The following is a 144,179-nucleotide window of genomic DNA, read 5'->3' as shown; positions in this document are numbered from 1 at the left end:
AGATCTAGAAGAGAGAAGTAGAGAAGAAGAGCGAAGGGCATCTCATGATCTTCAATTAGATGGCATTCTCGCTGGATCAGTACAGAACCAAACAGAAGATAGATACATATTAAAGGATGGACAGGGTGACGGGCGGAGCCGCCACCCTCGGAGACATAATAGAAAGAAAAGCCTCAATGATCTAATGTCTGCGCAGGTATTTATAGACCTCAGTGGGACCGTTGTGTGCCTGACCATTGTCCATCCTCTGTTGAGAAATAGCAGCAGTCGACCGTTATCAGTGGAATCTTCACATCCTTCTCTTCAAGCGTTATCTCCTTAACACCCTCCCTAAAGGATATGGTTGGCACAACCATCGGGCTTGCTAAAGAATTCATATAGGTTAAGGCAGAGAGGTGAAAAAAAAAAATCTGTGCTGACCATGGGAATTGACTGGCAAGCACCAAAGCGACTGCAAACACCAGAATCATCGGCTGCGCTCCTGGGCAGAACATCGTTGCACCAGTCTCTGACTGAGAGGGGTTCTTTCTTTTGAGGCCCCCAGCATTAGCCTCTTCCAACAAGGGTTTCGGAAAAACACAACTCCATAGCGAGAACAGCTGAAATCACCTAATTCTGTCGTTAGAGCAATTGAACCATAAGGCAATAAGGACACTCCACGGCTGCCTTCGTTTACTATCGATACAGAGGAAGGAAATAAATATCAAACAACTTAGGCCTTTGCCCCGTCCTGTTGTAGAATGCCCCAAAAGACTTCTCCTAAAGAGGATGAAAATCATTGTTCTCCTTGGGCATTGGTTTTAAAATCTGTGTCTCTGGGCGAGAATAAGATGATTTTCTCTTCATTATGTTTCTCATCCTTGCAATTCTCAACAAACAGCTCCTCCTTCAAAGTCTTAGAGTCCTGTTGGTCCAAAGTAATGGGGATTCTTTGCGTCGCCATTGCCATAGCCAACCGCCTTCTATTCGAAGACCTTTGGCGACATTAAACCCTTCCCAGATTGCAATATTCTCAAGCCGCCTTGGAACACTTGTGAGATTTTCGTGGGGACAAAATCCCAGGGTCGAGCTCCTTGTTCCCATGGCCGGCATCAATCTCGGGCGCCCAGAGGGCGGCGAGTTAAGAAAGAATCCACCTGTGAGAAAAGAGCAGGAACTGCTTCTCGCCAGTGCTGTCTCAATGAATTTGATAGTGACCTATCTCCTGCCCAATTTAGCCTTCACGATTGCCTCTTTGCTGCATCTGATCCGCACCCTCACGAGAAGGCATAACAAGTGCTTGTGGCGAGATTGTCTAGTACGTAGTACGGGGACGACGTCATCATCTCGTTGGTCATCTTGACCACTCTTTTTGGATTGGACAGGATCTTCAGCCGTAAAGCGCGCCCTCGGGCGATGCCGTAACAAACCAAACTGCTTCTTCGTGAAAGAAAACCGGATGAAGAAAGAACTCAAGCCAGGCGAGATAGAGAAATCATTGAGATATCTTGGCTGTGTCTAGGCAACATAACCAAAGGATCGTGAGCTTTGTCGCAAGGCATATGGCTCTGATACCATGTTAAGAAAGGTGAGATGCCAATATGAGATCTAGAAGAGAGAAGTAGAGAAGATGAGAGAAGGGCATCTCAGGCTGGATCAATACGGAACCGAACATAAGATAGATAGAGATTAGAGGATGGACAAGGTGGCCGGCAGAGCCGCTACTCTGGGAGACATAATAGAAAGAAAAGCCTTAATGATCTAATGTTTACACAGGCATTTATAGGCCTCAATGTGACCGTTGTGTGCCTGACTGTTGTCCATCCTCTGTTGAGAAATAGTAGCAGTCGACCGTTATAGTGCTATTTTGAAATAGTAGCAATCGACCAATATCAGCGGAATCTTCACATCCTTCTCTTTAAGCATCATCTCCTTAAAACGGTGCTCTCCATTTCTCCATTCTATCCCTCGCCGCCATCATCCTCATCGCCCTCACCATCCCCAAAATTTGTAGTGGAGAAGACGACCTCTCTTGTCGTAGATTTCTTCGTAACAGACTTCCCTTCTACTTCGGAGGTCCGGTGGCAGGAATTTTGAAAACCTGCGATTATCGGAAAATACGTTGTTTTTCTTTCTGAATAAGTATATTTTTTCTCAGTTGTTATCGTTCGTCCCATCGCGAGATATATTTGCAGAGAAAAATAGTTAAAGAATACGTATATTAATGATCGATCCAAGATTGATCTTGGGTGGGCCGCAATTGATCAAGAATCTGGCGGGGAAGATTTGGCGGCAAATCTTCACAGCGGGGAGGAAAAGAGGAAGAACACGGGCTATTCTTTGGATCTTGATAATACTGGAGATCCTCTGCCATTTAAAAGGATGATTTGTTGCCGCCTCGCTAATCTTTTTAGGTTATGTTATTGTCTGTGGTTCGTCGGTTACTCCATGATCTTGATTGTCGCCGCCATCGTGGCCCTTTCGTACTTGGCTGTCATCCTCGTTGCTTGGGGGCCCCTCTTCTCGCGGTGATCTTTGTCTTTGCTGGTGATCTTTTTAGTCCTCGTCTTTCAATTGTTGGTGAGTAATTCTCTTCCGAAATCTGCCTAGCTATCATTCCAGATCTTATTGATCTAGATTGTTCTTTCATTTCTGCTCCGTTGGGGAAAACTGGAGTTTCAATCAGAAATCATCCGATATGCATGCTGTAATGAGGGCATTAATGTGTAAAATAGGCCGAGATCACTGCCTTATTGGTCATAAGTTTGTTTCTTTCGATTAACGGGAATTTTCGGCTCGCAACTTATACTTTTGACATTGAGTTACGTAATGGTAGTTGTAAAAGACCCGGGGTCAGTTCCAGAAAATTGGAGACCTGTTCTTGATAAAAAAGGGGGCAGGCGAGTGTAATTGATACTACATGAGATGTGAATGCAGAAAGAACATCAGGAACCCGTTATAGCAATCGCTGTCTAAATTACAAACCTCCTAGTTGCCACCATTGTTATGTCTGTGAGTATGCATTTTATATTTTTGAAAGATTTAGAATCGATGATTCTGCTACTTACTCTAATTCATCCATGATGTCAGACGGCGTCTAGGACGTCGTCCGGTCGACACCAAATATGATGGTCCGATGCCGATAAATGATGAAGTATCAGATAACGGCAGTGTCATCGTCCGACGGTACACTCACAGGTGTTGATGCAACACGTACGGCCGGGATCAACGGCACGCGTTGCAACACAGGGCCGGAAATGAATAACGAGTATGATTCGATGTTTTACGTGATGATGCAATGTTTATGGGAAAACAACGAGAAGTACAACGGAGCAGCTGAGATAAGACAAGCGCCCTGGAAGAGTTCCCGTACGTCTCACGTACGATCCGACTACCAATGACCCATTAGATCAATCGATGGACGCCGAAGATGCGGGTATCCCCGATCCAACTAAGTACTCCCGGTAACGTGGGTGAACAGAATAATCAAGGAAGTGTTCTACCCAAACCCCAAGGTACAAGTGATCTGTGGGTCTAGCCTCGGCGATGGGGCACGCGAGGATATATTGCAAGAAATAATAATACTCGATAGGGGAAGGGTGTAGCGTCGTGACCTGTAGACGTGGTCCGGTAGTCGCACTGAATCGCAGTTGAGTCCTTATTGGCGTAGCGGTCCAATGCGGCGAACGGTGTGGGCGGCGGCAATCGGCGCGTCGACGGCGCTGACGAGAGACGTGATCGCGAGGTGAACGGTGAGGGTTGCGCGGGGCGAGCGGCGCGTCAGCGGCGCTGGCGGCAGTGAGGCTGCGGCGGTCGTGGCAGTGGTGGCCAGGGACGGATGGCGACAGCGGTGACGCAGGTGGAGGCAGCTAGAGACAGTAGACCACGACGGCAGCCGAGAACGGGCTGCGGCGGTGGCGTGCAGGGGTGGCGACAGCTGAAGAAGGCGGCGACCGGTGGAAGCTTTGTGACCGGAGATTTGGCGGTCTGAGGCGTCGTCGGCGGCCGGGGTGGCGACCAGGGGGTGACGGTGACGGCGTGGTCGGCGATGGTCGGAGATGGTGATGGCCGGACGCGGCGTCAGCGACTAGAGGAGTAGTGGCCAGACGCAGGGTCAGCGGCGACGGGTCGTCGGCGAGCCCTAGCTCGGTCAGGTCACAAAGTCCGGATTACCCCTGGCCACGGCCAATAATTTCAGGGACTGCCCTTACTGAAAACCGGGTTGACTCGGTGCCACCCGAGTCGGAACTGCCTTACTTAAAACCGAGTTGACCCGGTGTCGCCTGAGTCCGAACGGGCGAGTCGTAACTCGGTCGTGCGCGTCGGTTCAAGCCAGACCGAGTCGTCGCACCAAGTCGTATCGTCGCGCGCGTCTGTGCCTTCTGCCCTTGCGACGGCCGCCGGCAGCGACGATCTTGTCGTCCTTGCGGTTTGCCGGCGGCGGGCGCCATTCGAGCGACCACAAGGCATGGGACGCTGGCGGTTCGGGGCGGTCACCTGGAGGACAAGGGTAGACACCAGAATGGCGACCAAGCAGCGGCTGCAACGAGCGCTCAGCCAAGGGGCGCAGACGGTGGTGGACGAAGGCGTAGTCCTGTGCTGGCGAATCGTCCGGTCGTTCCAAGAGGCTGGCGGGACAACAAGGCGGCTGTGCTTCCCCGTCACCCTCCCGTTAGCGATCGAAACCTTCCCTTGGGGAAGGATCTCCCTGTCGATCTGCTAACAAAACTCAAGGCATCCTTTCTCAAGAACAACGTTAAACAACAAAATTCATATTTTCTTCAACAAAACAACGATGTCTTCCTCTAGGGCACCCCTTCTCCCTTTATAGGAGGAGAGTGGAGAACCCTAGGGGTTGGCTCGTAATTAGGGGAGAAAACCCCTAATCGAACCGTAAAACAAACACAGTTTGAAATGTAACGGAAGGACCAAAACACGGAGGCCCTCCCAAAAAAAACATGATAATGAAAATCCAAAAAGACAAAAGGAAATGATCTGGGGAACTCCCTCTAGACGTATATTTGAACTCCGCATCCTTCGCGTTGGCTCGAACTTCTGGATGTGGCTGCTCGCGGGTCACAACCGGTCGATCTTGATCTTCGGCTGGTGGATGGTCCCCCATTAGGTGTGCAACGATGTGAAGATGAATGCCCTACATTTTGTACGTTCAAGGTCCGACTCAAGGGAGGCGCCGAGCTCCAAGATTGGATGGGAGTCACCGGGTGACGGCGACGGGGGCTTCTCAAGCCTCGTCGGAGTGATGAAGGAGACTACAGCCGAACCGACTCAATCCGTTGGGCTCGCACATAACGGACGTACTCGTCTGTACTAGTAAGACACTCAAAATCGTAGTTTCTCTCGTTTAACCTCACTCACCTACCTAGCCTGAGTCGGAACGAATATACACGACAAGAAATAAGCGAGAGACGGGGAGTACGACATACCTAGACGGCGTGGCTCGTAGTACAGTGAGTTGTCAACGGTTGGCGGATGGAGCGGGTTCGATGAAGGGTGCCAGAGAGATCACGGCAGCTCGACGTGCAGCGATTGATGTCGGAGCACCTCGTAAAGGTTGGACATAGAGGAGGGCGATGGCGGCAACGTCTGCAAGTCACGCTAGTGGACGAGCTCGCCAGCGCAACCCGGGCAAGACGGGACCCACAAAAGGGTCAACCAGGTCAGTCAGATCGATCGACCGGGTCATTTGGACCGGGCTGTTCAGTCGTCCCGGTCAAACGATTCGGTCGGTTCGGTCGACGGAGTCTGTCCGACCAATGGATTCGATCGGACGGCTCAAAGCCACGGATCTGGTCGATCAATTTGGAGGATCGATCGGGTCGGTCGGACGGTTCGGGTCGGGTCGACTGTGTGTCGACCAGGTCGACTGGTCGTCTATGTCCGAGCGGTCGAACGGGCGCTCGGATCGATCGGATCAACCGTTTGCAGGTCGGGCGACGAGTTAATCGCAGCATTGCGAGCCGCCGCGGGGTTGTGGGCTGCGACGGGATCGCGAATAGCAGCGGTGTCATGGTGGATCTGCGACCTTTGGCCGCGGCTGAGGCAGCCTCAGTGCGGCGCAGTTGGCAGGCCCTTCGGGCAGCAGAAGCAGTGCATGGCTTGGCGACCCACAAGCGAGCACGGGGTCTGCGTGCGAGGATGGGGGAGGGAGGAGTACGACAGTTGTGGCAGGCAATTGGCGGCGTCCTCCTTCTCTTCCCCTACCTTCTCTTCTCTTCCTTATCTTCTCCTCCCTTGTGTTATTCTCTGGTCGAGGAAGGCAGACACAGAAGCTGTTCGATAAAATGCCTCAACTAAACTTCTAGTTTAAGGAATTAGCACGCCCACCCTTTCCCTTATAAGGGGGGAGAAGGATGGGCCCCTAATGGGCTAAAAGGGTCCTTTGGGGAGCCCTTAGAAGTGGACTCCCCCCATTACAAAAGAAAAAAACACATAAATAAAGGGGAAATTAAGGGGGAGAAAAGAGAGGGAAAGAAGGACGGGCACGGGGAAGAGGGGTAGATAAAGACCCCTCCCCCTTGACGGTAAAACACAAATGGACGAGCGTCGCGAGCGTGATGAAACACGAAGAAACGGGACAAACGAGAATGGGATAAAAGCAAAAACAGGAGAGAAAGATAGACGAAAAAGGGGAAAGGATAACCGAAGCAAGATCACCCAGTCTTCAACGTCGCGGGCGCGTGGCACAAATGACGTCGATGACGATCCTCAATGGCGTGCACCATTAATCCTCCTTGGGTCAGAAGAACTCAGCTCCGTCGAGTTGGGGTAGTTGGCGGCGGCATTCGCCGAGGGCCGGGTCGTCGCTGGCGTGTGTCGCGCTCCGTGGCGATCGAGGCTTCCGCATCTGCACCTGAAGTCCTCCGCGGTACCCGACTCCCTGCATCATTAATTACCCCAATCAGTATACGATCGTCGGACTCGTGCCAATCGGGCGTGTTCACCGAGAAAGTGGTCGGGGCAAACTCGCTCACAACAATGGGGTTTAGAAAGGTCATGGTAGGGGGAGAGAGGGTGATAACTTGCAAATTAACATGATTAATTAATGAGTTTTACATTATATTTATGTCTTTTAATGACTATATTTGCATGCTATCATATTAAAATAAAGATAAATAAGTTACACTCTCATTTTACTATTATTTCTGATTTTTTATCATTTTTTACATCGAATTTAATCTCATTTTAGTGAAGAAATATTTTTTGCAAGGATTTAAATAGTTGGCTTAAGGTTGGTAAGTGTTCTCATGATTTTTATGGAATTTTTTCATATTCTTTTATAAATTTTTGACCGTTATATAGCCAAGAAATGGTTTTTTACATATTTAAATAACATATATTTAATTTATTTAGCATTTTATAATATATTTATCTATATATTAAGGGGCATCCATGTCAGTTGCCCGAAATTTGGGTGAATGAGTGGATAATTATTATATAAATATAAAAGAGAGAAGAGAGAGAGAAGAATAGTCAAAATAAGCGGCTTACGATTTAAAATATATAAAAGAGAGAAGAGAGAGAGAAGAATAGTCAAAATAAGCGGCTTATGATTTAAAATATATAAAAGAGAGAGAGAGAGAGAGAGAGAGAGACTTTGTGTTTTTATTATTACTTCAGGGTGACGTGGACAATGATTGTTCTCCAATCATTGAGGGTGGGCGACGTAGACAACGAAGGCCGACACGTGATCCCATAAGGCGGAAAACGAGAAATAAGCTTAACCAATCAGGAAAAATCATTTTTTAGAAAATAAAATGATCTAATGGTTCAGATTTATCCTCACTAAAATCTTGATATCTTGAGATCTAGATGTCGGATTGGGCTGAAATTTTGAGGGTAGGTTCGTCTTTTCCCCCTCTACAATCCAGACAGTTGGATCTTTAAATGGAGGTCTGGAAAAGGGAAAAAATCACTTTTGGATGCTCTCCCCCAAGCAATTGGCCAGGAAGGACACAGGAGGGATTCTTGAAGTCGACAGATCTTGCTTCTGAACTCAAATTGGTAAGTCTCTGATTTGTATTTCAATCATCTTCTTGAACGATTTTAAAACGCTAACGCATGGGCGAAATGTACATGCCCTAGAAGTTTGTTTTCAATGAAATTAGCACTTTGTTTTGATTCCGATTAAAGATCTGATTTTTTATCCTTAATTCTAAATCAATTTAAAACATTTCTACTTCATTAGATTTTTAATTTAGGGTCAAATTTCATCTTTTCCTTAATTTCTCTGCTTTCTCTCTCTAGGTTAATTTGTTTAGTTTCTCTCTCTAGATTTCGATTTTTATTGTTTAGGAATTTAATTTAATATATAAAAAAACTAAAAATAAAATTTAAATTGAAAATTCATCTATCTTGGAGTCCAAATTAAAAATCCCTTTCTTGATCATTTAATTCCCAATTTTAATTCATAAAAAAAATTTTAAAATTTTTTAATAACTGGGAAATTAATAATCTGAATTAATCTGAGATTAAAATTAAAATATTCATATCTTGAATTTTCTGACCGAAATATCAAAAATCAAAATTAAGTTTTATTTAATTTTGATTAATTAAAGAATATTATTAAGGATAATTAAGATTTATTAATTGCAAAATTAAATCATCTTTGAATTAATTCATTGAAATTGGATAAAAATTCTCGTTTGTTTCTTCCCTGTGGTTTGATCCCTTACTTGCTCTATATTCATATTTAGTGATTAAGGGAAATTATAAATTTTATTGCATAAGTCTAAAAGCCCAAACGACGGCATATTTTAAGTACATTTTCAGGCTTATCAGAGGGGACTTGGTGCGGGATCGGGCCCGCCAAATTAGCGGAGCAGGTCCTCCATGAAGGAGGGACTTCGGCAACATAGGCATATCCGCCCACTTGTCGGAGGGTCGAGAACAGGCCGGCGCTATGAACATGTAGCGTTGGGGCCGGCCTGGGAGAATAGCTCTCCAGGCAAAATCTCACCAACACTCAGTTTCCCACATCAGTCACTCGGAGTCGGCTCTGCCAATCGGCAGCCTGCTTGTAGTGTGCATGCCAAAATAATGACCTATCATGACAATTATGATGCAAGGACAAAACATGCTGCGTGAATGTAGAACGAGAGACTACTACGGGTGCTAGGGGTTGGAGTCCTAACAGGACTTGGCCGTGTGCGATCTCAGGTGGGCTCAACCCGGCGGCATGGGCCTTTGGGAAACAGGCACATGCTCCGCGCGTGGGGTAGGGTGATGGCAGTGGGCCGTTCCCTTGCGGAATGTGTTGCGGGTGCTACGCATCCGCAGCTCGTCATCCAAGCGGTGGAAGAGTGCGCGGTCCGCACCGGATCGAGGAACCTCCTGGATGAGTCTGGTGGTGACGCTACGCGACAGCTCTGGGCGAGTGGCACGGGCGGCTGGTCTGGCGGCACGGCGGGTCGGATGACTGGCGCGGGTGGCTCTTGTGGCTGGCTGAATGGCTCCAATGGCGCACTGCGTGGCGCAGGTCTCCGGACAAGCGACAAGGGCTGTTTGGCGGGCGACGTGATCGATCGGGCTCCAGAACACGTCTTCAACTTCGCATCCCGGCTCTCAAGGAGGCGCGGAGTAGCGGATTGTTGTTAGCCTGACCACCTTGGTCAGGGCACACTTCACTGTTGCCTTCATGGTGTAAGGGTACCACGTGACCCATCTTCCCTTGTGCAGAAATGAACATGTGTTCGCTCTGCCGTCTAGGGCGACGTCATTATCATAGATCTAGGGTCGACCTTGGATAATGCTTCCTACTTTCATAGGAAGGCCATCACACAAGATGGTCTCATCGTACGTCCCCATTTTTAACGGGACGTGGCATTGTCGCTTCACCGATAGAAATGAATCATGGATCCACAACACGCCAAAGGGTGTAGGATGAGGCATGATCGCCAACCCTAGTCAGTTGACCAACGCGTCGGAGATGGCGTTAACGCAACTACCACTATCCACCGTCAACTTGCACACTTTGTCGTTGATCCGGACAAACGTGCAAAAGACCGAGGTTCATAGCGTCGAATCAGCCATCCGGGCTATCCTCTGCGGTACAGGTGTGGGGTTAACCTCCGATACATGGTTAGGTGGGACGGGCATCTCACTGGTGCTCGGGCCGTCGGCGGCGATGCGAGCGTTTCCCCGAGCTCTGGGCGTGGAGCCGTCAGCGGGGTTGTGCCCGCGTCGACTATCTCGATGCACCCAACTTGAGGGTCGCGTGAGTCGTATCGGTTCGCGAGCTCTTCACCTGCACGGTAATCGTTGTCGGGTAACGGATCCAGGTCTAAAGTCAGGTCCTGTCCGACCTCTTCTGTATCAATCAAGAGAGCCGAAGATGGACACTGGCTGGCTTGGTGCCGTCTTCCTTGGCACTTGAAGCACGTAAGTGGTGCTTCGCTGATGGTAGCGCTTCGGGCTGGAGTATCGCTCATGACGGCCCGAGCAAGTGGGGATGAATCCACGGATGTGGTGAGGGCGGTTCCTTGCCCTCAGGTCATAACAGGAGGAGGCAGAACGGGACGGGCGACCAAAGTCAGCCCCGTTCCTGTTCCGCCCTTCTCTCTCTCACCCTCTTTTCTTTTTTCTCTTCCCTTTTTTATTCCTTTTTTCAAAAAATTCAAAGAGACTTCTCCACTTCTTAACCGAGGGGTCCTGTGTATAGGCCCCATGAGAAATAAGGGAAACCCTAACTAAAACATGAAATTTTAACTAAACTTAGGAAAAAAAAAACCTAGATAACTTGAGGGCATCGCCATCAATCCAGGTCAACGATGTGTTCTTAAAATGGGTCATCACTGTATGTGGGTCGTAAATTGCGTTGGAGCCCGCAACCCCAAGTCCTGTCTTTTTCTAATGCAGTACTTTGAAAAATACTAACCACGATTTTACTTTCTTGTCATTTACGTTAAACTCTAGGAAAATTAAGATATCATGATGCTTATTTAATGCTGCCCAGATGTACGCCTTCATTTAGACTTGTCTAGACATGGTCGTGCTGGTGCCTTATTTCATCAAATTCTTCCAAGAGGCTCAATCCCACTCCACTTCTCAAGCCACCTGCGTTGCCTTTCTGGCTTCCGGTAATATTCCAATATCTCTCTTTTTATCATTCTTCTTATTGTCTAAGAGTTGGAGATCGATTCAATTTCTATCCCATCTATCTAAAACTTTTTATCTAGTTTTATTTGATATAGTTCTATACAATCTAATTTGCTGTCACATTATATCGTAATTGGTCCCCTGTGCTGTATTCAGCCATATCCCCTCACACTGATGTCGGACGTCATCGATGACATTGTCCAATGGGTAATTCCCTTAGGAGATGAACTACGTGATGTGGTGTACCTAGGCGGACATACGTGCAGGTCCACACTCATCGAGTTTTGGCAAGCTCTCAACTCTCGGTGAGGACGACCGATAACGGTCAAGGTGACAATGACCTTTTGAGCCTTGTCGGGGTGATGACGACGACTATGGTGTTGAATGGAATAATTGCATTGACGCTTGCAAGTAAAGGATGGGCTCGACCCATATGTGGGAATTCACTCAACTTGTAGTTTTTGATGTTCAAACTATCACCTAATTCTAACTAGAGCGCGGTGGAGCATAGTCGCCAATATACTGAACACAATAATATAACTAATGAGCAGAGGGGAATGACATACCTCAGCGATGTTGTCGATCATCATCGAGGTCTTCAAAGTGCGGTGGCCGGTGCGGTTGGGTGGGAAGGCATGCCGGAGACTATAAAGCGTCACTCGACAGGCGACAGGATAGCAGAATTGGAGTGTGATGTAGAGGTAGACAAGGGGAACGTTGCACGGTGGCTTGAGTGAACAACACGATGACCTGAACTGCTGAGCGGTGGTGTACACAAGCGATGGAGTTGGCAACACGGGGTGTGGGTAGCACTACCATTGCGAGCGTAGTGGTAGTGGGGGTTTTGGGCGGCGGCACTGACAACTCGAGGTGCAGCGAGAGCCTGGGGTTCAATAAGGCGGAGACAGCTTTAGGCAGCGGCACCTGTGGTTGTGCATTGAGCCAAGAATTACTAGGATCATGCCATGTGATTCACACGGCGCACGCGTAGCTGATGACAGTTCTGGACGTCACTGGGCACTGACAGCGAATGCAGCTGGCGAACCAAATTGCGGCACTATGGCTTGATGGTCCCCTTAGAGAGTGGGGGTATAAAAGGCTTCATGGACACATGCAGCGCAAGTACAGTGCACATTGAGAGAGTCATGTGGGGAACTCCGATGGACATTGACAGGGCCGCAGTGGTCAGCATCGGTAGGGCAACCGTTGACCCAAGGTGGAGCCCCAGAGGACGGCTGTCGAAGGGGTTAAAGGACCTGCATCATGCGGGAGGTCTGTAAAGGCACCGTGGGGTGCCCTGTCAGTCAACGCATCGTGAAGGTGCTAGCTCGCATCCCGTTGGTGCATAGGAGAGTCATGCGATTGAATGTATGGCGCGTCACATGCCTGAGTGTGGGCCTCACGGGGCGTGAGGGAGTCACCCGGTCAAACGTTCGAAGGGCGACTAGACCTGACGGCTGATGACTCTCAATATGTCATCAAATAATTAATCTTCTTAGTTTTCATTCATCAAAATTAGAATGTTAATTCATGCTAATATCATGCATATCCATCATTTTATGAAATCACTAACCCCACTTGATTCTTTGAATCAAGTGGAAGATATTTAACATTTTATGGTTAGTGAACATTCAGAGACAGGTTAAGAAGATCAAGGAAAGAAACGAGGATCACGAGGAGCGGGCGAAAATTCAAAGAAGCAAAAATTACGAAAATGCCCCTGGGCATGACTTAAGAGAAACCTATAAATACTCTCTTGACAGTTGAGTTTAGGCTGTTCAGAATTTTCTCTAAGGAAACTAGGGCTTGGAGAAGAGGATTTCTGCACCCTCCAGGAGCTGATGAGCTTGTGGAGTTAGAGAAGGAAGATCAGACTGAAGATAGCTTGGATTGAAGACCTACGCCTCGCCGCAAGGACGTGACACCCAGCATAGGGAAATCTCAAGCTTCAGCCTTGTAATCCCTCTCCATTTTAGACAGTTTTGGTTGGGTTGGAAGAATCTTCAGATCTTCCAACAATTCCAATCAACATTGTTTCTGTTTAGTTTGGATTTGAAGGTTTATCAATTGTTTTCAAGTTTTGTTCTTGTTTTCCTTTGCCACTTCGTTCCTATTGTTCATCCTCTCCGTCCAATCGAATTCTTCCCCCGAAAGAGCCAAGCTACCCAGCCTCAGCAAGTTGAGGAGCCCTGCAGCTACGTGGCCGTTGCTCTGCGTGCCTTAGCAGCGCAGCAACGCCGCGGCGCAGCCCTCTGCCGGCGCCGACCGCGCGCCGGCCGAGGCCACGCATTGCAAGGTCGAGTGCGAGCGCAGCTGCATCGCAACATGCGTGCGCAGTAGCGCCGCGGCCGCGACGTGTAGCTGCAGCCACGCGCAGCGGGGCTACGCGCGCGCACGCTACCTGCAGGTGTGCACGTGCAGGCACATCCCCCTCGGCAGCTTAAGCTGCGGGTGAGGCGGCCTGCACAAATGCTCACCACCTGTTTGGCAAATTGCCAAACAGGCTGGCGAGAGCGTGAAGACTGGTAAGCTGAGTCGCTTATCAGTCGTCTGGTCATTCCTTAAGTAGAGGTTACCACCTCAAAGTTAAGGTCGCCTGCGCATCTTCCCTGAAAGAATTTATTGAGTTCTATTGAATAGTATCCTATAAAATGCAAGTGCATACCTACAACCTGAAAGTTATATTGCATTAAAACGAATTCCCTACTGGTTTCCTTGCTCCTTGTGGATCGACCCTCACTTGCCCTAGGCCGTGAGGTTTATAAAGATTGTTGTATAAGCTCTCAATCTCACACGATTATCTTGCTAAACAACCAGCAAATTCACCTAAAATTTGAGCCTATCAACTGGCGCCGTTGCCGGGGAACACGGTATTACAGTAGGAATTTATTTTTTAATTGTTTAGTAATCTTTTCTTGATTCTCCTTAAGCTGCAGGACTTAAAAATCCTCAGCTCATTGTTCTGCTAACATTTGTGCTGAAGATCTATGGTAGTTACACGCTCAGGAGCTGGTGAGAAGTCTGCAGAAAAATTAGTAGAGACGCCACTCCGGATTCTATAGTCACAGAACCAGAAATTCAGCAGAGAAATATGGCTGAAGAGATACATCAGCAGAATGAAAGGAGAAGAACTATGTTGGATAGGTCTACACTGTCCGGAAGCTTACGACAAACCAATGTAAATCTGAACATCGGTGAAGGTATCTTGTTTCGATACGATAATGCATTGATAAATTCTCTACCTGAATTTAACGGATTACCTGCACAGAATCCTTTAGAGTTCCTTGATGATTTTCATATTAGATGCTCTTCTCAAAATGTTCCTGGAATATCTACAGAGATGTTAAAAATGAAATATTTTCCTCTAACTCTTAAAGATAAAGCGTTTGCATGGTATCGTAATCTTGGAATCACTTATAATTCTTGGGAAGAGATGCAAGGAAAATTTCTGCAGAAATTTTACCCTCTCTCCAAAACAAATTTTTAGAGAAGAGAAATTCACAATTTCCATCCTCATGACAGAGAAGCCTTTAGTGAGTCATGGGAGAGATTCAATGATTTGTTGAGGAAATGTCCTCACCATGGCATTGAGCAATGTCAACTAGCCCAAATATTTTATGAATCTCTCTCTGATTTTATGAAAAACAAAGTAAATCTCGCTACAGGTGGAACATTTTATCCCGCATATGAGGATGAAGTTTTCGATATTTTGGAGAGAGTTGCAGAAACTGACTTGCAGGAGATTGGAGCCAATCAGAATGGGAGAAACCTGCAGCCAAAAAGAGTAAGAGTTCTGCAGGTTAACGCCAAGGAGGGAGAGCTACAAGCGGGCCTAAGGGAGACTAACCAGAAATTGGAGGAGCTCACCTCCACCTTGAAGAATGTCTTCTTAGGTAACTCTCCTATCATTAAAGCTAAGATCTGCTCTCTCTACTTCAGCAGGGAACATGAAGATGGAGCCTGCCAAGCCATGGAAGAAGAGGTGAAGGCCTTCAACCAGCCGCAACAACTGTGGGCAGGTCAAAAGAGGCCAAATTTCCAAAACGGAGAGACCTTCCACCAAGGGAACAAGCCGGCAGCTCATCCTCCGTTCCAGCAGAGACAACCATTCCAGCACAGGCCTCCACAGTAGTATCAGGTTCCATCTCAGAACCAACCTGATTTTTCTTCACTTACCCCCGTCATTTCAGATATGATAGAGAAGCAAAACCAAAAGTTGCGGGCGGAGATGGAGATGAAGATGCAAATGATGATGGAATTTCAAACAAAGCAAGTGCTGGAATCTCAAGAGCAGATGAGGAAGCTATTAGAGAGCTTCAGACCTGCACCACCTGAACACCAAGGTATAACTCCAGAGTTCCGGTGCGCATCGTATAAACTTCCCACGAAACCATTAGTAAATCCATGCAACTTGCATCATGTGCAGCACTCCATTCACGATGAGACGAATGGAGACAATCCTGAAGTTCTACCAATCTCAAAATTGAGAAATGGAAAAGAACTTCAGGATCCCTATCAGAATTCTGTAGAGAACTCTAAGAAGGGGAATGAACCACGAGAGGAAGAAGGAGAGGATTCTCCCTACGTGGAGGAGCCTCTACCTTCTACGAGTGGGCAGCATGTTCCCTACCCTTCCGCTTTAAATAGAAAAAAACCTATCCTTGATTATGAAAACCGATTGCTAGAGAATTTTAAAAAGGCCACCATGACTGTTACTGTAGAAGACATGCTTAGGTGTGCACCCTCCCTAAAGAAGTACCTTAAGGACTCTTGCACCATTAGGAAGCCTAGGGAAGTAGTTAAATTATCTGAAAATGCCTCTAGCATCCTTAATGCCATCCCTATCAAAATGAGAGACCCCGGAGCCCCTTTTATCACATGTGAAATTGGAGGAAACACATTCTCTAAAGTTTTATTAGATACGGGAGCAAGCATAAGCATCATCCCAATGGCATTATATGAGGAGTGTGGGTTTGGAGAATTGGAGGAAATACATATGGATTTACTCCTAGCTGATGGAACTGTTAGGCAACCCGAGGGAAGGTTAACCGATGTCATGATCACTGTAGAGAATTGTGAAATACCGGTAGATTTTATAGTGACTGATGTAAAGATATCAGGAAACATTAGCTTAGCTCCTATTATCTTAGGAAGACCATTTTTAGTTACGGCAAAAACGATTATGGATTGGGAGAAGGGGACGGTGGAGTTCAAAATTGGAAAGGAGAGAGTCCAACTTGATATATCAAAAATGATGAAGTGTCCCTTAGGAAGCAATGAGGAGTTAAAATTGTGTACAGAGGATGAGGGAGAGGACGCGATTAAAGAGTACTTATCACATGTCGAGGTAGAGAGCTAGATGATGAGATCATGGACTCCCTTTAGTCGAGATGGGCCTAGAACTCAAACCTCTACCTTCATCCCTCAAATATGCATATTTAGGCAGAAGAAAACCTTACCTGTAATCATCTCCTCATCACTCACTCCCGAACAAGAAAATGAATTGCTCAAAGTACTTAGGGAGCATAAGAATGCCATAGGTTGGACATTTGATGATATTAGAGGAATTCCATCTGCAATCTGTGAGCATAGGATATTTTTAGAAGAGAAATCCAGACCTTGTAGAGAGCATCAAAGGAGACTCAACCCTTACATGAGAGAAGTTCTTGAGAAAGAAATAATTAAGTGGTTGAATGCAGGAATAATTTATGCCATATCCGATAGTAGATGGGTGAGCCCCGTACACATGGTGCCAAAAAAGTCTGGAATTACAGTAGAAGTGAATGAAAAAGGGGAAGAGGTGCAGAAGAGATTGACCACTGGATGGAGAGTATGTATAGATTATAATAAGCTAAACAAGGCGACCAAGAAGGACCATTACCCTCTACCCTTTATGGATCAAATACTAGAAAAACTGTCAGGGCAGCAACATTTTTGTTCTCTTGATGGCTATTCAGGATACAACCAAGTGAACATCCATCCTGATGATCAAGAGAAAACAACATTTACGAGTCCCGTAGGGACATATGCCTTTAGGCGTATGCCCTTCAAGCTATGCAATGCCCCCGCCACATTTCAGCGATGTATGAATGCCCTTTTTTCTGATTTAGTAGGAGAATGTCTAGAAATCTTTATGGATGATTTTTCAGTATTTGGATCTACCTTTGAAAACTGCCTCCTAAGCCTCACCAAAGTATTGAAGAGGTGCATTGACTCCAACCTTGTCCTAAGTTGGGAAAAATCTCATTTCATGGTGCAGGAGGGAGTAGTGCTGGGACACACGGTTAGCAACCGTGGATTGGAAGTGGACAAGGCCAAAATCGAAATCATCCAGGGCCTTCCACCTCCAACCAACCTAAAAACCCTTAGGGGTTTCCTCGGCCACGCGGGTTTCTATAGACGTTTTATCCTAGATTTTGCTAAAATTTCTAAACCTCTTACAAATCTTCTATCGTCTAAAAATAATGATTTTGAACTAACACTAGAGGCTAAGAACGCATTTGATAAATTGAAAGAAGCTTTAGTTAATGCACCTATCTTGCAAGGGCCCGATTGGACCCTTCCTTTTGAACTAATGTGTGATGCTTCTGATTTTGCAGTAGGTGCAGTGTTAGGTCAGTGAATTGACAAGAAACCCGTGGTCATTTACTACGCCAGCAGAACTCTAGTGGATGCGCAGCTGAATTACACTACTACCGAAAAAGAGCTGCTGGCAATTATCTTCGCTTTAGAAAAATTTAGATCTTATTTACTAGGTAGTAAAATAACTATTTTTTCTGATCATGCAGCTATTAGATACTTGTTAACGAAGAAAGAGGCTAAACCTAGGTTAATTAGAAAATTTTGAGGAGAATAGTACGTCCGGATGGGAAAGATTGGTCTAGGAAACTAGATGAGGCATTATGGGCCTATAGAACTGCTTAAAAAACTCCTCTTGGCATGTCTCCATTTCGCTTGATTTTCGGGAAAGCTTGTCACCTACCACTTGAGTTAGAACACAAAGCCCTTTGGGCTATTAGGAAACTCAACCTAGATTTGGATAGAGCCGGCAAGCATAGACTTCTTCAATTGAATGAGTTGGAAGAGTTAAGAAATGAGGCTTATGAGAATTCGAAGATTTATAAAGCCAAGATGAAGATGTTTCATGATAAGAGCTTGAGGAGAATAACTTTTGTAGAGAATCAAAAAGTATGGCTATACAACTCTAGATTAAAACTCTTTCCAAGAAAATTGAAAACGCGATGGGATGGCCCTTTCCTTGTTCAGCAGGATTTTGAGAATGGAGCGGTTACCATTTTATATCCTACATCTCAAAGACACTTCACTGTGAATGGGCAACGGCTCAAACCCTACTTAGAAGACGAAGATCTTAATAGCCCCATGAATATTACTTTAGAAAAGCCACCGTACGATAGCTCATGATCTGATTAGTTTTTTTATTCCATTTCCTATTTCCTCGGTTTTCTTATTTTGCTTTGTTTGTTTTTGTTTCTTCGTTTTTGTTTCTGTCTTCGTGCGCAGCTACTCCTATCCAAGCTAGGTACACCGTCACTGGACAACACGAATGATGCTCGCCGCCTTTCCTTCCATGGTTTGATTTCTCTTTCTCCTTTCTCTTAATTATGATTTGTCATGTAGGAACATGCCTTCTTATTTGGGGGGGAGGGGAGTACAGTTGCATGCGTCATCGATGAAATTTTTTTTCGTTTTGCATTCACAAACCATGGATATTTGATGACCCTAGGAGATGCTTGTCCAATGATATGCATGATAATTCGATTCTTTTCAAAAGGGTAGAAGTGCAAGAGTGGCCAGCTAGGAAGTCCTAGGTGAAGTAAGCCTAGATAGGTGCACTATGAACCATACTATTACAACCATATCTCTGCCCATTATACGTATCTCACCTCACCATCCACCTCGGGTTGAGTTAGCACTTACATGCACGAAAATTTTTAGCTTTAGTGGAAAGTAGGGTTAGTGTTAGCTCATTGGCAATATTATGATGACGTGAGTGAAGCTCCCTGAACCAAGAAGGATACACAACTTCGTCGGGGGAATAAGCTGCCAGTCTACTAAGGATGGCACATGGGTAGTGGATAAGCACCACCAAACTATAAAGTGAAAGCTGCACTGCGCATAAACAAGCAAAAGCTTGCATCATAGTACTAAAGTTGATTGTCATAAAAAAAAATTAAAAAAATGACCAACAAGCAGCAAATGCCAAAGAAAATAAAGGTGGAAAAGCTGTCTCCCATGTGTTTGAGCCGATGATACTATAGCCATAGTAGTGAGCTAGCATTAGCACCGCTCTCCACGCCTTGTTCAGTAGTGCGCTTGGGGTGTTAACTCAATCTTACTCCATATATTATGTACTTACTATGTGTACGCCGTAGATCAAGTGTTGAGGTAGAAGGCTGAGATAGATCCTAAACTTCTCCTATGCTGGTCAAGTTTAATTGCTGAAAATACTCCTTGAAAAGAGCACGAATCAAAGCTATCGGAAGTCAAAAGTCAAGTTTAGATCATCTTTTATTCTCACCTGCATTTCATTACTAAGGGACTAGTAATGATCTAAGTTGGGGGGTGTTTGATGACTCTCAAATATGTCATCAAATATTTAATCTTCTTAGTTTTCATTCATCAAAATTAGAATGTTAATTCATGCTAATATCATGCATATCCATCATTTTATGAAATCACTAACCCCACTTGATTCTTTGAATCAAGTGGAAGATATTTAACATTTTATGGTTAGTGAACATTCAGAGACAGGTTAAGAAGATCAAGGAAAGAAACGAGGATCACGAGGAGCGGGCGAAAATTCAAAGAAGCAAAAATTACGAAAATGCCCCTGGGCATGACTTAAGAGAAACCTATAAATACTCTCTTGACAGTTGAGTTTAGGCTGTTCAGAATTTTCTCTAAGGAAACTAGGGCTTGGAGAAGAGGATTTCTGCACCCTCCAGGAGCTGATGAGCTTGTGGAGTTAGAGAAGGAAGATCAGACTGAAGATAGCTTGGATTGAAGACCTACGCCTCGCCGCAAGGACGTGACACCCAGCATAGGGAAATCTCAAGCTTCAGCCTTGTAATCCCTCTCCATTTTAGACAGTTTTGGTTGGGTTGGAAGAATCTTCAGATCTTCCAACAATTCCAATCAACATTGTTTCTGTTTAGTTTGGATTTGAAGGTTTATCAATTGTTTTCAAGTTTTGTTCTTGTTTTCCTTTGCCACTTCGTTCCTATTGTTCATCCTCTCCGTCCAATCGAATTCTTCCCCCGAAAGAGCCAAGCTACCCAGCCTCAGCAAGTTGAGGAGCCCTGCAGCTACGTGGCCGTTGCTCTGCGTGCCTTAGCAGCGCAGCAACGCTCGTGCGCAGCCCTGCTGCGAGCGCTCGACCGCGGCGCCCGGCCGAGGCCACGCATTGCAAGGTCGAGTGCGAGCGCAGCTGCATCGCAACATGCGTGCGCAGTAGCGCCGCGGCCGCGACGTGTAGCTGCAGCCACGCGCAGCGGGGCTACGCGCGCGCACGCTACCTGCAGGTGTGCACGTGCAGGCACATCCCCCTCGGCAGCTTAAGCTGCGGGTGAGGCGGCTTGCACAAATGCTCACCACCTGTTTGGCAAATTGCCAAACAGGCTGGTGAGAGCGTGAAGACTGGTAAACTGAGTCGCTTATCAGTCGTCTGCTCATTCCTTAAGTAGAGGTTACCACCTCAAAGTTAAGGTCGCCTGCGCATCTTCCCTGAAAGAATTTATTGAGTTTTATTGAATAGTATCCTATAAAATGCAAGTGCAGACCTACAACCTGAAAGTTATATTGCATTAAAACGAATTCCCTGCTGATTTCCTTGCTCCTCGTGGATCGACCCTCACTTGCCCTAGGCCGTGAGGTTTATAAATATTGTTGTATAAGCTCTCAACCTCACATGATTATCTTGCTAAACAACCAGCAAATTCACCTAAAATTTGAGCCTATCAACGGCTGATGACCATAACTATGTTATAAAATAATCAGGTACTTTCCATTAATCAAATCATTATTTTTAAGCATTAGTTCCATATTTACCATTTAAAGCATGATTTTTACTAACCCCACTTGATTCAGAGAATCAAGTGGATTGGATCTTATCTTTCATTTAAATGAGTACAGATTTAGATGAAATCCAACAAGGAAGGCACCTGATTAAGCAGACTGACTTATCCTCTACAAGATGAAGGCCAAATTTCTCGAAGGACTGAAAATCACATACTTGGGCCAATCCTAAAAGCCCAAGAAGCCCAAGAAGCCCAAGAGTTGTGCCCAAGAGAGCAAACCTATAAATTCTCTTTAAAATAGTTACTTGAGGTTGTCTGGAATTTCAGCTAAAACATGTTTAGGGCGTGGAAGAGAAGAGTTCTGCATACCCTCCAATAGATGATGAGCATTGGATTGGGAAGAAGAAGCAAGCTGAGGAATAGCATGAGCAAAAAGATCAGCTCCTCACCGAAAGGATTGTGACACAAGGTATGTGTGATTGCTCAAATTCAGTGTTGTGTAATTCTCCCTCTAAGACAATCTAGGTTGGGTTGGAAAGCAACAATCAATGTCTTTCCAACATTTTCAACTAAAATTGTTCATTTGTTCTAGGTTAATTTGAAGTTTATTGTTCAAAAGTGTTCTCGTGTTCGCTCCATTCCATCACCATCTTCACCGGATCTTCAGCTCAGCAACCCAGCTCACGCTGCGCAAGCAGCATCCCCGCACAAAAGGCCAAGCGTGCAACCAAGGCCGTGCACAGCCTCGCGCACAGCAGGCCACGCGCAGCCAAGGCCGCGTGCATAAGGCCAAGCACGCAACCAAGGCCGTGCACAGCCTCGAGCGTAGAAGGCTGCATGCTTGGCTTGCTCTCACCCAAGTTACAAGCGAGAGCCTGTAACTGAGTAATTTTACAGCCAAGAGCCTGTAACTGCTCAGTTCCATTTGAAGATATTTTCTGAATTAAATCTAACTTTTTGAAGATATTTTCTAAATTGAATCTATTGAAGATAATTTTAAACTAACTCTATTGAAGATACTTTCTATAATCTGTCTAGCGAAAATCTATCTTTAACTTACTTATTAAACATCGTTTCATTAATTATGTACTGAAGATTATCCTACTCCTTTCCTTTTTATTATTATTATATAAGTTGCTCAGTGAACTAAAGTTGAGACTCTATAGACACCTTTGCTGTAGAATTATAATACTGAAGATCATAGAATTTTTTGTTAGAATAAATTATAAGAAGTTGATAGGATAAGTTAAACTGAAAGAAATTTACTATCTCATTACCTGCTGCTTCCGGTTCGACACCTTACTCGCCCTACGGCTGTGAGGTTAATTTTATTTGTTGACTGTCTCAATACTCACACGACTAACTAGTAAAAACCAGTAAAAAAGCCCATAATTTGAGATTATCAGCGGCGACAGGCCCTGGTGACGATAAGAGATGTGTGCACCCGCTAGCTTCCCTTCTTCTTCTTTCTTCTCCTTTCTTACTTGAGACCCAGGGCACATGTAGCTTTGCAAAAACAGTAACTCCACGTCTATCGACCTAGGGCGCCTATCTCTCCCAGATATGTGGGGGTTGAGATGGGCTCCTTAGGTAAGTCCAATATGGGGTCCATTAAGGGGCTGATATACATGGGGGCCGCTTTAAAACCAATACAAAGAAGCAAAAAAGTAAAGGCAAAACCACATGACACATGATGAACACAAAATGACACGAGGAACACGGGTAAAGACACGACGAAAACAATCACACGGACGTAATAATCACCGAAATGATGAGCACGGACCGGCAAAAATCAAGACATTCGAACTCATGGATGTGCTTTCACCCTGAGTATTTGAACCCAAATGTCTTCACCTTCGCCTTGGCATGCCGGTCAAGCTCGACGCAAAATGGCGAGGGCGTTGATGACGATGATGATGGCTTTGAAGAGTTCTTCAACAGAGTTGGTTGGCGTCCTCTATCAATCCTCCAAAGGAGGGAAGAACTCGGCTCCGACGAGTGTGGGGTAGCGAAAGATAGTGGCTGAAGAAGCTCTGGTCTAAAACGTCGTAAATCATCCTCCGTGATCCATGAGTATAGAGTCTTGACTCGTGCCGATTGGGTGAAAGTATGGGGGGAGTGATCGCGACAAACTCACTCATACTGAAGGAGTCTAGAAAGGCTGGGTCGGAGGAGGGAGAAGGGGCTCGGTACGAAGCGATGACGTAGGCGTTACCGCCCACTCTTTGGAGGATTGAGAACAGGCTGGCGCTACGAGCATGTAGCTTGGCAGCCATCCCGGGAGAATATCTCTCCGGTCTAAGTCTCGCCATAGTGCGGTCACCCACGTTGAACACTCTGGGTTGACGATGCAAGTCGGCATCTTGCTTGTAGAATGTATTTTGACTTGTGATTCTATCGTGAATATGTGGATGCAGCAATGAAACATGTCGGGCGAATGCAAGACCGTCATCGGATACTCTAACATGAGGGTCTACATGTGGTAAATGGAGGGGTCTACGAGGAGCTTGGCCATAGGCAATCTCAAAAGAATCAAGTCATTAATTTTGTTCACCGAGGAGTTATAAGCGAACTCAGTACAAGGAGTTATCAAATCCCAAGTCGTAAGGCGCTCGCCGACTAGGGACCGTTGTAGGTTACCTAAGCTTAGATTTACCACTTCCCTCTGACCATCGGTCTGAAGGTGGTAAGCCGTTAAAAACTTAAGTTTCATCCTGATGAGACTCCACAAGGTCTTCCAGAAGTAGCTCGTGAAGCGGACATCTCGGTTGGAGACGATCCAAGTGGGCAAGCCATGCAACTGCACAATCTCTCAAAAAATAATTGTGCAACCTGAGTGGCGTCGGACGTCTTCGCACAAGGCAGGAAGTGAGCCCTCTTCAAAAACCTATCAACGACAACCATGGTAGAGTCGTGCCGTCGGGCGATCTTGGGTACCCTAGGATGAAGTCCATGTTGACATCGTCCAATGGATGCTTGGGCACCAGTAGCAATGTTTATAACCTTGCACTCTTCTTGACCTAACTAGCCAAGGCACATACGCGAACTGGGTGACAATATTATTGACATTGTGGTTCAAGATAGGCCAATAGAACTGGTATTCCGCGGTGGCTATGATCTTGTCCCAGCCAAAGCGGCCACTAAGACCTCTAGTGTGACATTCCCATGTAAGGAATTCACGAAGTGATGTGCCACTAATGGTCACACTTCCACGGAGAGGAGGACGATGCCTCCATCTCTGAGGGCTCAAACATGGACACCTCCCATCCTTCAGAACATCATTTGGATGCCCCTCATTCACATCGCATGTATAACACCCGATCGAGGCTGCATTGCGCGAGCCGATAGCTTTTTGATCCCAAGTAATGTTTGGAATTGTAGAGGGATCGGCAACCCTCTAATCCAGTCACATCTCCTTTCTCTAATTAATTGAGATAGTTGGGCTTATTGAGCTGATGACTACATCGGATCACTCTCATTCCATTACGAGAAAACTCGAAATGGACCATGTTTATTGTCATCCTTCGAATAGACTCTGGCATTTTTAGAAGCATGATTATTCATTGGAATTAGTTATCGAAGGGACATAGTATGTTACTTTTGCCATATCATACTCCCCGAAGCCTTACACGCTCATAGTAGTCTATGCCTCTGACGTAGGACGACTATGGGATGGACGATTTAGGGCGGATGACGAGGCTATGGGTAGGAATGGGTAAGGGATAAAACAATCCACAGAAATCACGGTCGATTCTCGGACTTAAAACCAATGAAATCTGGTGGTGCAGCTCCGACCCTTATCGAGGGCGGGAGTACTGTCATCGAGCCAGCAGCAGAGGAGCAGCAGGACTTCCCCGACCCAGCACCCGAGGAGCCGGCACTACCCAGCTCGCCACCGAGACGAGTCCAGCCACCACGACGAGCCGCCGCAGCAACACGGGATCCCGCATTCCGTTACTCGGCATGACGCGGACGCCGACCACCGGAGCACACCGTTACAGTCAGTTACTTTATCTTATAGTTTTCCCTTTATTCGTATTGTCGTGTAGCGGGGGAAGGGCCCATGGGAGGAACCCTTTCCACCCTTTTTTTTATGTTGGGCCTGACAAGCCCGTTTCCTATTTTCTTGCTTATTTTCTCTCCCTTTTATTTTGTGTTATTGGACTTAAGGAAGGGCCATCTTCACCCATATATAAGGGGAAGAGGTGGGCTCTTCCCTTACCTTGACCTAAATTTTTGAAGAATGGCATTTTGAGAAAGAAGGGTCAGGTCGTGGAGAAGAATAGACGAAAGAAGAAGAAGAGGAGAAAGAAGAAGAAAAAGAGAGGAAGAGGAGAAAGGGAGAGGAAGGAGGAAGGGGAGCCGCCGCCACCGCCGCCGCCGCGCTGACCGCGCACCCGCCGCAGCGCGCCAGCGCCGCCGCCCGCCGCTGACACGCACGCCGCCCGCGCCGCCGTCGCGCGCCGCCCCGCGCGCCGCGCCGCGCGCCGCCGCCGCGCCGCGCGCTGCGCCGCGCGCCGCGCGCGCCCTCGCGTGCGCCGCCGCGCCACCCGCCGCGCGCCGCCCCCGCGCCCGCCTCGCTGCGCCGCGCGCGCCATCGCCAGCGCCGCGCCGCGCCGCCAGCCGCCGCCGTACCGCCGCCGCCACGCGCCGCGCGCCGCCGCACCAACCGCCGCCGCGCGCGCCCGCACCGCCGCCCGTGCCGCCCGCGCTGCCGCGCCGTGCCGCCGCCGCGCCGCGCTGCCGCCGCTCGCTCACGCCACTCGCTGTCGCTCCGGTCGCGCTAGCCGTGACCGCCATCGTTCGACAGCGGCAACATCGCCCGTGCTCGCGGCGTCGCCGCTGCACTGCTCGCCGTCGACCACGCCTCCCTACACCGCTCCGCGACGCGCGCCAACCGCAACCGCCCTCCGCCAGTCAACCTCCGGCGCCCCGACAACTCCCTCCTCCGGAACCAGTTGATACGAAGATCCGTCCAGCGCGGCGAAGGTACTCTTCCCCTCGCCTCTTTCGTCATTTATTTCCTTCAGTATTCTTTCGTATTGCCTCCACCGCTCGGGTTAGATAGGTGAGTGGGACAGATTGAGAGAACGACAAACAAAGAGCGCGTCTTACATGTCGATGCAGTGGGGCGCCCGGCAGCGTGTGAGCATTCCAGTGGGAGTTACCCCATTCGACGGCGTGCGCGCCCTCGACCCACCTCGGATGACTTGGAGGGCTGGTTCGACCCAGCTTGGCGACCCCGTCCCCGCTCCAGGTTGGCTCTCATAGCTTGTCGGCGCATTGCACGTACCATCGTAGAACCATCCTCCTCGTTATCGTCATACATGTATTTCTGTTCCCCGCATATCCATCGGCTGACGTTGTGGACGTAACCCGATTAGTTAGTGATACGACACTGAGTTCCTACCCTCGGTGACGGTCGGACGCCGTTGAGACGACGTCCGGCATCAGGCTTAGTGAAAAGCTTGAGGATACCATACGATGTCATTTTACATCTTCATAAATCAGCTATCCAATGGCTGAGAGAAGGTGATAGAAACACATGTTGCTTTCATGCCTTGATTGGGCATAGAGCTCGTCCTAATTATACGATCCAATTAAGGATGCATAATCAGGACTGTGCTAAGCTAGCGACAGTCGGTGTCGCATACTAAAGTACAGTCCTTGCTTCATGACTGACTACTATGAGTGAGGATTTACTCGATTACATCCCTCACTTGGTGACCGACCAGGAAAATACCCTACTTATGCCCCTTTGTACGAGAGCAGATATCAAGGAGGTGGTCTTTTCCTTTTATCAGAACAAGGCCTCGGGACCAGATGGGTTTTCTGTGGAGTTCTACTTAGCATGTTGGGATATAGTAGGCACAGACTTGGTGCTTGCTATCAAGGAGATCTTTATACGTAAAGTCGTACCTAGAAGTTTGAAATCCACTTTCTTACTGCTTATTCCAAAAATGGACACTCCATCTTCTTTTAGTCTTTGTAATGTATGCTTAAAGGTGTATCCAAGATAATTACAAAGTGACTATCGACCTTCCTTAATAGAATTATCTCGTCTGAAAGTGTGGTTTCATCAAGGGTCGATAGATCCATGACAATAACATCCTAGTTCAAGAATAAGCCTAGTCAATAGACACTCTTATTCGGGGCTCGAACATCATCATCAAACTGGACATGGAGAAGGCATTTGATCAAGTTTCATGGAATTTCCTTAGGAAATTGCTATGTTGCTTTGGGTTTACCGATGCATCCATCGCTCTAGTGGATGTGATGTAACACGGTGCCGGAGTGACCGGTTTGTGCTATACCATAAAGATGTGTGGGCGAGGTATGTCCAATTAGCAGGATATCATGCGTGCGAATAGATAAAATAAATGAGAAGTGCAGAACCACTGACTGATCTGAGGCGTGAGACTAGATGGCGATGCGGGAGATGTCGTGGCCTGATCAAGCTCCCAATGATCTATATCTTTGGTTCAGATGCTGATGGAGTGAGGGACGAATTACCCTCCGATGGCATCCGTCCTGTTGTCATGAACGACCCAGTCTGACAGCGTCAATAACGTGTCCTAACACACAATAGTGGCTAATCTACACTATTGCTGTGAGGTCTCTCAAGCCAGAGGAGCAACCGTGGATCAGCACTTAAGAAAGTAATACCACTACGACAAATTATAGGTGCGGAAGGAAAGAAGTAACCTGATTGGGGAAGATGAGATGCTTTGGCTTCGTTGGAGACTCAGAGTCGCCGGGTCGTTAGAGAAGAACACGCGTCCCGAAGAACCACCGAGAACCAATGAGAAGAGTCAATCAGGGCGATCGATGACCACTCTTTTGTTTGCTCAGGTGGACCGTTGATAAGCCGAAAATAGGGGTAAATATTATGAATTTTTAGCCCTTGTCGTTGTGAATTCTAGCTTATGCAATAAATTTTATAAAACTCTACTTAACATGTATAGTGATAAGTGTGAGTGTCGTCCAAGGGAAGCAAGTAGGAAGTTCAATGTGATTATCTTTTTGGTATTTTAATCCTAATTAGAGTGAATTTGATCTTCAATGAGGATCAAGTCACCCTAATTAGATGAGAATTGAGAAAGGGGGGTAGAAGAGGTGAGAAGAATGGATGAAATGTGGGTTCTAGATTGAATTAATTGATTCAATTGGATGGATCAAAGAATTCAATTAGAGAGGTTGGTAGGAATTTTTAATTTGGGTTTGGTTGATTTTTGCAAGTTGATAATTCAGAACTAAAATGGGGTGATTGAGTATCCTAAGAATTAAAACTAAATTTTTTAGAGTTTTCTTTTAAAATGCAATTGAATGCCCAAGTGAATCCCTCAATTTCTCCTCTCAATCCTAATCAAGGCTTGTACATGCCGCTCAAGCCAAGCGATTTAGAAGTTCAGATCAGAATAGAGATAAAGAAACAAACAACTCAACCTATTTCATTCAAAATGCATAAAAGCTTAAATACAATGAAAGGAAAAAGTACCAAAACTGTTGATCCAGGCTGGGGCTCCTCTCTGTCTTGCAGCTGTGATAGAGAACCATCCAGAATGAGCTCCCCCTCTCGAAATTTAGCTTTTATACTTAGGTTATATGGTAAAAATTACCATTTTACCCCCGTTTAGTACTTAATATTTATCTATCAATGTAGGCTGGATCTGAATGATTCAACCATACAGATAGAAAGAGGGGATCAAGACGAACAAATCCATAATTAAATCATCTCAATCGAATTTCAGGATCAAAAGTTATTAATAAATCAATTTTAAACCAATTTAATCCATTGGATTTAGAATTGATTTATTTATTAATTTCATTTTTAAACACGCAATGACGTGTCGCTCTCTCATTGGCTGGCGCATTATGAATCCTCCTTTTTGCAGAAAAGTCCTTAAAAAGCCTGGAATTGCTTTTGGACGCCGCCCAAAAGTAATTGCGTATATGCCCCTCGCGCACTCTCTCTCCTCCGATTTCTCCTAAAAATATTTAAAATATATATTAAAAATTGCAATAAAACCCTGTAAAATTTTAAATTGGATCTTTACGCCTGCAGTGGCGACCGAGAGCTGCTTTTAGGGTCTTTTTGCAACGAAAGTTCACAAAAAGGCCCTTGAAAGTTTGAAAATAATAAAAATACTTTTTTTATTATTATAAATATACTTTTTTTCCTTGAAATAAATACATTTCCTCTTTAAATAAATCTTAGAAAAATTTAAAAATTCGAAAAAAATTCTATAAAATTCACTGATTCATTCCCATGCTGATAAATGTCAAAATAAAATATTAAATATGCCATTTTCATTCAAAAATAATTATTTCGAGCTTCAATAAATCCTTTAAAATTCATAGAATTAACAGAAAATTAGGGAAAAATCAGAAATCACTTGAAAACACTATTTTCATGTAAATATATGATAACAACCCCATTTTAAGCTCTTTAAATGCATAAATTTTTGCTAATAACATGAAATAAAGACAGAAATTAGGGTGTTATCAACCGTTCAGCCAGCATTTCAGAGTTCCGCAAGACTCCCTTGGGGTGTCCTGCTCAATACTAGAAGAAGGAGACTGCTACTGTGTTGCGTTCACACTACCCAATCAACAGTTGAGGATGATTGCCGTAGTGACCCTATTAGAGCTGTCACGGTCGGTTCACTTGTGATGTTAGAGCCGCGGGTGGGCCTTGAGGCACTCGGCAGAACTGGTATTGCCGCGGTCAAATGCGGGTTGACTGAGCTAGGTCGCGGCACCGGTACTATCTGCCCACCCCATGAGCTCGGTGACACAATTTCGTGGGCAGCAAAAGTTGTAGAGGTGGCACTCGGAAGACCGCACGCGATGCAGGCGCGCATCAGCCGTAGGGCTAATTAGCCCGACCTCAATCACAACTCCAACGAAGGCTTGGCAAAGAACCCCACAGGCAGAAAGACAATTATCATCCGGTGCAGACGTTTGCCGTAGTCTGCAAAATTTGCTTGTGGTCGACCGGAGGGGTGACAGTGACCAGTGGAGATTTGGATACCCTCGAGTCGACCACAAGCGCTCTATGGTTGAGTCTATTGGCGGTTCTCTTATGGGAGATGGATATGAAGATATCGTCACGTCCTAAGGTGCAATGAGGTCTGTAGAGATTCTAGGGGAATGAAGAAAATAGTTGTCAACCTCGGCAACAAGTCCTCTCCACGAGATGGGGAAGGACGCTGGAAGAGGATCAACACCAGATGCAAGAAAATCCTAAATGAATGGAAGGTCGATAACCTACTAGCAATGATATAACAACATATTCATTCGTTTATTTCGCGATGAAAAAGCAAGTCTGACAAAAAAAGATGCCCTCTCCCTTCCCTTTATAGTGATATAGAGAAAGGGGGGGTGTCAAAAGTGCCCTAAGGGGCTCCATTAGGAGCGAGGGCTTAGTGGGCTCCCCCCCCCTAAAGCGACCTTCAAGGGGGAAGAAGTCTTGCTTGGCTTCTCCCTCCCTCAAAGGCGTAACAAAACAAGATTAAAGGAAAGACACAAGCTCCATGGGGGAAGGGCTGTACACACAGGTGTCGCCTCCCCCATAGTGTAGGATCACAAACTAAAAATCAACGACGTGAGATGGACCCCGTAAAATTAGGAGGGGTGTATGTAATACAATAAAATAACACGAAAACGAGAGAAAACTCCACGACACAGACGTGGGTTCAAACCTGGTAGTGAAACCGTGGGTGTTTCACATTAGCTTGGGCTTCGCAACGAGGTTGACAATGAGTCGAGGCATGTTCGACGGCAAGGTCCTTCATCATTCTCTAAGGTGGGAAGAACTTGGCTCCGATGATTGAAGGCTGATGATGTCGTCGAGGAGTAGGATGAGCTCTGGCCCTAGTCAAAGAAGATCGGCGTCTGAAATCCACGCGTTGTCAGACGATGGGAGACCCTACCAAAGTACATGAAACTTCCGGTCCATTCGCTCCCTTGGAGCGTTAATTATCTCCTCCAGTAACGACTCGATAAGCACATTCCTCTTTGGGGACAAGACGGGAGGGGGCAGGTGGGAACGATTGCTCACATTACTTCGAAGGCTCGAGGGGTGTGAGTTTCAACGATGGGTGGTAGAGGATGGTATCACACTTAGATCGCTAACATTGAAGGTAGGACAGATCTCCCATTTAGGCGGGATACCCATGACGTAGGCATTCTCATCGACCACACGGACTATCGAGAAAGGCCCAGCACTACGAGCGTGAAGCTTCGTAACGACCTAGGAGAATATCTCACAGGCCTCAACCTGACAATGAGTAGATCACCCTCAGTGTAGCTAACTACCCTATGACCCATATCAGTGGCAACTTTGTATTTCTCATTTTGCATGACGATGTGATTATGAATGTCATGATGGAGGTCCCTAATATGCCGTGCAAATGCAATGCCATCTTCGAATGCTCTAGAATGCGTTTCTTGTTGAGTGATATCTAGGGATTTATGAGGTACCTGGCCATATACGATCTCGAATGGAGTGCAACTGGTAGTACAGTTCAAGGAGGAGTTGAAGGTGAACTCCGCGTGGGGGAGGATACAATCCTAGATGGTGAGGTTTTCACCCATAATGGAGCGGAGCAGATTTCCCAAACTCCGATTCACGACCTCGATCTCTCTGTCCGTCTGCGAATGGTAGGCCGTTGAGAATTTGAGTTTCGTTCCAATAAGGACCCATAAGGTCTTCCAAAAATTACTAGTGAAGCGTACGTCATGGTGTGAGACAAATGGCTGGGGTACTCCATCCAGGAGGACAATCTCGTCAAAGAACATGCGCGCTACGCACGAGGCATCAGACGTGTTCAAACAAGGCATAGAATGAGCCATCTTGGAGAATATGTCGACAACTACCATGATTGAGTCATGTTGTTGGGCGGTCCTCGTTAATCCTAGTACGAAATCAATGCTAACATCATCCCATGGGCGTGCTGGCACATGTAAGGGGGTATAAAGCCCTGCATTCTGCTTGGTCATCTTAGCCTTGGAGTAGCTTAAGCAGCACAAAATGATCTTCTCCACGTCCCTCTTCAAGGACGGACAGTAAAATTGGTGTTCCAAAGATAAGATGGTCTTGTTGACACCGAAGTGTCCACTTAGACCACCCGCGTGCATCTTCCATATAAGAAAATCCCGCAACAAGGTGTGGGGTACACATAGCCTCTTCCCATAGAAGAGGTAACCATTGGAGAAATAGTAATCTCGCCATCTCGAATGGCGCTGGAAATCTTCCCAAAGTTGGGACAGTCTGCATAGTCCTGTGGGAGTTTTTCAAACCCCAAGACATGAGTCCTCATCCTGGTGAGTACAACTGGTCGTTGGCTAAGGGCATCAGCAATATCGTTGTCTTTTCCCTTCTTGTGTGAAATGACGAATGTGTAATCTTGGAGATATGCAAAGGTCAGAAAGCATGCTGATCGGTGACCTTCCGCTAATCGTGCAACTGTCATAGCGCACTATGATGAAAGAAGAGGACGAATTCCTTGGGTAGGAGATAGTGGCGCCAATAGCGTAGTGACTGCACTAGGGCATAGAAATTTTGGTCGTAGTTGTAATAACGACGTCTCGTATCAACAAGTTTCTCCCTAAAATATTCTACTGGATGTCCATCTTGGCTGATGACGCCACTGATTCCTACGCCTAAGGCATTGCAGGCAACTTGAAAGACTTTATTGAAGTCAAGTAGTCGTAACACGAGAGCTTCGGTCATGCGTCGCTAGACTTTTGTAAAGGCCTTGTCGGCTGCCTTTGTCCACTCCAATTTGTTGAGTTCGATGAGATCAGTGATGGGCGTAGAGACGCCGCTGAATCCGGGGACAAATCTTTTGGAAAAGGTTGGTAAACCCATGAAACTTCGTACTTCGTGAACGTCCTTGGGTTGTGGCCATGATGTAATGGCTTTGATCTTGGTCGGGGCAGCTGAGACTCTCTGTGCGGATATGATAAAGACGAGAAAGGAGACCTCAGTCATGAAGGAACTGCACTTCTTCATGTGGGCGTAGAGTTTCTCCAGTTGTAATGGCATGCACACCTCTCGGAGGTGTTGTAGGTGGTCAAAGTAAATGATGATGTCGTCAAAGTAAATGATGATGAATCTGCTGAGGAACGAACGTAAGACTTCGTTCATCAATCGCTCGAATGTGCTCGGGGCATTGGATAGTCCGAACGGTATGATGTACCACTCGAACAAACCATCCTTGATCTTGAAAGCCGTTTTCCACTTATCTCCTAGTTGGATCCAAACCTGATGGTATCTACTACGCAAATCAATCTTTCAAAATATAGTCACTCCGGCCATTTGATCGAATAAGTCCTGCACTCGTGCTATGGGAAAATGGTATTTCACCGTAATCTTGTTGATGGCACATGAGTTGCAACACATGCACCAGGTGCTGTCTTTCCTCGGCGTGAGTAATGCCGATATGGTGTACGGGCTGAGACTTTCTCGGACAAGGCCCTTGGCCAAGAGCTCATTGACCTGCTGATACAACTTCTCGTATTTTACCAAGTCCATCCGTTAGTGTGCCAAATTTGGGAGTGAGGCTCGAGGTACTAGATCAATGGCATGCTGAATACCGCCATAGGCGGGAGTTCAACAAGGAGCTCAACAGGGAAGACGTCCTTGTAATCAGACATGAGTCCTGTCAACTCAGGCACATCAGGCATCTCGGGTGCCTGTAGTGCGTCAGACACTTCCAGTGTAAGAACACTCCAGGTGAGAGCAAAATATACGGGTTGGTCATCATGCTTCTGGTCAACTCTCCTCGGAATATACACCGGTTAGTGATCAACGGGGTTTTTGACTGGGAAGCTGGGGTCAGGGTGATCGGATACCAGATCATCGGCGCCCTCCATACAAAAACGAGCATGTGTTGTATCTTCCGAAAAGTGGGACATTGTAGTTGTATAACCATGGTCATCCCAATTTGTTACTACCAATTTTGATGAGTAGGACGCCGCACAGCACGTGCTCATCATAGGTGCTCATCTTCAAGGGCACGTGGCACTGGAAGCATACAGGTAGGGTCAAGGCATCAATCCATGAGACTTTATATGGAGACGGATGTGGCATGAGAGCAAGGCCGAGTTTGGCCACTATGTCTTTGGAGACTACATTGATGCAGCTCCCACTATCTATGATAAGTTTGTACGTACGTCCCCGATCTTCACATAGACACAAAAGATCGAGGTGCGTAGTACAAGATCGTGCAGGGTAGGTGGCTACGGTGCCCTCGGGGGAGGCAGAATTACCACCGGGGTGGGTGGCCATGAAGAAGAGGCCCCTAGTACTATCAGGGGTTGGTGAGCGAGTGAGGCCAGAGATGGAGTTGTAGGGGTGGTCAAGGTCCTGATGGGCACCGTGGTCGGGGTGGTCCACTGGACTCTCGGGGTGGGACCCTGGTGGATGCCGAAGTTCACTATAGGCGAAACAGGGGTCAGAACATCTGGAGTAATCTGTATGTATCCTAAAGGCTCTTCATACATCTCGTCTTTTAGGGACTCCCCCAGGTAATTGTCCACCTCGACGTCACCCTATGGTGGCGGGTCAATTGGGTTTCCACTGTAGTCCATGTAGAGGAATGATGGGCAGTCGGACCGCTTATGCCCATACTCTTTGCACTTGAAACACTGCAGTTGCTCGTGAGTCATATTCGAGACGCGAGCCATCTAGACGATGCAAGAGGCGGCGGGTATCGTAGTGGTCGTCGTCGGTAGAGGGGTGGGATTCCTAGGTGTAGTGGATACCACTTTCGTCCCACTCAGGGTCGGGGATGGTCTTGTAGTGGTGTTTGCGGTGATGGACATGGTATGGGTCATTGGACCCGTCGCCGCTCTCGTATCCTCAAAGGAGTATTCGTTACTCTCTACTATGATGTATGCATGATCTACTATAGAGGGGTTCTATTATAATACCCTAGCACCTAATTCGGGATGGAGACCGTGCACAAATAGGGAGATCTGGATCTCTGGGCTATCTACGAAGTGGCAGCATATGCGGTATTCCTCAAAATCGTCAATGTAATCGCCTACCTTGCCCCTGCCCTACTAGAGATCCATCCGCTTTAGGAGGAGTCCTGTCATGTAGAGCTTAGGGATATACTAATCCTTAAGCTTTCTAGACATCTCTTCCTAAGTGATCGGCGGATCCCCTCGTCACCTTGCAGCACCCTTCTCGTTCTTCCAAAATATCTTAGCCTGACCTCCTAGTCGGGCCTCGACGTATGAGACGCATAACTCGTCGTCCATCGCGTACGATTGGAAGTAACTCTCCAAGTGGGACTCCTTGTCTGTGTCGTCCTTTGGCTTCCACATGCCCTCGTATACGGGAACCTCCATTCGGTTGCTCTTCTGAATCACGGCTCGATGCGCTTCTTGTCGACGATCCCTATCATTGTCGTCATAATGACAATGATGTGGCTGATGTCGTCGAACGTCATGGGGTTCATAGGGATCTCGAACGTCTGATGTCGGTGCTGGAGTGGGGGACCAAGGGGCTGGGTCGTAATCTGATGGGGTCAGTGGTTCGGGCGTGACGTCTATGCCTCTAGGCGTGGGCAAGCTCACTGATGATATGGCTCATATTGGGTCGGGGGCGCATAGGACGCCCGACCGTGGCCGTGGCCAGTTGGGCGATAGCAGATGCCGAGGCAGTGTATAGGTCACATGGCGCATAAGTCGGTGCCCTCGCGTAGATTGGCAGTGTAGTATAAGTCACCCCAAGTGCGTATATTGGTGCCGGCACGTAAGTCGCCTGAGGTGGTGTCGGTGGGGCATGAGGCACCCCGTAGTAGTCGCGTTGACCGTAAGGTGGTGTATGAGTCGGCGCTGACCCATGTAGTGCCGGAGTCTCTCGAGGAGCTAGTGGGTAGTATGGCTCCTCGTATGGCACTAGTTGGCCCAGTGCGTACGGTGGGATGTAGGTATCACGACTCAGATAGGTAGATGGGGCTGGCTGGTAAGGCCGGTCGTAATAGTCGTGACTAGGTTCTCCTGACTGATATGTTACTGGGACAGAAGTCTCTTCGCGTGGCAGGAACCTCGACTCCGGGTAGTGATGCGGTCAATCCTCTAAGTAATACCAGTCTTTGTTACATCAAGGTGGGCGGTACAGGTTGATTGGCGGTGGCTGTCGTGGTGCTTGTTCCCATGGCGTCTGAGGTGGCTGATAGGTGTGCGTTGGCGGCTCGAGCAGTAAAGGTGGTACATCGAGTAGTGGCGGGGCCTCCGAGCAATCTCGTGCTGGCGCCTTCCTAGGGCGTTGAACAAAATTATTTTAGGCTTTAATTAAAGGGAATCGATAGATTTTTTTATTTTCATTCAGCAGAATGGATCTGGGACGGAAGGATTCGAACCTCTGAATAGTGGGACCAAAACCCGTTGCCTTACCACTTGGCAACGCCCCATTTAGATTTAAATTTGATACTAATCAAAATTATTAGTGTATTGTGGGACCCTTGGCAGGTGCTGGGATGGGGTGGGGAGCAAAGTGCGAGTGTAGGTGCCAGTAGCACTACATCCTGCCCCCGGGCATCTGTCCCGGGTGGGGGCGCGCTCATAGGCACCCCGCTAGGGGGAGTAGGGGCCCTCAGAGAGGGCTTTCTGCTAGCTTCAGTTGATGCTTTGGACTCGCCTTAGTCGGGCGAGGGTTCATAAGGGAGGGTAGCATGAGATCTTTGCGTGGAAGATCTGGAATGTCGAGGTCATACTCGGGACCCTCCTTGTAAGGTAAACCATCCATGACGGACCATAATTGGCCCCATGTCTGAACCATTCTACAGCCAGGTAAGTAAATGGGTTATGGTCCTCTACCTACGATGATGTGCTAACAAGATGCATGGATGTAAGTGCGATGAATTTCAAACTAATAATTGCATAAAAAAGTACGATAAAAAAATAAAAGAAAATAAATTTGTATATTTTCCTAGACCAATAGTGCTAAGCACAGAGGTTAGCAGAACCTAGGTCTGATACCAATATGATGTAACACGGTGCTGGAGTGACCGGTTTGTGCTATACCATAAAGATTTGTGGGCGAGGTATGTCCAATTAGCAGGATATGATGTGTGCGAATAGATAAAATAAACGAGAAGTGCAGAAACACTGACGGATCTGAGGCGTGAGACTAGATGGCGACGCGTGAGATGTCGTGGCCGGATCAAGCTCCCAATGATCTATATCTTTGGTTCAGATGCCGATGGAGTGAGGGACGAATTACCCTCTGGTGGCATCAGTCCCGCTGTCATGAACGACCCAGTATGACAGCGTTAATAACGTGTCCTAACACACAATAGTGTCTAATCTACACTATTGCCGTGAGGTCTCTCAAGCCAGAGGAGCAGCCGTAGATCAGCACTAAAGAAAGTAATACCACTGTGACAAATTATAGGTGCGGGAGGAAAGAAGTAACATGACTGGGGAAGATGAGATGCTTTGGCTTCGTTGGAGACTCAGAGTCGCCGGGTCATATAGAAGAACACGCGTCCCGAAGAACCACCGAGAACTAGTGAGAAGAGTCAGTCAGGGCGATCGATGACCACCCTTTTTTTTGCTCACGTGGACCGTTTAGCCAGCATTCCAGAGTTCTGCAAGACTCCCTTGGGGTGTCCTGCTCAGTACTAGAAGAAGGAGACTGCTACTGTGTTGCGTTCACACTACGCAGTCAACAACTGAGGATGATTGCCGTAGTGACCTTGTTAGAGCTGTCACGCTCGGTTTGCTTGTGATGTTGGAGCCGCGGGTGGGCCTTGAGGCACTCGGCAGAACTGGTATTGCCGCGGTCAAACGCGGGTTGACTGAGCTAGGTCGCGGCACCGGTACTATTTGCGCACCTCATGAGCTGGGTGACAGAATTTTGTGGCGAGCAAAAGTTGTCGAGGTGGCACTCGAAAGACCGCATGCGATGCAGGCGCGCATCAGCCGTAGGGCTAATTAGCCCGACCTCAATCACAACTCCAACGAAGGCTTGGCAAAGAACCCCACAGGCAGAAAGACAATTATCATCCGGCGCAGACGTTTGCCGTAGTCTGCAAAATTTGCTTGTGGTCGACCGGAGGGGTGACACTGACCAGTGGAGATTCGGATACCCTCGAGTCGACCACAAGCGCTCTATGGTCGAGTCTATTGGCGGTTCTCTTCTGGGAGATGGATATGAAGATATCGTCACGTCCTAAGGTGCAATGAGGTCTGTAGAGATTCTAGGGGAATGAAGAAAATAGTTGTCCACCTCGGCAACAAGTCCTCTCCACGAGATGGGTGAAGGACGCTGGAAGAGGATCAACAACAGATGCAAGAAAATCCTAAATGAATGGAAGGTCGATAACCTACTAGCAACGATATAACAACATATTCATTCGTTTATTTCGCGATGAAAAAGCAAGTCTGACAAAAAAAGATGCCCTCTCCCTTCCCTTTATAGTGATATAGAGAAAAGGGGGGTGTCAAAAGTGCCCTAATGGGCTCCACTAGGGGAGAGGGCTTAGTGGGTCCCCCCCTCCCTAAAGCGACCTTCAAGGGGGAAGAAGGCTTGCTTGGCTTCTCCCTCCCTCAAAGGCGTAACAAAACAAGATTAAAGGAAAGACACAAGCTCCATGGGGGAAGGGCTGTACACACAGGTGTTGCCTCCCCCATAGCGTAGGATGATGGACTAAAAATCAATGACGTGAGATGCTCCCCATAAAATCCTGAGGGGTCTCCATAAGACAGTAAAACAACACGAACACGAGAAAACTCCACGACACGGACGTGGGTTTAAACCTGGTATTGAAACCGTGGATGTTTCACATTGGCTCGTCCCTCGTGACGAGGTTGACGACGAGTTGAGGCGCATTCCACGACAAGGTCATCCATCAGGATGCTTGTATGAGAGGGAATCATTTCTCTCTCTTGGTGGACAGAAACTGCTCTGGCATCTTCACGGCCACGAGAGGTCTACAACATTGTGATCCCATCTCACCCACCCTTTTTATATTGACGGAGCAGGTCTTTAGCCGATCCCTTGCACGAGGGATTGTTCGCGACCTCGTCCAACCATATTTCATGAAAAGGGGATACCCAATCCTCTCGTACTCTCTATTTGTAGATGATAACATCATTTTCCTCGATGGATCTTAAAAGTCTGTTATACAAATTATGAGTGTCCTTATTGCGCAGAAGTGGGCTTCTAGCCAGCTCGTCAATGCCTCGAAGAGGAGCTTGATGGTCGGTTCGTCCACCTCCACAAAGTGTTCTCAAATTATCCAACAAATTACTGGATACTCACGAGGATGCCTCCCTTTCGATTATTTGGTATGCCCTATCTTTCTTGTACCTGCTAGACATCATTATTTTTTAAGCCTTGGTGGCCAAGTTGAGAAAGAATCTAGACGGATGGAAACTTCATTTTTCATCTCCTAGCGGCCACATCCAGCTCATTCGACATGTCCTTATGAGCATCACGATACACACCTAAGAGGTCCACTCATTATCACTCACAGTCCTCCGCTCTATGAAGCGACTGTTTGCATGTTTCTTATGGCATGGTCACCTTGCAGGAGAGCATTGACATCACTAGGTTTCTTGGAATAACGGTTGTCGGCCACCGGATGAGGGGGGTCTAGGGATCAAACGCCTTCAGGATGTCCAAGACATGCTTCAAAAGAAGCCCGTGTGGCATATGCGCACTAAGAATTCCCCGTTTGGGAGTTTCAGCTCGCCCAAGAATGCCAAGTAGGCTCGTATCGAGTTGGATGTTCGAGGCCCTTGTAGATGGCGGGCTTGGCAGTGCCACTGGCTATAGATAGCCAATGTCACTGTTGGCATGTCTATTAGGGTGCGATTAGCTCCTGGTATGATACATGGGTTGTCGACAAGCCTTTACCCCACCAGCCCTAGTTTGTACCCCATCGTCTGCGATTGACCGTGGCATAGCTGCCCACGGGCAACACACGCCTCCTTTGGGAACAACATAGGCTCCCCTTAGACATCTTATCCCAGGCCTAGAGTACTCTCATAGGGACCACTCACGATGTCCTATTTGGGTGCTTACCCTCGACGGGTCCTTCTCCTACGATCCTCTTGGGAGAATTTCTGCAAGAAATCCCCCATCCAACACTTGAGTCACCGCATCTGGCATCCGCCAATCATCAGTCTAGTCTCTTTCTTCCTTTCAAGACTTCTGCATCGTGGGCTCCCAACTGATGTTTAGGTGACTCGTGTCGGTCACTTCCTTAGTTCGCGTTGCTTGTGTTGTCCCGCATCTTCTTAGGCTGAGACTATGGAGCACCTTTTCTTTCATAGTGAAACAGCTCTAGACTGTTGGCACTAAAATACACATCATTTGTGCCCAGTGATGTGCACCCCTCCTATTCTAACCCCGTTTGAGTGTTTTGGCAAGATTTTTCTCTCGCCACCACGCTCTAAGTGGAGCCCATTCCTTCACGTCACCATAGCTTACTAACTATGGGAGATCCAGAAAGGGCAAAATTCTTCTCTTTTTGAAGGGATCCCATGCGAGCACTAGATATCATGCGACAAGTCCAATAGTAGATACGATGTACTCACAATCTTATACCGCCCCTCGCCTGCAGCTCAACGGTCACATGCAAACTTCTTCGCACTTGGGGCATATCAGAGAGCCTCACCCCCATCACCATTGGTCTACAACTTGTCCATTAGCACCCACCGTCAATTGGCATCCTCAAGTTGAATGTGGATGGCGCGCTAAAAGGAACTTGGCACTAGTATGAGAGGGCGGTATCCTTCGCGACAACACACGGAGTACTCTCTTCAAAATTTTGTTTTTTATGGTATCCAAACTAACATAATAGTCGAGGCTATGGCAATTCGTGATGATTTGCTCCTCTACGAGACAGAAACCTTCATAATGTATTCATAGACTCGGACTCGCAAGTGTTAGTGAACATGCTCTGTGTAGGTACATGCTCCTACTGACGGATGCAGCAAGTATGGCTGGACATCAAACGGTGCCTTCCCAACTTGATAATTCAGATTTTATAGGTAATTAGTGATGAGCTAACTTCACTAATTAGTGTCGTTGGTTTATCCGAATTAAAACAACAGAAATTTATCATAACCTTACTACCGTATGGAGAGTAAGGGTTGATCCACATGGAGCAAGGGTTTTTCCTTAAGAATTTGTGCTTTAGTTATATATCTTTTAATAATTTTGTAGGTTTACTACATATGAAGATAAATAACTAATTAAATAAAAATATAAAACAAAGAAAGTTAAACTATAATTATAATATTATAATAATATTAGTAGGCAGAAAATAATTTTATGGGAATTTTTAGGATTATATAAAAGCCAAAACAAAATAGGAAATGAAACAGGCTGGCGCTCTGGACTTAGTCAAAATTTGGCTAAGTCCGGATGCCAAATGTGGAAAGTGGCTTGGTGGAGGAGAGAGAAAAAAATGGGCTGCACAAAATTCACTCTAGAATGAGTTCTAGAAAGAATTTTAGAGCGTGGTTGGATGCATTGAAACCATCTGGATATTGGTTAGCTGACCCAAAGACTAACTAAAAGACAGAAGACGAACAGAAAAGAGTGAAAAAGGAGAAATAAGAAGGTAACCTCTTTGTCACATCCTCCAAGGCTCAATGGACTTCTTCTTCTCCTTTCCACCAGCTTCTTCAGCCCTAGATGTTTCCTGCTCAGGCTGGCATTCACTGAGGTGAATGGATCTATGACTCAATTGAACTTAGGCCACCAAACATTACTTTGGATTGAGTCACAAGATAAATATTACAATAGAGTGAAGGGGTTTATATTGGGAGAGAGAGCAAATGAGAGCCATTGGATTTTCAATACAATGGATGGCCAGATCTTCTTTTCTGGGTCATGATCCACATCCATCATGGTCCTCCAATCAGCATTGAGACCTTTTAAATACCCTAGGGACGTTCAAGACTTCTTTCCTTAATTAGCATTAAAGGTGCTATCTTTAAGTCTCCACCCTTGGATGTTTTATGGATTGAATGGCTGGATCTTCTTGTCTGGCTTGGATCCACGTCCAAGGGTGTCCTCCAATCAGCATCCACGCACCTAAAATGGTCCTAACTAATGATGACTGGACCTTCCCCCTGCCCTCCTTTTGTTTGGCCCAAGATGCCTCTCATAGTGGGCTTAGTGGAGCTTCCTTAGTGGGCCTTTAGAATAGAGCCATCTGACTTGATTTGGGCCTCCTTTCTTGGCCTAGGGTTGTGGCTGAGCCTACTCCTTTAGTCCAAATAGCTTCTTCTTCATTTAATTATCCCTCTTCTTCTTCTTCTTCTTCTTATTCATGAAACTTTCACCTAATTCCTGCATATTCCACTTAGTCCCACAAATGACAATAATTCACTCCAAACTATAAAAAGGTGATTTTATTTCATGATTTTTCATAACTTAACATAAATGTTGATAATATATCCAAATAAAGATAAAGAAATAGATAAATTAGCTAGAATTGCACATAGATATTACTATCATTTTTTATTCATCAATTAGCATCCCACACTAGTTACATGAGGGCAACCAAACTACTGATGCCCTTGCCAACCATGTGGTATGCACTCAAGCCTCTTATACTCTTTACTCCTCCTAGCAGGAACTCCCTCGGGCAGCTCGTGGTTCCACCGCGCTGAGCTCCTCAGCTTGTCAGCTATTTGTACTCGTGGTTCCACTCATTCCTGTCTCTTCCAACAAATCAAGGATGTAACTTTGCTAGGAAATAAAGATACCACCTTTTGAGTATGCTACTTCAATACCCATAAAATGCCTTAGTTGTCCGAGTGATTTTACTTCAAATACTCTAGCCAATCTATTACCTAGGGATTCCATTTCTTCCACATCATTATGGTTAATGATTCTATCATCTATGTACACAAGAAGAACTGCAATACGACCAGATAAAGACGATTTCACAAATAAAGTGTGATCACCATTACCTTGTGTGTACCCCATATTCTTTAGAGCCTGAGAAAACTATCCCAACCATGCTCTAGGTGATTGTTTGAGCCCATATTAAGACTTCCTCAGCCTGCAAACTTTATGCCTAGGCAGTTGAGAATAGTAACCTGGAGGAGGCTGCATATAAATCTCTTCATCCAAATCACCATGGAGAAATGCATTTTTTACATCATATAGGTACAACTTCAAGCCAAAATATGCTGAGATTGCAATTAATACAGGTACTATATTCAATTTTTCCAATGGGGCAAATGTCTCATCATAATCAATTATGTAACATTGAATGTAACCTTTAGCTACAAGCTAGGCTTTATACCTTTCCACTGAATTATCAGTTGTATACTTTATTGTAGACACCCATCGACACCTAACTCGACGCTTTCCTATTAGAAGGTCAACTATCTCCCAAGTTTCACTTTTAATAAGTGCTTCCATCTCAATGTCCATTGCCTTATTCCACTCCTCTTCAGCTGACTTCTCGTACATTTTTAGGAATAATACTGGACTGTAGCTCTGTTTAGAATGCTCAAAACTCTGGAGATAGGTAATTGTATGTCACAAAATTGGAGAGCAGATACTTTATGCCCTGAGTGCATGCCCGCTTTCCCTTCCTCAATGCAATAGGCCAACCGCAATCATCTGAGTGTACCACTTGATGGACGACCATCGTGCCGACGACGACCTGATGACGACGACGACATCAGCCAGACGACCGACGACGACTCGCCAGCAGCCACGTCGGACAGCTCGTGCCGACGTCCGCAACCCGGGGTTTAAGTACTCCGGGTAGGTTCGAACAATTTATGTTTTTTCTATGTGTATTTTCTTTGCATTTCGAATTATGGATTGGGCCAGTATCGTAGGGCCCATCCTCGTCTTTATTTTCATTTTAAGATTGTATTTTGATTTTGTAAGGAGAGGTCGAACCACGTCTCATGACGGTTCAACCTCTCCCCACGTCTCCTTGGCACCCCTCCTCCCTATATAAGGGGAGGGCATGCCCAAGGGACTACTTGGAAGTTTTTGAATTGAAATTGTTTCAAGAATCTTCCCCCTATCGTAGTCGTAGCGTAGGGGGTTTGGCTAGCCCCACCTCTTAATGAGACCACTCCGACGAGTAGAGCCCACGTCCTGTCCGTCGAGATCACTCCAGGCGTGACGTGTTCAACCGTACCGTCGAGATCACTCCGGTACGTTGAAGATTTTCAAGAAGCTATTGAAATCAAGAATCGAGAGAGCACCCATCGAGATCACTCTGGGCGTCCACGAAGGTTCGCGGCGACTCTGGCGCCCGCGCTGCATTCGGGAAATCATCTCCAACGAGGAGAACCACCCGCGACCCACCAAGAACTCACCACGCCAGGTTCTTGGCTCTACCCATCCCCCCCCTTCTCCTTCATCCAGCCCATCTCGCCCACATTTCCTTGGACGCCACCCCTTCACCCTCGCTTCTTGATCATCTAACCCCATTTCTTGATCTTTCCCGCCGATTCTTGAACGCCACCCATTCTCATCCCCCATTTTCTTGAAATTCTTGATCGCCCAACCGCTTCCCCTACCCTTTCTTGATCGCCCTTTCCCCTTCCCCTGCCCTTCTTGATCGCCCAATCACCTTTTCTTGCCTTTCTTGATTGCCCTCCCCCTACCCTGCCTTTCTTGATCGCTCACCCTCCTTTCCCCTTCGTTTCTTGATTCCCAACCGCCTCCTCTTGCCTCTCTTGATCGCCCACCCTCTTTTCCCCATCGTTTCTTGATTCCCAACCGCCTCCTCTTGCCTTTCTTGATCGCCCACCCTCCTTTCCCCATCGTTTCTTGAATCTTCCTCTTCACCCTCGTCGTTCTTGACCATTCCCCACCATCTTCCATCGTTCTTGACCATAACCACCCCATTCTTGCATCACCCTTTGGCTTCCCCCTTTTCTTGATTCGACCGCCACTTCTCCCATTGCCGCCCGCCCGAACCCCGATTCCGACCACCCGCATCATCGCCCGCGTCGAGACCCGCTCTGCCGCGACCCACGCCGTGCCGTGGACCCATTCGCGCCGCGACTCCCGCGCCGCGCGCCGCCGGTGCCGCGGACTCGCGCCCAGCCGTGATCCGACCGTGCGCCGCGAGTTCGCGCCCCGCCGCGGGTCCGCCAATCGCCACGGTTCTGCCGCACTCTGTGGCTCCACGCCGCGCCGAGGCTTCGCCCCACGTCATCAACCCCCCTTGCGCCGCCGTTCTGCCCTGTACCGTGGCTCTGCGCCACCACCACTGCCAGTTGCGACCGGTGCCGCCCCGTCACTTGCGCCAAGCCACGTTGATCCCTCCCGGCATTCCGGCCTACGACAAGACAAATCCGTCCCCGGAACGCTATCTTTACGCCCGTCTTCGATACGCCGTGGACTACATATTTTAAGGTCAGCTCGTCTCCTCTCCCTCCTTAACAAGTATTATTACCTGTTCCAGTACCGTCCTCCGCTATCGCATCCTCTGCCGCCACTCATCACTTGACGACGGATTAGGAACAAGCCACTGTTGTGGGAGCAGGACTTTCTTGAGGTAAACGGTCTGTCACTTGATCTTTAAATTCCGAACTTATCAGGGCCGTTAGACGCCCCTCTCGTCTAGACGTCTAGTGGTCTTGAGGGTCATTGGGAGTGTGACTTTCGGATCAATCTATTTGGTGATCGTCACCGTCCATCGCGTTATCTCCTTGTGTCTTAACTGCTCGATCATAAAATCTCATTGTGTTTGCATCATATCATCATTATTCCTGTGACGCGAAACGCGCCGCTCGATCCCGGCCGTCGGCGTTCGCATCACCACTTCCACACGATCATTGTCACCTTCACAAATAGTTTCCTTAACAATTCGATTCACTTCAACTTTTGTTGGCAATTCATTTTCACACACATCTTTTAATTCTATACCAATTACTATGTCATTATTAGCTTCGCCTTCATCTTGTTCTCCGGGTACTAAATGATGTGTAATCTCTTGGACAGGTTCCTAATGAAAAGTTATAGGTCAACTGTATGTAATCTCTATTCTAAATACATTCATCTTATTTTGCGACTCATCTTGGAGGAACCTATCTGTTTCATCAAATGTTACATCTGCAGATACCAAGAATCTTATAGACTTAGGATCATAACATTTGTACCCCTTATTTCCTTGCGAATATCCCACAAATGCACATTTCATTGCTCCAGCGCTGAGTTTGTCACCGATATCTGTTCATGAAGGAATGCAGTACAGCCAAAAATCAAAGGCTTCAACTGATTTCTCAAGTTAACTAGTGGAAACAATCGTGACATGATGAACACAGGGCTCTCATAGTTCAAGGCCTTTGATGGGAGATAATTGATTCGATGTAGTGCACTTAGCACAGCCTCACTCCAGAAATACGTAGGCACATTCTGATGATGGAGAAGAGTCCTAAAAATATTAATCACATGCCCAATTTTCCTTTCAGCTACTCCGTTATGCTATGGGGGTTCACACAAAATGACTAATGCATTATCCCATGTGTCAAGAAATAGGCAATCAAGATCTCATTAAAGAAATCCTTTGCATTATCAGATCAAATTTTTTTAATAGAAATATCAAATAGGTGCTTCACTCTGACACAAAAGTCTTGTATCATTCTTCTCACTTTTTACTTATGCTTGAGTAGATGTACCCCAATCAGTCTTGAGCAGTCATTTAACCGGACAAGAAACTACCTCGCACCTATAAGAGAGGACACGGGTGCTAGTCCCCACACATCACAATGAACAAGATAGAATGGAGTACTCCTTTGCTTTGCCCTTCTATTATATGAGGCCCTATTATGTGTTGCACGATGACATGATGTTCAAATAAACTTTGACATGTTAATATCTTTTGCAAAGCCAGGAAACATTTGTTTCATCAATTCAAAAGATGGATGTCCCAAACGAGAATGTAAAATTTTCAGATCTTTAAGTCCTTTGTTGTTGCTGTCTTCCATCATTTGAGAATTCACCATCATCCCTGCCTTCATTTCATCTTTAACATAGATCAAGCCATTCCTCTCCTTAGAGGGTGAATCTTTAGGTTCCTTGCCTTGTCATACACAAAACAACTAGTAGAAGCAATAGTTAGTGCACAATGCATATTCTTAACCAAACGTTGAAGAGACAAAAATTGGGCCTTCAGGTTAGGGACATGTAAAACATTTTTGAGTACTCCCAATGCTTCTATCTTCACGTCACCTATACCCTTCATAGATAAGATTTCACCTCATGTAGTGAAGACTCCCCCAACCCCTTTATAAGCAATATAAGATCAAAATTTAGATCGATATGGAGTCATATAATCCGTGGCGCCCAAATGCAAGATCCAATCAATGTAAAGATGGTCAGGAAAAATATGCTTACCAGATCCAGGACAAGATTTGGCCATGGTCATAGAACTAACGAATGACTTAAAACTTCGCTATTTTCTCCCCCAGGGAGCTGACTTCATCATCCCCTCGCTTGCACTCATTCTGAGTATTATCTGAGATTAATGTTAATTCTTCCACTTAGCGCCTTTCTTGACAAGATACAGAATGAGTCTGGGTCTTCAGAGGTCAGCCGTGCAAGTCCCCACAATTCCCCTTTGTATGGCATCTTCGTTTATAATAATTACCCACTGAATTATTTCGATAAAATTTTCCTCTTTACCCTTGGCGATTTGGATCAACACTTGAACACTGCCAGCTTGGGTCGCCCTCTGTTCATTTAAAGTTTTATGTCCCTTTTACTCAACCATTAGACCTGCAGAAGTTTCTTCCTTTGTTGTCCGTGAGTTCATTGGTAGACGGCGACTTTCCTTGTCCAGTGCGATATTGATTGCTTCTTCAAGGTCAGGGAATCTCTCTCAATTGAGAATTTGACTCCTCAAGACCTCATATTCAGCAATCAGACCCATAAGAAACTTAAACATACTGTCTCTTAGGATGTACTCCCATTCATTTGGATTCAATATTGGTCGATAGTAATCTAATTTAAGCAAGACTATGTAACTCACTCACATAGTCCATCATAGTTCTGCCTCCTTGTTTTAAACTCCACGCCTTAACAACCAGGTCATACAATCCTTTTGAGAGCTGTCTTATGGACGTAATCCTAAATATGCTTTGCTATTTTCAGAAAGGACATCTTCGGAAACATATATTTTGTCATACTAGCCTAGAGGAAGAAGTTGACGTTTGCATCGTCACGTTTCCACAATTTGTATGATGGAGCCATTAGATCAACCTCAGTTATCAAGTGATCACTTAACTCTCTACCGAGAAGAGTAAGCTGGACCATTTGACCCCACTGACCAACATTTCTACCGCTCTATCATAGAGGCTTTGCAATAGGTAGAATTACAGTCAGTACTACATAGGATGTGGTACTTAAATCATCGACAGACTCCTACGTTGAGCCAACTACCCTGGATCCAGCAATTTTACAAAATGTCTTGATGGGGGACCATCTCGCCAATGACATCAAAGGAAGCCACCAACCACCTTGAGTAGCCTGAGCCGACATCCGCGACCCAACATTCAAGTATACAGCTGGGTCATGATTATTTTATTTCTTATTGTACTTTCATGTTTGTATTTTCATTATGAATCATGGATAGACCTTTCGTGTTTCGACCTCGTCCAATGTGTATGTTTTCATTAACATTATTTAAGGGAAGGCCTCTCGTCATGAGACGGTTCCTTCCGATTTGGCCTAATTGGGCATGTCCCCTACAACTATATAAAGGGAGGCATGCCCAGGGAAAGCCTTTGAGTTGATTGAGTTTGAAAGGTTTTCTTCAGTTGGCTCCCTCTGGGAGTTTTATCACTTTCTAGAGTAAATTTTGATGAAAATATATGTGGTCGGCAAGCCAATCACACATTCTACATCTCGTTCCATGTTCAAATACCACATATTCATTATAGTGCATGTGTGATGCTTATAATGAAGTCCATGAATATATGATTGGACTTAGAGAATTATGATAAGATCGTAATACGAAGATCATTAGTCTTTAAGCATGTGTTCTAAACATTCCTATTTGAAGGATACATGAGAAGAACATCAAAGTATTTGGATAGGCTAGCATATGATGAGTATAGCCGGTCCTGTAGGCATTAGTGTGAAGACACTAAGGATGGATAGTGGGTGCTCTTTAGTGGAAAGAGTTCACTGAATTGATCCGTATGAATTCATGAATGTTATTATACCAAACTGTCAATCAGGTTGATTCACGTCACGGTTGTGTAAGTGGTCCTTAGACCTGAGACGCCAAAGCCGTCTTGTGGATGGTCAGTTGTACTTTGGCTATGGCCAACGAGTCTCTAATCATTGGATTCTAAACGGTCTTAGTTTAAGTACATCAAGAAGTTCACGAAGCCGATTGAGTTGTCAAGATGGGATCGTCTACCCTTGGTATAAGAGGTGACAGATGCGGTGAAGTCCTTGGCGAAGATAGGGGGATCTTCTATGCCTATGTCTATGTCTATGTCTATGTCTATGTCTATGTCCATGTCTATGTCTATGTCTATGTCTATGTCTATGTCTATGTCTGTGTCTATGTCTATGTCTATGTCTATGTCTATGTCTATGTCTATGTCTATGTCTATCTCTACGTCTATGTCTATGTCTTTGTCTATGTCTCTGTCCTTGGCCAAGAAGTTCATGAAAACTATTGAGTGGTCAAGATGAGATCTTCTTTGTCTATGTCAAGATCGGGGGGTGCACGTGCAAGCTCATCATAGACAGCCAGAGTTGCATAAATAAAGTATCTGAAGACACCATGGCCAAACTTGACCTTAGTTTAATGCCCCATCCGGCACCATACAACATATCATGGATCGAGGCTTCTACTCTGTTGGTACAATTACAGTGCCACATACCGCTGAAGATGAGTATCTACGAGGAACATGTGATGTGTGACATCTTACCCATGAAGATCGGCAGCATCATACTGGAACGACCATGGCTGTACGACTATGACGTCCAACTTTCAGGATGGTCGAACACGTGCTCATTCATGTATGGAGGGCACCGATGATTTGGTATCCACCTGTACGAGGTGCCGACTCAGCCAGTGCCGGCCATCCCGACCCCGGCCCCCTAGCCGAAAGTCCCGTTTGTCACCAACGCCTGTATATTCTGATGACAGGTTGACCAGGAGAGTGATGATCTACCCATATGCTTTGCTCTCACTAGAGATGTTCCCTCAGAGGAACCGTCGTGGGCACCCGATGTGCTCAACGCACTCGAGTTGGATGAAATTGTGACCATTTCTGGGAATATCTATTGCGATAAGCTTCCCGACGAACTCCCCCCCATGCGTGGTATTCAGCATGCCACTGACCTCGTACCTAGAGCTTCGCTCCCAAACTTGGTGCATTACCAAATGGACCTAGTAAAATACGAGGAGCTGTATCGGCAGTTGAAGGAACTCTTGGCTAAAGACCTTATACAAGTCTCACCCCATGGGCCCTTCCTGCACTAATTGCACTGAACAAAGACTGAACATGGCGCATGTGTTGCGACTCATGTGCCATCACCAAGATTACGGTGAAGTACCATTTTTCCATACCTCATGTGCAGGATTTTTTTGATCAGATGGCCGGCATGATCATATTCTCAAAGATTGACTTGCGTAGCAGATACCATCAAGACGAGTGGAAGATGGCCTTCAAGATCAAGGATGGCCTGTTAGTGTGGAACGTCATGCCATTTGGGCTCTTCAACACCTTGAGTACATTCCAGCGATTGATGAATGAGGTCCTACACCCGTTCATTGGTAGATTTAAAATCGTCTACTTTGACAATATCCTCATCTTTAGTGGTTCCCGCATAGACCATCTACGACACCTACGAGAGGTGTGTGTGGCATTACAACGGGAGAAGCTCTACGCTCATGAAGAATTGCCGTGTCTTCATGGTCGAGGTCTCTTTCCTTGGCTTCATCATATCTGCTCACAGAGTCTCGGCCGACACGGCCAAGATCGAGGCTCTCACATCGTGGCCACAGCACAATGATATTCATGATGTAACGAGTTTCATGGGTTTGGAGACTTTTTATCGGAGATTCCTCCGGGATTCAGTGGCGTTACCACCCCCATCATTGATCTCATTGGACTTTACAAATTTGAGAGGGTGAAGGCAGCCGATAATGGCTTTGAGGAAATCAAACGTCGCATGATTGAGGCTCCCATGCTATGACTGCCCGACTTCAACAAAGTGTTCGATGTCACTTGTGATGCCTCAAGCGTGGGAATTGGTGCTGTCCTCATCCAGGACGGACACCTAGTATAATATTTCAGCGAGAAGCAAAATGACATGAGGCAGCAATATGACAAGTATGATCAAGAATTCCACACACTAGTGCAGTCACTTCACCATTGGCACAAATATCTCCTACCCAATGAGTTCGTCCTCTTTTTCGATCATAGTGCATTACAAAACTTGCACGAGCAGGAGAAGGTCAGCGATCGGCACACTCACTAGATCACATATGATTACACATTTGTCATCCGGCTTAAGAAAGGAAAGGATAACGTCGCCGTAAATGCTCTTAGTCAGAGACCAGTTGTCCTCAACCTGATCAAGACTCGAGTTTTGGGGTTTGAACAACTCTCACAGGATTACAGCGATTGTCCAACTATGGGAAGATTACTAATGCTATTTGTGATGGCTCAAAGGCCGAATATCGAGACTATTACTTCTCTGACAGCTACCTCTTCTTTGAAAAGAGGTTGTGCATATCTCATACCTCATTGTGAGACTTTCTTATATGGGAGACGTATGGGGGTGGACTGAGTGGACACTTCGATGTCAACAAGACCATCCTATCTTTAGAACACCAATTTTACGGGGGTTAGCTTTGATTTCATGCTTGGTATACCAATGACCACCCAATGGCACGACTTCATCATGGTAGTAGTCGACAAGTTTTCCAAGATGGCTCATTTTGTACCCTATTCAAAGACATCAGATCCCTCAGAACTGGCGCGCCTATTTTTTGATGAGATCGTCTGCTTGCATGGAGTACAGTAGTCAATTGTGTCAAATTGCGACACACATTTCACTAGTTATTTCTGGAAGACCTTATGGGTTCTTAAGGGAATGAAACTTAAATTTTCTACAGCGTACCATCTGCAGAAGGACGAGCAGACAAAGGAAGTGAACCGAAGTTGAAATCTGCTCCACTCTATTGTGAATGTAAACCTCACCACTTGGGATCGTGTCCTTCCTCGCATGGAGTTCGCCTTTCATTCTTCCGTGAACCGCACTAGCGGCCGCACTCTATTCGATATCGTATATGGCTAGGTACCTCGTAAACCCTTAGACCTCATTTTGGTAGAATGACATTCTAGAGTGTTCAGAGATGGCATTGCCTTTGCACATCATATTAGGGATATGCATCACGACATTCATACTTGCATTGTCATGCAAAATGAGAAGTACAAGGTCGCTGCTAATGTGGGTCGTAGGTCTGTTATCTACACTGAGGGTGAACTGATCATGGTCAGGTTGAGGCCTGAGACATATTCTCTTGGGGTCGCTCCTAAGCTTCATGCTCACAGCGTCGGGCCTTTCACGATAGTCCATGTGGTCAGTGAGAATGCCTATGTTGTGGGTATCCTGCTAGATTGGGTCATCTGTCCCACCTTCAACGTCAGCGATCTGGTCGAATACAATCCTATGCCACCCATTGTCGAGCCTCACAGCCCCTCTAGCATTCGTATTGATGTGAGCGAGAGTCCCCATCTATCCCCTTCCGTCCTGTCCCTAGAAAGGCATGAGCATGTTGAGTCAGTATTGAAGGAGGTAATTAACACTATAGGAGAGCGGATGGACCAAAAGTTTCTTGTGCATTGGCAAGGCGGACCATCTTCTGACGACCCGTGGATCCCAGAGGTGGATCTTCTTCGACTGCGGCCGGAGCTCGTCCAACTACTAGAGGATATTGTTTGCTCTAACACGTCGGAGCCAAGTTCTTCTCACACCAAGAGGATGATGGAGGACCATTCTATTGAAACTGCCTAAACTCGTCGTCATTGACATCGTAGAGCCCGAGCTGACATGAAGAACCCAAGCTTTCACTACCAGGTTTGAGAACTGCATGCCCGTTGAGTTCTTTTATCTCATGTTTGCGTTGTTTTACATTTTTACGGAGGTCCTCAACATTTTTACGGAGGTCCTCTTCACACCATTTGTTTCATTTCTTCACCCTTGACTATGGGGGAGGCCCCACCTATGTGTGTATGCCCCCCTCCTCCATGTGAGTTTGTGTGTGTTACACTTGGCTTTTGTTACACCTTTGAGGGAGGGGATGCCATGCATGGCTTCTTTCCCTTTGGCGGAATTTTTTTTTGGGGGGGGGGGCCCACTAGGCTCCTTCCTTTAAAGGAGACCCATTAGGGCACCCCTCCCCCTTCCTTTCACTATAAAGAAAGGGGGGGAGGCACCACCATGAACCGAAAGTTGTTTTAATAAGATCAGAAAAGAATGAAGTTCTTATTTTTTTAGGGTTCCCTGCGCCCTCTTTCCCGTCCCCTCGTGAAGGAGCGTGACCTTCCCGGTGCACGAGTCACTCTTTGCTATGATGCCACTCCCCCAAAAGATCGTGTGTAGTTTATTTACAAGTTCGTTTTGCATGGATCTAGTCTTCTGCAGTCCTGAATCTCAGCACCTAGTGGACCATAATTAACAGCACCTGTTCTCCTCCACTCACCCACCATTGGTTCTGCTCAGTCGACAGAAACTCGAGGAATGAAAAAAAGAAAGGACCACTATGGTCTCCTCACAGGATTGAGCGATGACTCTTCCCCTTCAGCCCTACCAGCTTCAATCTGGCCACCGGCTTTGACAATCCCCTCAATAGATCCGGCACCAAGAGCATCTCTGGATCGCCACCCTACAGGTGCTGAAAGGCCCTGGGGATTTGTACTCCATAGTCACTTGACACCGACAAGAAGCCCTTTAGACCTACGACATGACTGCCGTAGTGTGAACGTGCCACTATAGCGCATACTCGTCCGCAATCATCTCCGACTCTATCTATTGACCAGGATTGATGCCTCCTAGGCTTTGTGAATCCCTACAGTCGATGGGTCATGCTGTTACACCACCTTTTCCTTCAATTATCTGGTGCCAGCGTGTTGAAGTCATGATCGCCGACGGTCGCCCCCCCCCCCCTCCCCTTGAGCGTCTTTTTGAACCCGGGATGACCCGCTCTGCTACTGGGCTTGTTCACCCAACATTTTTTGACCCTCCCCTATAGGCTGAAACTTACGAGGATTGTGTGGGGCCATCGACAGTCAGCTCTAGAGCCATAGTAATGGGATTACCTACCTCCCTGCATTTGCTGCTTAGAAGGCTATCTACACCCGACGATGGCTTGTCCTTGGCCAGAGTCTCCACATGGCTCTATAGCACCCTACTAATCATCCAAGTCGGTAAAATCGGTAGACTGCCAATCCAAGCTTGAAGCTCTACACAGCACTTGGACCCTTCCCTAAGTCGCCTCTTCTTCAACGGATGTCTTCTACCAATTGGGCATGGAACTTCAACCCACAGGTCACCTTCTCCCTTCCCTGTGTTTTGCAATATCATTATCTTTTCTAGTGCTCTTTCGACTGCTCTATTGCTCGAGAGATTCAGCCATGTCTTAGGATTAGCCACCATTCATGAAATAGGGAATTTCCATGGCTGTGTCAGATCCGATCGTTCACGTCGACGGCATGGACATTTTTGGACGGCGAACGTCCCTCACTCCATGGGTCTTCGAGTCAAACACTGGGTCATTGGGGGCTTGTCCAGGCCATGACCATGCTCCATGTCGTCACCTGATTTACCATAATTTGGGCACTTCTTATCACACTGTTGCATCACTTTAACGGTTGTTTTCTTGTGTTGTATCACGAGCTAGACCCCCAGTGTTCATGTTACATCAGTCGGGTTCTTCGTACTCGTGCGCAAACTCCATGCCCCCATGGTATTCATCATCGTGTGGCTACTCCATCTCGCCCACCTCGTTCAGATCGACATCTCTGACCTCGATCAAAAGTGCCGATGCTGGGCACTAGCTGGCTCAGTGCCCTTTTGATTGGCATTTAAAGCACGTGATGTGTGCTTGGTTCACGATTGTGCTACAGGCCATAGTGTTGGTAGTGATGGCCCGAGCTGGTGGGGTAGATCCCACTAAAGTAGCCAGGGCGTTCCCTTGCCCTCTAGTGGTGTGCAAAGTCTGTGCGGTGACAAATAGGGTAGATCGAGCGATGGTAGCTCGAGGGGCAGCTAGGGTAGTTTGAGCTAAGGCCTCCTCGCTCGAATGCTCTATGTGCTCCACTATGTGTTAGCCTTATTTGACTTCGACAGGATTACACTTAACCACCTTGCTGCGTAGGGTCGGCCGAAGCCCGTGGGCTAACAGGCCGATGATGATGCGTGGGTCATCCATGAACCGGCATCTCATCCGGTACTCCTAGAAGGCCTCTATATATTCCGCCTCAAACTGTCGACCTTATCTTAGGTCAAGCCATGAAAGGAATAATGTCATATACTACCGTGGCGCGTACTGGCTCCTCACCTTCTGCGCCATATTGGTCCAAGACGTAATGGTCCGTGCGAGTTCCTTGGTGGGTAACTAGATGAGTTTTCAAAACAATGAACACAAATGATATGATGTGGGTACGGAGACGTACTATGGACAACCACAACCTGGCTCTAAAACCAAAATGATGTTAGACGTTATCAATGATGTCGTTCGGTAGGTAATTCCCTAAGGAAATGAATGATGTGTTGTGGTGTACCTAGGTGGATGTACGTACAGGCCCCAACTCCTAGGGTTTTGCCGAGCCTTGAACTCCGTGAGGGGTGACCGGTGATGGTGATGCTGACCTTTTGAGCCTTGGTAGAGTGACGATGGTGACTACAACATTGAATAGAATAATTTCGTTGACAATCACACGTAATAGATGGGCTCAACCAGTACTTGGGAATTCACTCAACTCGTAGTTTTTTATGTTCAAACTTTCACCTAATTCTAACCTGAGCCCAGTGAGGATAGTTGACAGTATACTGATGGTAATATAACTAACAGGTAGGGGGGAACGACATACCTTGTCGGTGTTGTTGATCATTGTCAAAGTCTTCAAAGTTGTGGATAGTGCGGCCAGGTGGGAAGGCGTGCCTGAGACTATAAGGCATCACTCTACCTGCGGCAAAATAGTTGGGCTAAAGCACGATGTAGAGTAAGAGGAGGGGAATGTTGCACGATGACTCGAGCAAATGCCACGGTGGCTCGAACGGTTGAGCGACGGTGGACTCAAGCGACACAATTGGCTACACCAGGCGTGGGTAACACTAGCGGTGCAAGCACAGCAGTAGTGGTGGATTCGGACAGTGGCATCGACAACTTGAGGCGTGGCGCGAGCGTGGGACTCAATACCGCAGAGGCCGCTGCAGGCAGCTTCACCTGTGGCTTCACGTCGAGTCGAGAATTACAAGCGTTGAGCCACCTAATGCCCACGGTGTACACACGATAGATGACATTTCTAGACGTCATTGGGCTCCGGCAGCAAACGCCGCTAGCAAACCAACTTGCAGCAGTGTGGCTTGACAAACCCCTTGGAGAGTGGGGGTATAGGCGGCTCAACAAACACATGCACCGCGAGTGCAAGGTGTGCCGAGAGAGTCATGTGTTTAGGGCTACCTTTGTAGTCACGCGGGGAACTTCGATCGGCACTAACATAGCCGCGATGATCAGCATTTGCAGGGCAGCCTTCAACCCGAGGTGGAAACCACAAGGTGTGGCCGTCAAAGGGGTTAAAGGGCCTGCATCGTGCAGGAAGGTTGTGAAGGCATCGCCGGGTGCACTGCTCGGTCAATGTGTCGCAAAGGCACCAACGGGCATTGCGTTGGTGCATACACAAGGTCATGCAATAGGGTGTATGGCGCGGCTCATGACTTAGGTTGCGGCACTCATGGGGCGCGAGGGAGTCACCTAACCGAACGTGCGACGGGCAACCACGACTGGCCCTAGCAACAATGGGCTGTGGTGACGATCGAAGATGTCTCCACCGCATATCTTCCCTTCTCCATCACTCGGCGTTCTCTTTTACATTCTTACGTGAGACCTAGGGCTCACTTAGCTTTCAAAAAATGTTGATTCCAGGTCTATCGACCTAATGCACCCATCTCTTCCTTATATGGGGGGGTCAAGATGGGTCCCTTAGGTAGCCCCAATATGGGGTCCATTAAGGGGCCCTTATACGTGGGGGCCCCTTTACAACCAAAACAAAGAAGCAAAAACATAAAGATAAAACCACATGACATACAATGAACACAACACAACACAATATAAAGATAAGACAAGACAAAAATGAACACACGAACGCGATTAACACTAAACTCAGAAGCACACACTAACAAAAATCAATACAATCAAACTTATGGACGTGCTTTCACCCGGGGGTATTTGAACCCAGATGTCTTTGCCTTTGGCTTGGCATGTTGGTCGGGGGGATGCAAAATAGCGAGGCCGTCAATAATGAGGATGGTGGCTCTGAAGACATTTCTGATGTAGTGGGCTGGCGCGCTCCATCATATACCTTCTTTCAACGCCCTGTATTTAGCCTCTGCACTTGACAAAGAAACTCTGAGTTTCTTCTTGCTCTTCCATGTAACCACATTTTCCATGAGAAACGCACAATATCTTGCAGTAGAATGAGGATCAATGAGAGAGCCAACATAACATCGTTGTCACCTTCAGAAATAGTTTCCTCAACAATTCTATTCACTTCAACTTCTGTTGGCAATTCATTCGCAAACAACATCGTTTGATTCTACACCAATTCGTATTTTATTATTAGCTTCGCCTCCTTCTTGTTCTCTGGGTACTAAACGATGTATAATCTCTTGCATATGTCCTTGATGAACAGCTACAGGTCGACTATGTGCCATCTCCATTCTAAATACATCATTTGGAGAGGATGATTGATCATCCGACTCATCTTTGAAGAACCTCTCCGTTTCATCAAATGTTACAACTGCAGATACCAAGAATCTTCTTGATTTAGGATCGTAACCTTTGTACCCCTTCTTTCCTTGGGAATATCCCACGAACACACATTTCACTGCTCTAGGGCTGAGTTTTTCACCAATCTCTGTTCTTGAACCAATGCACTACAGCCAAAAATCCTAGGCTCACTCTGAGTTATCAGGTTATCCAATGGAAACAATAGTGAAATGATGTTCACAAAGCGCTCATAGTTCAAGGTTTTTGATGGGAGATGATTGATTTGATGTAGTGCAGTTAGCCCATTTCTCTTTTAGGAAAGTTAATAAAAAAAGGGGTTCAAGAAAAAACCATGAAGAAAAAGAAATGAAAAACAAAAACAACACCCAAAACAAAATATGAGCAAGAAAAGATGCAAAGGTTGCTCATTTCTTTTTCTTCACTCTTCTATATAATAATTCCCTAAATTCCATCTTTATTTCAAGCAATTGAGTACAACTTCATGCATTTAACGAGATTAAAATGGGGTTGTTATTATATATTTACATGTAATTAATGTTTCCAAATGATTTCTGATGTTTCCCTAATTTTCTGTTAATTTTATGAATTTTCTGGGATTTATTGAAGCTTGAAATGATTATTTTGAAATGATATTGGCAAGTTGAAAACTTCATTTTGAGGTTAATTTTTGTTGGGATAAATTAGTGAATTTTCAGGAATTTTCTAGGATCTTTTAGGATTTTATTGGGTTTTGTCTAGGATTTTTTTGAGGAAGAAATGAATTTTTACAGAGGAAAACGATATATTTATAAGGGAAAATGAGTGTTAAAGTAATTTTCAAACTTCGAGGGGCTTTTCGTAAATATTTGTTTCAATTATACCCCAAAAAATGGCTCTCGGTCATTTCGGCAGGGGCATAGATACAATCATGTAAAAGTTGCAAGGATTTAATTGAAAATTGTCGTGTAATTTTTGTGATTTCAGGAAAAATTTGGAGGAGACAGAGTGCAGAAGGGCACATACACAATTAGTTTTTGGCGGCGTCAAATGGCAATTTCACATTTTAAAAAGGGACTTAAATGCAAAACTATAAGATTAGTTTTTGCACGATCGACGTGGCCTCATCTCGGGCGTCGGATGAGAATCCGATGGCACTTGATGATGGGGGCCACGGGGAGGTAGTTTACCAACCCTGTCGTGCATACATTGTGTGCGCACGTGCAGTGACGTGGCATTTTGCTATTCGCTATCGCAAAAAAAAATGCAGTCTTAAGTGCATTTCAAAATCTACAACTTCCATCTCTATAGATTTTTTCTTTCTTTTTTTATGTAGGATAACTTGGGGAGACGGTTGCAAGATGATGAGGGGAAACTGGGTACTAAGACGATCTAATGTTGGGGTAGGATAAAACAGACCACGAATCACACGATCAAATTCAAGGATTTAAATCTGGTGAAAATAATGATTGTGTAGTCCCCTTTCCTCATCGAGGGTGAAACAAAGCACCAATGTCAATAAGTTTGAACCGACGATCACTAGAAGATTCAAAGGCCTATTCAGTCTATTTGCTTGAAGATTCAAAATCAAAAAACTAATACGACGGTGGTGGATAAACACTTGAAGAATACTGGATGAAGAACACGATCACCAAAGAGCGCAGAAAGTACCTCGGCACTAGAGTAGTGCGTCATGGCGATGGGGAAAATTCAGGACGCGTCGTTGGCAGGACCATTGACCTGCGCTTCGATAGGGAGTCAGGTATCCAACTGCGCAGTCAGTTGGCGGGGTCAATGGGGGAGTCACACCCTTGCGGGATTCGGGGTGAGCATAGGTGGGCAAGTGGTCATCTCGACAATGGTGTCGGCGGCAAGAGGCAGCGGCACAGCTCGACAGGGAAGACGGCTAGGGCAAGCTTCCTTTTAGAAGAAGAAACTTCAATTCCAAAAGGAATTCACCAAGTGTTTCAAGCAACTTTGGCCTATGTATAGGCCTTGGAGGAAAGACAAAGTAAGAGAAAATAGACGATGTGTTGACGTGTCACGTCAAACGGTAGTTCTAGAGTTTGCGTTTACGACGTGTCATGACACGGGACGTCTCATGTGGAGCTGGAGGCACGTCTAGTTCCAATGCGCAGTCGTGGTCGCCACCTTTTTTATTTTTGCCAAGGAGTACGTGGCGCAACAAGAACGAACCTGTCGTTTGAAGTTCAAAAGTTGTCAGCCAATGAGAAAATGACACATCACTGCGTTTTTATAAAGAAAATTAATAAATAAATGAATTTAAATCTCTGTGATGGTCCCATGAAAAAGGGGCAACTTTTGTGTAGTTTGTAATTTGATGTAACTGTTTAGATTTTCTCTCTCCGAAAGATTTATCTTAATGGATCTCTTCTTGTTCCTCAATCTTCCGAGAATGCGGCATTGTATTTTTGTGAGTTCTCTGTTCCGAACATTTCCTTGAAGTAGACGACAGGTTTTAAATCTTAATGCAGGCATGGCATATCTCATTGAATCCGTCTTTTTCGCCACATCAAGGCTCTATCACAGCTGCATGACAGAGAGGAGCTCTAGCTTGGATCAACCTATTTGGTAATTTTTTTCTTTTTTCTATTTGAACTTTTAGTGTACTTTGGATGATGTTTCAGTTAAATTTCTTCTTCGTTCTTCTTGATGTTGGTCTGAACTTCTAAATCGCTACGCTTGAGCAAAATGTACATGCCCTTACTGAGATTGAGAGGAGAGATGGAGAGATTTACCTGGCTATTCCATGTGCATATTAAGAAAACTATAAAAAAAACTTCAATTTGTAGGAGATAAAATTTCCCTTCTTATGATCTAATAGTGTAGTTATATCTGAATTGTCAAACCTACAAAACCAACCAAACCAAATCAAAATTTCCCTCTCAACCTCTCTAATTGACCCCTTTGTCCCTTCTCTTTAGATCAAAGAAGCCAATATAGAGCCTCTTATTTCTTCAATTCCTCTCATCTCTTCTACCCCGCTTTCTAACTTCCTAGTCTTATTAGGTTGATTTGATCTTCATTAAAGATCTAATTAACTCTAATTAGGGTCAAATTACTCAAGCATATCATCAAATTGGATTCCTTACTAGCTTCCCTTAGACGATATCTCTACTTATCATTATACACCTTAAGTAAGGTTTTATAAATTTTTTTGTATAAGCTAAAATCAACAATGACAAGGGGTTAAAAAAATTTGTAAAATTCACCCCTATTTTTGGCTTATGAATTGGCGCCATTATCGGGAAAGTAATGCTAAGGAAATCCAATTGGTTTTCATTTTTATCAATTCTGTGCTTTAAAGTTGTGTTCAAAATATATTTGATTTTATTTTCTATAAGTGCTTAGTTTTAATTTAATATATCTTCTTGCACTACATTTTAATTCCATTTTGGATTTAAACGCTTTGGAAGTGCTACGTATTGAGCTAAAATATTATTGCAGTACATTGTAATTTCTAACAGACAACTATATCTAACCATATGAAGCAACCATGGCTTACTATTATGGGCATAATTCTCGTCACCATGAGTTGCATGAAAGTTTTCACCATGATGATTAATACTATGAAGGTGAACAATCTGAATACTTTTATGATTATAGACACTCCCTGAATCATGCTGAATATTTACATTGTGACATCAATACTTCTATTTATGATTATGACCATTAATACGAGGCCTTCCCCGACTTTCCTGAGCATTCATATTACCCTAAATCTATTGAGGCAACAATCCCTCAATTTTCCCTTCATAATACCCAGTATCATGGCTTCCACACTCATGCCATGCCCCCATTGGAATATCAGCACTATGAGTGGGGGCAATCACCATCATTAGGGCTTTCTTCCACAAGTTCATTGAAATCTTCTTCATCTTCATTTTCCAAATAGAAGCATGTGTTTGCTAATGAACTTGAAATGATTCAAAACAAAATTTCTCATCTTGATGATTCCCAAAAGAGTAACCAGTTTATGATGAACTATTTTCTTGAATATGAGGATGTTTTCAGACATGAATGTCTTTCCAAAATGATTCTACTTCATAATATGATTATAGGATTTCCTAAAACAAATGATTTTTGTGAAAGGGGGGAATACTTCTTAGGGATCTTACATATGGAGAGAGATGTTTGTAAATTTTTGAAGGATTTATTAGCAGAAAGTTGTCCCCTCGAGGAAGATTATTTTCTTAGAAAAATGAAAGCTATTAAGATGGAGATTGCTGAAATCTTTAATTGATATTTTTGTGAATATGAAATACATGGGTATAAGGAATCACAATCAGATGCTTCTGAGTTAAAAATTTAGGAAGTTCAGTTTGAAGAAACCCATCCTCATCTTGAAGAGTATCAACCTCCTATTGCATTTCCAAAAGCTTTTTGCTCTAGAAGTCTAAGTAAACCTATATAATATGTGCGTGGAGAAGAGAAGAATGAATTCTCAATACATAATCCTTTTGGCAGCTCTTGGAGGGATGAATCTTGGAAATCAAGCATTTCAATGGAAGCAGTGGATTAAATAATCTTTGACGTTTACATGTTATTTCTTGATGACAGAAATCATGTGAAGGAAAATAGCAATGTGAAGGATTCAATGAGGATGATGTGGATGAAAATAGAAATGAAGAAAAGATTTTTCACTACACCTAGGGAATTATTTAAAGTTCAACCTAAGACAAGGATGACAAAAATTTGTAATGAAATTGAGGTTGAACCTTTCTAATGCAAAGTTCGTTTTACAGATTGGCATGATCATTTGTTCGAATTGAAATGGCAATCTTCTAGTAGGGTTTTCTTTGTGTTTGATCTCTTTAATGTTATACATTTATGGACCAAAATTACAAAGAAACGTATTCTTAAATATAGGTACATACATGTGGGAATTGAGTTTCTTATACATAATACTTTGAGTTTCACTTTATGCTTTGAGATACTCATTAGGTTGACTTATTTTTGTTTCCCTACTAGGAACTGAGATTCTTCTCCAGTTCCCCTTTACGTCTTTTCTCCAATTTCTTCTTCAGCTGTAATAACAAGTGGGTGGAGTCCACGTGAAGGAGAATTTGAGGGATGCAACAATGCCATAAGGAGGAGCAGGTTTGAAGAGCTAGCCACAGCCTGATCTTTCAGGACCTAAGTCCTCAACCTGCTTTCTCTCTTCAATTTATATCTTTAAAGACATCAAATATTTTGTTCATGTGCAACCTCTAGCAGTCTTGTTGTTGTGTTTTTAATTTTTTATCAGGATGTTGACCAAGTTGGAGCCATCATGATGTATGACGAAGCACAACTTATTCAGGATTTTATAACTATCATCTCAATGGCAAGCCACGCGTCCATCCCCACTCATTGCCATTCTCTCCCTCAATTTTCATTTTGGTTGTTTACTTAGTTATGCATTAGGGACAATGCATGTTATAGAAGGCAAACAGTGACTTATTCATTTAATTTTGATGAATATTACATGAAATGAACCTGCTTATAGTGATAATTATCATGCATATACATAAATCAAATTTGTCATCCATTGGTTTGGGAAGATGTGTATAGAAATTAAGCTCTTGTAGTGGATCAAGAGCATGTCTCCGGTGGAACACACGTGATTTTGAGCAATGTGGGTCCAATTTCAAATTGGAGAGGGTATCTAGTGGGTGATTAGATGATGGAAAGTCTAAGGATAGAAACTCTATATTCCAAAGGTAATGAAGCAGATACCTTTTCGCTTTTCTCTTTCTCTTTCTTTTTTCTTCCTTACCTCCTTAGTCTTTTGTTGGGGGACTATCTTTCCACCAGTACCGAAAGACATCAACAACCTCGTCGGGCAGCTCGAGCTGATGCCCGCGATAAGACTTTCAAGTACTCCACTTGACGCCACATCATCACGTGCTTTATTTTTATCGTTTATTTCTTTGGATGTAATTTCCTCTCAGATTGTGGACGGGCCTATTGTGTTTTGGGCCTTGTCCTTTTGAATGGTTTTATTTTCATCGTGTTGAGAGGGCCATTCATCAAGAGATGGTTCCCTCCCGTATGGCCGATTGGGCATGCATTCGACCCTTTATAAAAGTCGCCATGCCCAAGAGGACCCTTTAGGCGAAATTGAATTGAAAGTTGAAGTTGAGTCTTTTTTAGTTCTTTCCTTCCATTCGTTGATAAATCGTTTAGTAGATCGTGGGTTCGTGATCTCTTCTCCACATCAAGATTATCGTGGAGTGCCGTCCATGCCCGCCGGTTACCATCGGAATCATTCTCGCCATCAAGAACCCCGTTCTTCGTCTGTTGCCTGATAAACTCAAATAAGGGTAGTTATTTCCATGCATTAATCATCTTATATCTTCTAAAACTAAGTACATCATTGCCAAAACTGCTTGTTTTTGCATAGTAATGAGATCATGCCTTTTCAGTACCCTAAAGATAAAAAAACTTACATTTCTACTTAATTAGTGTTTCCATCAATGATTTGACATGAATTTCACAAGTTAAACAGTTCTGGATTTACTCTTAATTGGATTTGAGGGATATTTCTAACCCCCAGTTGACTCATTGAGTCAAGTGGGATATGAATCTAACGATTTCCCTAGTTTGTTGACTTTTCAGGTCAAGGTTGACTTTTCATGGTCATAAAATTACGAAATTTTATGGTAAAGTCAAGAAAGTAGTCTGAAAGCTTGGGACAAAAATTCAAGTCAAAAGGAGCAAAGATCAAAAAGATACATGCTGACCAGTGGAGCTGACTCAATTGATAGGCTTGGTGCAAAGGAGCTTGAAGGAGACCTTCTAGAATGTCCTTGGAGGCTTCCAGGTTGATCAAGACATATGGGGGTGACTCCAGATGGCAGATCCTGGTTGGATGAGAGCCCAAGGTCGAGATCCAGGCAAGGATCCATGAGGTGGAACCCATCCATCCATCCATTCCAGCCCAAATCCAAGGGCTAGAGATGATTTGTAACAAACTCTAACCAACTCTAACCAACTTGTTCTGTTCCCTCCAAATTCGACCTGGGGGGAAAGAATCTGGTTGGTTGGGGTCTGTTCACCTGGATTGAAGCTTCAAGAAATCAATCCTGGATGTTCATCCATGATCCAACCACCAAGAATGACTGAAACAAACACATGTACCCCTATAAAAGGGCCCCCCTCACCCGCTTTGAGGTCATCCAAGAATTGAGTATTGTTTTCATTGCTTTGTGTCTTTCTTGAGCTTGTTCCTGGGTCCATCTTCATTGCGAAGGTGCAAGGAGTCTTCTAGAAGCGTCCTGGATCTTGAAGCCAGTTGGTAGGGAGTTGGAGCAACGGTCTTAGGCCATTTGTGGTGTGACAAAAAAGTTACGCTGTTCTTTTCACCCTATCTCCTTTTAGAATTCTCTTAAGCTTCTTGGCTATACTTAGGCAGATAGCCAACGTCTAAAGCTTTCCAACGCCTACTCACACGTGTCAAACCGATATCTGGAACTCCAGATATCGTCGTTTTGGTCCATAGCACGTGAGAGGACCTCCGCGCGCGCCGGAGCGGCGAAGCACAGCGCACAAGCAGTGGCGGAAGCACCCAGGCTTGTGCGCTATCTCTCTCCTCCTCTTCTTTTTTCCATTCAATTAATTCAAAATTTTTTATCTCTCTCTAGAGACGATAAAAAATTCTGAAAAAATTCTCAAAAATCATTTTCAATCTAAACTTTTTACAAAATTTTTTTTACACTTGGTAAAATTCATATCATCCTTCTTAATTGAATATTTACCTTCATAATCACTAAAAGCTTTACAAAAAAGGTTATATGAATCTTGAACTTGCAATACTAGTTGAAAATCTTTCTAACTAACTACCTAGCTCCCTGAGGGATCGACCCTTACTAAAATACTACTAGTAAGGAAATTAAATTGTTGATTGGTACTTAACTATCCTTACAAACGACTCTCAATCAAATTGTACCCCTTAGTTAGGACCAATCATTGCCCTTTCAAGAATTATCCAAGAAGCCATCTTGGAGTACACCTAGAGTTGTGTGGTTCGCCCATGTCCACACCACCTACGCCCGCCGCCGCCAGCAATCTGCCACGTCGGTTCCTTGCCAGTCGCCAACGTTGTCCGCACGCCCGCCTCGTGATTGCGTGCACGCTCATGCTTGCCGTCCGCCATCACCTTATCCTACCCATTTATTGATCAAGCATCATCCCTCTTGTGTGCCACGTGCACCCGCCCACCCATTGTCTGCTGCGTTTGTGTCTAGCTGAGCGCCCACCCATTGTCGCACGCCTGCCTGTGCTAGTCACCGCTGTCGTCCTACTCGGTCCCTCGTGACCTGGTGCGCGCCCACTATCGGTCGTGCGCACCTCTGCCAGCCCTTCAACAGTGCAGGTCTCACACCTGAGCCATCATACTCGGTGCTGATCAGACGATGAGCTCGAACATGGCCATCGAGACAAATTGGTATCAAAGCCTGGCTATGGATGATCACAGCACGCCTCTAACTCCACATAGCCACTACCCATTGTCTAGGTACCCTAGGGAACATGGCCATCGAGACCCAATTGAGCACAAGGGCTCAGCACGAATGTTCTACCTCCCTGCAATGCACCGAACCGTCACTCGATGAGATGGGCCATCCTACGGCCCTCTCAGAATATCGTCCCGCAACACCCGTAGGCAGCCCATCACAGCCACCTACGGAGCTTGCATGGGCCGCATCTGCCGACAAGGGTGCCATCGGACAGTCTAGTCCACATAAGCATACCCGAGCCCACCGTGGACACCGATGGCCCCCACGTAGCTCCCCGTAGTCATTAGGTGTCTCGTCACCTAGTGACAATGAGGACATGATGATGACAAAGCTCCCGTTGACAAGGCTTCACCGTAGGGTACCGTCGCATGTGGCCGAGGAGCAGGACGCGACTGAGAAAGACCGCGCTAACAACACCGACCCCGGGAGGACCCATCCAAGGAGCAAGGGCATGTTTGTGCAGCATGGTCGCCATCGTCAAGGGCGTGGAGCAAATGCTCGCACACCCAACAGCTGCAATACTCGTCGCCGTACCGGTGCTCGTGGCTCAAGAGCGAGCTCGCAACAACCAGATCATCCAAGGAGCCCCTACAACGGCGACGAGTACGTTGAGCACAACTAGAGGCTAGACGAGGAGCTTCAAGATTGACGCCTCGCCCAACACCAGCGATCCATAGGACATCCGTGCAGGGGATAGACGATACCCATGAGACGACTCGGACGCTAGGTAGGAGTCCAACTTGCCGGTCCACCGAGATGAACACGTCAGGCAAAATGACCGATGACCCGAGGCCGCCCTATCGCCTCGCCAAGATGATTATGTCCGGCACGGCGATTATGCTTACATCGTTGACCTATCGGCCCAGCGAGATGACTATGTCTAGCATGATGATCGTGGTTACCCGGCTGACCTATCGGCCCACCTAGACAAACTCGTCCAGCCCCATGATCGAGAATATGAGGCTAAACCACTAGCCCCCCGAGGTGACAATGTCTGGCTTGACGACCGTGATTACGCGACCGACCTACCAGACCGTGATTACGTGATTACGGTCGAGAATATGAGGCTGACCGACCAGCCCACTTAGATGAATACGTCCAGCGCTATGATCATGAGTACGATGCGAACCCACCACGCGCCATGACTACTACATCCAGCCCACGATCATAGACACGATGCCAATCCACTGGCCCGCCATGACAACTACGTCTGGCCCACCATTGCTGGTACATGGAACCTGACGAGGTTCCCCGATACATGCCCCCCGTGATGCCAGACATTTGCCCACGGGCTTTAGTCGACCCTACGCAGCGAGGTTCTTAGGTGCAACCCTACTGTGGTTGATGAAGTCTACCGCTTGGTCGAGTACATGGAGCATCCGGGCGACGAGGCTGTCGCGCATGCCACTGACTTCCCAAAAGTTAGGGCTTCCCAAAACACTAGTGGCAAAGAATTGCCCCCCGCCACCTCCGTGGGTTCTATCCCACATGCTCAGGCCGTTACGAGGGACACTCCGGCCCGCAGCACCACCATCTGTCAAGCACCACTTCCCTGTTTTAAGTGCCAAGGGAAAGGGCACCAGGCTAGCTAATGTCCGTCCTCGTCTCTCGTGATCAACACGAGAGAGGCCGAGGAGGACCATAATGAAGAATTGGATTTGTTATTCAATGATGATTACCGTGCAGATGAGGAGATCACGAATGAATACGAATCACCTGACCCTAAGTTTGGGTACATCCATATAATGGATGCGAGTACAACTTCAGACTCGCTCCACGCCCTAACGCTCGGTGACTCACTAGCATTGTCACCGACCACCCACGCACTAGTCGGACATCCATTCCACCTGATGTTATATCACAGGTTAGCCGTGCGAGTGTCCTGTAGAGGAGAGCCCCACTAGCTACCAAGACTCTACAAACATCGGTCTTCTACACGTTTGTCAGTATCAACAACAAAGCGTGTAAGTTGATGGTGGATATAAGAAGTTGTGTCAATGTCATTTCAGATGCTACAGTTACCCGACTAGGGTTGGCGACCATGCCTCATCCTACTCCATTAGACGTGTCATGGGTTGACGCTTCGTCACTACCGCTGAAGCGAAAATGCCACGTTCTGTTAAAAATGGGGACATATGATGAGAGCGTCATGTGTGATGTGATCCCTATGAAAGTAGGAAGTATTACCATGGGTCATCCCTAGATCTATGAACCCGGCGTCACCATAGCTGGCAGAGCGAACACGTGTTCGTTTATGCATCAGGGACAATGGGTCACGTGGTACCATTACACCACAAAGCCAGCATCAAAGAGTGCCTCGACTAGAATGATCTGGCTAACGATCCTCCGCTATCCCGCGGCCCTCCGAGAACCAGATTCAACTACAATGACGTGGTATTATGTCCAGCTGAATGCGTAGTCCGCTGGACCGCCCGCGCCCACCAATCGGAAGACCTACGCTATACACAGCGCCGCCCGAGCTGCTCACCCAACTACTAGAGCCAACCACGCTAGTCATTCGGCCAACCATGCCGCTTGCGCCGCCAGCTCGGCCGCCTGCACCGTTCGCCCCGAGTAGACACGTGTCATCCCCGCTGATGAAGGCGAAAATGGAGTGTAAATTGTCGTTGTTATTTTTGCTTCAATCAAATATAAATTTGTATGTGTCAACTTACTCAAAATCGTATAGCGATGAGCAAGGTCGTCTCCACAGGGATTGACACTTAGAGATAGAATTAGACTAATGAGTAGAATGGTCAAGAAAGGATGGGGAGGAATTTATTAATGATGTTTATAAAGAAACTCCTCCCTACAGATTTTATATTGATCTCAGACTTCATACATGAAAAGAGAAAGTAGATTAGTGATTTTTCAATATTTTTGTCAAATTTTTAGAGATCAAATAGTAGGGGAAAAAGAAGGTTGAACGTACGGTTGCAAGGTGTTTCTTGAAATGTCTGAAAGAGGACTTGAGATTCATGTTTTTGCTTTGCTCGAAATCGATTCGATTCGGTTTCGACAATTAGATTGAGGATAATTCCTCAATATTTCTAAGTAAGAAATGATCTATTGATCTAAACCTACGTAAAAATATCGTCTTACCAAATTTGGCAGAGGACGGAGGTCGCCAACGGCTTCAGACCTTTGTTCTGGCCGCGTCTTCCTTCGGGTATGAAAGTTGATCTTCCTTTGCGTTTCTTCCTCCTTCAGCACTCCCTTCTGGTCACTGAGCTGTCACCATCGATGACCAAGAGAACTAGAACGAGAGAAGGGGAAAATGGGTGCTCCGTCGTGCAAAAGAAACGCGATTTTTATAGATTTCAACTCAGCGCGACAAAGATCTCCATTTTCTTGCGATTCACAACCACTTTATAGGTCAGGAATGGTCAGATGACCTTACTGACCGGTATGGGACCATTTCGGCGACATCTCCGACCACCGAGCGGCGGAAATCTGCCTTCTCGTTGCTGCACTGACGTCGCCGGCCACGAACACGAAGGTCGACTATGAAGAATGACTTCATAACCCTTTATTAAATGTAGTTTTGCAAGCATGATTAGTGACATGTCACCCACCAGCTTCGTCCAGGAGTTTCATTGACCTGGTGCAGACCCCACTCTAGGCCAATATGATGAACTGCGGATGCGTTGCTACCATCGTACCATCCGCAAGTCAATGGCCACCCGTCGTTTCCCTTCCATGCGCGGCGAGCACGTGCTTGACTCCCCAGGAGGCCAATGCCACCTGGTTGAGCTCACTTGAGATCGCCAACGACCAGGTCCTTCGTTGACCCTATACCCTAGCACCTATAAAAGGCCCTCTTCATGAATTCGTCCAGCATGTTTTGTCGCTGCATTGTCATCATCATGTTAGATCTACATATAGGCATGCAAAGTACAAGCAGGATGTTGACTCTCAGATCCAAGTTTGAGTGTATGATGTGGGGAACCGAGTGCTGGTGAGAATTTTATCAGAGAATTACTCACCCTGGTCGGCCACAACGCTACATGTTCGTAGCGCCGACTAGCTCTCGACACTCCAATGAGTGGGCAGACACACCTACATCGCCGAAGCCCCTCCTTCATGGGGGACCAGCTCCACGTTTAACGTGGCGGGCCCGATCTTGTACTAAGCCCCTTCTCTTCCCTCCACCTTGGCCTTTCAAACCCCTTCAATGTGAGCGAGTTTTCCGCGACCACTTCCCCGGTGATCTCACCCGATTGGCAGGAGTCAGGTGATTGTATACTGCTTGGGGTAATTAACGATGCAAGGGATAGGGTCCTGCGAAGGCTCCTCTATGAAGGTACGGATGACCCAATCTCCACGGAGCACGATCTACGCATGTGACGACCAGGGCCTCACCAAACCTCGCCGCTGACTACCCGAATTCGACGGAGCCGAGTTCTTCTGACCTCGAGAGGATTGATGGCGCATGCCATCAAGGTTCATTAGCAATGCCATCCATGCCACCCACCACCGTCATCGAAGTCCAGGTCAAGATGCTCGTTATTGCCTTTTGATTTCATCCTTTTTTTGGTTGTAATTTGTGTTTTTTCGTATTCGTCCTTTCCCCCTTCTTTCTTTTAATTTTCGATTTTCCCTTCTATGTGTAATGGGGGCTCATTCTATAAGGGCCCCTAATGGACCTGAATTTTCTTTTTTGTTGACCCACTCGGGTGGGGAAGAGGGGGGGAGGATTGACCTCTTCCCCCTTTATAGGGGAAGAGGGGGGCACCCTAGCCCCTTAGACCAAGAAGAACAAGGAGAAGTATTGTTGTTTGAATTTCTGGTCTGCCCTTTGATCAGTTAAGAGATTTCAAAAAGGTAGGGGAGAAGACGAAAATTGGGAAGGATAGGAGTGAATCTGCACTTATTGTGGAATTCTTGCCTCCTAATTGTGGTGAGCATGTGGGAAACTCCCATGGCGTGAAGTCGCGAATCAACTACCGGCCGCGAGTCTTTGCTCGGCGCCAGAAATTTGTCGTTGGTGGTTGTTCGATCCCGCCGTTTCCAATCTGGATCCGCACCGAATGCACTAGATTGGACTGTTGGTGGGGGAAAACCTCCATGAATTGATTTCCCAGATTGTTGGTCGGGCCAATTTGCGACCCTACTGGCCACAGTTCTTCACTCGGGAGCAAGAGATCACCGCCAGTCTTTGCTGTCCCACTCCGGATCAGGTGCAAACGGTTCCAGCTGAGTCACTAGGGGACAGGTGTTTGCAAATGATCTTGTGGAGGGCCGGCTTGTGACCAATTACCTAACGCTCAATAGCCTCCCCTATCGCAATCGATCCGGTCGTCCCCATCTATCGGCTGCTTGGTCCCAATCGATCCGACCAATCCGATCGACCGCTCGGTGGCGACTAACCAGACCAATGCGGCCGACCGACCCGACCACACCGGCTGACCAATCCAGTCGATCTAGCGGACCGACCCGACCGACCAAATCGGCCGACCATCTGGACTGACCTGGCTGACCGATCCGACCGATCTGGCACAAAAAAAGTCACCCAGCCATCATTGCGGATGGCCGAACAAGACCCATCGGACCAGTTGTCTTTTGTGAGTTGGATGTCACCCTACCTACGATGGCCAATCGATGTGACCGCGATCTCCGACGACGGCTGCATTGATACGTGTGCTTCTGGGAATCAACGCCTTTGCCTTCTGTCATCACTGTGCATGCCTAGTGCTCGACTATAGTCATCACTGAGTTGAGCTGCCACAACTACTCACACCACGCCGGTTCGCTAATTACTGACGTAATTATCCCTGCGGTGCCATGTGAGTTTCTTCTGCCGCCCAAACCACCCCGATAGCCACCGCGCGATCACTCGGGTATTCACCCCCAAAGGTGAATATCCGTTGCCGCTCCGCTCGCCTTAGCCGACCATCATGGTGGCGTTGTGCCGCCCTCGAGCTGCCCTGACAAAATCGTCTACTAGCTTTAGTAGTCACCGCTATCGCTCCCATCTTCCTCTCCTCCTTTGACCTTTACTAGGGCTTCAGTAACATCATCGCTCGTCAAGCCGTCGTTCGCTCTCTAGCACCTCTCTGCCACACCCGCTTCGACTGCCACCGACTGTCGACGAATTCTGCACCACGAGCCTCGTCAACAAGGTACACCATCCTCTCCTGTTGCTTGTTTTAATTATCACTTGCAGTAAATATTCGTCTTGACTTCACCACGCTCGCGCTAGGTAGGGAGAGAGGTTTGAGAAACTATGACATACTTGAGTGTCTTACTAGTACAACCAAGACCGTTCGTTACGTGCGAGCCCTACAGAGTGATTTCGTTCGACTGTAGATGCCTTCGTCTCTCTAACGCGGTTTGAGAGGCCATTGTCGCCGTCACCCGGCGATACCGTTAATTTGTGCATTGTAGCTACATCGACCCGTTAGGGTTTACCCGTGAGACACCATCAATATCCGATACGACTACCCATTATCGGTACTGAGCTATTATACTCGGTGTCCACCGGACAACGTCCTCGACGACGTCTGACATTAGCCTCCTCACAGAAATACTTGGGCACGTTCGGAAGAAGGAAAAGTGATGGAGGACCATCTCAAGGACGACGCCACGATGACGAAGAACCATCTCGAGGATGACGCGATGGGACGTTGTCAGCCACACCGAGCAGCTCGCGCCGATGCTCACCACTCGGGGTTTAAGTACCCCGCGTAAGAACTTTTATCTTTTTACTTATGCTCATTTTCATGTGTGTTTGTATTTTAGGATTCATGGACTGGGCCAATTTAGTTGGGCCCCGTCCTCGTCGTTTTAACTTTTTATGTTTGTGTTTTAAATTTGTAAGGAGAGGCCGAACCACGTCTCGTGACGTTTCGTCCTCTCCCACGCTCACTTGGCACCCATCCTCACTATATAAGGGGATGGCATGCGCAAGGAACACCTTGCAATCATTGTTGAAAAGTTTATTCACAATTTGTCTCCCCCCTATCGTAGAGAATAGTGTAGGGGGTTTGGCTAGGCCCACCCCACGTCGAGATCACTCCGTGGGTAGAGCCCACGTCTCTCCCGTCGAGATCACTCCGAGGGAGACGTGTTAAAGCGCACCGTCGAGATCTCTCCGGTGCGAGGAAAGAGTTTCAAGAAGCCGCCGCCATCAAGAATCGAAAGAGGCCTTCATCGAGATTACTCCAGGAGTCTTGGGAGATTCAAGAAGCGTCGCCGACACACCATCAACCGGGGAAATCTGCTCCACCGAGGGAGCACACCCCAGATCTATCAAGAACTCCTCTTTCTAGGAGGGTTCTTGGTTGTTATAGTTCAAGAAAGCCATTTCTTGGTACCTTTTCCCACCCTTCCACCATTCCTGGTCCATACCCCACCCTTCTCTTCGTTCTTGATCCACCCCACCACCGTTCTTGAACATCCTCCCACATTTCTTGAATTTCCCCTCTTTCCCCTCCCCTACGTTTTCTTGATTCCTTCCCCTCGCCCCGTTTCTTGATTCTACCACGTCCCACCCAGTTTCTTGAACTTCTTGATCCGTCCCTCCACATTCTTGAACCCTCCCCATCTCGTTATTGATCCTTCCCATCACGTTCTGGAACCTTTCCATCTCGTTTTTGATCCGTTCCTTCACGTTCTTGAACCCCCCCATCTCGTTTTTGATCCTTCCCATCTCGTTCTTGACCCTTCCCATCTCGTTCTTGATCCGTCTCTCCACATTCTTGAACCCTCCCCATCTCGTTCTTGATCCGTCCCATCTCATTCTTGGTCCTTTCCCCCTCTCGTTCTTGACCCTTCCCCATTACCATTCTTGAACCCTCAATTCTCTCACACTTCTTTCCTCTCGATTCTTGGCCCCTCGTCCTCGCCTCCCGCTCGACCACCCTTCCACCGTTCATTGCTCGGCGCCCCCGTGAGAGGGTACCCCTCCCGCGCGCCTCTCTGCCCGCCGCTGCAGGCGTCCGCGCGCCCTTGCCTGCGACCACCGCGCGGTGCGTCCGCTCGCTAGTGCGCGCGTCGTGCTCCTCGCGCTGGCCCGTGCGTGCGCGCACCAAAACACCTCCGCACGTGCTCGTCTGCTGCCACATCCTTTGCCGTGGTCCCAAGGTCGGTTGACTTGATCACCTTCAGCGCTCATCGGTCTGACGTCCGAGCAATCACGCCAGAGTCATCTACCAACACGTTACCATCTACACCACATCACCTGCCAGAACGAGATTTGACGTCGTGGATTAGTGGGACTTAAGGTTAGTCTCGTCTCCCCTCCGTTTACCAGCATTATTATCTTTTCCAGTCTCATCTTCCGCTATTGCGTCCTCTGCCATTATTTTCATTACAATTCACGGATAGGATAGCCACCATCGTCGAGTGTAGGAATTCTTTGAGGTTGACGGATATTCTTTGGCCTAGACGCCGAACACTCCATGGCGTCATACGCCGTCATTGTCTAGACGTCTAGTTGATTTCGCGGGTCATTTGGGAGTTTAATCTAGGGATCATTCTTCTCTCGTTGACCGGTACGGCCGACACCGTTATCCGCCGATTCCCTCTACAGCTCATCCGCTATTTTCCCGTGCATTGAATTACATCTCACGTCATCGCATCATAATTCCTGTGACGTAATACGAGCCGCTCGATCCCGGCCGACATCATATTACATCAAAAAGAGTCCTAAAAATATTAATCACATGCCCAATTTTCCTTTTTGCTACTCCGTTTTGTTGTAGGGTGTTCACACACGATGACTCTTGCACTATTCCATGTGTCAACAAATAGGCATTCAACGCCTCATTAAAGAAATACTTTGCACTATCCGATCAAAAAAATTTAATAGAAATATCAAATAGGTTCTTCACTCCAACACAAAACTCTTGTATCACTCTCATCACTTCTGACTTAGGCTTAAGTAGATGTTCCCAAGTCAGTCTTGAGCAGTCGTCCACTAGGATAAGAAACCACCTCGCACCTGTAAGAGAGGACAGGGGTGCTAGTCCCCACACATCACAATGAACAAGATAGAATGGAGTTCTCCTTCGCTTTATCCTTCTATTATATGAGGCCCTATTATGTTTTGCGCGATGACATGACGCGCGAATAAACTTTGACATGTTAATATCTTTTGCAAAACCAGGAAAGATTTGTTTCATCAATGCAAAAGATGGATGTCCCAAACGAGAATGTAAAATTTTCAGATCTTTAAGTCCTTTGTTGTTGTTGTCTTCCATCATTTGAGAATTCACCATCATCCCTGCCTTCATTTCATCTTTAACATAGATCAAGCCATTCCTCTCCTTAGAGGGAGAAATCTTTAGGTTCCTTGCTTTGTCATACACAAAACAACCAGTAGAAGCAATAGTTAGTGCACAATTAATATTATTGACCAAATGTTGAGTAGATAACAACTGAGCCTTGAGGTTAGGAACATTTAAAACATTTTTAGTACTCCCAATGCCTCTATTTTCACGTCACCTATAACCATCACAGATAAGATTTCACCTCCTGCAGTGAAGATCAAAATTTTGATCAATATGGAGTCAGATGACCTATGGCCCCGGAGTCCAAGATCCAATCCATATAAATATGGTCAGGAGAAAGATGCTTACCAGATACAAGATAAAAGTTGGCCATGGGCGTAGAACTAAAGAGTGACTTTTACTTCTCTAGTTCCTCCCTCAAGGAGTTGACCTCATCATCCCCTCTCTTGGACTCATTCTTAGTAGTATTTGAGATTGATGTTTCTCCTTCTTCTTGGCGCCTTTCTAGACTAGATACAAAATAAGAATGGGTCTTCGGAGGCTGGCCCTGCAAGTCCCAACAATTCATCTTTCTATGGCCTCTTCATTTACAATAATTACACACTACATTATTTTGATAAAATTTCCCTCCCCAACCTTTCCAAGTTGGATCAAAGATTCCTTGAACACTGTCAGCTTGGGTTTTGCCCTATTCATTTAAAGTTATCTGTCTCATTGATCAACCATTAAACCTGAAAATTTTCTTCCTTAGTAGTCCCCAAATTCAGCTGTAGACAAGGGCTTTTCTTGTCCAATACGATATTGATAGCTTCTTCAAGGTTAGGGACTCTCTCTTGATTTAGAATTTCCTTCTCAAGACCTCATATTCAGCTTTCAGACCCATAAGAAACTTAAACATACGGTCTCTTAGGGTGTACTCCCATTCATTTAGATTTAATATTGGTTGATAGTAATCTAATTCAAGCTAGATAGATTGTAACTCACTCACATAGTCCGGCACGGTTCTGCCTTCCATGTTGTATACTCCACGCCTTCACAACCAGGTCATTCATTCCTTTTGAGAGTTGTCTTCTAGACATAATCCCTAATTTGCTTGGCTGTTTTCAAAAAGGACATCTTCGGAAGCATACCTTTCATCATACTAGCCAAGAGGAATACATGGACGTTTGCATCATCAGTTATCAAGTGATCACTTAACTCTCTACCAAGTAGAGTAAGCTCGACCATCTGACCCCACAGATCAACGTTTCTATCATTATATCGTAAAGGCTCTACAATAGGTAGATTTACAGATGGTACCGCATAGGATGTTGCACTTAGATCGTCAACCGACTCATGTGCTGAGCCACCTACGCTGGATCTAGCCAGTTCACAAAATGTCTGTAAGTCTCCCACCACTCAGAGACAATCAGACAAAAAAGGGCGTCACAAACAGCTCCAATTGGCCAAGAGCAGGACTAGTCGAATACAGCTCAAATCAAGCAGCTCCAATCACCAAGAACCAAGAACAAGACAGCTTCAATCAAGATAACTTCAACCACCAAGATAGCTTCAACAACCAAGAACCAAGATAGCTTCAACCAAGATACCACTCACCACTCAAAGACAATCAGACAAACACTTACACAGCATCACAAACAGCTCCAACTGGCCAAGAGCATGACCAATCGAATACAGCTCAAAACGAGCAGCTCCAACCACCAAGGAGCAAGATAGCTTCAACAACCAAGAACCAAGACAGCTTCAACAACCCAGGTAGCTTCAACAACTAAGAACCAAGATATCTTGAACCAAGATACCACCCGCCACTCAGAGACAATCAGACAAACACTAACAAGATGTCATAAATGGCTCCAACTGGCCAAGAGCAAGACTAGTCGAATACAACTCAAATCGTGCACCACCAACCACCAAGAACCAAGAGCAAGATATCTTCAACCAAGATTGCTTCAATGACAAAGATAGCACTCAAAGCGAGCAGCTCCAACTGGCCACGAACACGGTGAGCTCCTACCGGATCAGATCAAGCAGTCACGAACACAGAGAATACCACTCCGTTGATGCCCTAGCTGCAACCAGCTCACGATTAAAGCTCTGATACCATGAAGAACTTGCAGCCAGCATAGGACGTTCAAGCCCTAGATCATACGAGAGAGAGTCCACTGAAAGAAAACATACTAATCCCAAAAGACCCACGTACCCTTATATAGGGTACTATTATAGGTTACAACATATTGGGCCTATCAGAATGAGCCATACAGTACATAAGAGAAAATATAGAAAAATAAAATATATACAAAGACATAATTAAAGTTAACACACTCTCCATATGACCCTCTCCTCCCATTCTTTTGTCACGATCATTTTCATCAACATCCTAACCAAACCCGTCAATTCTTATCATTTTCTTTAATTGTACTCTCTCATCTACACTTCTCCATCTCAGCTCTATTGATGTGCCTTCATATCCATCTCCCCTGCCTTCCCTTTTCCTTTTGTACTGTTAGTAGAGCTGCAGATCAATGTCAGTCAAGATTATTCGACATTACATCAACCTTCTCATTGGGTTCCATATCAGAGGTACATTGTTACATCTTAGATTTGATATAGTTATTGGTTAGTGATAATTATTGATTTGCTCTCAATGTTTGTGTGATGTTGTGGTTTTGGTTATAAACTTTGATTGGGTATTCTTGGACCATCTAATCTCATTAAATTAGTAATCATTCCCTTAGTTGGTCAATTCTTCGTCCACAGAATTAGGTTCCGCTGTACAAGGTTAAAACAGTTCAGATCACCCTCAAAGTGTAACCTCATAGACATGGGCACCGCATGGTAAATGTCGGTCCATAGTGGATTGCGGGTTTACAATCTTGAGTTGACCCACAACAGAGGCCACCAACATTTTTTTGTTAGACGCATTGTCTTTAGTGATGGCACAAAGCTTCGACTTGATGCCATATTTATATGCAACTTCCATGACGATCCGCACCAAGTTGGTGCCGCATTGGGATCCCTTGATTTGTCGAAGATCAAGAAGTAGCTCACAGAGCTTCCAGTCGGCGTCAATCCAGTGGACAGTGACACTTATAAGGGCGAGATTATTTGGGATGTTCAAGCATCCACAGTAAGAGAGACACTGTGGATGTCAGCAAACATCTCTATAAATTTTCCTTGGACTTCTCTCTACATCTTATCAGCCATTGCTTTGACCACATCCATACTAGCAATGTCCCCAACCACTTGTGTCCCGTAGACCCATATCTCTGGACTGACTTCTTCTTCACAAGTTGCCAAGGAAGATCGTTGTGGCAGATGAACCTAACGATCTCCTCCTTTATACGCACCACATTGATGTCGCGTAAGTACAACTTGTGGGACAAAAATTCTTAGTGGTGAATAATTCTCTGCTTCATCGAGCCTCCCCTAATTTCTTCGTGAAATTTACAGTGTGCTTTCTCTAAATGTCTCCAAAATACGTTTGTGCTCTTATCTTTATTGCGATTGCTGATGACCTTATGGGGAGTGTTCTACGCTTGACAAAGAGTACACTTGTACTTGTCTAGGCCAACTTTAACAAAACGATCTAAAACTTTACACCAATTATGTCTTATGCTTTGAGATGAGACGTTGTCATCAACCTCTACGGGATAGCAATCCATGGACACTGACGGTGTAGCCCTAGCCATTGACTTTGAAGTGGTAGAAGATGTGAACTTCATAACTCTACCAAATTAATTCATGATATGCAATGATTTGTACAATGCGTGTGACGCAAAATCTTCCTCACACACTAGAGACACATTCAAATATAAAAAAATAATGGCGATTTAAATAAGCGTTTTCTGAACTTTAAGTTCATAGAAGTAAAACAATGCAGAAAGTAATGATGTTGTATTATAGTTAATCAATTGAAGGACCCTTTTGCAATAAGATCACACAATCCATCAATCAGATTTACTCAATGGACTGATCGAATCCTAGGTCACTGAGTAGAATGGACTGATGGATCCATTGCAGTAGTGCATATGTGAAGGAGGGTGGGTGGAAAGAACCCATTTCTTCTTCTCCATGTTGTCAGTCCCATTTAGTGAGGACCATTGATAATTAAGCACAACTTTTTTTAACAAACAATAGATCGATGGATCAAAAAAGTTCTGGCTGACTCTTACACGTTTCACATAACACATGCTACAAATTGATATATATGTAACTAACAAATTGCTATATACGACAAATTGAAAAATTAATATATATATATATGACCAATTAATATATATGTACCTGTTTTGGGTCAACGACAAATACGCACGAGCTCACGTGGCTACACTTGAGTTATATTTCCCCTGCTAAGTAGTGGCGGTAGTGACGTGCTCAGCAATGCCGCGCGGACTTCTCTAAAGTCCAAGAAAGCTGAGGTATAAAGTGAGTGAGAGCTTTAGAACTATAGAAATCAAGAGAAAGAGAGATTGAGAGAAATGGAGAGTGAGAGGAAGGAAGAATAACAAAATTCTGAGAGATAACAAGCAAAAGTGTGAAAAGGAAAGATTGAGTGATTGAGAAATCAAGAAAGAAAAATGGAAATAAGAAGAAAGAGATTGAAATCAAACACGGAGATAGACTAGAAAGAGGAAGATAGATAGATAGCAGATAAAGAGATGGAAAAAAAGAAGAAAAATAGCAGAGAAAGATCGAATAAAGAATTAGACTTATCAGAGGAGGACAAAGAGAGATGAAGTAAGACATAGAATAAATGTAGGAAGAGATAGATTTCAATAAAACACGGGGACGGACTAGAGAGAGGAACATAGAGAGAGAACAGCAAAAGAGATGGAAATAAGATAAGAAAAATGGTAGAGAAAGTTCAAATAAAGAATTAGACATAACAAAGGAGGACAATAGAGATGAAGTTAAACATAGACTGAAAGTAGGAAGAGAGATATTTAAATGAAACACGGGGATGGACTAGACATAGGACGATAGAGAGAGAACAGAAAAAGAGATGGAAATAGGAGAATAAAAACGGCAGAGAAAGTTCAAATAACAGGCTATACTTAACAGAGGAGGAAAAAGACAGATGAATTAAGACATACGAAACGTAGGAAGAGAGAGATTTAAATACAACATGGGGATGGACTAGAGAGAGGAAGACAGAGAGAAATCAGCAAATGATATTGAATTAGGAGAAGAAAAATGGCAGAGAAAGAGGAAATAACAATATACTTAACAGAGGAGGGCAAAGAGAGATGAAGTAAGACATAGACTAAACGTAGGAAGAGAAAGACTTAAATCAAACACGAGGATGGACCAGAGAGAGAAAGATATAGAGAGATCAGCAAAATAGATAAAATAAGGGAAGAAAATTACAGAGAAAGATGAAATAACGGGGTATACTTAAGAGAAGATGACAAAGTGAGATGAAGTAAGACATAGAATGAACAGAAAAGAGAGATATGAAGATCAAACATGTAGATAGAATACAAAGAGAAAGAGAGGGAGAGTTTATGCAAAAAGATAGATTATACAGATGAAGATGGAAAGAAAGTCAAATCATGTACATACCTGGGGGAAACGATCTCCGACGATGAGGAAGAAATCTTCGAGACGTCCTTCGGGGAAGCGATCTCCGACGATGCGGTCGTCGGTGAAATGAATACCACCGATGACCTCCCGTGGAAGGCTGGTTGAACCGGAGGGGGTGGAGGAGGGTGGCTGCAGCTGCGGTAACCCTGGTCGCCTTGTCAGCCTTTTTCTTCCTTTGAAGACAAAGAAACAATTAGGGCGGGCCGGTGGGCACCTTGTTGTTCTAAAAACAATTATTAACTTACTAAATTTAACTTGATTTTTTCATCCTAGACGAGGGAGGGGACGGTTTTTACCCCAGATGGGACAAAAAATCATCCAGGGAAGATTGGAGGGGACGGTTTTCGAAGCTTTGGAAGGAAAAGCCATCCCATCCTTTATCCCTAAACTAACTCTTGACATCAAACAGGACAAAATTCGTCCCCTCCCATCCATCGTCCATGTCCGGGACGATCCAGATCTATATAGGGAGGTAGAGAGAGAGAAGATGCAGAGAGATAGAGAGAGAGATAGAGGCTGAGAGAGAGATAGAGGGAGAGAGACAGAGAACAAAATGGACGGGAGAGGAGAGAGAGGGAGGGAGGGAGATAGAGAAGGGGAAGGGAGGGAGAGAGAGAGAACAGGGAAGGAAGGGAGAGAGAGAGAACAGGGAAGGAAGGGAGAGAGAGAATGGGGGAGGGAGGGAGGAGAGAATGAGGAGGGTGGGAGGGAGAGAATGGGGGAGGGTGGGAGGGAGAGAGAGAGCAAAAGAAAGAGAGAGAGAGAGAGAGAGAGAGAGAGAGAGAGAGAGAGAGTAGGGAGAGGAGAGAGAAAAATTGAGGGAGGGAAGGTGAGTGAGAGGGAGAGGGAGAGGAAGGGAGGGAGAGAGAGAGAGAGGGGGGGAGGGAGTGAGAGAACAGGGAGGGAGGGAGAGAGGGAACGAGGGAGGAAGGGAGAGCGAGAACGAGGTAGGGAGGGAGGGAGAGAGAGAGGGAGAAAGAAATAGAGGGGAGAGGAGAGAGAGAGGAGAGAGAGGGAGGGATGGAGGGAGAAAGAGAACGAGGGAGGGAAGGAGAAAGAGAGGGAGAGGAAGGGAGAAAGAGATATAGAGAGGGAGGGAGGGAGAGAGAGAATGAGGGAGGGAGGGAGAAAGAACGAGGGAGGGAAGGATAGAGAAAATAATATTCCTTATATTTTATTTATTAATTATTATTCCAGTCTTGCCTTAATCCAATTGTGCAGTCTTCAAGGGTTCGAGGATCTATAAGAGCCATTTTTTGTGTTCGTTCAAGAAGCGTTGCTGCTGTGATGAATTCATTGCGGTGTATGATACTCTCGTATTTGCAAACTTAAACTTCATGGCCATGCATGCATCCCAGATGGACTCTGTCTGTAAGTTTTGTAACATCTCCATGACGGCCAAAATACCATCCTTGTCAAATCGGTCCTTGACATCGTTGAGGTGGTTCGATACAATCATGATGACAGCGAGCACCATTGTTGTAGTAACAACCTTGGAACTACTCATGAAGTTTTTTACTTCGAGAAAGACTTCTATGATTTTGAAAAAATCTTCCAACATCAGCGACTCATCTACCTCTAAGCTATAATTCTTTGTGCTCATCGGAATGAGCACATGCCCCATGTGATCAAGATCGTCTCGCTTATCTACGGCACCTCGCATCATAGTGTACGTCCAGCTCCACCATGTTGGACAGTCCATCAGCACCTTATTGTTGTTTGGCATCACGAAATTGATGGAGGACCATCTAGTCGATCGTGTCCCGACCCGTCGCCAGCCACGTCATGGGGCCCGAGCTGACATGAAGAATCTACAGTTCCACTATCAGGTTTGAGAAGCGACGTCGTTGTCTCGCTTCGTATCGTGTGTCTTTATGTAATTTTCATTTTCATCGATGTTGGACTATTGGGAGGCCCCTCCTGCATGAGCACCAGCCAATTGTACATTTTTTTTAATTTATTTTGGTGCCATTTTTAGGGGGAGGAAATCCAGGTTGGACTTTCTTCTCCCCCCAAAAGAGCCCTTTTAAAGGGAAGCCCAATAGGCTTTCCCCTTAAAAGGGGGCCGATTGCACCACCCACAATTGCCACTTCCCTTCTATAAGATGGGGAGAAGAGGACATGGGATGTCATGCTTGTTTTTTTGAAAATCCACATCAGTTGTTTGCAGCAGTTATCTTTCTCTTTTTTCCCACCGTTTTGCTCTTGACTTCCTTTTCGTGGTGTTTTCTCTTCTTTGTTCTCAGATTGCATCTGGAATTTTCAAGACTCCGTCAGCAGATCCAACCATTCCATCTCAAGATAATCCGATTGCAGACTGAGTGACTAGCGGACGGATTTTACTTGTTGATTGAACTCATGCAACAGCGGCTATCCATTGACTTCGTTGTGACTCTAAGATTCTGACGCGTTAAGTGGAGATTTCAACCGTTGAAGAATTGGTGAAAGCTGCTTATTAGAGGCCTTTGACAATCCGTAGGTTCTTACGGCCAGCGTAATCATCACGGTTGATTCGTACTGCGACGGTTATCTGTCCTCACCGGCTCTCGCCCATCGTGGATCGTCACTATTCAAAGTCTAGTGTTGATATCCAATCGACAACGGTAGATCTGTGTTGCGATGGTGCTGGGTGCCTCGTTATCAAAAAGTGCAAACCGCTTGCGGACATTCCTCTCCATTAACTCAACGAACTCCGCTATAGTGTTCCCTCCGATCTGGTATACTTGTTGGTCTGAGGATCGCTCAACCCGACGGTCAGTCCTCCCCGAGCGTCTTTATACTTCCTCACTTGCTCCTGTCTTCGGCGTTTTCACAGCCATCATCAGATTCCAACAATCAAGCTCGAAGGTGTCACCCTGAAATCTTTGCTACGACGTCTTCTCCACCGTCATCATCACCGGTAGAATCAACATCATCATTCACTGCCTATTTTTCCTGGTTTCGTCATGCGGATTCTCCACTCTCCCTTCACCGAGCCACGGCTATTTATCAAACCTGTGTTGCTGTGAAAAACTCCCATCTTCCTAAGCCTGCCACTCTACCGTATCTGTCGTATCTCAACGGTGGGGGTTCTACTACTTCTTTCTAGGGGCCTCCTCGACGACGACACCTCCAGATCATGACTTGGGCTTCATTGAGTCCTCCAGTTTAGATACAACCTCAAACTTCCTCGAACAACTGGGCTCCAGGCCTGCACGAACCAATTCTGCAGACCTGGCTGGTGTTTCACCACTCACTCATGCTGGTGCTTCGAATCTTCCTCAGTCTGGTCACGATATCAGTTACACTTCACTCTGCATGCAATCACGCTACGCTCTTGGAATCCTATCGTGCCAGGATCAACTTTGATTATGCAGCAACTTGATTCTCTCTCGACCCTTTGCTCCGACCCCATAGGTTACGTATTCTCCTCCCAACATATACAGCATTATTTATCTCTTTTAGTGTCAATCTCTAAATTGCTCAACACTACGAGTGAACTTAACGTGAATTTAGGCGTAGCCACCAAAATTGAGTTAAGATTTCCTTTTTCGATACCGGATCAGTTTGTTCGCGGGGAGGGTGAGGACGCCCACAGACTGTGAACGTTCCCCATCACGTCGGCTTGTTAATCAAACACTCGAGTCATTGGGAGCCTTAACCATGACATAACCCGTCCGGTATCGTCTAATTGAATTTCGCCTCGGATCATCTGACTTCCGCCATACTTCTCATTGAATTTTTCTAAAATATTCACATCACTACTTTCTATTTCATTGCATTCTTATTTCGACCTTCTTTGGTGGAACACGAACCTCCTAGAGCTGGTCGCTGTGTTACATTAGAAACTCTTGCATATCTACTTGTAGTCTGCCCTCCTTTGGGAGGAGCAAGAAATAACCTTCACTAGTTCACAAACTCGGGCCATTGCCTCCCTAAGGGAGGTCCAAGTGCATCCAAATGATGTGTCAATGGAATCTCTGACTTCGCCAAACACAGTCATCTCTGTTTCCTTGGGTGTCGCATAGAGGCTCTTTAAACCCGCCTACACAATCAGGTTCAAGACGTGTGCACTACATGGCACATGTCGATTGCTACTGAAATCTGGATTCGTAGAACGCAAGCTTATCACTAGGCAGTGCATCATACTCGTGTTGTCTACAGCGTTGTCGGTGGTGACAGTAAAAATCTGCATGTTATTCAACATTGAGATACATATGCTAAAATAATTATCAGTGATACCAAGTTGCTATTAGAATGTTTATCACACCTTTGATTGAAGGTTGAAATCTTCTACGACCTCAACGAAGAGTCCGCTCATCATCTCCCTGTCGTGCTTATCTTTGATACGACGTAGGCTAAGTATTTGTTCTTGAAGCTTCCATTCTGCATCGACCCAATGGCTGGTTACGCCTAACATCGAATAGCCATTTGGAGTAGTCCAGGCGTCTACCATGAAGGCCACATGGTGGATGTCATTAAACCTATTTGCTATGGCTACTTTTAGTTGGGTGTACACTGTCCTACCAGTCTCCTTAAAAGCCCATCGTCCATACATCTTTATGGTGGACTGAGCTCTGAATCTCCATGCCCGTTGGAATTGCTCGATTTCAACAAAGGACCAAGGCAATGCACTACGGGCAATAAGCCATAGAATTTCTTGTCTTTCCACCTCCAGAGTGACCCTGGTGAAGTATTGCATCATCGATGACAAATTGGAAAACACTTATGCAACAGAACATTGCGAAGAAGGTATACCTTTCAGTTCATCACGTATCTTCCGATGAACCTTCAGCTGATGTTGCCAAAAAACATTTGTGCTCCCATCTTTAGGCCATTGTAGATATCGTTTAACTATAGGGCTGATAACACATCACGATTCACATACGTACTTTGAGTCTTCAACTATCGTGAAGTACTCAAAGATTTTGGTTCCAGGTGGCTTCCTCGAATTTTGACTCCAACCCTGATGGTCGTTCCTAACCTCAGCCTCAGCCCCACCGCTGGCACAACGTCATCGGTATTTTGTGGCACATTGTCGACACTAGACTCCATACTACACTTAAATTTCTGAGGATATACTTTTTTTTGGAAAAATGTCCAAATTTACCTGAAAAGTAACAAAAACTTCGTTGTGTATTTAAAATGACAAAACATCTACATCTAGACTAAATATAAACAACAAGACCACATCATTTCAGCATAGCTCAACTCAACTAACATCTATAGCAACACCAACGATGCACAGCTACACCAAAGTATTTTCGTGCAGATCAACTAATTAATATCTGCAGTTACACCAAAGTAGATCACCACAGCAATCAAAATAACATCAACAGCTACACCGTATATAAATAGCGACATCATACCAACGCATTTATAATCGGTGTAGATCAACAAAACTATCACCAAACCTCAGCCACGCCAATATGACAATGATGTGATACGACGACGGCCGGGATCGATCGGCGCATTTCACGTCACAGGGTTATGATGCGAATGTATGGGATGTAAGCCGAATGATGAGAAAATACGAATGAGCAGATAAGGACTTGACGGATAGCGACGTCGGCCGTACCGATCAATGAGAGACGAGTGAACCTAAGATCAAACTCCCAATGACCCGCTGGACCTACTAGACGTCTACTAAGTGAGGGGCATCTAACAGCCCTGGAGCGTTCGGCGTCCAAGTCGGATGACAGTCCGTCTACCACAAGAATCCCTATGCTCGACAAGGTGGCTAGTCCTATCCGATGATGTTCGAGAATATCACGGTAGCGGACGCGATAGGGGAAGACGAGACTGTCAAAGATAATAATACTGGAGTTTATAGAGGGGAGACGAGACTGACCTTTGTATCGCTTAGTCCAAGGCGTCCAAGTCGTCGAGCGGATGCTTAGTGTCGGGTCGTGCGGACGAGTGTTGTTGGCGAGGACAAAACCGGGTGCGGACGGTGCGGTCGTAACTACCAGTAGAGAGCTGAGTCCACGGGTGGCGTGCAACAAAAGTCGGAGCAGAGGGCGCACAAGGCGCGCGCTTGGCTGGCGCACGGCGTAGTCGTGTGGGCGGGCAAGACAGCGAACCAAGTATCGTGGGAATAGTCGTGGGGGTGGGGCAGAAAACCAAGTAATCGGTTATGGCGTAGAGGGTGGGAATCAAGAAATCAAGAAAGATGAGGGCGAAGGGGAGAACGAAGGGGAATCAAGGAGATATGGTGAGATCAAGAAATCAAGAAATCATGAAATCAAGAATTCAAGAAATCAAGAAATCAAGAATTCAAGAAATCAAGGGGAAAGAAAGTGGGCGATCAAGAAAGACAAGAGGATGCGGTTGGGGATCAAGAAACGATGGGGAAGGAGGGCGGGCGATCAAGAAAGGCAAGACGAGGCGGTTGGGAATCAAGAAACGATGGGAGAAAGGAAGGTAGGCGATCAAGAAAGGCAAGACGAGGCGGTTGGGAATCAAGAAACGATGGGAGAAAGGAGGGTAGGCGATCAAGAAAGGCAAGACGAGGCGGTGGGGAATCAAGAAACGATGGGGAAAGGGGGGGGGCGATCAAGAAAGGCAAGAGGAGGCGGTTGGGAATCAAGAAACGATGGGGAAAGGAGGGTGGGCGATCAAGAAAGGCAAGACGAGGCGGTTGGGAATCAAGAAACGATGGGGAAAGGGGGGTGGGCGATCAAGAAATGGTGGAAGGGTGGAAAAAGGTACCAAGAAATGGCTTTCTTAAACTGTAACAACCAAGAACCCTCCAAGAAAAAGGAGTTCTTGACGGATCTGGGGTGTGCTCCCTCGACGGAGCAGATTTCCCAGGTTGATGGCGTGTCGGCGACGCTTCTTGAATCTCCCAAGACCCCCGGAGTAATCTCGACGAAGGCCTCTTTCGATTCTTGATGGCGGCGACTTCTTGAAACTCTTACCTCGCACCGGAGTGATCTCGTCGATGCGCTTTAACACATCTCCCTTGGAGTGATCTCGACGGGGAGACGTGGGCTCTACCCACAGAGTGATCTCAACGTGGGGTGGGGCTAGCCAAACCCCCTACACTACTCTCTACGATAGGGGGGGAGACGAATTGTGAATAAACTTTTCAACAATGACTCCAAGGTGTTCCTTGGGCATGCCATGCCCTTATATAGTGAGGATGGGTGCCAAGTGAACGTGGGAGAGGACGAACCGTCGCGAGACGTGGTTCGGCCTCCCTTACAAATTCAAAATACAAACATAAAAAGTAAAAATGACGAGGACGGGGCCCAACAACATTGGCCTAGTCCACGAATCCAAAAATACAAACACACATGAAAATGAGCATAAGTAAAAAGATAAAAGTTCTTACGCGGGGTACTCAAAACCCCGGGTGGCGAGCGTCGGCGCGAGCTGCTCGGCGTGGCTGAGGACATCCCGTCGCGTCATCCTCGAGATGGTTCTTTGTCCTCGTGGCGTCGTCCTCGAGATGGTCCTCCATCAGACAACTTCTATAGTGACGCATTTTAGGGTAGATCAACTAAATTAGCATTTACAGCTCCAGCATTTCGAACAGCTACACCAAAGCATTTCGGAGCAGATCAACTAAACTATCAGAATAACATATACAACTACACAAAATTTAAACAGCTAGCAACACCAAAGCATTTTCCCATAAATAAACTATACTATCAGAATAACATCAACAGCTACAAAAGAATATAAGCAACTAGCAATACCTAATCATTTTGGACAAGATCAACTAAACTATCAGAACATTATCTACAGCTACACCCAACATAAACAGCTATACAAAACCAGAGCACTATCTGTTGTGTATTCAAAATGTCAAACATATGTTTAAATTGATAGAATCTCAGATCACCAGGCCCAATCAAAGATCCAGTGAGCAAATATCCAAGAATAACCTGCATATAATTAAACTCCTAATCAGTGTACATGCTCTACCGAAAATACAAGCACCATCCCATAACATCCCATCAAAAGTCTAAATTCTGAAGGAGATGACTAGAAACTAATTTGATGTATAAAGACCGAGGCCTAAGCACCAATCCAGGGTCAAGATCTTGATCTTTTTCGAACAAATGAAGGGAAGAGCAACGAAGGGTTCGTAAGAAGCGGTGTAGAAGGGGGCGAGTTCAAGGACGTTCATTTTCCGTCACAAGGACATCTGTTCCGTTCCGTTTACGTCAATAGACGAATGACACAATGGAAGAATGATGGAATCATGCAGATAGCGGAACAGGGACGAATGAGGCAAATGACAAAAATTTTGCTCTGGACAGATATCGTAATGGAATTCCGTTCAGATATGTTCGTCTGTTCAAATTCCCTATTAATTTTCGTCCTCCAGCTCTAATTCCATGATCTTATACATAATGTTTTTAATTGTTATTTCAGTTATTCTATCGTGGTTTCAACCGCGACATCCACACTCTACGCAAAATCCCGTGTTTCAAGAGAGATAAGAGAGAGAGACAGCAACGGAGGAGAAGGAGAGAAAGACATGGAGGTAGAGAGAGAAAGTGAACGCGAGATGGACAAGAAGAGGGAGAAAGGGGTAGAGATAAATAGAGATAGAGATAGAGAGAAAGGGAAAGAGAGAGAAAGAGGTAGAGAGAGAGATAGAGATAGAGAGAGAGAGGGAAAGAGAGAGAAAGAGGTAGAGAGAGATAGAGATAGAGAGAGATAGAAGGAGAGAAAAAGAGGTCAACAGAGATGTAGGGGAAGAGAGAGATGGAGATAGAGATAGAGGGAAGGAGAGAGAAAGATGTCGAGAGAGATGTAGGGGAAGAGAGACATGGAGATAGAGAGAGATAGAAGGAGAGAGAAAGAGGTCGAGAGAGATGTAGGGGAAGAGAGAGATGGAGATAGAGAAAGAGGGAACGAGAGAGAAAGAGGTAGAGAGAGAGATGTAGGGGAAGAGAGAGAGGGAACGAGAGAGAAAGAGGTAGAGAGAGAGATGTAGGGGAAGAGAGAGATTGAAATAGAGAGAGAGAAAGAGACAGAAGGAGATGGGTGTGGAGAGAGAGATGGTGGGAACGAGAGAGCACGATACAGAAGAAGAGAGAGAGAGATATGGATGAAGAGAGATCATGATGATGAAGACGAGGAGGATCTCCTACAGGCATCAACAACGCCGACTTCTATAATCATACAAAGATTAAATAATAACTTACAAAGGATCATCACCCAGATTTCAAAACTGTACTGACTTCCTCAATGGATATACTCTTCAACTGGAGTTATTTCTTCAATATAGTCCTTGATTTCCCTTCTTCTTTTCACTTCTTCTCCCGTCCTTGATGGTCCATCTTCTCGGACATATCCCGGATTATCAGGAAGAACCGAGCGGCAAGAATGCACTATACACTCTGGTTAAGCAAAAAAAAACCAGAGAACAATCGAGAAAGTACGGATTAGATAGAACAAACTCTGAATTTCGTCTACCGTGATGATTCCCTGCACTGCGAGAAGCATAGAGAGATAGATCAACTGGACTACTTTCAGGCGTTTTCCCTTCTATCAACACGATTCTCTTCTTCAAATAAGGTGGATACTCGTTTTATTGCTCACATAGAGAAAATCATCAGCACCCCGTGCGGGTTGCGAGCAGAGATGAGCCGAAGAGGGGTCGGCGCAAGAGCCGTAGGCGGTATCCTGAGTTGAGGTGAAAGAGAGAGCGACAGCTTGAATAAGTATGGGCGACAGTGATTTTGGCGAGCAATATCTGAGCAGCGGGGCCTCCTCCGACATTAGAGTGATTCGGCTGAGAGTTGACTCGACCGAGCCTCTTGGTGGGGGGGGGGGGGGGGGGAACACTCAGACTTGACTCGACCGAAGGTGAGCTGGTCCAACGTCAGTTCAATTGCGGCAGTCTTGCAGGGGTCTTGCTTGGGCGTGCGCGATCAACAGAATGAAGATCGCTGACCGTAGAGCCGAACAGCCTAGGCGATGGGCAGGTCAGCAGACGTAATGTAGTCGACTCTAGCGGGGAAGTCCATGGTCGACGGCTGAATCCGATAACCCTATGCGGCAGTTCAACCCGGGCAGTCTCGTAAGGGGGGGTTGTCTTCAGCAACGTGATCTTCCTCAAACTTCATCCTCTGCCACTTCTATTTCACACATTCTCCTCTTCTCTCCTGTTCAAGGTGAGACCCGAGTTCTGAACGAAAACTCAATTCTACGATCTGGTCTACTCTTCCTAGGGCACCTCTTCTCTTAACTAGGGAAGTCAAAATGGGTCCTAGGGAGGTCCATTAAGAGAGGGGGGATTCATTAAGGGGCCTTATATAATGGGTCCTAGGGAGGTCCTAGGGATTCATTAAGGGGCCTTATATAATGGGCCCCTATTACAACCAAACAAAAGCAAAATAAAGAGAACGTAAAAAGACGGGTATGGACGCACTATGGACACATCACGACACAATGAAGACGGTTACGGACGCGATGAAAACGGACACATGAACGCGATTAAACACAGAACATATGAAGCACGTGCCGACGAAAATCAAAAAGATCGGATGTACGGACGTGCTTTACTTGGGGCATCAAAGCCCTTGGCATCTCCTCTTCATCTTGGCGGGCCAGTCGGTGGAACGCTAACAGGGGGGGCCGTCGATGACGAGAATGACGGTGCTGAAGGCGTCTCTGAGGGAGCAAGCTGGCGCGCTCCATCAGGTAGTGGTAGTTTCGAGCTGCAGCACCGACAACTTGGGGCATGGCACGAGCCTGGGGCTCAATACGGCTAAGGTAGCTTTAGGCAGCGACATCGGTGGCTGCGGGTGAAGTTGAGAATTACTAGTGTCGAGCCACATGATGCCCACGACGCACATGCGGCTGATGCCAGTTCTAGACATAACTCGGCACTAGCAGCAAACGCAGCTAGTGAACCAACTTGTGACAATGTGGCTTGATGGACCCCTCAGGAAGTGGGGGTATAGGCGGCTCAACGGACACATGCACCATGAGCGCAGCGTGTGGCGAGAGAGTCGGGTGTTCAAGGCAGCCAGTGCAGTCTCGCTTGAAGTCCAATTGGCATTGACAGAGCAGCGGCATTCAGCACCGGCAGCGCAACCGTCGACCCAAGGTGGAGCCACAAGGGGTTGCCATCGAAGGGGTCAAAGGGCCTGCACCCTACGGGAGGGCTGTGAAGGCGTCGCAGGGTGCACTCTTGGCCAACGCGTCACAAAGGCATTACTGGTCGTCGTGTTGGTTCATATGCAGGGTCACATGATAGGGTTCATGGCGCGGCACGTGACTTAGGGTGTGGCACTCGCCGGGCGCTAGGGAGTCACCCAACCAAATGTACGAAGGGCGACGATGACTGGCCTTGGCAGCGACGGGCCGTGGTGACAGCTAGAGATGTCTGAACCCCTTGTCTTCCCTTCTACTTTACTCATTGTTCTCTTCTACTTTCTTATAGGAGACCTAGGGCCCACATAGCTTTCCATAAATGATAACTCCAGGTCTATCGACCTAGGGCGCCCATCTCTGCCGTATACGGGTGGAGGGGGCGGTGGTCAAGATGGGCTCTGATGGAGGACCATCTCGAGGACGACGCCGCGATGACGAAGAACCATCTCGAGGATGACGCGACGGGATGTCCTCAGCCACGCCGAGCAGCTCGCGCCGACGCTCGCCACCTGGGGTTTAAGTACCCCGCGTAAGAACTTTTATCTTTTTACTTATGCTCATTTTCATGTGTGTTTGTATTTTTGGATTCGTGGACTGGGCCAATGTTGTTGGGCCCCGTCCTCGTCATTTTTACTTTTTATGTTTGTATTTTGAATTTGTAAGGGAGGCCGAACCACGTCTCGCGACGGTTCGTCCTCTCCCACGTTCACTTGGCACCCATCCTCACTATATAAGGGGATGGCATGCCCAAGGAACACCTTGGAGTCATTGTTGAAAAGTTTATTCACAATTCGTCTCCCCCCCTATCGTAGAGAGTAGTGTAGGGGGTTTGGCTAGCCCCACCCCACGTTGAGATCACTCCGTGGGTAGAGCCCACGTCTCCCCATCGAGATCACTCCGAGGGAGATGTGTTAAAGCGCGCCGTCGAGATCACTCCGGTGCGAGGAAAGAGTTTCAAGAAGCCGCCGCCATCAAGAATCGAAAGAGGCCTTCGTCGAGATTACTCCGGGGGTCTTGGGAGATTCAAGAAGCGTCGCCGACACGCCATCAACCGGGGAAATCTGCTCCGTCGAGGGAGCACACCCCAGATCCATCAAGAACTCCTCTTTCTTGGAGGGTTCTTGGTTGTTACAGTTCAAGAAAGCCATTTCTTGGTACCTTTTTCCACCCTTCCACCATTTCTTGATCGCCCACCCCCCTTTCCCCATCGTTTCTTGATTCCCAACCGCCTCGTCTTGCCTTTCTTGATCGCCCACCCTCCATTCCCCATCGTTTCTTGATTCCCAACCGCCTCCTCTTGCCTTTCTTGATCGCCCCCCCCCTTTCCCCATCATTTCTTGATTCCCAACCGCCTCGTCTTGCCTTTCTTGATCGCTACCCTCCTTTCTCCCATCGTTTCTTGATTCCCAACCGCCTGCGTCTTGCCTTTCTTGATCGCCTTGGCTCCTTTCTCCCATCGTTTCTTGATTCCCAGCCGCCTCGTCTTGCCTTTCTTGATCGCCCACCCTCCTTTCCCCATCGTTTCTTGATCCCCAACCGCATCCTCTTGTCTTTCTTGATCGCCCACTTTCTTTCCCCTTGACTTCTGGATTTCTTGATTTCTTGATTTCTTGAATTCTTGATTTCATGATTTCTTGATTTCTTGATCTCACCATATCTCCTTGATTCCCCTTCGTTCTCCCTTCGCCTCATCTTTCTTGATTTCTTGATTCCCACCCTCTACGCCATAACCGATTACTTGGTTTTCTGCCCCACCCCACGACTATTCCCACGATACTTGGTTCGCTGTCTTGCCCGCCACACGACCACGCCGTCGCCAGCCAAGCGCGCGCTTGTGCGCCTCTGCTCTGACTTTTGTTGCACGCCACCCGTGGACTCAGCTCTCTGCTGGTAGTTACGACCGCACCGTCCGCACCCGGGTTTGTCCTCGCCAACGACACTCGTCCGCACGACCCGACACTAAGCATCCGCTCGACGACTTGGACGCCTTGGACTAAGCGATACAAAGGTCAGTCTCGTCTCCCCTCTATAAACTCCAGTATTATTATCTTCGACAGTCTCGTCTTCCCCTATCGCGTCCGCTACCGTGATATTCTCGAACATCATCGGATAGGACTAGCCACCTTGTCGAGCATAGGGATTCTTGTGGTAGACGGACTGTCATCCGACTTGGACGCCGAACGCTCCAGGGCTGTTAGATGCCCCTCACTTAGTAGACGTCTAGTAGGTCCAGCGGGTCATTGGGAGTTTGATCTTAGGTTCACTCGTCTCTCATTGATCGGTACGGCCGACGTCGCTATCCGTCAAGTCCTTATCTGCTCATTCGTATTTTCTCATCATTCGGCTTACATCCCATACATTCGCATCATAACCCTGTGACGTGAAACGCGCCGATCGATCCCGGCCGTCGTCGTATCACATCATATTGGTATCAGAGCCGGTCGTGTTAGCTTTCGCTTAACACGGTCAGTAGCATATCACTAAAGAAATTTTATTGGATTGTGCACGTCATTATTTTGAAAATCATTTACATCATATTGTGCACATCCTATTGGTTCATCGGCATTTTACACGTCATAACATTTCATCCATCACGCGCATACCCCTAGGCATTTTTTAGGCCATGAATGGTTGACCATAGGATGGTTCATACACGATCACCTCAAGCATCCGAATACCGGAGATCTTCTACCGCCATCCCTACTCGTAGGGCACTGGTAGACGAGGCCTATGACGAGCCCTTGGCTCGAGATGTTTTCCGATGACCGGGAAAAGCTCCCATGCAGGAGCATTCTGCCCCGGAGTACCGACCTCGAGGCCCTGAGGTCCTACCTCCTCGATACCAACGAGCTGACGAATGGGAGTATGACCGTGATGACCGCCGACGATCCCCTCCCCGGGAGTATCACCGCGATGACCGACGAGGATCCCCGCTACGGGAGTACGACCGCAAAGACAGGCGGAGATCCCCGCCACGGGAGGATAGGCCAGCACCCCGCTACTATGACGACCGTTCCTATCGCCCGGATAGGAACTACTATCCACCCGAGACTAGAGGTTCTTGGCGTCACGACTACCTAGAGGACGGGGTGCTCAACCCCAACCGCATACCGGTGCGAGATGCATTGCACTATTCTTCCTGCCCGGGTAGCCCACGGTCACCACCTATCGCACGTCGATCGGACGTCGCCACTTATGGCGACAGTTTCGCTTACCGGCCACACTATTGGGCTGCACCCACTCGTGCCCGGGACCCATACGAGGAGGCCCCGGCACCACCTCGCGTGGCGCCGAGATAAACAGTGGATTATGACCGCGCCCCCAGTTGGGATTATACCCCCGACAATTTGTCTCGACCAAGGAGGCCCACGGCATATTCCCCTCACCGGGTGCGTGCTTATCCAGCACACTCCCCGTTGCCACCGAGACGACCTCATCCCAACGGATACCCAGAGGAGCGGCCACCCTATCAACCGGCACCTCACCGAGATGTTTACTACGAGGATCGATCGGACCAATACAGCCAACCTGAAAGCTATAGATGTCAATTCCGAGATAGTCCTCCGTACTATCACGATGCGAGTTATCCACTCCGAGAGGAGGTACTCTCTCATGTAGGTTATCATGGGGATGTACATCCTCATTACTACCATGGACGACCGCGGGATCCTGAGGCGCCTCCACCTTGCTACCACCTACGAGAAGACTGGGAGCACTACTACGGAGAACGGCAAAAAACTCCCACCCCTCGGAATGAGTATCCTGCACACCATTACTACGACGACCGTTCCTATCCACCGGATAGGAACTACTGCCCGCATGAGAACCAGAGTTCTCGGCATCATGATGACCGGGGGCATCCTCACGAGATGGCCAACAACCCTAATCAGATACCGGTACCGAACTCTCCACGGTATCACCGCACTACTCGTCGCCCGGAGGCAGCCACATATAGTGGTAGTTCTGCCCACCTGCACTATTACGGGTTGACGCACGTACCCGCACTTGGCCAATACCAGGAGCCTCTAGCACCATCTCGAGCGCCACCAAGGAGGCCGAACCACTACCCACCTCATATACCACAGTCATCCTACTTACCGTTTGCGCCCTCATTGAGTTGTGCGGCACACGAGCCCCTTGCACACCATTCAAGACAACCGACCAAGCTGGCATCATGTGATTCATACATGTCACCTGCTCACTATGGACAGCCCCCTCCACTAGTGTCAAGTGCAAAAGAATCTGGGGAACCACTTAGCTCACAACATGTTAGGCAAACCAAGTGTGCCCATCATCAGCATGATGACATTGATAGGAGATGTCGAGACAATGCACCCACTAGAAAGATACATCTAGTGACTCCATTCATTACCTTAGCCCAACACATGATGCACCTTCACGGTTATCCCGTCGATATGTCATCCGACCGTCGAACGTCACAATATAATGAAAGGAGACTCATTCTAGAGGTACTATCGGGAGCCCACCGACCCGCCCCGTTGCCAGATCCACCACCGCCTTCACCATTCCTTCGTCCTTTCGCTATCCCGCAGCCTCTGGGGCTCTTCTTCACACGCGTCCAAACAACTCACCCCTCAACGCGATTTCTAGTATTTTTAAATTTGCACTGGATTTATATTACATTCCAAGGAATGTACTGCAGTCCACCGTGGGTCTATACCCCCCACATACTAGGATGTTTACCTCGCATGGATCGAGTTCACTGTTTGCCCAATGGTCAACCGTACTAGTTTGGCATTGTTTGAAACTAAACTATGGTCAATTACTTCATGGACACTAGATATCATTCATGTAGGTAATCATACTAACTGTTTGGATTCCGTTCTTCGTACATGCATTAAGTAGTAGAACATGCATCATTGCATCCATTTGTTTTTTTTACATTGCATCCATGAATGAGTAGTATAAGGCATCAGCGGGTAAGGGTCGTAGGTCCATGTCGTTCTCTGAGGGAGAACTGGTCCTGGTTAGATTGAGGCCCGAGAGGTTCTCTCCTGGGTCGCTACGAATCTCCATGCTCGTAGCGCCGGGCCTTTCCCGATTGCCCAACAGATCAACGACAACGGCTATGTCGTGAGCATCCCGCCAAATTGGGGGATTAGTTCGACGTTTAACGTCAGTGACTTATCCCGATACCAGCCTTCGCCACCCATCATCGAACCTCACAGCCAATTGAGCCTTAATAGTAGTGAAAGTGAGAGCAAACCCACTCCTTCTCCGTTTCCCCTCCTTGTACGGCAAGACGCGATAGAAATGATACTGCAGGAGGTAATTCACGCTGAGGGGGAGCGAGTTGGCCGTTCTTCCCTAGTCCATTGGCAGGGGCGACCATCATCCGATGACACGTGGATCTCCGAGGACGACCTTCGCCGACTTCGACCGGACCTGCTGCCTCCACTTGAAGACCTTGCTGAGCTTTGCTCGCCGGAGTCGAGCTCCTCCCACCTCGGGAGGATGATGGAGGACCATCTCAAGGACGACGCCGCGATGACGAAGAACCATCTCGAGGATGACGCGACGGGATGTCCTCAGCCACGCCGAGCAGCTCGCGCCGACGCTCGCCACCCGGGGTTTAAGTACCCCGCGTAAGAACTTTTATCTTTTTACTTATGCTCATTTTCATGTGTGTTTGTATTTTTGGATTCGTGGACTGGGCCAATGTTGTTGGGCCCCGTCCTCGTCATTTTTACTTTTTATGTTTGTATTTTGAATTTGTAAGGGAGGCCGAACCACGTCTCGCGACGGTTCGTCCTCTCCCACGTTCACTTGGCCCCCATCCTCACTAAATAAGGGGATGGCATGCCCAAGGAACACCTTGGAGTCATTGTTGAAAATTTTATTCACAATTCGTCTCCCCCCCTATCGTAGAGAGTATTGTAGGGGGTTTGGCTAGCCCCACCCCACGTTGAGATCACTCCGTGGGTAGAGCCCACGTCTCCCCGTCGAGATCACTCCAGTGCGAGGTAAGAGTTTCAAGAAGCCGCCGCCATCAATAATTGAAAGAGGCCTTCGTCGAGATTACTCCGGGGGTCTTGGGAGATTCAAGAAGCGTCGCCGACACGTCATCAACCTGGGAAATCTGCTCCGCCGAGGGAGCACACCCCAGATCCATCAAGAACTCCTCTTTCTTGGAGGGTTCTTGGTTGTTACAGTTTAAGAAAGCCATTTCTTGGTACCTTTTTCCACCCTTCCACCATTTCTTGATCGCCCACCCCCCTTTCCCCATCGTTTCTTGATTCCCAACCGCCTCGTCTTGCCTTTCTTGATCGCCCACCCTCCATTCCCCATCGTTTCTTGATTCCCAACCGCCTCCTCTTGCCTTTCTTGATCGCCCCCCCCCTTTCCCCATCATTTCTTGATTCCCAACCGCCTCGTCTTGCCTTTCTTGATCGCTTACCCTCCTTTCTCCCATCGTTTCTTGATTCCCAACCGCCTCGTCTTGCCTTTCTTGATCGCCTACCCTCCTTTCTCCCATCGTTTCTTGATTCCCAGCCGCCTCGTCTTGCCTTTCTTGATCGCCCACCCTCCTTTCCCCATCGTTTCTTGATCCCCAACCGCATCCTCTTGTCTTTCTTGATCGCCCACTTTCTTTCCCCTTGACTTCTTGATTTCTTGATTTCTTGATTTCTTGAATTCTTGATTTCATGATTTCTTGATTTCTTGATCTCACCATATCTCCTTGATTCCCCTTCGTTCTCCCCTTCGCCCTCATCTTTCTTGATTTCTTGATTCCCACCCTCTACGCCATAACCGATTACTTGGTTTTCTGCCCCACCCCACGACTATTCCCACGATACTTGGTTCGCTGTCTTGCCCGCCCCACACGACTCGCCGTCGCCAGCCAGCGCGCCTTGTGCGCCCTCTGCTCCGACTTTTGTTGCACGCCACCCGTGGACTCAGCTCTCTGCTGGTAGTTACGACCGCACCGTCCGCACCGGTTTTGTCTCGCCAACGACACTCGCCATACGACCCGACACTAAGCATCCGCTCGGCGACTTGGACGCCTTGGACTAAGCGATATAAAGGTCAGTCTCGTCTCCCCTCTATAAACTCCAGTATTATTATCTTCGACAGTCTCGTCTTCCCCTATCGCGTCCGCTACCGTGATATTCTCGAACATCATCGGATAGGACTAGCCACCTTGTCGAGCATAGGGATTCTTGTGGTAGACGGACTGTCATCCGACTTGGACGCCGAACGCTCCAGGGCTGTTAGATGCCCCTCACTTAGTAGACGTCTAGTAGGTCCAGCGGGTCATTGGGAGTTTGATCTTAGGTTCACTCGTCTCTCATTGATCGGTACGGCCGACGTCGCTATCCGTCAAGTCCTTATCTGCTCATTCGTATTTTCTCATCATTCGGCTTACATCCCATACATTCGCATCATAACCCTGTGACGTGAAACGCGCCGATCGAACCCGGCCGTCGTCGTATCACATCAGGCTCCTTAGGTAGCCCCAATAAGGGGTTCATTTAGGGCCCCTATACATGGGGGTCTCTTTACAACCAAAACAAGGAAGCAAAAACATAAAGACAAAACCACATGACACATGATGAGCACAACATGACACGACAAACATGGGTAAAGACACGACAAAAACAAACACACGAACACAATAAACACTCAACTGACAAGCACACACTAATGGAAATCAAGACATTCGAACGCATGGATGTGCTTTCACCCAGGGTATTTGAACCCAGATGTCTTCTCCTTCGGCTTGGCGTGTTGGTCGGGTGGGATGCAAAATGGTGAGGCCGTCGATGACGATGATGGTGGCTCCAAAGACGTCTCCAATGGAGTGGTCTGGCGTGCTCTATCATATACCTTCTTTCAATGCCCTGTATTCAGTCTTAACACTTGATAATCAAACTCCATGTTTCTTCTTGCTCTTCCATGTAATCAGATTTTCCCAGGGAAATGCACAACATCCTGTAGTAGAATGTTGATCAATGAGAGAACCACCATAATCTGAGTCCGTATATATCTCCAAGTTCATATCACACCCCTTCTTGAACATGTCCATATGCTGCAGTACCTTTTAAGTAGGATAACACTCTATATGCTTCCTGTCAATGCGTCTCCGGGACTCTGTCTAGGAAGTCCACCAGCAAATCCAATATCTGGCATTGTATGATTCAAGTAGATGAGCTTTCCAACCAATCTCTGGTATCTCTCCTTGTTTTTACGAGCTGATTCTTCACGTAATCCCAACCTTGTATTAGGTTCAAATGGAGTAGAAGATGGCTTACAACCACTTATTCCTGTCTCTTCCAACAAATCAAGGATGTACTTTTGCTGGGAAATAAAGATAGCATCTTTTTAGTAAGATACTTTAATACCCATATAAATACCTTAGTTGTCCGAGTGATTTTAGTTCAAATACTTCAGCCAATCGATTACCTATGGATTCCATTTCTTCCACAACATGACCAGTAATGATTATATCGTCTATGTACATAAGAAGAACTGTAATACCACCAGACAGAGGTGATTTCACAATTCACTTGTGTGTACCACATATTCTTTAGAGCCTGAGAAAACTTCGCGAATAAATTCTTATGTCTCAAGCATAAGAATTTGATGTGATACGACGACGGCCGGGATCGATCGGCACGTTTCACGTCACAGGGTTATGATGCGAATGTATGGGATGTAAGCCGAATGATGAGAAAATACGACTGAGCAGATAAGGACTTGACGGATAGCGACGTCGGCCGTACCGATCAATGAGAGACGAGTGAACCTAAGATCAAACTCCCAATGACCCGCTGGACCTACTAGACTTCTACTAAGTGAGGGGCATCTAACAGCCCTGGAGTGTTCGGCGTCCATGTCGGATGACAGACCGTCCACCACAAGAATACCGATGCTCGACAAGGTGGCTAGTCCTATCCGATGATGTTCGAGAATATCACAGTAGCGGACGCGATAGGGGAAGACGAGACTGTCGAAGATAATAATACTGGAGTTTATAGAGGGGAGACGAGACTGACCTTTGTATTGCTTAGTCCAAGGCGTCCAAGTCGTCGAGCGGATGCATAGTGTCGGGTCGTGCGGACGAGTGTTGTTGGCGAGGACAAAACCGGGTGCGGACGGTGCGGTCGTAACTACCAGCAGAGAGCTGAGTCCACGGGTGGCGTGCAACAAAAGTCAGAGCAGAGGGCGCACAAGGCGCGCGCTTGGCTGGCGCACGGCGTAGTCGTGTGGGCGGGCAAGACAGCGAACCAAGTATCGTGGGAATAGTCGTGGGGGTGGGGCAGAAAACCAAGTAATCGGTTATGGCGTAGAGGGTGGGAATCAAGAAATCAAGAAAGATGAGGGCTAAGGGGAGAACGAAGGGGAATCAAGGAGATATGGTGAGATCAAGAAATCAAGAAATCCTAAAATCAAGAATTCAAGAAATCAAGAAATCAAGAAATCAAGGGGAAAGAAAGTGGGCGATCAAGAAAGACAGGAGGATGCGTGATGGCGCGTCGCCACCAGTCGTCATCGAGCCAGCAGAAGAGGAGCAGCAGGACATCACCGACCCAGCACACGAGGAGCCGTCACCATCCAGCCCGACACTGATACGAGTCCAACCACCTCGACGAGCCGCCGCAGCAACACGGGATCCTGAATTCCGTTATTCGGCATGACGCGGACGCCGACCATTGGAGCATACTGACGCTTTCAGTTCCCTTTCTATGTTTATCGTGTTTCCCTGTCTATTCCGTCATTTCCCTTTCTATGTCATCATGTTGTCGTGTAGCGGGGAAGGGCCCATATGAGGAACTCTTCCCCCCCCCCCCCCTTCTATGTTGGGCCTGACAAGCCCATTTTATACTCCTTTGCTTATTTTTCCTTTTTCATGTTGTGTTTTGAACGTTAAGGAAGGGCCCACCCTCACCCATATATAAGGGGAAGGGGTGGGTGCTCTCCCCACTCTTGACCCAAATTTGGAAGTTATACTTGGAAGTTGAAGAGTCAGGTAGTGGAGGAGAGGAGAAGAAGAAGAAGAAAGAAGAAGAAGAAGAAGAAGGAGGAGGAGGAGAAGAAGGAGGAGGAAGGAGAGGGAAGAGAAGGAAGAAGGAGGCCCCGCCCGACCGGCCGCCGCCGGATCCACCCTCATCACCGCCGGACCCGCCATCGTCGCCCGCCAGGAGCCCCGTTGAGATCCTGCCTGTCGCCGCCGGCGGATCCGCCGTCATCGTCCGGACCCGCCATCGCCGCTCGCCTGGCCTTGGCCGACGGCCATCCGGCTCGCCGTCGTCGCACGGCACCCCGCCGACGCCAGAACCACCGTCATCGCCTGGACCCGTCGTCACCGTCCGGATCCGCCTTTGCCACTCGCCAGGCCTCGGCCGACGGCCGTCCGGCTCGCCATCGTCGCACACCATACCCGGCGACGCCCGCCCGACTCGCCGTCGACGCCTGCCTACTCGCTGGCGCCGGCATCCGCCTCTGACCAGCGCGGCTGAGTCCCCTGCGCTTAGCGAGCCCGGACGACTGCGTCGGTCAGTGCTACGCCGTCCACGCCGTCCGCTGCGTGAGGCCGACGCCACTCTGCCTGCGCCCGTGGACACTGTGCGGCCTCACCCCGACCGTTAGTGCCGCCCTCGGTCGTCACCTCTGGCCGCGCCCGTCGTACGGCGTCCTTTCGGTACCGTTCGTTGGCGCTACGCCCGCTTGCTCTTCCTGCCCGGTGCTCTCGAGATTGGACATACAACAGTACCGTCGGCTCCTTCCGTGGATACTCCAATTTGAGTTACCCGTCGCCGCGCGACGAAGGTACCCCGCTACCCTAGCTCTTTTACGTCTTTTATCTCTTTCAGTACTCTTCGTATTGCCTCCACCGCGCTCGGGTTAGGTAGGTGAGCGCGAGACAGGCCGAGAGAACGACGAATTTTACGAGAGTCTGTCCTGGCCGGTGCAGTCGACGCCCGACGCGTGTGAGCAATCTTGTGGGAAGTCTTCCCATTCGACGGCGTGCTCGCCCTCGACCCACCTCGGACGAGTCCGGAGGCCGGACCGACTTCCTTGGCGACCCCGTCTTGCTCTGGCGCGGCATTGTTGCTAGTCGGCACCCAGCACGTACCACAGTAGGAACTCATCTCATTCAGCGTCATGTTCGCCTGGTTTCCGCATATTCGTCGGTTGACGTCGTAGGCGTGGACTGACTTGTTAGTGATTCGATACCGAGATCAGGCCCTCGGTGACGGTCGGACGCCGTCGAGACGACGTCCGGCATCAAATTGGTATCAGAGCCAGGCTGTGGTCGCCCACAGCACGTCTCCGACTCCGCATAGCATCGCATCGCATCTAGTTCCATCGCATCCATCGTCTTTTACGTGCATTCATATAGGTACCCAGGGAATGGCCGTAGAGACGCGATCCGCACGGATGGCGCAACGCAGAGGTTCTACCTCCCCGCGACGAGTCGAACCGTCGCGAGACGAGAGAGGCAACGAGGTTGCCCTCTCGGGACCCCAACCGGCCTCGCCGGTTGCGGACCCTGTCCTACCCCATATCGAGGACACGCCAGCCCCACCCGACATCACGGGCGCTCCAGGCACATCGGGACCACCGGCGTCACCCGGTGGTTCACGTCGGTCACAGCACTCCCCACGCGGCACACCGCGCGTCCTCGACGACTCCAGATCGAGTGACTACGAAGACCGGGATATCACGAGACGACGACCGCACGGGAAATCTCCCGTCGTCGAGTACACCCCCAGAGCGACCCCTGCACCGGGTAGAGGACGAGGACGAGGAGGTGCCACTCGCTAGTACCCGCCAAGAGAAGAACTACCGGAAGACCAAGGAGCTCATCATCGCGCATCATCAGCTAGGATGGAGCGCTTGGAGCGGATGCTCGCTGACCCCAGAGTGTCCGAGCACGGAGTTGAGGTGGGACCGGCTGCACGAGGCCCCCCTCGCCCCCCCTACGGGGCTGGTAGACCCGATTTCCGTGGCCACCCCATCCAGCACCTCGCTGTTGATTATGAGGTCCCCGATCGTCCATTTTACGGCGTAACCCCACCGGTACGCCTAGCTAGGGAACCCGCGCGCGACCCACAGGATGTCCGCGCTTGGGACACGCACCGCCTGCGGGACGACTACGCCCGTGGCTATGACGAGGAACCTTATGCTCGACCTGACCACCCTACACGTCAGTACGAGCGCGATCCGAGCTGTGACTACCCGGCTCGTCGGTTTGACCCCGTCCCTCCCCGTGGTCCGTGGTTGGACGAACCACCGGCACGTCACGAGGACTATCACCGGCAGCCAACCCCGGCATATTACGGAGCTGACGGTGCGTATTCCCCACCACAGGGTCCGGTGCCTTTGGACCGAGCACCGCGGGATGGTCGTCCCTACCACGGGGACGACCTCAGACACGACCCATTCCTGCCCCGTCGCCCCATGGACCAGCGACGAGGGGACTATCCCGTGCCCGAGCGGCACTATGATGACGACGAGCGTCGGCGCGAGGAGCATCGTGCGCGCATCCAGAGGAGCGTGCGTGCCGACGTACCCGTCTACGAGGGCTCGAGGAAGCCCAAGGAGTTCATTGATTGGGAATCAAAAATGAACTCGTATTTCAGGTGGTACAGGATGGATGACGACCTATGCGTCGAGTACGCGGAGACACGGCTTGACGGACAAGCAAAGATCTTTTGGGAGAATGAGCAATTCTCGGCCGAACGACGAGGACGACCCATCATGTCTTGGGCAGAAATGGCACGGAAGTTAAGGAACAAGTACGTTCCTCGTCAGTATCAGATGACTCTCTTCCTCTCGTGGCTCGACCTTAAGCAAGGTTGACTCCCGGTGTCGGAGTACATCTAGGCTTTCGAGGAATGCCGGATGCGTTGCCGTTTCGTGGAGGATCCCCGCGTCATCATCGGACTCTTCGCCCACGGCCTCCGGCCAGCCTTGCGCAGCAAGGTCCTCGATTGCCAACCGGCCGAGGTCGACGAGGCATACCACTTAGTGGTACACATGGATCCGCCTGTCGAAGACACCCCGGCGCCCAACGCGAACACCATGCCGCGAGTTCCTACGGTTCGGCCCGCACCCGCTCGTTCCACTCCACCCGCGACCACTCGGGTCACACCGACCCCCGGGGGCCAAGGAACGCCCCCGACCACCTCTGTGGGGTCTACCCCGCAAGCCCGGACCTCAACCAGCGATGCCCCGGCCCGTAGCGCAGCACCAAGCCAAGCACACATCACGTGCTACAAGTGCCAAGGACGAGGGCACCGAGCCCACCAATGCCCGTCTACACTTTTGATTGAGGTCGGAGATACCGAACAGGATTATTGCGATGGAGCCGACGTACCCCAGGAGGACCACTATCACGGGAACGAGGAATGCGCCCTTGAGTATGAGGAACCCGATGGACAGATAGGATTCATACAGATCATCGAGGCACGAGGAGCCCCACCCGTGACAGGCCGTGCGTCCGTCCGGCCGTTGGCCAACATCGCTGTTGACACACCCGGCAGCAGTAGAGATAGGACATCACCGCGAGTTGACAACCCCGCTAGGATTCCACCGGCTGCTCATCAGCCGATACCGTTCGTTGATGCGGCCACCCGTACATCGATCTTCTACACGTACATCAAGATCAACGGCAAGGCGTGCAAGGTGATCGTGGATAGCGGTAGTTGCATCAACGCGATTTCGGATGCTATGGTTAGCGGCTTAGGGTTGACATCGATAGAGCACCCCACGCCGTATGACGTCTCATGGATCGACGCTTCATCACTATCTGTGAAGCGCCAGTGCCGCGTTCCCCTGAAGGTGAACACCTACGCAGAGGACGTCCTTTGTGACGTACTACCCATGAAGGTGGGTAGCATCATCCTCGGCCGCCCCTGGCTATATGATCACGATGTCACCTTAGCAGGGCGGGCGAACACCTGCTCTTTCATGCACCAGGGGCGACGAGTTACGTGGCACCTGTACACCACGAAGCCGGCCAGCAAGCCGGCCGCGACCCGATCAGCAGGGTTAGTGATAGTCCGAGGGCCCTTATTCACTCGCGACCTTGGCCGCGAGGGTGACGATACGCCTTTGTGCCTGGCCATCACCCTTGACGTCCCTGCCGATAGTGCAGTGATCCCTCACACACCGGAGGTCGAGGCTCTCTTATCGGAGTTCGGAGACGTCTTCCCGGATGAGCTACCAAGTGGATTGCCCCCGATGAGGAACATTCAGCATGCGATCGACTTGGTACTCGGCGCGTCACTCCCGAACCTACCGCACTACCGCATGGAGCCGCCAAAGTACGAGGAATTGCTACGGCAGGTAAGGGAGCTCTTGGAGAAGGGCCTCATTCAGGAGAGCATGAGCCCTTGCCCCGTACTCGCTCTCCTAGCGCCGAAGAAGGATGGCACGTGGCGCATGTGCTACGATAGCCGCGCCATCAACAAGATAACGGTCAAGTACCGTTTTCCCATTCCGCGTGTGCAGGACCTATTCGACATGATGGCAGGATCCACTATCTTCTCCAAGATAGACTTGAGGAGTGGATACCATCAGGTACGGATCCGTCCTGGCGACGAATGGAAGACCGCCTTTAAGATAAAGGACGGTTTATATGAGTGGAGAGTTATGCCTTTCGGCCTCTCCAACGCGCCCAGTACCTTCCAACGTCTCATGAATGAGGTATTGCGCGCTTTCATAGGGAAGTTTGTGGTCGTCTACTTCGACGACATCCTCGTCTACAGCAGATCCAGAGACGAGCACGTGGACCACCTCCGGCAGGTTTGCACCGTCCTACGGCAGGAGCAGCTCTATGCCCACCCTAAGAAGTGTAGCTTCCTCACATCTGAGGTTGCCTTCTTAGGTTTCATCGTTTCCGCCCAGGGCGTTGCCGCCGACCCGGAGAAGGTCCGGGCCATCACGTCGTGGCCGACACCGGCAAGCATGCACGACGTAAGGAGTTTCGTAGGTCTAGCGACCTTCTATAGACGATTCATACGGAACTTCAGTTCCGTTACGGCCCCCATCACCGACTGCCTCAAGGAGGAGTCGTTCGCGTGGACACCGGCAGCAGAGAGGGCTTTCCAGCAGATAAAGCTCATGATGACACAGGCGCCGGTACTACGGCTTCCCGACTTCGGGAAAGTGTTCGAGGTTACGTGCGATGCCTCGTGCATCGGCATCGGAGGCGTCCTCAGCCAGGAGGGCCACCCCGTCGAGTTCTTCAGCGAGAAGCTGAATGAGGCAAAGCTTCGATACTCTACGTACGACAAGGAGTTCTACGCTGTCATCCAGGCCTTACGGCATTGGAGACATTATCTCCTATCATCGGAGTTCGTGCTTTTCTCGGATCACGAGGCGCTCAAGTATCTGCACTCGCAGCAGAAACTGAGCGATCGACACGCCAGGTGGGTCGAGTACCTACAAGACTACACCTTCGTCATCAAGCACAAGAAGGGCAAGGACAACGTCGTGGCCGATGCCCTTAGTCGGAGAACCCACGTGCTCAACGTCATGAAGGTGACGGTCTTGGGGTTTGAGACCATCCGAGATGGGTACGATAGCTGCCCTGATTTCGGCCCTATCCTCGCGGAAGTCCGTCGAGGACCATCCCTGGACTACAAGGACTATGTCCTTACTGATGGATATCTGTTCTTTAAGAACAGATTGTGCATACCCCGCACATCATTGCGTGACTTCCTCACCTAGGAATGTCACGCCGGAGGCCTTAGCGGTCATTTTGGCCGCGACAAGACGATCGCAGCCATGGAAGGCCAATTCTACTGGCCTTCCCTAAAGCGCGATGTTGGCAACATAGTTGCCCAGTGCCGTGTATGTGCCTTGGCCAAGCAGGTCAAGAAGAGCGCCGGACTGTATACCCCATTGCCGACGCCGAAGCGTCCATGGGACAACGTGAGCATGGATTTCGTCTTGGGACTGCCCCGCACCGTGAGGCACCACGACTCCATCATGGTGGTCATGGATAGGTTTTCGAAGATGGCCCACTTCGTGCCCTGCGCGAAGACATCTGATGCCGTGAAGGTCGCCCAGATCTTCTTCCGGGAAATCGTGCGCCTCCACGGCTTGCCATCCTCGATCGTGTCCGATCGTGACGTGCGCTTCACGAGTTACTTCTGGAGGACCTTGTGGAGCCTCTTGGGCACGAAGCTCAAGTTCTCGACTGCCTACCATCCGCAGACCGACGGTCAAACGGAGGTGGTCAATCGTAGCTTGGGCAACCTACTCCGTTCCCTTGTAGGCGAACACCTCGCGTTGTGGGATCTCGTCATACCACGCGCTGAGTTCGCATACAACTCCTCGGTGAACAGAACCACCGGGTTGAGCCCCTTTGAGATCGCCTACGGCCAAGCACCCTGTCGACCCCTAGACCTAGCTCCCATAGATCCTCATGCTAGGGTTTCCGAGGACGCACTTGCATTTGCCCAACATGTCTCTGCCTTACATCATCGCATTCATGATAGGATCACGCAGCAGAACGCATTGTACAAACAAGCCGCCGACTTACATCGCCGACCCAGAGCATTTGACGCAGGAGACCTAGTGATGGTCAGACTCAGGCCGGAGAGACACTCTCCCGGGACGGCAACGAAGCTGCATGCTCGCAGCGCCAGCCCATTCCGGATCCTCCGAAGAGTGGGCGACAACGCGTATGTCGTCAAGATTCCTCCTACGTGGGGAATAGGCTCCACATTCAATGTGGCCGACCTAGCTCTGTACCGGGCCCCTTCTTCCTCCCCAGCCCCCGCCTCTCTAGACCCCTTCAGCGTGAGTGAGTTTGCCGCGACCACTCCCCCGATTGTTTCACCCGATAGGCACGAGGCAATCGATTGTGTACTGCAGGAGGTAATTGACCATGCAGGTGGGGAAGCATCGAGGAGGTTCCTAGTACGGTGGGCGGGCCACACCTGCGCGGACGACACTTGGATTGCAGAACAGGAGCTCCGACGCCTCCGTCCCGACCTCCTTCCACCGTCGCCGATCCTCCACCCTGACTCGCCGGAGTCGAGTCCTTCCCACCCTGGGAGGGTTGATGGCGCGTCGCCACCGGTCGTCATCGAGCCAGCAGAAGAGGAGCAGCAGGACATCACCGACCCAGCACACGAGGAGTCGTCACCATCCAGCCCGACACCGATACGAGTCCAACCACCTCGACGAGCCGCCGCAGAAACACGAGATCCCGAATTCCGTTATTCGGCATGATGCGGACGCCGACCATTGGAGCATACTGACGCTTTCAGTTCCCTTTCTATGTTTATCGTGTTTCCCTTTCTATTCCGTCATTTCCCTTTCTATGTCATCATGTTGTCGTGTAGCGGGGAAGGGCCCATATGAGGAACTCTTCCCCCCCCCCCCTTCTATGTTGGGCCTGACAAGCCCATTTTATACTCCTTTGCTTATTTTTCCTTTTTCATGTTGTGTTTTGAACGCTAAGGAAGGGCCCACCCTCACCCATATATAAGGGGAAGGGGTGGGCGCTCTCCCCACTCTTGACCTAAATTTGGAAGTTATACTTGGAAGTTGAAGAGTCAGGTCGTGGAGGAGAGGAGAAGAAGAAGAAGAAAGAAGAAGAAGAAGAAGAAGAAGAAGGAGGAGGAGAAGAAGGAGGAAGGAGAGGGAAGAGAAGGAAGAAGGAGGATCCCGCCCGACCGGCCGCCGCCGGATCCACCCTCATCACCGCCGGACCCGCCATCGTCACCCGCCAAGAGCCCCGTTGAGATCCCGCCTGTCGCCGTCGGCGGATCCGCCGTCATCGTCCGGACCAGCCATCGCCGCTCGCCTGGCCTCGGCCGACAGCCATCCGGCTCGCTGTTGTCGCACGGCACCCCGCCGACGCCAGAACCACCGTCTCCGCCTGGACCCGTCGTCACCGTCCGGATCCACCTTCGCCACTCGCCAGGCCTCGGCCGACGGCCGTCCGGCTCGCCATCGTCGCACAGCATAACCGCCGACACCCGCCCGACTCGCCGTCGACGCCTGCCTACTTGTTGGCGCCGGCAGCCGCCTCTGACCAGCGCGGCTGAGTCCCCTGCGCTTAGCGAGCCCGGACGACTGCGTCGGTCAGTGCTACGCCGTCCACGCCGTCCACGCCGTCCGCTGCGTGAGGCCGACGCCACTCTGCCTGCGCCCGTGGACACCGTGCGGCCTCACCCCGACCGTTAGTGCCGCCCCCGGTCGTCACCTCTGGCCGCGCCCGTCGTACAGCGTCCTTCCGGTACCGTTCGTTGGCGCTATGCCCGCTTGCTCTTCCTGCCCGGTGCTCTCGAGATTGGACCTACAGCAGCACCGTCGTCTCCTTCCGTGGATACTCCAATTTGAGTTACCCGTCGCCGCGCGACGAAGGTACCCCGCTACCCTAGCTCCTTTACGTCTTTTATCTCTTTCAGTACTCTTCGTATTGCCTCCACCGCGCTCGGGTTAGGTAGGTGAGCGCGAGACAGGCCGAGAGAACGACGAATTTTACGAGAGTCTGTCCTGTCCGGTACGAGTTGGGACATCCCGACGCGTGTGAGCAATCTTGTGGGAAGTCTTCCCATTCGACGGCGTGCTCGCCCTTGACCCACCTCGGATGAGTCCGGAGGCCGGACCGACTTCCTTGGCGACCCCGTCTTGCTCTGGCGCGGCATTGTTTCTAGTCGGCACCCAGCACGTACCACAGTAGGAACTCATCTCATTCAGCGTCATGTTCGCCTGGTTTCTGCATATTCGTCGGTTGACGTCGTAGGCGTGGACCGACTAGTTAGTGATTCGATACCGAGATCAGGCCCTCGGTGACGGTCAGACGCCGTCGAGACGACGTCCGGCATCAATGCGGTTGGGGATCAAGAAACGATGGGGAAAGGAGGGTGGGCGATCAAGAAAGGCAAGACGAGGCGGTTGGGAATCAAGAAACGATGGGAGAAAGGAGGGTAGGCGATCAAGAAAGGCAAGACGAGGCGGTTGGGAATCAAGAAACGATGGGGAAAGGGGGGTGGGCGATCAAGAAAGGCAAGACGAGGCGGTTGGGAATCAAGAAACGATGGGGAAAGGAGGGTGGGCGATCAAGAAAGGCAAGACGAGGCGGTTGGGAATCAAGAAACGATGGGGAAAGGGGGGGGCGATCAAGAAAGGCAAGATGAGGCGGTTGGGAATCAAGAAAGGATGGGGAAAGGAGGGTGGGCGATCAAGAAAGGCAAGACGAGGTGGTTGGGAATCAAGAAACGATGGGGAAAGGGGGGTGGGCGATCAAGAAATGGTGGAAGGGTGGAAAAAGGTACCAAGAAATGGCTTTCTTGAACTGTAACAGCCAAGAACCCTCCAAGAAAGAGGAGTTCTTGACGGATCTGGGGTGTGCTCCCTCGACGGAGCAGATTTCCCAGGTTGATGGCGTGTCGACGACGCTTCTTGAATCTCCCAAGACCCCCGGAGTAATCTCGACGAAGGCCTCTTTCGATTCTTGATGGCGGCGACTTCTTGAAACTCTTTCCTCGCACCGGAGTGATCTCGACGGCGCGCTTTAACACGTCTCCCTCGGAGTGATCTCGACGGGAGGCGTGGGCTCTACCCACGGAGTGATCTCGACGTGGGGTGGGGCTAGCCAAACCCCCTACACTACTCTCTACGATAGGGGGGGAGACGAATTGTGAATAAACTTTTCAACAATGACTCCAAGGTGTTCCTTGGGCATGCCATCCCCTTATATAGTGAGGATGGGTGCCAAGTGAACGTGGGAGAGGACGAACCGTCGCGAGACGTGGTTCGGCCTCCCTTAAAAATTCAAAATACAAACATAAAAAGTAAAAATGACGAGGACGGGGCCCGACAACATTGGCCCAGTCCACGAATCCAAAAATACAAACACACATGAAAATGAGCATAAGTAAAAAGATAAAAGTTCTTACGCGGGGTACATAAACCCCGGGTGGCGAGCGTCGGCGCGAGCTGCTCGGCGTGGCTGACGACATCCCGTCGCGTCATCCTCGAGATGGTTCTTCGTCATCGTGGCGTCGTCCTCGAGATGGTCCTCCATCATCCTCCCGAGGTGGGAGGAGCTCGACTCCGGCGAGCAAAGCTCAGCAAGGTCTTCAAGTTGAGGCAGCAGGTCTGGTCGAAGTCGGCGAAGGTCGTCCTCGGAGATCCACGTGTCATCGGATGATGGTCGCCCCTGCCAATGGACTAGGAAAGAACGGCCAACTCGCTCCCCCTCAGCGTGAATTACCTCCTGCAGTATCATTTCTATCGCGTCTTGCCGTACAAGGAGGGGAAACGGAGAAGGAGTGGGTTTGCTCTCACTTTCACTACTATTAAGGCTCAATTGGCTGTGAGGTTCGATGATGGGTGGCGAAGGCTGGTATCGGGATAAGTCACTGACGTTAAACGTTGAACTAATCCCCCAATTTGGCGGGATGCTCATGACATAGGCGTTGTCGTCGATCTGTTGGGCAATCGGGAAAGGCCCGGTGCTACGAGCATGGAGCTTCGTAGCGACCCCAGGAGAGAACCTCTCGGGCCTCAATCTGACCAGGACCAGTTCTCCCTCAGAGAACGACATGGACCTACGACCCTTACCCGCTGATGCCTTATACTACTCATTCATGGATGCAATGTAAAAAAAACAAATGGATGCAATGATGCATGTTCTACTACTTAATGCATGTATGAAGAACGGAATCCAAACAGTTAGTATGATTACCTACATGAATGATATCTAGTGTCCATGAAGTAATTGACCATAGTTTAGTTTCAAACAATGCCAAACTAGTACGGTTCACCATTGGGCAAACAGTGAACTCGATCCATGCGAGGTAAACATCCTAGTATGTGGGGGGTATAGACCCACGGTGGACTGCAGTACATTCCTTGGAATGTAATATAAATCCAGTGCAAATTTAAAAATACTAGAAATCGCGTTGAGGGGTGAGTTGTTTGGAGGCGTGTGAAGAAGAGCCCCAGAGGCTGCGGGATAGCGAAAGGACGAAGGAATGGTGAAGGCGGTGGTGGATCTGGCAACGGGGCGGGTCGGTGGGCTCCCGATAGTACCTCTAGAATGAGTCTCCTTTCATTATATTGTGACGTTCGACGGTCGGCTGACATATCGACGGGATAACCGTGAAGGTGCATCATGTGTTGGGCTAAGGTAATGAATGGAGTCACTAGATGTATCTTTCTAGTGGGTGCATTGTCTCGACATCTCCTATCAATGTCATCATGCTGATGATGGGCACACTTGGTTTGCCTAACATGTTGTGAGCTAAGTGGTTCCCAGATTCTTTTGCACTTGACACTAGTGGAGGGCTGTCCATAGTGAGCAGGTGACATGTATGAATCACATGATGCCAGCTTGGGTTGTCTTGAATGGTGTGCAAGCGGCTCGTGTGCCGCACAACTCAATGAGGGCGCAAACGGTAAGTAGGATGACTGTGGTATATGAGGTGGGTAGGGGTTCGGCCTCCTTGGTGGCGCTCGAGATGGTGCTAGAGGCTCCTGGTATTGGCCAAGTGCGGGTACGTGCGTCGACCCGTAATAGTGCGGGTGGGCAGAACTACCACCATATGTGGCTGCCTCCGGCGACGAGTCGTGCGGTGATACCGTGGAGAGTTCGCGGTATCTGATTAGGGCTGTTGGCCATCTCGTGAGGATGCCCCAGTCATCATGATGCCGAGAACACTAGTTCTCATGCGGGCAGAAGTTCCTATCCGGTGGATAGGAACGGTCGTCGTAGTAATAGCGTGCAGGATACTCATTCCGAGGTGTGGGAGTTTTTTGCCGTTCTCCGTAGTAGTGCTCCCAGTCTTCTCGTAGGTGGTAGCAAGGTGGAGGCACCTCAGGATCCCGGGGTCGTCCATGGTAGTAATGAGGATGTACATCCCCATGATAACCTACATGAGAGAGTACCTCCCCTCGGAGTGGATAACTCGCATCGTGATAGTACGGAGGACTATCTCGGGATTGACATCTATAGCTTTCAGGTTGGTTGTATTGGTCTGATCGATCCTCGTAGTAAACATCTCGGTGAGGTGCCGGTTGATAGGGTGGCCGCTCCTCTGGGTATCCGTTGGGATGAGGTCGTCTCGGTGGCAACGGGGGGTGTGCTGGAGAAGCACGTGCCGGTGAGGAGTATGCCGTGGGCCTCCTTGGTCGAGACAAATTGTCGGGGGTATAATCCCAACTGGGGGGGCGGTCATAATCCACTGTGTATCTCGGCGCCACTTGAGGTGGTGCCGGGGCCTCCTCGTATGGGTCCCGATAGTGTGGCCGGTAAGCGGAACTGTCGCCATAAGTGGCGACGTCCGATCGACGTGCGACAGGTGGTGACCGTGGGCTACCCGGGCGGGAAGAATAGTGCGATGCATCTTGCACCGGTATGCGGTTGGGGTTGAGCACCCCGTCCTCTGGGTAGTCGTGACGCCAAGAACCTCTAGTCTCGGGTGGATAGTAGTTCCTATCCGGATGATAGGAACGGTCGTCATAGTAGTGGGGTGCTGGCCTATCCTCCCGTGGTGGGGATCTTCGCCTGTCTTTGCGGTCGTACTCCCGTGGCAGGGATCCTCGTCGGTCGTCGCGGTGATACTCCCGGGGAGGGGATCGTCGGCGGTCATCACGGTCATACTCCCATTCGTCAGCTCGTTGGTATCGAGGAGGTGGGACCTCGGGGCCTCGAGGTCGGTACTCCGGGGCAGAATGCTCCTGGATGGGAGCTTTTCCCGATCGTCGGGAAACATCTCGAGCCAAGGGCTCGTCATAGGCCTCGTCTACCGGTGCCCTACGAGTAGGGATGGCGGTAGAAGATCTCCGGTATTCGGATGCTTGAGGTGATCGTGTATGAACCATCCTATGGTCAACCATTCATGGCCTAAAAAAATGCCTAGGGGTATGCGCGTGATGGATGAAATGTTATGACGTGTGAAATGCCGATGAACCAATAGGATGTGCACAATATGATGTAAATGATTTTCAAAATAATGACGTGCACAATCCGATAAAATTTCTTTAGTGATATGCTACTGACCGTGTTAAGCGAAAGCTAACACGACCGGCTCTGATACCAATATGATGTGATACGACGACGGCCGGGATCGATCGGCGCGTTTCACGTCACAGGGTTATGATGCGAATGTATGGGATGTAAGCCGAATGATGAGAAAATACGAATGAGCAGATAAGGACTTGACGGATAGCGACGTCGGCCGTACCGATCAATGAGAGACGAGTGAACCTAAGATCAAACTCCCAATGACCCGCTGGACCTACTAGACTTCTACTAAGTGAGGGGCATCTAACAGCCCTGGAGCGTTCGGCGTCCATGTCGGATGACAGTCCATCCACCACAAGAATCCCTATGCTCGACAAGGTGGCTAGTCCTATCCGATGATGTTCGAGAATATCACGGTAGCGGACGCGATAGGGGAAGACGAGACTGTCGAAGATAATAATACTGGAGTTTATAGAGGGGAGACGAGACTGACCTTTGTATCGCTTAGTCCAAGGCGTCCAAGTCGTCGAGCGGATGCTTAGTGTCGGATCGTGCGGACGAGTGTCGTTGGCAAGGACAAAACCGGGTGCGGACGGTGCGGTCATAACTACCAGCAGAGAGCTGAGTCCACGGGTGGCGTGCAACAAAAGTCGGAGCAGAGGGCGCACAAGGCGCGCGCATGGCTGGCGCACGGCGTAGTCGTGTGGGCGGGCAAGACAGCGAACCAAGTATCGTGGGAATAGTCGTGGGGGTGGGGCAGAAAACCAAGTAATCGGTTATGGCGTAGAGGGTGGGAATCAAGAAATCAAGAAAGATGAGGGCGAAGGGGAGAACAAAGGGGAATCAAGGAGATATGGTGAGATCAAGAAATCAAGAAATCATGAAATCAAGAATTCAAGAAATCAAGAAATCAAGAAATCAAGAAGTCAAGGGGAAAGAAAGTGGGCGATCAAGAAAGACAAGAGGATGCGGTTCGGGATCAAGAAACGATGGGGAAAGGAGGGTGGGCGATCAAGAAAGGCAAGACGAGGCGGTTGGGAATCAAGAAACGAGGGGAGAAAGGAGGGGAGGCGATCAAGAAAGGCAAGACGAGGCGGTTGGGAATCAAGAAACGATGGGGAAAGGGGGGTGGGCGATCAAGAAAGGCAAGACGAGGCGGTTGGGAATCAAGAAACGATGGGGAAAGGAGGGTGGGCGATCAAGAAAGGCAAGACGAGGCGGTTGGGAATCAAGAAACGATGGGAGAAAGGAGGGTAGGCGATCAAGAAAGGCAAGACGAGGCGGTTGGGAATCAAGAAACGATGGGGAAAGGGGGGTGGGCGATCAAGAAAGGCAAGACGAGGCGGTTGGGAATGAAGAAACGATGGGGAAAGGAGGGTGGGCGATCAAGAAAGGCAAGGAGAGGCGGTTGGGAATCAAGAAACTTGATGGGGAAAGGGGGGGGCGATCAAGAAAGGCAAGATGAGGCGTTTGGGAATCAAGAAAGGATGGGGAAAGGAGGGTGGGCGATCAAGAAAGGCAAGACGAGGTGGTTGGGAATCAAGAAACGATGGGGAAAGGGGGGTGGGCGATCAAGAAATGGTGGAAGGGTGGAAAAAGGTACCAAGAAATGGCTTTCTTGAACTGTAACAGCCAAGAACCCTCCAAGAAAGAGGAGTTCTTGACGGATCTGGGGTGTGCTCCCTCGACGGAGCAGATTTCCCAGGTTGATGGCGTGTCGATGACGCTTCTTGAATCTCCCAAGACCCCCGGAGTAATCTCGACGAAGGCCTCTTTCGATTCTTGATGGCGGCGACTTCTTGAAACTCTTTCCTCGCACCGGAGTGATCTCGACGGCGCGCTTTAACACGTCTCCCTCGGAGTGATCTCGACGGGAGAGATGTGGGCTCTACCCACGGAGTGATCTCGACGTGGGGTGGGGCTAGCCAAACCCCCTACACTACTCTCTACGATAGGGGGGGAGACGAATTGTGAATAAACTTTTCAACAATGACTCCAAGGTGTTCCTTGGGCATGCCATCCCCTTATATAGTGAGGATGGGTGCCAAGTGAACGTGGGAGAGGACGAACCGTCGCGAGACGTGGTTCGGCCTCCCTTAAAAATTCAAAATACAAACATAAAAAGTAAAAATGACGAGGACGGGGCCCGACAACATTGGCCCAGTCCACGAATCCAAAAATACAAACACACATGAAAATGAGCATAAGTAAAAAGATAAAAGTTCTTACGCGGGGTACATAAACCCCGGGTGGCGAGCGTCGGCGCGAGCTGCTCGGCGTGGCTGACGACATCCCGTCGCGTCATCCTCGAGATGGTTCTTCGTCATCGTGGCGTCGTCCTCGAGATGGTCCTCCATCATCCTCCCGAGGTGGGAGGAGCTCGACTCCGGCGAGCAAAGCTCAGCAAGGTCTTCAAGTTGAGGCAGCAGGTCTGGTCGAAGTCGGCGAAGGTCGTCCTCGGAGATCCACGTGTCATCGGATGATGGTCGCCCCTGCCAATGGACTAGGAAAGAACGGCCAACTCGCTCCCCCTCAGCGTGAATTACCTCCTGCAGTATCATTTCTATCGCGTCTTGCCGTACAAGGAGGGGAAACGGAGAAGGAGTGGGTTTGCTCTCACTTTCACTACTATTAAGGCTCAATTGGCTGTGAGGTTCGATGATGGGTGGCGAAGGCTGGTATCGGGATAAGTCACTGACGTTAAACGTTGAACTAATCCCCCAATTTGGCGGGATGCTCATGACATAGGCGTTGTCGTCGATCTGTTGGGCAATCGGGAAAGGCCCGGTGCTACGAGCATGGAGCTTCGTAGCGACCCCAGGAGAGAACCTCTCGGGCCTCAATCTGACCAGGACCAGTTCTCCCTCAGAGAACGACATGGACCTACGACCCTTACCCGCTGATGCCTTATACTACTCATTCATGGATGCAATGTAAAAAAAACAAATGGATGCAATGATGCATGTTCTACTACTTAATGCATGTATGAAGAACGGAATCCAAACAGTTAGTATGATTACCTACATGAATGATATCTAGTGTCCATGAAGTAATTGACCATAGTTTAGTTTCAAACAATGCCAAACTAGTACGGTTCACCATTGGGCAAACAGTGAACTCGATCCATGCGAGGTAAACATCCTAGTATGTGGGGGGTATAGACCCACGGTGGACTGCAGTACATTCCTTGGAATGTAATATAAATCCAGTGCAAATTTAAAAATACTAGAAATCGCGTTGAGGGGTGAGTTGTTTGGAGGCGTGTGAAGAAGAGCCCCAGAGGCTGCGGGATAGCGAAAGGAAGGAATGGTGAAGGCGGTGGTGGATCTGGCAACGGGCGGGTCGGTGGGCTCCCGATAGTACCTCTAGAATGAGTCTCCTTTCATTATATTGTGACGTTCGACGGTCGGCTGACATATCGACGGGATAACCGTGAAGGTGCATCATGTGTTGGGCTAAGGTAATGAATGGAGTCACTAGATGTATCTTTCTAGTGGGTGCATTGTCTCGACATCTCCTATCAATGTCATCATGCTGATGATGGGCACACTTGGTTTGCCTAACATGTTGTGAGCTAAGTGGTTCCCCAGATTCTTTTGCACTTGACACTAGTGGAGGGGGCTGTCCATAGTGAGCAGGTGACATGTATGAATCACATGATGCCAGCTTGGTCGGTTGTCTTGAATGGTGTGCAAGGGGCTCGTGTGCCGCACAACTCAATGAGGGCGCAAACGGTAAGTAGGATGACTGTGGTATATGAGGTGGGTAGGGGTTCGGCCTCCTTGGTGGCGCTCGAGATGGTGCTAGAGGCTCCTGGTATTGGCCAAGTGCGGGTACGTGCGTCGACCCGTAATAGTGCGGGTGGGCAGAACTACCACCATATGTGGCTGCCTCCGGGCGACGAGTAGTGCGGTGATACCGTGGAGAGTTCGGTACCGGTATCTGATTAGGGCTGTTGGCCATCTCGTGAGGATGCCCCCAGTCATCATGATGCCGAGAACACTAGTTCTCATGCGGGCAGTAGTTCCTATCCGGTGGATAGGAACGGTCGTCGTAGTAATAGTGTGCAGGATACTCATTCCGAGGTGTGGGAGTTTTTTGCCGTTCTCCGTAGTAGTGCTCCCAGTCTTCTCGTAGGTGGTAGCAAGGTGGAGGCACCTCAGGATCCCGGGGTCGTCCATGGTAGTAATGAGGATGTACATCCCCATGATAACCTACATGAGAGAGTACCTCCCCTCGGAGTGGATAACTCGCATCGTGATAGTACGGAGGACTATCTCGGGATTGACATCTATAGCTTTCAGGTTGGTTGTATTGGTCTGATCGATCCTCGTAGTAAACATCTCGGTGAGGTGCCGGTTGATAGGGTGGCCGCTCCTCTGGGTATCCGTTGGGATGAGGTCGTCTCGGTGGCAACGGGGAGTGTGCTGGATAAGCACGTACCCGGTGAGGGGAGTATGCCGTGGGCCTCCTTGGTCGAGACAAATTGTCGGGGGTATAATCCCAACTGGGGGGGCGGTCATAATCCACTGTGTATCTCGGCGCCACTTGAGGTGGTGCCGGGGCCTCCTCGTATGGGTCCCGATAGTGTGGCCGGTAAGCGGAACTGTCGCCATAAGTGGCGACGTCCGATCGACGTGCGACAGGTGGTGATCGTGGGCTACCCGGGCGGGAAGAATAGTGCGATGCATCTTGCACCGGTATGCGGTTGGGGTTGAGCACCCCGTCCTCTGGGTAGTCGTGACGCCAAGAACCTCTAGTCTCGGGTGGATAGTAGTTCCTATCCGGACGATAGGAACGGTCGTCATAGTAGTGGGGTGCTGGCCTATCCTCCCGTGGTGGGGATCTTCGCCTGTCTTTGCGGTCGTACTCCCGTGGCGGGGATCCTCGTCGGTCGTCGCGGTGATACTCCCGGGGAGGGGATCGTCGGCGGTCATCACGGTCATACTCCCATTCGTCAGCTCGTTGGTATCGAGGAGGTGGGACCTCGGGGCCTCGAGGTCGGTACTCCGGGGCAGAATGCTCCTGGATGGGAGCTTTTCCCGATTGTCGGGAAACATCTCGAGCCAAGGGCTCGTCATAGGCCTCGTCTACCGGTGCCCTACGAGTAGGGATGGCGGTAGAAGATCTCCGGTATTCGGATGCTTGAGGTGATCGTGTATGAACCATCCTATGGTCAACCATTCATGGCCTAAAAAATGCCTAGGGGTATGCGCGTGATGGATGAAATGTTATGACGTGTGAAATGCCGATGAACCAATAGGATGTGCACAATATGATGTAAATGATTTTCAAAATAATGACGTGCACAATCCGATAAAATTTCTTTAGTGATATGCTACTGACCGTGTTAGCGAAAGCTAACACGACCGGCTCTGATACCAATATGATGTGATAAGACGACGGCCGGGATCGATCGGCGCGTTTCACGTCACAGGGTTATGATGCGAATGTATGGGATGTAAGCCGAATGATGAGAAAATACGAATGAGCAGATAAGGACTTGACGGATAGCGACGTCGGCCGTACCGATCAATGAGAGACGAGTGAACCTAAGATCAAACTCCCAATGACCCGCTGGACCTACTAGACTTCTACTAAGTGAGGGGCATCTAACAGCCCTGGAGCGTTCGGCGTCCATGTCGGATGACAGTCCATCCACCACAAGAATCCCTATGCTCGACAAGGTGGCTAGTCCTATCCGATGATGTTCGAGAATATCACGGTAGCGGACGCGATAGGGGAAGACGAGACTGTCGAAGATAATAATACTGGAGTTTATAGAGGGGAGACGAGACTGACCTTTGTATCGCTTAGTCCAAGGCGTCCAAGTCGTCGAGCGGATGCTTAGTGTCGGATCGTGCGGACGAGTGTCGTTGGCAAGGACAAAACCGGGTGCGGACGGTGCGGTCATAACTACCAGCAGAGAGCTGAGTCCACGGGTGGCGTGCAACAAAAGTCGGAGCAGAGGGCGCACAAGGCGCGCGCATGGCTGGCGCACGGCGTAGTCGTGTGGGCGGGCAAGACAGCGAACCAAGTATCGTGGGAATAGTCGGGGGGGTGGGGCAGAAAACCAAGTAATCGGTTATGGCGTAGAGAATCAAGAAACGATGGGAGAAAGGAGGGTAGGCGATCAAGAAAGGCAAGACGAGGCGGTTGGGAATCAAGAAACGATGGGGAAAGGGGGGTGGGCGATCAAGAAAGGCAAGACGAGGCGGTTGGGAATCAAGAAACGATGGGGAAAGGAGGGTGGGCGATCAAGAAAGGCAAGACGAGGCGGTTGGGAATCAAGAAACGATGGGGAAAGGGGGGGGCGATCAAGAAAGGCAAGACGAGGCGGTTGGGAATCAAGAAACGATGGGGAAAGGGGGGGGGGCGATCAAGAAAGGCAAGACGAGGCGGTTGGGAATCAAGAAACGATGGGGAAAGGGGGGTGGGCGATCAAGAAATGGTGGAAGGGTGGAAAAAGGTACCAAGAAATGGCTTTCTTGAACGGTAACAGCCAAGAACCCTCCAAGAAAGAGGAGTTCTTGACGGATCTGGGGTGTGCTCCCTCGACGGAGCAGATTTCCCAGGTTGATGGCGTGTCGACGACGCTTCTTGAATCTCCCAAGACCCCCGGAGTAATCTCGACGAAGGCCTCTTTCGATTCTTGATGGCGGCGACTTCTTGAAACTCTTTCCTCGCACCGGAGTGATCTCGACGGCGCTTTAACACGTCTCCCTCGGAGTGATCTCGACGGGAGAGACGTGGGCTCTACCCACGGAGTGATCTCGACGTGGGGTGGGGCTAGCCAAACCCCCTACACTACTCTCTACGATAGGGGGGGAGACGAATTGTGAATAAACTTTTCAACAATGACTCCAAGGTGTTCCTTGGGCATGCCATCCCCTTATATAGTGAGGATGGGTGCCAAGTGAACGTGGGAGAGGACGAACCGTCGCGAGACGTGGTTCGACCTCCCTTAAAAATTCAAAATACAAACATAAAAAGTAAAAATGACGAGGACGGGGCCCGACAACATTGGCCCAGTCCACGAATCCAAAAATACAAACACACATGAAAATGAGCATAAGTAAAAAGATAAAAGTTCTTACGCGGGGTACTTAAACCCCGGGTGGCGAAGGCCGGGCGCGGGCTGCTCGGCGTGGCTGACGACATCCCATCGCATCATCCTCGAGATGGTTCTTCGTCATCGTGGTGTCATCCTCGAGATGGTCCTCCATCAGAATTTATATGCTTGAGACCATATAAATTCTTCCTCATCCTGCAAACTTTATGACTCGGCAATTGACAATAGTAACCTAGAGGAGGCTGCATATAAATCTCTTCGCCCAAATCATCATGCAGAAATGCAATTTTACATCATATTGGTACAACTTCTAGCCAAAACATGCTGATACTGCAATTAATACACGAACAATATTCTATTTTTCCACTAGGGCAAATGTCACATCATAGTCAATTCCATAACATGATATGTAACCTTTAGGTACAAGCGTGGATTTATACCTTTCCAATGAATCATCAGCTCTATACTTTATTGTATACACTCATCGACACCCAACTGGATGCTTTCCTTTTGAAAGGTCAACTATCTCCCAAGTTTCACTTTTAATAAGTGCTTCCAGCTCAACATCCATTTCCTTCTTCAACTTTTCTTCAGCTAAGGGTTCTCGTACATTTTTAGGAATAATAGTGGATTGTGGCTCTGTCAAGAATGCTTGAAACTTTGGAGAAAGGTGATTGTATGTCACAAAATTGTAGAGTGGATACTTCATGTCCTGAGTGTATGCCCACTTTCCCTTCCTCAATGCAATAGGCCAGCCAGCATCATCATCTGGATGTACAATTTTCACGTGATTATTGTCACCTTCAGAAATAGTTTCCACGAAAATTTGATTCAATTCAACTTACATTGGCAATTCATTTGCAGACACAACATTGTTTTATTCTACACCAATTGGTATTTTATTATTACCTTTATGCTCATCTTGTTCTCCGGGTACTAAACGATGTGTAATCTCTTGGACATGTCCCTATGAATAGTTACCAGATGATTGTGTGCAATCTCCATTCTAAATACATCATTTGGAGAGGATGATTGGTCATCCGACTCATCTTTGAAGCACCTCTCTATTTCATCAAACGTTACATTTGCAGATACAAAGAATCTTATAGACATGGGATCCTAACATTTGTATCCCTTATTTCCTTAAGAATATCCTACAAACACACATTTCAGTGCTCTAGGTCTGAATTTGCCCACCAATCTCTATTCATGAACAAATGCAGTACAACCAAAAATCCTAGGATTCAAATGAGTTTGACGTAGGACAGCTACGGGGTAGGCGAAGAAGGGCGGGACGATAGGACTAGGGGTAGGATAGGCGTGAGGGATAATACAATGCAGAGAAATTCACGGTCGGATCTGGACTTTAAAACTGATGAAAATCTGGTGGTGCAGCTCCGACCCTTATCGAGGGCGGGAGTTCTGTCTTCCCCCACCGCGACGATTCCTAAGCACCGAAATCAATACGTCGAATTCGCGTCGCGAGGAAACACTCGAGAGGTACGTTGAAGAAGCAGAGAATCGAAACCAATTCAGATTCCGACGGCGGTGGAAACTTCCCGAGAAAACACTGGATGGAGAACACGTCGACACCAAAGAGTTCAGGCGTACCTCAGCACCGCAGTGTGTGAAGAGGTTGCGGGCAATTCTGAACGTGACGAGGCTGGGCGAATCCAGGCGTTGAGCGGCCCACTAGACGAGGACGAGGCTGGATGTTCCGGGCGTTGAACGGCCCTGGTTAAGGGCGGTTGTCGTGGGCGCAACGTCAAGCGTGGGCGAACACCCGCGCGCGCTTCGCGCGCGCGGACAGGGGCAGTCGGAGTGCGGTCTCGGATGGCCCTAGCGAAGGCTGTTGGGGCAGGCGAGGGCGGCGCGTGGACGGTGCACGGGCGGCGCGTGAACGGCGCGCGGGCGGCGCGAAGGCGGCGCGCGGGCGAAGCGCGGGTGGCGCACGAGCGGCGCGCGGGCAGCGCGCGGGCAGTCTGGGTGGCCCCCTTGGAGAGAAATAGAGAGGAGAGGGGAGGCCGACGTCGCAAGGCCGTGGTAGTGGCGGCAGCGGTGGCGGCGGCAGCGACGGCGACTAGGGTTTGGAAGGTGGAAGATAGGGGAGGCTGGGCAGTCCTCCAAGAAGAGTTAAACAAAAACTCGATTCTTGAATTATGATTGCCTTATGTTTCTTGAAAACAATGGCCTATATATAGGTCTTGTAGGAAAGAGAAAATGACGAGAAAATAAAGATGTGCGTCGTGTCACGCCAAAGGGCAGTTGTGGATCTGCCTCTGGCGTCGTGTCATGACGCCGCGCGTGGGACGCGGCGTGGGTGGAGACGTGCTTGTCGACGGTTGTGGCATGTTGACTTCGGTTGACTCTAGTTGACCGTGGTCCATAGCGGGCGTGTTGACTCTGGTTGACCGTGGTGACGAGTTCGATGCTGAAGTGTTGGCGTCCTCACCATTAGAGTTCTCAAGTTAACCATTGGAAACAATCGTGAAATGATCTTCATAAGGCTCTCGTTTGTCCAAGGTCTTTGATGGGAGATGATTGATTCGATGTACTGCAGTCAGCACAGCCTCACCCCAGAAATTCTTAGGCACATTCTGAAGAAGGAGAAGAGTCCTGAAAATATTAATCACATGCCCAATTTTCCTTTTTGATACTTCATTTTGTTGTAGGGTGTTCACACACGATGACTCTTCCACTATTCCATGTGTCAACAAATAGGCATTCAACGCCTCATTAAAGAAATACTTTGCACTATCCGATCAAAAAAATTTAATAGAAATATCAAATAGGTTCTTCACTCCAACACAAAACTCTTGTATCACTCTCATCACTTCTGACTTAGGCTTAAGTAGATGTTCCCAAGTCAGTCTTGAGCAGTCATCCACTAGGATAAGAAACCACCTCGCACCTGTAAGAGAGGACAGGGGTGCTAGTCCCCACACATCACAATGAACAAGATAGAATGGAGTTCTCCTTCGCTTTATCCTTCTATTATATGAGGCCCTATTATGTTTTGCGCGATGACATGACGCGCGAATAAACTTTGACATGTTAATATCTTTTGCAAAACCAGGAAAGATTTGTTTCATCAATGCAAAAGATGGATGTCCCTAACGAGAATGTAAAATTTTCAGATCTTTAAGTCCTTTGTTGTTGTTGTCTTCCATCATTTGAGAATTCACCATCATCCCTGCCTTCTTTCATCTTTAACATAGATCAAGCCATTCCTCTCCTTAGAGGGAGAAATCTTTAGGTTCCTTGCTTTGTCATACACAAAACAACCAGTAGAAGCAATAGTTAGTGCACAATTAATATTATTGACCAAATGTTGAGTAGATAACAACTGGGCCTTGAGGTTAGGAACATTTAAAACATTTTTAGTACTCCCAATGCCTCTATTTTCACGTCACCTATAACCATCACAGATAAGATTTCACCTCCTGTAGTGAAGATCAAAATTTTGATCAATATGGAGTCAGATGACCTATGGCCCCGAGTCCAAGATCCAATCCATATAAATATGGTCAGGAGAAAGATGCTTACCAGATCAAGGACAAGATTTGTCCATGGACGTAGAACTAAAGAATGACTTCAACTTCTCTAGTTCCTCCCTCAGGGAGCTGACTTCATCATCCCCTCGCTTGGACATATTCCAAGTATAATTTGAGATTGATGTTTCTCCTTCTTCTTGGCACCTTTCTTGAATAGATACAGAATAAGACTGGGTCTTCGGAGGTCGTCAGTCCAAGTCCCAGCACCGCCTTTGTATGGCCTCTTTATTTACAATAATTACATCACGAATTATTTTGATAAAATTTTCCTCTTTGACCTTTGCGAGTTGGATCAACACTTCCATGAACACTGCCAGTTTGGGTTTCCTCCTGTTGATGTTGGATTATTCAACAATGAATGGTCTAATAGGGGGGTGAATTAGACTAGTCCTCTTCGATTAACTACTTTAAGTGTTACTATAATCCTAATATTATCTATTTATTTACTACGGATGATGAAAGAGGAAGTGGACACCAAAGATTCTTATACAGATTAGGGCTAGTCCCTTACTCCTGTCCAGGATATCCAACTGGAGTTTTTAACAAGCCCCCAAGCTAAAACCGCCTGGTTATAGGGATACACGGATATCTCCTATCTAGAAATTGAAAACGTAAATGACCTTGAGCGCCCCCCTTAGCTTTTGAAGGTATGCATCCTTTCACTTTTTCTTCCAATGGAGCACTCAAGTCTCTTACAGTTGGCCCAATCTGCCTTCACTCAATGTTGTATGCTTCAAATTTCCTGGGATGTTAGCTAAAAAAAACAAAAGTATTCCAATTTTCAATATAAAATTGTTTTAATGCAACATGAATATTTTTCAATCCTTAATATGTAAATGTAACAAACAATCAATGTTTTTCAAATAATATATTTGTTACCTTCTCAATCAATCTGCTTCACCCTGTAACCAACATACAAACGAAGACAACACACATATATGCAGGTAGATAATATTTTCTTCAGATTGTAAAATTTTCACAAAAAAATAAAATTGAAATATAGATCTCTCTTGATCAACTGTTTAGCAGATACTAAGAATATGTTTAATTTCAAAACCTTGCAACATCAATTCAATCAAAGATGGAGGATTAAGATTGACTCATTTGAAATTAGTGATAATAGAAAGAAATTAAGATCAACAGTCTGAATTGGATTATTAAGGCTGCAAATTTTGTTTTGAAAATTAAATTTTCAAAAAGTCAAATTAAGAATGTCCCAATTTCTAAATTCAGGTTATGAATGTCACAATTTTTAAATCCAGATTATGAAAATCACAATTTTTTAAAAAATTCAGATAATGAATATCATAAATTTTTATCTAGATTTTGAATGTCGAGATTTCTCACCAGATTTTGATTCACAAAATTGCAAACAAGATTTATGAGTAATGAGATTGAAAATCAGATTGTAAATAATGAGAATGCAAATCAAATTGTGAATGACGAAATCAAAAAACAGATTGTGAATACTGAGGATGCAAATCTGATTGTGAATGATGAATCTAAAATTAGATCAGAATGCAAATCAGATTTTGAATGTCAAGATCGAAAATCAGATGAGATTACAAATCGGAATATGAATGTCAAGATTGAAAATCAGATGAGATTGCAAATCGGAATATGAATATCAAGATTGAAAATCAGATGAGATTGCAAATCAAAATTTGAATATTAAGATTGAAAATCAGATGAGATTGCAAATCAAAATTTGAATATTAAGATTGAAAATCAGATGAGATTGCAAATTGGAATATAAATGTCAAGATTGAAAATCAGATGAGATTTCAAATCAAAATTTGAATATCAAGATTGAAAATCAGATGAGATTGCAAATCGGAATATGAATGTCAAGATTGAAAATAGATGAGATTGCAAATAGGAATATGAACGTCAATATTGAAAATGATATGAGATTGCAAATCGGAATATGAATGTCAAGATTGAAAATCAGATGAGATTCCAAACCAGATTGTTAGTGTAGATTTTTTTGGTCACCGAGATTGCAACAATGACAATATTGCAGCTTGCCAAGATCTCAAAATTGCCAAGAATGCAAAATGCACGAAGATCTCCAAATCCTCACGATTTCAAAGCGCCAAGATCTTCAAATCATCAAGATTGCAAAGCAACAAGTTCTCCAAGTCACATTAATTGCCAAGCTTCAACGCTCCTTTTTCACCAAATCTTCACGCCGGTGTCCTTCTCGTTCTCCAACTTGGTGCCTCTTTATTTCCCCTTTTTTATATTTTACTAAAATTCCCTTATAACTCTCATTGATGTTAAAATAAAAATAAATTTAAAACCTATACATTTAAAAAAAACTGTAGACTTTTATTTCCCTTTTAACCTAGACCTTGATCTTGACTCTTCACAATGTTTGAAATTCATCAAAATTCATAATGGAAGATTTTGTTTATTCAGCAATCTTCAATTCATTTAAAGTTTTCTATCCATTTGATCAACCATTAGACATGCAGAATTTGTTTCTTTTGTTGCCCCTGAATTCAGTTGTAGATGGCAGCTTTCCTCTTCTAGTATGACATTGATTGCTTCTTCAAGATCAGGGACTGTCTCTTGATTTTGAATTTGATTCGTCAAGGCCTCATATTCAGCATTCAGACCTATAAGAAACTTAAACATACGCTCTCTTAGGGTGTACTCTCATTCATTTGGATTCAATATTGGTTGATAATAATCTAATTCAAGTCAGATTGACAGTAACTCACTCACATAGTCCGGCACGGTTCTGCCTCCTTGTTGTATACTCCACACCTTCACAAGTAGGTCATACACTCCTTTTGACAGTTGTCTTCAGGACGTAATCCCAAATTTGCTTGGCTTTTTTCAAAAAGGACATCTTCGGAAGCATATCTTTTGTCAAACTAGCCAAGAGGAATACGTGGACGTTTGCATCATCACGTTTCCACAATTTGTATCATGGAGCCGGTGGATCAACCTCAGTTATCAAGTGATCACTTTAACTCTCTACCAAGAAGAGTAACCTCGACCATCTGACCCAACTAATCAAAGTTTCTACGATTGTATCGTAGAGGCTATACAATAGGTAGAATTACATATGGTAACACATAGGATGTGGCACTTAGACTCCTGTGTTGAGCCAACTATGCTGGATCCAGCCATTTCACAATGTCTGTAAGTCTCCCACCACCTAGAGACAATCAGACAAACACAAACTAGGCGTCACAAATATAGATCAGGGATGCAGACAGGATGATGTTTCCATCCCTGGATGAAAAAATCGTCACGTCCAGGGGTATGGACAAATTTCTGGACAAAAAATCATCTTGGGGATGGCCAGACATGACAGTTTTCCTCACGTGGGATGAAAAAAAAGTTCGTGCAGAGGTCCTGGATAGTGGACGGACGAAGGCTGAGTGAAAAAATGATTAAATTGCACGATTAATTTGCCAAAAAATTATATGGATTTTTGAGAAAACGTGAAAAACTCAATGTTAAATATTTTATTAATTATTAATATATTTTTTTAATACATGCCATTATCATATTATCATAGTAATTTCATGCTTAAATTAATTACGTGAAATGAGTACTTTAACAGATAATTAGTGCAAGATAAGATTTTCGTATCCCATTCATCATTTGACTAAATTCCCAAAATATGCAATAAAACTCTAGAGAAATGTAGAAATTTCATTGTTTAATCCTAGCATTGTAATATTATTTTACTACAATTGTGTCCTTTTGCGATTCAATTATTCAAATCTTTGTCAAAATTTAATTCTGAAAATTCAATAGATTTCTAGATAATTGTCTAACACTTATTAATCGATCCCCAAATTAAATAATACCATTTTTTTGTAGACATGCCATCACCGTTTTACTATAGTAATTTGAATGAGAAAATACGCAGCATTCAATCAGAATCTGAGACAAAATAATGACATAGAGTTCACTCAGTCATCCATTCAAGTCGCCCAAAATCACCTGCATCGTGGTGTAGAATGGTGGTGTGGAGACCTTCTCATCTCTCGTGGTTTTAGGCAGTCCATGCTAAAACCATATCAATGACATATCTGCATAACATAAAATCGGTAATATTGCCATTTCCTAAAAATCGTTGTATAAATAAAATGCTCCAAATTCGTAACTCTCCAAATGTGTTCTGTGGAAAAACTCAATAGCAACACGTCGTGATGCAATACAATAAAGCAAAAGATTTTGAGATGTGGAGAGCGATAGACTGTGAGATAACAAGAAAAAGAGAGATTGAGATATTAAGACAAACAAAGAGTGAAAAAATGAGAGGTGGCATATTGAGAAAGCATTTAATTACATTGAATTTCCATTTATTTCTTTGCCCAATTAATAAATTTAATCCATAGTTGTAGAGTAAGAGATTTGTAATGGATCAAATATGGAGAAAGGGAAAGATGCCTATTATTTATTACATTCTTAGGGTGTTTTAATGGGACGAAAGCCATTGATAAAGATTTATGAGAATAGGAATTGCATAAAAAGTCAGTTTTATGGTAAGATTTAATTCCATAAATTTGTCATAAATAAATGGAACTCTGCAATCATCTAAAATCTCAATAAAAATACCCTAGACACAAAACATTAATTTCCATCCAAAATTTTTAGAGCATTGAAATCACATATGAGGGAATGTGAAAAAAATCAGTAAGGATTAGAATCATTTCCCACCGCCCTATTGTTTTAAACAAAAGATATAATGTAAAAAGATGGGGAACTAGCACAACTTTCAGTAAACACTACAACGTAGCAACAACATAAACCTTTCCATTGCCTTCCTTTTATTTCCCCTTTACTCTGTTACATGGAAATGGGAGAGTTAAAACAATAAGCATGCTTACATAGAGGTCAGCACGCGAGCTGTCGTCATCAACAGAGTCATCATCGGAGTCAGATGAGTGCTGGTCTATGCAACAAAACCATGCCCGAAGCATCATCTACATCTCAATGCTTTCTACATCTACATGTGATTATCGATACGTGGTAATGCCTCGACCAAATGAAAACAGCCGCTCCACCGGTGCACTGGTCAGGCTTACGCCAAGAAATCGGCACACAATTTTGGTCAAGATCAGAAAGTATCACGTCCTGACATCCTTCCACAAACTTAGCGGATTATACTCCTTGCTGTATGGGATGTTTAGATACTAATCCATCTATTGTCTAGGCATTGAGCATGGTTGACGACTCTTGCACGGACAGGTATACTGGCGCTTGAAAGTCACCATTTGTGGATGGTGACTTTCAGACAGTTATCCATGCTCTGAGTCACATTCAGTTGCTTTTGTATTAGATTTTTAGTTTAAAAGACTGCCAAGATAGGAAAGCACATCTTGGCGACTTGACGAATGCACAACCTCTATTTTAGAGAATGGATCCAATGTCGTTGTTGTCGAGGCCGTATGATTGGCCCAAAGTACCATTGCATATTGCACCAACTTGTTATGCATAACAGTGCACAACGAGCGCAACAGATCCCTCCACTCAGCATCCAATGCTGCCCCAACATTATACATAGCCTGCTCAAGTTGTCTTAAGCTCTGCAAAGAATGACGCTACCTCAGTGATTGGAAATTTCTTCCCCGAACACACAAAGTCAGAACCCTAGCATAGTGGGTCGAGGATGGGCAGATATTCATCAATCAACTCCCAGTCCTCTTGACATGGGTTATAGTCCTTAGTCGACGTCAAAAGGAACCTCAAAGCCATGTGGTCCAGTACCTCTCTCTTGGCAAGAGCGCGCTCTAAAATAATGAAAGTGGAGTTCTAACGCATTGGGCAGTCAACCTTTATCTTGTTTGAATTCAGGAGCTCAAACATTTTGCACATATCAACATATTTCTTCATTCGTTGCATGGATCCCTGAATAGGATTAGTGATGGCTCTCACGCGTGAAATGGCTAGTCCCAAAGGGGCAACTGTCATCGTAGTATTTTCATCGACTTGTGATTCGGTCGGTTCATCTGTGTCCATCGTTGTATCTGGGAGAAAATCTTGAACGCCTAGCATATTACTTCCCGGTACCTTTGGATTACGAATGATCTTCAGTCTGGTCTGGACTACGAGGTTGCGTACATGGGCAACGCATGGTACGTGTTGGCCCATAGCGAATTGTGGGCCTACAGTCTTCAATTGTTCTACAACAGACGCCAGCATTGTTGTGTTGTTAGACACATTGTCCTTGGTGATGGCACAAAGCTTCGACTCATTGCCATATTCATATGCAACTTCTATGACAATCCTCCCCAAGTTGGTGCCGCAATGGGATCCTTGATCCATTTGTTAGCAAGAAGTAGCTCATAGAGCTTCTAGTCAGGTCACTCCAGTGGACAGTGACACCTAGAAGGGCGAGGTTATTTTGGGATGTCCAAGCATCCATGGTAAATAGACACTACGGACGTCAGCAAACATCTCTATCAATTTTCCTTGGACTTCTCTATACATCTTATTAGTCGTTGCTTTGACCGCATCGAGACCAGGGATGTCCCCAACCACTTGTGTCCCGTAGAACTATAGTCTTCAGAACGACTTCTTGTTCACAAGTTGCAAAGGAAGACCGTTGTGGCAGATGAACCTGAAGAACTCCTCCTTCGTACGCACCACGTTGATGCCGCGTAAGTACAACTTGTGGGACAATAATTCTTAGTGGTGAATAGTTCTCTGCTTCATCAAGCCTCCCCTGATTTCCTCGTGAAATTTACAGTGTGCTTTCTCTAGATGTCTCCTAAATACATTTGTGCTCTTATCTTTATTGCGATTGATGATGACCTTATGGGTGGGGTTCTACGCTTAATAAAGTGTACACTTGTACTTGTCTAGGCCAACTTAAACAAATTGATCTAAAACTTTAGACCAATTATGTCTTACGCTTCGAGATGAGACGTTGTCATCAACCTCTACGGGATAGCACTTGATTGACACTAACGGCGTAGCCCTAGCCATTGATTTTGAAGTGGTAAAAGATGTGGACTCCATAACTCTACCAAATTAATTCATAATATGCAATCATTCGTACAATGCGTGTGACGCAGAATTTTCATCACACACTAGAGACACATTCAAATAAAAAAAAAATAATAGAGATATATATAAGTGTTTTCCAAACTCTAAGTTCATAGAAGTAAAAAAATGCATAAAGTAATGATGTTGTATTACAATTAATCAATTGAAGGAAACTTATATGAATCAGATCAAACAATCCATCAATCAGATTTACTCCATGGACTGATCGAATCCTAAACGTAGGGAGGGAGGGAGACATAGACTAAATGTAGGAAGATAGAGATATAAATCAAACACAAGGATGGACTAGAGAGAGGAAGATTGAGAAATATCAGTTAAAGAGATGGAAAAAAGAGAAAAAAAATGGCAGAGAAAAATCAAATAAAGAATTATAACTTAACAAAGGAGGACAAAGAGAGACGATGATGGAGGACCATCCAGTCGATCATGTCCCGACCCGTCGTCAGCCGCGACGCGGAGCCTGTGCCGACATGAAGAATCTACAAAACCACTATCGGGTTTGAGAAGTGACATCGTCATCTCACTTCATGTCATGTGTCTTTATATAATTTTCATTTTTTTAATATTTGGATTGTCAGGAGGCCCCTCCTGCGTGAGTAACGACCTCCTGCTTGCGTTTGTTTTATTTTAAGTTGTGAATTAGTGTCATCTTTAGCGAGAGGAAATCCCTATTGGACCTCTTCTCCCCCTAAAGAACCCTTTTAAGGGGAAGCCCAATAGGCTTTCCCCTTAAAAGGAGGCCCAATTGGGCCACCCACAACTGCCACTCCCTCTCCATAAGAAGGGGGAGGGGTGGATAGGGATTTCCTCTCGCTTGTCAATTTGAAGTAACGCATGCTTGTCAATTTGAAGTTTCCAGATCTCGTTTTTGTTCATTGGCAGTTAGTCTTTTCTTTATCGCGCTTCATACCTGAAGGAAGAAGATGAATAGATCATCGAACAAGCAGAAGAGGAAGAAATCATCGTAAAAGAAGAGGATTGCGTAGAAGCGGAATCAGAAGTTCATCAAAGAAGAAAGGTAGAAGAAATTCAGTCATTGTCGAAGGTTTAATTCAGTGTTTCAACAATGGTATTTGAATAAGGAGATTCCTGTTCTTCATCATCATCATTTCCCCGCACCACTGAGGGCCCTACCCCCATCGGAAGGACCCGTGGTTTGTTAAAAGACATGGCGCATCAACTTCTCGTCGCAGAGATCTGCAACACAGTAGGTTGAACCTTCAACTTCGACTATCAAGCTCCGTCAGTTTTCCCTCCAAAAGAAACACGTCGTCAACCTCGACTGATGTTGGCAAGACTCTCTTCGCCTATGGTGGTCCCAATATCAGAAACGATTGGCAGCGGTTATTCCATCATCCCATTCAATGGGGTGACTGCATCGACCTTTCCAGATTCTTCCATATTCGGTTGTAGTGACTCCCAACACCTCCACAACCACAACGAGGTCCTCCATGAATAGGATCCCTCTCTTCACGGCCATGATTGGCAGTCCTAACTTCTGCGGTGGAACGCTGTCATCGCCCAATCCCTACAACCATTTTGGCTCTCAACATCATCTTGGCAATAGAGACAATTGTCGTGGGCATGACCAACGGTCACTAGATTGCTGGCAGTCAATTGTAGTTTGGTTGTTCCGTCGACAATTGGACAGCAGCCAACCATTCGGGCCTCCGACCACTTTGAACGACTGATACCAGCCAACACCGATTGTGCTGAAAAAAAAGATGGTAGCGACCACGACAACGCATCGGCACCGGACGTGCTTCCACCTTCGCACAAGACATCGCGTGTAATGACACGTCACCAACACCAGCTTCAAAACTGTCCTTTGACATGACACGTCAACACATGGCCGACATCGTTTAAGTATAAGATTTTTAAATTAATAGTTATCCTATTTTCTCTTTCCTCCAAGGCCTATACATAAGCCAATGTTGTAATAAACACTTGGTGAATTTTCTTTGTAATTGAAGTTTCTTCTTAAAAAAATGAAGTTTACCTTAGCTTTCGTCCCTCCCGAGGCGTTGCCGTTGTATCTTGCCACTGCCGCCGCCGTCGAGGGAAGACCCTTAGCCTCTAGCGCCCGCATCCTTCGCGCGCCGAGCCGCCCGGCAGCATCTGCCTCGTGCAGGTCGCCCACCGCGCGGAAGCCGCCTGGCCGCGCGAAGAGCCATCGCCCGTGCCATAGCGATAAGCTGCCCGCCCACGCCTACTGCACGCAGGCTGCCCGCCCACGCCCGCACGCACAAAGCCACTGCCCGCACTCTACGCACGCAGAACCTCCATCTGCCCCCATAGCTCTCAGGCTGCCCGCTCGCACCCGCCGTGCGCAGGCCACCCGCGCACACCCATCGCGCGTAGGTGTTAGGACTCTCTCAAGATCAGTAGATCTTAGGTCGTCTCAATAGAAAGAATTACCAAATCAAGAAAAGAATACCAGATTCCCGATGTAGAAGAGTCCAAGAACAATACAATCTCCATGTCCGTAGTCCCCGAAGAGGGGTCAACGAGAATGAAGAAAAGATAGAAATGCGATGAGGCGGATCGCTCTCGTCGTCCAACGAGTCGGAGGATCTCCACTCGAGCTAGATGCGCCAACTGACTTCCTGCTCCTCAAGACCCCCCCCCCCCCCGCCTTCTTATTTATAGGCTTCTTTTCCCGCCTAATGGTCTTCTTGAAGGTCGTCCCACGTGGCCGATCTTGTTCTCCCCTTCTTTCTTCTATTTTCTAAATATGTCCTCGGGGGGTTCATATCAGTAGGCCGCCCACCTGTGCCCTCCGCACGTACATCTACCTGCTCACGCCTTGTTCTGCAAGCGCACGCCCCACATGCCATTTAGGTTGGATCCGCAACACCCTGTCGAAGCACACGTCGATCGCCTTGCCAACGACTTGTCGAAAATTTCCCCGCATCGCCACGACGCGTTACTCTAGTGCTGAGGTACTGTCTGTTCTTTTGGGTGTTAGTGTTCTTTGTCCTGTGTTATTGGTATGTTTTTCTGCCGCCGTCGTAATTAGCTTTGGGCTTTTGAATCTTTTAGCGATCAGTTGATTAGGCCTTTGAATCTTCTAGCGATCGACCGCTCGCATTTATTGAAATTGTTACTTTATTTTCACCGCGATAGTTGTAATACAGTACTCCCGCCTTCAAAAGCGGAAAGGGGCTACGCCATCAGTATTTAAACTGGACTTAGATCTTCGAACTCGATCGTGTGAATTGTGGTCTGGTTTATCCCACTCTACACTAGATAGTCTTTCCTACCCATTCTCCCTTAGTCATGCTGCATAAAAAAACTTGATGTTTTCAGTCTTGCATGTGCGTCTTGGCTTCCTCAAACTCGCCGACAGTACATAGACCGGCGTTCCAATGGTCTAGTGTCATTCTATCTCCTCAACGCTACCAGCTACCATTGGCCTTGATTGAAAATGCACTCAAGCTACTTCACGAGTCTACGCAGACAACACTCTCTTTCAATGATTGACCACGGTTCGCAGGTCACTTCCTCTCCCCTTTCTTTACAGTATTACTGCTTTCAGTGCCGGTTTTCAACTACTCATCGACCCGAGAGAAATTAACAGTATGATTCAAATAGCCCTTGTCTCTAGTTAGGGAATTTCCTGGTCGATGCTGGATCGGTTCGTACACGCGACGGTGTGGACATCCTTGGAGGAGAGTCGTCCCCCACTACATTGTCTCCTCGAACCGATTACGTGGGTCATTGGGAGCCTGTTTGCGATAAAACCCATCATATGTCATTAAATGTTTACGCCTCGGGTCGTTTGGCTTCCGTGTTTCGTTGAATTCTCTTAAATATTTGCATCACTACATCGCATTACATCGTATTCCCGTTCGACATCCATAGGTGGAACACGAACCACCCAAAGCCGGTCGTCGTGTTACATCAGATGAAGTTAGACATAGATTAAACATAGGAAGAGGGAGATTTAAATCAAACATGGGGATGGACTTGAGAGAGGAAGATAGAGAGAGATCAGCAAAAGTGATGGAGGACCATCTCGAGGACGACGCCACGATGACGAAGAACCATCTCGAGGATGACGCGATGGGATGTCGCAGCCACGCCGAGCAGCTCGCTACGACGCCGCCACCCGGGTTTAAGTACCCGCGTAAGAACTTTTATCTTTTACTTATGCTCATTTTCATGTGTGTTTGTATTTTTGGATTCGTGGACTGGGCCAATGTTGTTGGGCCCCGCCCTCGCTATTTTTACTTTTATGTTTGTATTTTGAATTTGTAAGGGAGGCGAACCACGCCTCGCGACGGTTCGCCCTCTCCCACGCTCACTTGGCACCCATCCTCACTATATAAGGATGGCATGCCCAAGGAACACCTTGGAGTCATTGTTGAAAAGTTTATTCACAATTCGTCTCCCCCCCTATCGTAGAGAGTAGTGTAGGCGGTTGGCTAGCCCCACCCCACGTCAAGATCACTCCGTGGGTAGAGCCCACGTCTCTCCCGTCGAGATCACTCCGAGGGAGACGTGTTAAAGCGCGCCGTCGAGATCACTCTAGTGCGAGGAAAGAGTTTCAAGAAGTCGCCGCCATCAAGAATCGAAAGAGGCCTTCGTCAAGATTACTCCGGGGGTCTTGGGAGATTCAAGAAGCATCGTCGACCCGTCATCAACCTGGGAAATCTGCTCCGCCGAGGGAGCACACCCCAGATCCATCAAGAACTCCTCTTTCTTGGAGGGTTCTTGGTTGTTACAGTTCAAGAAAGCCATTTCTTGGTACCTTTTTTCCACCCTTCCACCATTCTTGATCCATACCCCCCCTCCTCATCGTTTCTTGATTCCCAACAGCCTCGTCTTGCCTTTCTTGATCGCCCCTTTCCCCATCGCTTGATTCCCAATCGCCTCGTCTTGCCTTTCTTGATCGCCCACCCTCCTTTCCCCATCGTTTCTTGATTCCCAACCGCCTCCTCTTGCCTTTCTTGATCGCCCCCCCCCTTTCCCCCATCTTTTCTTGTTTCCCAACCGCCTCCTCTTTCCTTTCTTGATTGCCTACCCTCCTTTCTCCCATCGCTTGATTCCCAACCGCCTGCCTTGCCTTTCTTGATCGCCCACCCTCCTTTCCCCATCGTTTCTTGATTCCCAACCGCATCCTCTTGTCTTTCTTGATCGCCCACTTTCTTTCCCCTTGATTTCTTGATTTCTTGATTTCTTGAATTCTTGATTTCATGATTTCTTGATTTCTTGATCTCACCATATCTCCTTGATTCCCCTTCGTTCTCCCTTCGCCTCATCTTTCTTGATTTCTTGATTCCCACCCTCTACGCCATAACCGATTACTTGGTTTTCTACCCCACCCCACGACTATTCCCACGATACTTGGTTCGCTGTCTTGCCCGCCCACACGACACGCCGCGGCGCCAGCCAGCGCGCGCGCTTTGTGCGCCTTTGCTCTGACTTTTGTTGCACGCCACCTGTGGACTCAGCTCTCTGCTGGTAGTTACGACCGCACCGTCCGCACCGGTTTTGTCTCGCCAACGACGACACTCGTCCGCATGACCCGACACTAAGCATCCGCTCAACGACTTGGACGCCTTGGACTAAGCGATACAAAGGTCAGTCTCGTCTCCCCTCTATAAACTCCAGTATTATTATCTTCGACAGTCTCGTCTTCCCCTATCGCGTCCGCTACCGTGATATTCTCGAACATCATCGGATAGGACTAGCCACCTTGTCGAGCATAGGGATTCTTGTGGTAGACGGACTGTCATCCGACTTGGACGCCGAACGCTCCAGGGCTGTTAGATGCCCCTCACTTAGTAGACGTCTAGTAGGTCCAGCGGGTCATTGGGAGTTTGATCTTAGGAACACTCGTCTCTCATTGATCGGTACGGCCGACGTCGCTATCCGTCAAGTCCTTATCTGCTCATTCGTATTTTCTCATCATTCGGCTTACATCCCATACATTCGCATCATAACCCTGTGACGTGAAACGCGCCGATCGATCCCGGCCGTCGTCGTTTCACATCAAAAAGGGATGGAAATAAGAGAAGAAAAATGGCAGAGAAAGATGAAATAACGGGATATACTTAACAGAGGAGAACAAAGAGAGATGAAGACATAGACTACACATAGGAAGAGAGAGATTTAAATCAAACACGGGGTTGGACGAGAGAGAGGAAGATAAAGAGAGATCAGCAAAAGAGATGGAAATAAGAGAAGAAAAAATGGCAGAGAAATACGAAATAGCGAGATATATTCAACAGAGGAGGACACAGAGAGATGAAGTAAGACATAGACTTAACGTAGGAAGAAAGATTTGAATCAAACACGCGCATGGAGTAGAGAGAGGAAGATAGAGAGATCAGCAAAAGGTATGGAAATAAGAGATGAAAAATGGCAGAGAAAGATGAAATAACGGGATATACTTAACAAAAGAGGACAAAGAGACAGATCAAATAAAGAAGTAGAGTAAAGATAGAGTGAGAAACTGAGTGAGAGGGAGCAGGTAACTGAAAAGCGAGTGATAAAGATCAACGAAAGAGAGGGACAAATTCAAAGAAACTAAGGAAGGGAGAAAAATATCACAGAATGACTAAAGAGAGAGAAAGGTTTATAGAAAGAGATGCTGATCAAGAGAGATATTGAACAAAGCGAGAGGGGGCAAGAAAGAAAGAAATAACGAGTTAGAGAGCGGGAGATTGAAAAAAGATAGAACACGGTAAAGGACCAGAGATCAACGAAATAAACAGCAGGATAAAGAGTGAAAGATCCAAGAAAGAAAGAACATGACATGGAGAAAGATATCAGAGATTGAGCGATTGAGAGAGGAAGAAAATTGAGGGAGGAAGCAAGATGGATAACGAGAGAAAGAGACGGAGACGGAGCGATGGATAGAGGGAAAATTGAGAGACTGAGAATGATAGAAATCAAGAGAAAGAGAGATTGAGCGAGGAATGCACATACCTGGGGAAACGATCTCTAACGATGAGGAAGCGATCTTCGAAACGTCAATTGGGGAAGCGATCTCTGACGATGAGGTCGTTGGGGAAACGAATGCCACCGACGGCCTCCCGTAGAAGGGTGGTTGCACCAGAGGGGGTGGAGGAGAGTGGCTGCAGCTGCGGTCCCCCTAGTCGTCTGGTCGACCGTGTTCTTCTTTCGAAAACGTAGAAACAATTAGGACGGGCCGATGGGCGCCTTGTTGCAAAAAAAATGAATTATTAACTTATGGAAATATGACTTTTTTTTTCGTCCGGGACAGGGGAGGGGACGGTTTTTACCTGGACGGGACAAAAAATAATCCCGGGAAGATTGGACGGGACAATTTTTGAAGCTTCGGAAGAAAACGCCATCCCATCCTTCGTCGCTGAACTAACTCTGGACGTCAGACGGAATAAACTCGTCCTATCCCGTCCGTCGTCCACGTCTGGGATGATCCACCCAGACCACGACGGTTCAGCCAGAGAATGGATGAACCTCTTTTGGAGAAATTTCTAACGTCGGCTCAGCCAAAATCGAGTGATCAACCCAGACCACGACGGCACACCAGCGGGGCAAGACCACGGTTTGGAGTGGCTTGTTCAGGTGAAAGGGGGTTGAAAGTCTTGTGGTGCAGAAGAGCGACGCGCACAGGTAATCGCGCGCAACAGCGTCGAGGTGATGGTGACGTGACCAGATGCGGCGCGCGTGACAGCGCACGGCGAGACGGCTTGCCGGAGAAGGGAACGACGGCGCATCGGCTTCTGCAACGGGCGCGGTGGCACGTCGGGCGAAATGTGCACGGGCGCACGAAGAGACCCACGTGCTAGAGAAAAGGTTCGTTGGAGCACAGCAACGCATCTCCGAGGTCCACGATCTGGGAATACCGGTGGGGGAAAGGGGGTCCAAGAATGGGTTTCTTGGACCTTCTTGCACCAGGTTCCCAAGAACGAGGTTTTCTTGTTCTTGTCCGGTGTTGGGGAAAAAAAGGTTATCACGATCTCGCACACTAGGACAGGCGATGACACCTTCAGAGATCTATCCAAGCAGGTTCTTCTTGCGCGAACTGTTAGCGGCAACGTGATCAAGAAGAAAATTCCTGATCGAAGGATCACATGCAGCAGGGACTAGGCATCGCTGGCGACTTCCATAGAATCCTGCATCGTGGAGTCGACCACGTTTGCCCACGATCTTCTACAAGCTATCAACGATCTCCAAGCTATCTGAGGCTATCTAAACTATGAGAAACGGGAAAGAAAACACAATTACTTGATTTCACCAATTCAGTCTATCTGTCCTCTTGGGCATGTTGTCCTTAGCGGTTATCTCAAAACGACGAGAAAATAAAAATTGTTCAAAATGGACAAGGCCAAAACACGATAGGCCCAGTCCAAAATACAACGGGAAATTACAACAATAAAAGAAAATAAATCAAGGCTGAAACAGCTTCATCTTCATGTGGAGTATTTGAACGAGGCGTCGCGGCCGTCAACTTGTGTGGCTCGGTAAGGTTGCTGGCGTCGTTCCGTCTTGATGGCGAGATGGTCCCCCATCAAAGGGAGAGAACGAGTTCGGTCGAGAGGGAGAGAGAGAAAGAGAGAGAGAGAGGGAAGGAGGGGGGAGGGGGGAGAGAGGGGAGGGGGAGGGGGGGGGGGAGGGAGAGAGAACGAGGGAGAGAAGGAGAAAGAGAGAGGGAGAGGAAGGGAGAGAGAGAGACAGAGAGGGAGGGAGTGATGTGACATGACCTGCCGGGATCGAGCGGCTCACGTTAACACCACAAGGAATGGAGGGCAGAGCAACGGAGCGACAAAGACGGGCGACGCTCGACAGTGGTTGCTGAGTGGGCCCGGCCGTTCTGCTATCAAGCGGCAAATTTAGGCGCCATCGGTGCGCAGCGCGGCTGTATATCCTACTATGGTCATGTACTTGCAGCGTAAACTAGCGGCGCGTGTCATCCAACGATCGCCTCCTCTGAAGCTTCTCTAGGAGACCGGAGTGATGGGTAGGTGGCTACGGACGGCGTAGCGGCATAAGGCGGCTGCATCTACATTCTATTGGTGGACTACGAAGGCTCTAACTACGAAGGCCGTAACTACTATGGCTCTATCTAAGAATCTCTAGCTTACTACGAAGGACTACGCTTCTCCAAACTCTTCTTGAAACTACTCTAACGGATACTAGGCATGGGTCGTCCAACGACCACTCTACTCAAATCTACTCTAAGAACGCTAGGTGCGCATATGGCGCAGGTGGACACTACGGTGCAGGTAGGCACAAGTGCGGATCGCTAAATCGTGCACGGTATGGATGACAAGGTGACGCACGATGATCTAGGATGACGGAGGCAGGCGATGGAAATCAGGTCGGCTAAAGGGCAGACGAGGCAGAGGTGGGCAGTAGAGGTGTCCGTGGCGGCTACGGAGGTGGAGGGCAGACGAAGGGGGCAAGGGACAGCGGCTGGTGGATGATGCTAGATGCGTCCATAGACGGTTGCCAGTGGTTGGCGCTGACGGAGGTAGCGATCTGACTCGAGGTGGTCGTGACGCACGGAAGGCAGCCTGAGGTGGGGCCATTTCGGGCGGAGGCCGACCGGAAGCAGTCGGAGGCCGTTGGAGGAGGCCGGAGGGGCTAGAAGCCCGTGGAGGGCCGGAGGCGGACTGGCAGATGGTGGCTGGGGAGCCGTAGGCGGTCGGATGACCAAAGGCGGCTGAGACAGCATTGGCGGCAGCCAACGGCCAGGGAGGTAGAGGGCCAACCGAGGGTGGTCGGTCGATCGAGGGCGGTCGGGCGATAGTGGAGGCCGTGGAGGCCACGACAGCCAAGGATTTGTGGCGGTTGGTGGTGGCCATTAGCAGCTGCAGACGGCTGGAGAGGCCGCGGGAGCGTCCGAGGGCGGCTTGGCGACCCACGGTGGTCGGCGGACGAGGGCGGGTAGGCAGCCATGGCAGCCGAGGGCGGCATGGCAGGCGAGGAAAGCCAGGCCGCCGAGCAGCCAATCGACGGCGGCCGGGCGACTGGGCAGCCGAAAGGTGACCAGGTCGTCTCAATAGAGCGCCCAGACAGTCATTGACCGCTGTAGGACGTCGGATATGGCCGAGCGATTGGATGCGGCAGGTTCCGACGGTGACTCACGTAGGGCCTAATGTTAAAGTTTCGAGCTAGGAAGAGGAAGAAACAACTAAGAAAGTAATATATTCAATGGGATGAGAATGGATAAAGAGAGAAGAAGACAGCTTGTGTTTGAGATACAGATTAGCGCTATTTGTAGAGTTGGAGAAGATGAGCGTTGAAGCAGAATTAATGAAGTGTAATCATGTCGGCGTGGCCCGAGAGGGCGGCACGCTGGGCTCGAGATGGTGGGCGGATACAGCAGCGGATTGGCATGACGTCATCCTTCTAGAAGCATCGGCTGACATTGGGCTGTCCGGTGTGCCACCTGGTGGAGGAGCTTGGTCGTCCAGGGAGCCAGGTGGTGGAGAGTCCTTAACACACCCCCGCAAGCTCAGCGTCGAGCAGAGGTTGAGCTTGGACCAAAGGGTGAGAAACGGCTGTTTGGGCAGGCTCTTGTTGAGAAGATCAGCCAGCTGGGAGCGACTGGAGAGAAAAGCGATGTGGAGATGGTTGGCCGCGACTTGCTCGCGAACGAAGTGAAAATCAATTTTGACATGCTTTATGCGGGCATGGAAAACTGGATTTTTAGCAAGGTAGGTAGCGCCGAGGTTGTCGCACCAAAGAGTGGGAGGGCTCTGGAAAGGAAGACGAAGTTCCTGCAAGAGAGATTTAAGCCAAATAAATTTACTTGTAACATTAGCCATCGATTTGTATTCCGCTTCAGTGCTGGAGTGGGATACGGTGGATTGTTTCTTGGAGCTCCAAGAAACAAGGTTGGCGCCGAAATAAATGAGATAGCAGCTGGTCGAGTGGCGGTCTGAGGAGTCCCCTGCCCAATCTGCATCACGAAATAAAGTTAAGGAGGAGTTAGTGTGACGAGTGTAGAATAAACCAAGATCGGAGGTGCCTTTCAGGTACCGAAGGAGGTGTTTAACAGC

General features: G+C 47.6%; 1 non-coding gene across 1 annotated transcript; it reads right to left on the bottom strand.

Moving 5' to 3' along the window:
• Positions 1–14,573: 14,573 nt before the first annotated feature.
• On the bottom strand, positions 14,574–14,682 carry LOC144710770 (small nucleolar RNA R71). The gene has a single exon (XR_013583411.1). It is a non-coding gene; the product is annotated as a small nucleolar RNA R71 (small nucleolar RNA).
• Positions 14,683–144,179: the final 129,497 nt, after the last annotated feature.

Source organism: Wolffia australiana, chromosome 12 (genome assembly GCF_029677425.1).
Source record: "Wolffia australiana isolate 7733 chromosome 12, ASM2967742v1".
NCBI classification, from domain to species: Eukaryota; Viridiplantae; Streptophyta; class Magnoliopsida; order Alismatales; family Araceae; genus Wolffia; species Wolffia australiana.
Note: the sequence above shows the minus strand (reverse complement) of the source record. Positions and strands in the feature narration are given on the sequence as shown.